The sequence below is a fragment of the Pleurodeles waltl genome, chromosome 2_1, assembly GCF_031143425.1.
Source record: "Pleurodeles waltl isolate 20211129_DDA chromosome 2_1, aPleWal1.hap1.20221129, whole genome shotgun sequence".
Classification (NCBI taxonomy): Eukaryota; Metazoa; Chordata; class Amphibia; order Caudata; family Salamandridae; genus Pleurodeles; species Pleurodeles waltl.
The window spans coordinates 766060822-766205000 of record NC_090438.1 but is presented as its reverse complement, the minus strand read 5'-3'; positions in this window follow the sequence as shown (position 1 = coordinate 766205000).

The window sequence follows — 144179 nt, the reverse complement described above, 5'->3', positions numbered from 1 at the left end:
CAGTGAGACAACAGAATGGGAATCTTATTTCTACAAACGGGTGAAGGACACAAAGTATTTCATATATTGCGTGAATCGATAGGTCCTTATTGCTCTTTGCACAAAGGTTTGTACTTATAGCTATGTATTAATATTTTTATGGTGATGTGTATTATGTATTTTTTATTCTATTTACACTATTGACATCTTGCATATTTGTATCACATGGCTTTGGGCGAGCTTTGGATCTGAGTTTTACTAAGGTGCATCTGAATTTCATTGATTTTTTTCAAGCGTTTTTAAATTTTAGAATCTTTGTTAATATGCTTTTATGGTATTTTGCCGAAATAAAGCAGAATTGATTGATTGAGACGACTTTTATTTAACAATGGCAATCAAACAACAATTCTTCAGGACCCATAGCACGTGAAGTTCGAGCACCTTTAATAAATCCCTCAATCTCCTTTCAAGAGGGCAGACCAAATAACTCCAGATCCTCTGCTTTAGTCCTATAGAACAGGCTGATCACAATCACTTGAATTACTTTTGTTTGGTTTGGCTATTAAAGCCCAATATTTACGAGAATTATATGACACACCTGCTTCCCTAAGACTGATCCATTTCTTGTCTCCCCCCTTCCTATGTTCTACAGCCTTCAGTCTTGTTCTCTTCTGCTTACGGCGGCTAATCTCTCTCTGCCTAGAAGGCACAAAAGACTTAAATTGTTCCCTAAAAAGGCAATTTATTTCTTAATTTATCTTTTCCACAGTCCAGGTAACCTTAAAAACAAGGTTAGATCGATTAACACTTTCTTTACCCACAAGGTTCAGAAAACGGCCATCTGCTTCTCAAACCAGGAGATCGGATCGCGAAAAGACAGAGAAAACGGTTACATGCATGCAATTTCCAAATTCTGGTCCAAAAGTTTCATACTATCATGAGACCGAACGGTACACCTATTAGTTTTGTTATATTCAGCAGTGACTTTCGCTAAATTCATCAAGGGCTATGAAATTTAAATCAACAAACTCAGTAAGAATACCATGATCACTCAAATCAGTCTGCAGAATCTGCAGTTGAGTACAAGCATTGAAAATTTGATAGGACTCCCACATATAATTAATTAAGGACTGTCCTCGTGGACAATGAAAATATAAGAGGCAGGAGAATCCTCAGGATATCTGCTGTTCAAAAACACAAATTCACTTGATTCCATACTTTCTAAAAAACAAATACCCCTCCTATCCACTTCATTTGTTTCTGGTAAAATCACATCTGTAATACCCCCGGCCTCATCCATTTCACAACCGCTAAAAGACATACAAGCTCAATTATACACCATTGAATTAAAATCACCATCAATTATTATCAAGGGGCATTCCTCTACATCACTAATCTTACACACAAAGGAAAGCATGTAACTAAAGAATCCTTTGCCTTACCAGGGCAAATGTAAACGTATGCAAGCAAAAAAGATGACAGCCCACCGCACTCGGTAATCACTGATAGCTTTAAGCAGAGGCATAAGTTAGAGGGATGCACAAATACCTTTGGATTCCAATTAATATTATTTTGAAACAAAATTGCCCTTCCTTCACTGGCATGACCTTGAGCGGAGGGAATCACTCCACAAGAGTAAACAAAATAATTATCAACTGGAAAATCAGTACAAACCCAAGTTTCCTGAAAACATAAAATTAACGCCATTAGGTGCGCTACATAATTTAATTTTACATTAAGTTGACCTAAGCCAGCTATGTTCCAGGAAACTAATTTGCTCTGAGGGCTACTTCTGCAGCACTGGAAACTTTGGGTTGTTTCTAGCCCCATTCAATGTGTCAGCTTCCCAATTCCAAGTAGAAGACTCATCTTTTCTCCCAGGGGTCCAACCACTTGAAGTCTCCATTCCCCCAATGCTTATTACTCTCCTCCCCATATCTTTTCCTACAGAAATGGTTCTATCTTTCAGGTTAACAGATCCAATAGAACATGCATCCTGAGCATTCTGTTTCGGACTATCATATTTTAGCTCTTTACAGGGTTCTGCACAGAAAACATCAACTTTTGTCTTCCTAAAGTGATAAACATTCTCTAAACTCAGTGACATCATGATCATAGAGTAAAATGTTACCTGTGAACTCTGGAAAATAGCAGATGGATTATTGTGTACAGTGTCAATGTCTTTTCTTGGGATCAGTCTCAAAGCCTCAATTTCCCAAAACAAATGCAGAATGAATTGCCTGTTCAAAGGACCAAATTCTGCATCAAACAGAGTTACAAATTCAAATATATTTGAAATTGGACCATACCCTTTCTCGCCCTCCATGGATTTCCCAGCAATTATTTTGGGGCCAACAGAAAAATTCAATAGTGGGGGGAAAAAAGATTGTGCCTCACCTTTGAGAGGTCTAGGAGATATTAGATTGTCATGAATGGACGAAATCCCCAGAGGGCAAACCAGAGAGGACAGCACTAGACGCTGTCTTGCCTTTTGGGGACCTCTATATATTACTCTGGCCCTAGTCCTTCATCACCCCAACCACCCCACTCCCATGATTTTCCAGTGTCTTATTTGTAGCATCATTGATCTCAGCAGTGAACTCCTCCTTAATACAAGCAGACCCCAGTTCCTGACGGGGAATATTTAAGCCAAACCCATACGGACCATTTATAGATACAGGTGTGGGAGGTATTTCTAGCCCACAGGGCCCAGTGCACGAATTAAGGAGGGCATCATTCGACCTGATTCACTTTCCATGAGACTCCAAAGGTGCGGTCTCAACAATAATACTTGCAAACCTTAACTTTCTAGACTTATGTTTTGGAATGTGCCATTTCCTTTTAATTTTTCCCTTAGAAAGTTTTACTCTGGGTCCCGCAGGGCCAAATTAACAGAGACTGGGGGAGGGGCATTACCGGAGCGGAGTTGAACACCACCAGAGGAAGCTGCTTCTTTGGCAAAGATTGAGTAGACAGGTAAAGCTTTCCCCAACCGCTGATCAGTTCATTCTTCCTGATCACATCCCTGAAATATATATTCTATAAAATACACATTTTCCTCCTCAGATTTAATGCTTGTTTTTTTGTTAGCCACTTTTGGGGGAACTCTCCTGCCCCATAGGGCTTACCCACCTGCGTGTCAGTTTTTTGCAACCCCCTCTGACCACGCTATTGATTTGGGTAGCCTACAATTCTGCCTCTTTTACTTTTTGGCCTTGCATATGACCCCAGCCTGTGGCAGTAAGGTGTTGTACACCCAAAAGGATAGAGGACAGCACATCCAACACATGATCAGAGTTAGAAACCACACTTTCCAGCAAGGATAAAATAGACAACAGTACAGATGTCAGATGAAACCTTCCCCTCACCCTCCCCATCCTTATTAGGCTGCTGTGAAGTTTTTTGTGAGCCTTTTTTAAACACAATAGAATCACAATTTAATACATTCATAGTGTTCATATAGTTCAATGAATATGAAGAGCTCAGCATGACCAAGGAATGCCTGAGAGAGGGAGTGCTACAATATAATGCCAGCACGGATGGTTGGCTGGGTAAACACTGTGAGGCCTGATCCAACTTGTAACCTCCCCCAAAGTGGCAAATGCTTTCAGGCATACTCCCCGCTTCAGATTCTTATTGTTTATAGTGCCAACATCAGGCAAGGTATAGTCCTCAGACATGAAGGGGCCCTCACCATGTGCCTCAGTAGAATTCGCCCAGCCAGGTGAATTGAGTAAAGCTGGGTGGGTGCCTTGAACACACAGGCAGCCCAAAGGATCACCCTGGATCCCTCTTAACTCCTTAGCTGCTGGGCCTTTTTCCCCCCCAGTGCTGAGCCCTTTTTTGGCGATGTGGGGTAGTTCACGCTTAGACCCCCATAACGTTTTGTCCACATAAGCTATCCATGACAAATTTGCGTCCTTTTTTTCCAACATTGTAGGGATTGTAAAGGTACCCAGAGTTTGTGGGTTCCTCTGGAGGAGACCAAGAAATTAGCCAAAATACAGTTAAAATGTGTTCTTTTTGGGGAAAAATGGGGACAAAAAGTGCTGCAGAAGAAAGCATCTGTTGTTTTCCCTGCAAATGGCATCAACAAAGGTTTTGCAGTGCTAAAATCACCATCTTCCCAGCTTTCAGGAACAGGCAGACTTGAATCAGAAAACCAAATTAATTTTTCAACACAGTTTTGACATTTTACTGGGACATATCCCATTTTTACTATTTTTGTGCTTTCAGCCTCCTTGCAGTTAGTGACAGAAATGGGTGGGAAACCAATGGTGGATCTCAGACAGCTAAGCATTTCTGGAAAGTAGACAAAATTCTAAATTCAGCAAGGGGTCATTTGTGTAGATCCTTCAAGTTGTTTCTATAGAAAGTAACAGTTGAAATAAAAATATATTGAAATTGAGTTGAAAAAAACAGCCCTTTCTAACTATATTTTCTTACGTAACTTTTTCCAGCTATGATAGATTTTTTAAAGCAACATACCGTTATGTTTGCGGGACTCTCCTGGTTGCGGGATATATAGGTCTTGTAGGTTCATCAAGAACCCAAGCTACTCGGAGTCAATGAGCTGCACCTTGCAATGGGTTTTCATTGTATACAGGGTATACAGCAATTAATTTGGTAAAATATAAAGAGTGAAATAAAGGTATCAAGTAAACCTATGTATTTCCAAAATGGGCACAAGATAAGGAGTTTAGAAACAGTAGTTATTTGCACATCTCTGAATTCGGGGGTCCCTATATCAGCATGTGAATTACAGGGCATTTCTCAAAATGAATTCTTTCTCACACACTGTCTTATATTTGGAAGGCAAACATTTAGAGAAATACAATTGGCAATAACACTTGTTCTTCTATTCTGTGTTCCCTCTAGTCTCTTGATAAAAATGGTACCTCACTTGTGTGGGTAGGCCAAGTGCCCGCGACAGGAAACCAAAACGCAAGGTGGATACATCACATTTTTCCATTGAAAACATTATTTTTTTGCAAAGTGCTTAGCTGTGGATTTTGGGCTGTAGCTCAGCCGGCACCTAGGGACCACCTACCAAACAGATACATTTATGGAAAATAGAACCCTAGAGGAATCCAGGATGGCATGACTTGTGGGGTTCTCACTGGGTTCTGTCACCCACAATCCTTTGCAAAGCTCAAAATTGGGCTAAAAAACACTCTTTCCGTACATTTTGGTGTTACAAAGTTCTGGAATCTGAGGGGAGCCACAAACTTCCTTCCACCCAGCATTACCCCCAAATCTCCTGATACAAATGGTACCTCACTTCTGTGGGTAGGCCTAGTGCCCGTGACAGGAATGGATCACATAACTGTCATTGTTAGTCCTTACAGGAGGGCAACTGTTGACCCTGGGGTGATCCATTCCAGACGCAGGCACTAGGCACAGGCGTTTAAGTGGGGTAATGTTTTTATCAAGACAGGTGGGAAAGCACTGGGTGGTAGGAATTTTGTGGATCCCAGCACATTCCTGTAGTTTGTGTGACAGAAACGCAGGAAAAAATAGATTTTTTATTCAACATTTCACTTTTTGCAGGGTATTCTGGGTAAGAAAACTTAAGGCAATCCACACAAGCCACAACTCTGTGGACTCCGTTGGGTGTCTAGTTTCCATAAATGTCTGGGTTTGGTATGTTTCCCTATATGGCAGCCGAGCCCAGGACCAAAAACTCAGGTGCCGGTCTTACAAAACCAGGTTGTTTTGTGATAGATAATTTTGATGTCTCCACAATACGATTTGGGCAGTGGAATTTGTGGCTGAACTAAACTGGAGAGCTCCCAAGAGAGCACTCTGTCTGTTCTTGCAGCCACATGCACCTGCTTTCTGTGTTGGGCTAACCTGCTATTGTCCCGCTGCATAGACTGTGCTTGCAAAGGGACAGCATGTTCTGTCCTCATCACCTCCCTCAGAATCACTGGAAGAAGAGTTGTCGAATGGGACTCCTCCAACTGAAAAATTTCTTCCAGAATCTGCTCCATTGTCCTATCCCTAAGATGCTGTCTCAGCATCTGCTGTCTCAGTCATCTGATCCTACGTCAAAGCTGTCCTCCATAACCCGAGTTAGGGCTTGAACAGCAGTCACCCAATGAGATGCCATCGATGCTACTGGCTAAACTGTCCCTCTAAAACACTAGCCTACATAGACAGTCACAAAATTGCTCATGGATGTGTGTGTGATGTGTGCAACAGTAAAGGTCAGTCACCTTACCTTCGCTTCTTCCCTCAATCAGCAGATTGTCTGAAGACACTGAAAGAAAACAAAAAGCACACTATTACTTCACCTTGCCACATACCCATCTTCAGTCTTCAGCACCTGTGGCACCCAGTCCAACAATCATTTCTGGTGCTCCCACTCCCATGACCTCCTTTTCAGATTCCCTCACTACCACCCAGCAAAAGTGCCCTTCATCTCCCTATAGCCCCCCTTGCACATACATTTCATTTGTATTATAGCACAGGTAATGGCTGGATTTACTATTCCACTCATCTATTCACATAAAATACAGATTTGATCTTTGCAGCAGACATATAAACATTCTGCGCTACTTTATGGCATCAACACTGCCACTAGACAAAAGTCCGCTTGACTTTTTTATTGCTGTCTAAAAGCTATGGTTGGAACGTGTCGGTTTGAGTATGTACATTATGTGCATTGCTTTAAAGACGTGCGCTGCGAGACAACTGGTGGCAAATATATATATATATATATAGAGTGTCTCTCTCTCCTTTATATATGTGTGAGTGGTTTCCAGGGGACAATCGCAGCCCCAGGGAAACCAAACACCAAACATGCATTGAAAAAAGTGATCTCGATATAAATATATATATATATATATATGCAAAACACTAAGGAGAACTCTGGGAAGTTCCCAATTTTAGGTGGAGAGCAGCTCTAGTAAGGAGCACCCTGCAACACCAGCGACACTCTAGATTTACTCACCTCAAATGCCTGCTTATCTAGCATAGTTTTTAAGCATAGAATCAGCACAGTGCTATCCACGCCGAGCTTGTGTCTGGACAAAGCTAAACCCCTCTGAAGAGCTCTAATGAGAGCGAAACATGTGTAAGGGATTGCTTTACTCATTCCAGGTTGGCTTGGACAGTATTTGACCAGTCCAAAGCTGTAATACTGTGCATGGAGTGGTAAATGGCTTTTGTCATTTTACAGCTCGGCGAGGATGACATTGTGCCAATCCTATGCTTAAAGATTTTGCTGTACAAATGGCAGAAGACTTTGTCACTATCTAGCTCGGCGTGGATAGCACTGTGCTGATCCTATGCTTAAAAACCTTGCTATATATCCCCTATAGTCTCTTTCTTTCTCTCTGCATATATATATATATATATATATATATAAATATATATATATATATATATATATATATATATATATATATATATATATACATATATATATATATATTTATATATATATATATATTTTTTTATAGCTCTGTGGATTCCCTGGGGGGGTGATCGTAGCCCCCAGGGAAACCTTGCTTCTAATAAAAAACATATTGCCCCCACAGGGGGTCAGCCATGGTTAGAGACAACCCCCTGTCTGTTTAATTTTTAATAGAAAGCTTGTGATGGAAGGATAAGGCTTCAGATACGACAGTTGGGAGTTCTTGCAACAAATAGTTTTTAAAATCTCAATAGATTATTAGATTAATTGAAATCACCAATTAAACACCCAGATCAAAGTTTCCTCAATGTCATTTTTAGCTCAGGCGCAAGAAAAGAACAGCCAGACAGCCATTACCACAATCACCTCTACATCCCCTGGGACTTCTTGCCACTTTGCCTCAGTGGTTCAAAAAAACTCCTTTAGCAGCTTTACCTCCTTTGGCAACTTCGGTTTAGATACTGGAGACCAAGGCGTCACACCAGGGAGGTGGGGTGAGGTGGAGGCGAGGGCAGGGCCCAAATGTAGGTTTAAGAAACACAGGACTAACCACCACAATGACCGTGACATTTTAAAAATCATAATATGCCTGTTGATCGCTCATCTCTGGATCTCTCAGCAACTAAACTTCTTGAAGCTTTATCTAAATTACCCAAAGATAAAACACCCAGCCCAGACAGGTTTCTATGGAAATTATTTGTAAATTCTCTAAATTTTCCATCTTTCATTCCCTAACTGCTCTTACTTTAAAAAAAATTCTCTCTATCAGAAAAGCACAAGGATCCTTTCTGGCTATGTTCTGTTTGATTCGAATAAAAGATAAGGATTTAACACTATGCGAGAGCTATAGACCAATCTTGCTAATCAATACAGATTGCAAGATTTCCACAAAGTTTTTAGCCCTGAGTATTATTAGTATTGTCCCAGAAGTTATTGACATTGAAGTAATTGGATTTTGTCAAAGGATGACATATTACTGATAATTCTATAACCTTTCTAAATATTATACAATTAGCCTCTAATTGCTTCTCCCCATTCACAGTCATCACCCTAGAAAGCGGAGAAAGTATTTGACAGAGTGAATTGGGAGTTTATGTTATTGAGCTCAGAAATTACATGCTTTTGTGCCTACTATTTCAAAATATATATATGCCTTCTCTATTCATTTCCCACTACTTACATTTTTCTCAGTGGCCAACAATCTTCTTTCTTTTGTTTAAATAGAGGCGCTATACAAAGATGGCCCCTCTCCCCTCTTATAATTCATCCTTTTTTCTTGAACCATTTTGGAAAAAGATACGCTGGTCTAGCAACTTCTGATGCTTTAAATATAAAGAGCCTTATTATGAGTTCCGCGGACGGGATGACCCATCAGCCAAACTTCAGACGGGGCGGTTGCCGCCGAACAGGCTGACTCTTCACTAGGCCCATTCCGACTTTCCTGCTGGGCTGACGGGCAGAAGCCAAGGTTTTCGCCCGTCAGCCCAGTAATGGAGCCGGCGACATTGCTGCCACCCTCAGGGTGCACTAGCACCCTCACAATGGTCACTGTCTGCACAGCAGTGAGCTTTGCAAGAGTGCTGGGCAGGGGCACTCCTTCACTGCCCATGCCAGGCCCCTTGCACCTGTTCTCTGCAAACCTTTTCATGGTTGTGAAACTGCCATGAAAAGGCTGGCAGAGAACCAGGTCGTAATCAGCAGGGCAGCACTGATTCCGACCTCTGCCACAATCAGCCCCTCGAGATCGAAGATCCCCGTGGAGACAGCAGTAGGTTGGCGGGGCTGCCCACCAACCTCGTAATGTGGCAGTCAGACCGCTGCCACCACGGCGGCCCAACAGCCACCGCAAGTGTGACTGAGACATTGTCATCAAATTTACAACTTATGCTGATGATGTCATTCTTTTTGTTTCAGATCCCATTAAAACTATTCCAGATTTTTTCCCTTTGCTGAAAACCCTTTAGTTGATATCAGATAACAAATTGAAAATTCATAATTCGTAGCTATTCCCATTTAGCACATACTGTATTAAAGAAATGTGTAAAGGTTCATGTTTTCCTTGGTGTACTACCTCTATCATCATTAGATAATCTTCTTTATTACAGGACACTATACAGGTCAATGTGCCAAAAGATAGGCAAACAATACTCAAACTCTCCGAGCAATGGTTGCCACTATTTTTGTTCTGGTTGTGGCAATTACTTACCATTAAGATGATGATATTGTCTAATATAAACTGCTACCTATGCATGCTACCAGTGAAGTGCCCTCAATCTTTTTTGACTTTTTAAACTGATCAATGAGGACATTTTTATGGAAAAACAAGAAAGCATATATTTCCTTAATTAAACTTCGACAACCCAAAGCACTTGAAGGGGTGAATTTCTCCAAATTTAAGAAAATATCACTCTGCTTATACCCTTAAACAGATGTGGACCTCTCTAGTGAGAATCTTGATTTCATCTCCACTCTCTGACAAGGACTGGAATGTTCCAGTTACAACCCATTTCCCTTTCATCCCTTAGTTCATATTTCACAGCCACCCACATCTTTTTCCTCAGCTCTCATTACCTTCTCCATCTCTTTAGTAAAACACATTGTTACACATTCACACTCTGACAAAGAGTTGTGCTGTTGTCCCCCTTTAGTACAACAAACATATTAAAATAAATAACAGAGTTGTATTCTGGAGGATTTTGGACCTGAAGGGTACTGTTACAATGAATCACATTTTCTCAAACTTCTGTCTTCCTCCTTTCTCCACACTTCACACTAAATAACGACTATACACTTCCTCACTTCTTAATTATAATCGGCTTAGGACCTCCTTCTCGCAATCACCTACTCACTTCTACCAGACAATAGTTCTCCTATCTTCAACTTCGCAATTCCCTATAAGGCCTTCTTCATCCATAAAAATATTGACAAAAATATTGACAATCACTTTAGGAATTCTTCAAATAGGTCAAAAACAATTTTTGAAGTCCAATGGGAAGCTGATCTCTAACAATCCGTTCCTGCAGTCATGGCTCAAACTTTGGTCTAAAATACACAGTACCTTTCATTCTGCCAACACCACACAGATGTTTTTTTTTTTTTATAACAAGTTATACCTTACCCAGACACCCTTATATAAGTACAAACTATCTATGGACACTAAGGGGGTAATTCCGACTTCAGCGGTCTTTTGCTTAGACCGCCGAAGTAGTGACCGCCAGTGCTGGTGCTTGGGTGGCATGCCGGGTCAGAGATGCTCATTACCGGCTCGGAGGGTCCAACCGCCCTGGCGGTAGGAACGGGGAAATGGCTCGTTATATGGCAGTCAAAAGACGGCCGCCGGCGTGGCAGTTCAGTTACGCCATAGTCTCTTTGATTTTCCGATTTCAAGATGGTAGAATACTACTTAATAGGGCTTATTTTCTCTTCATGTCTCAAAGTGAACCATGAGTAAGAAGAACAGAGGGAGTTGACCGCTTCCTAGAGCACAACATATCTGACTTTACCTCTGTGTACCTGAGCTAAGCTATGCAGAACTTCACAATTTGACCCTTTGGCACAAACATGCTCAGAAGTAGAAGAAAGGCGACATATAAGTACCACACCAGAACATTATTTAAATAAGTAAATCAATTGTCATTCATCAAGTTAAAGATAATGATTTTCATACCCACTCAGAGCAGTACAACCAATAATAAGACCACATGGTGATCGTGGATGCTCTGAATGTTGGAACCCTGATTTACTTGTATGACGGAACAGATACGATCAAAGACATGTTTCAATTAACTTTGGGTACTCAGAAATGATGTGCTTCACTATACCACATCTCTTTTTGTTGGTACCAGTTCAATGTCTCCTTTAAAACAGATTCCTGCTGAGTTTGAGCAACATCCACTTGCCTTTATGCAACAGGGATAAATGACTGGCTAATTAGATACATGCAACATTTCATTATTTATTTGTTTGATTATAATTATTCTGACAAAAATGCCATTTATTAAAACTGAACACAGTACACAGTATAAAATGCTGTTCTAGTAGGTAAGAAAAACCAGAACATTTACTTGGGCTGCAGCACTTTACACATAATTATGAATTTACAGCATTAGCCACATAATCTACCACTTGCTTCATAGTTCACACACTTTGACAAAAAAAGACATGTCTAGCTCAAATGCTGCTGTATCACTTAGTCTTCTGATCCCTCTTAGCAAAAACGATGGATTTAGGCCCAGATCACTGTACTGGGGGTGAATGTTTGACAATGTTCAGCACTCCGTCCATCACTTGTTGTTTTTGCTTTGTCGCCCTAAGTGGGAAGGGTATGCCCAGACGTGGGTCCCGTGCTTCCCATGCCACTGGATTCAAGCTAGCCTGGCTGATGAGGGGTGAAACCCCGAAACCGGTCCCAGGATGCTTGTTTCCAGTCCAGCGAAGACCTGGCCTAGCAGTTCGGGCTGGACTGTTCCCATGGGGAACAGGGTCAAGACTGATTTGCATATGGCTGGGTCCAAACTGGAATGGCATGGGCAGCAAAAAAACGATGGATTTAGGCCCAGATCACTGTACTGGGGGTGAATGTTTGACAATGTTTAGCATTCCGTCCATCACTTGTTGTTTTTGCTTTGTCGCCCTAAGTGGGAAGGGTATGCCCAGACGTGGGTCCCGTGCTTCCCATGCCACTGGATTCAAGCTAGCCTGGCTGATAAGGGGTGAAACCCCGAAACCGGTCCCAGGATGCTTGTTTCCAGTCCAGCGAAGACCTGGCCTAGCAGTTCGGGCTGGACTGTTCCCATGGAGAACAGGGTCAAGACTGATTTGCATATGGCTGGGTCCAAACTGGAATGGCATGGGCAGCAAAAAAACGATGGATTTAGGCCTAGATCACTGTACTGGGGGTGAATGTTTGACAATGTTCAGCATTCCGTCCATCACTTGTTGTTTTTGCTTTGTCGCCCTAAGTGGGAAGGGTATGCCCAGACGTGGGTCCCGTGCTTTCCATGCCACTGGATTCAAGCTAGCCTGGCTGATGAGGGGTGAAACCCCGAAACCGGTCCCAGGATGCTTGTTTCCAGTCCAGCGAAGACCTGGCCTAGCAGTTCGGGCTGGACTGTTCCTATGGGGAACAGGGTCAAGACTGATTTGCATATGGCTGGGTCCAAACTGGAATGGCATTGGCAGCAAAAAAACGATGGATTTAGGCCCAGATCACTGTACTGGGGGTGAATGTTTGACAATGTTCAGCATTCCGTCCATCACTTGTTGTTTTTGCTTTGTCGCCCTAAGTGGGAAGGGTATGCCCAGACGTGGGACCCGTGCTTCCCATGACACTGGATTCAAGCTAGCCTGGCTGATGAGGGGTGAAACCCCGAAACCGGTCCCAGGATGCTTGTTTCCAGTCCAGCGAAGACCTGGCCTAGCAGTTCGGGCTGGACTGTTCCCATGGGGAACAGGGTCAAGACTGATTTGCATATGGCTGGGTCCAAACTGGAATGGCATGGGCAGCAAAAAAACGATGGATTTAGGCCCAGATCACTGTACTGGGGGTGAATGTTTGACAATGTTTAGCATTCCGTCCATCACTTGTTGTTTTTGCTTTGTCGCCCTAAGTGGGAAGGGTATGCCCAGACGTGGGTCCCGTGCTTCCCATGCCACTGGATTCAAGCTAGCCTGGCTGATAAGGGGTGAAACCCCGAAACCGGTCCCAGGATGCTTGTTTCCAGTCCAGCGAAGACCTGGCCTAGCAGTTCGGGCTGGACTGTTCCCATGGGGAACAGGGTTAAGACTGATTTGCATATGGCTGGGTCCAAACTGGAATGGCATAGGCAGCAAAAAAACGATGGATTTAGGCCCACATCACTGTACTGGGGGTGAATGTTTGACAATGTTCAGCATTCCGTCCATCACTTGTTGTTTTTGCTTTGTCACCCTAAGTGGGAAGGGTATGCCCAGACGTTGGTCCCGTGCTTCCCATGCCACTGGATTCAAGCTAGCCTGGCTGATGAGGGGTGAAACCCCGAAACCGGTCCCAGGATGCTTGTTTCCAGTCCAGCGAAGACCTGGCCTAGCAGTTCGGGCTGGACTGTTCCCATGGGGAACAGGGTCAAGACTGATTTGCATATGGCTGGGTCCAAACTGGAATGGCATGGGCAGCAAAAAAATGATGGATTTAGGCCCAGATCACTGTACTGGGGGTGAATGTTTGACAATGTTCAGCATTCCGTCCATCACTTGTTGTTTTTGCTTTGTCGCCCTAAGTGGGAAGGGTATGCCCAGACGTGGGTCCCGTGCTTCCCATGCCACTGGATTCAAGCTAGCCTGGCTGATGAGGGGTGAAACCCCGAAACCGGTCCCAGGATGCTTGTTTCCAGTCCAGCGAAGACCTGGCCTAGCAGTTCGGGCTGGACTGTTCCCATGGGGAACAGGGTCAAGACTGATTTGCATATGGCTGGGTCCAAACTGGAATGGCACGGGCAGCAAAAAAACGATGGATTTATGCCCAGATCATTGTACTGGGGGTGAATGTTTGACAATGTTCAGCATTCCGTCCATCACTTGTTGTTTTTGCTCCCTCTTAATTCCAGTGGCAATGCCCAGGCATTGTTTAATACAATGGAGCTCCAACAACCAATACCCGAGCTAACACAAACTAGAATAGCAATGATAGGCTAACAACATTAGGATTCACATCGGGATGGATCCAAGAAATCACAACACTGTCAGAGACTGCTTTTCCATGTACATGAATGGAACCCCCCAAAAATGGCTCTACCTCAGTGTAAAGAAATAGACACCATGAGGCAGCATCTGCTAACACCTTCGTATTGGTCTCTCTGTTTTATGCTGCTCCTATTCCCAAAAGCAAGCTTTACAAAACTTGGTGTACATTCAACATTAACTTCCCCTACATTTTGTAACAAATAAAATGTATTCTCATCCCTAGGCATCTGAGACATTGTACATCTTCGACAGGCACGTCTTAATAATCAGTATCTTAATTGCAATGGCCATTTATCGAACAGACCATGACAACAGCAATTATGTAGGCCTTCACATGCAATTAAATGCAATTTGTAAAGAGTACAAAATGCTGCCACAAATTTGTCCTGAGAAACACTGAGCATATCTCACCTGCACAGATGTCAAGGCAAAAAGAGGGTGAGTTCAACTGTGCACGTATTAATGCAACTCAGTAGCATCTTATTCCGTTCACATTGTGGATGTAACAGACCCCTCTGGCAAAATTTGTGCCTTTTCCCTAGAGCAAGCTTCCTGATGTTTCTACTCTGTTTTTGTCCCTCATGAAAAATATTTCTATGTTAAATATTAATGTAAATTAATTTTATATATTTATTAAAACGTAGAACAAAAAAAAAAATACTCCAACACTAATAACATAATTTTGAATTAAATCTTTAATTTATTTGAATATATTAAATGAAACAAAAATATTTTATGAAGGTTACATTTAAATATAAATTCCCACCCAAAGAAAAATCTGCCAATGAGCTCTGGGAATGGGATCAGCCTCAGTCTTGATGAATGAACTGAGGCCCCTGTAGTCTATGTAGAATCCGAGTTCTGGGGTGGTGCCAGAGGGGCAGACTTTGGTATCAAAACTATTGAGCTGGACTTGTCAGTACAGGAGGACTCATTCACCACCAGCTTCAGCATTTTAGAAACCCCATCTTTGATATTGGCCCTCACCTAATCAGACAGCCTGAAAATGTTGTTTTTGACAGGCATTCTGTCCCTTATATCAATATCATGGATACCCTAGTTGGTGAGCCCAAGTTAAGGAAGGAAAGAGAGAAGAATTGACCTAGTAAGTGGAGACAGTTTCTCTGCTGCTCTGCTCTCATTGAAAAGGAGATAACAACTCCTCCAGTATGTGCAAGAGTAAGGAAATTGTTGGACTTTGGAGTGTTAAAATTCACTATTGCCACTCCAGTCTGTGCAAGAGTAGTGAAAACATTGGACTTCAGAAGGGTTACATTTACTATTCCGACTGCATTGTAAGCAACAGCAGGGAAAGTACTTCATTTCAACACATTACATATTTGAATACCCCTATTAATTTAGAAAAAAATAAACTCTTAATATACAAACTAGTAATTAGCACTAAATATATATACATATATATATTTTTATTAAAAAAAACAATTTAACAATTTGCATAAGTATTAATCAATTCAATAATTATCAACTAAAATTTTTATTTAATTATTACTTAACTACCTCTCCCTAGTACGCTACAAACCTAGCAGCCCACACTCTGAATACAACTAAAATAAATAGGTATAGCACAATTTACATAATTCATAATAAATTAAATAATTAACAATTAATTGTTAATTAATTACCCACCCTATACCACATTGGGCTTTCTACAAAGTTAATAATCAATTCGATAATTAATTAACATTTAATCATTAATTGTTAAATAATTATTTAAAAATTAACTCCAAACCCTATACCCTTACAAACCTAGCAACCCACACCTAAAACGTAACTAAAATATATAACAATTAGACAATGTACATATTAAATAATTAAAAAGTGTAATTCTAAATTAATAAATAATTGTTAATTAACTATTACGTAATTAACTTCTCACTCTACACCCTCACAAACCTAGCATCCCACACCTAATATATAACTAAAATCAATCAGTGTTACATAATTTACATTAACAGCAATCACATGATTTATTAAAAATCATTAATTAATAATTAATTATTAATTAACTTCATACCGTATTCCCTACAAACCCAACAACCTGCTACAATACTATAAATTACCATTACCAATTAAACAAAAAATTCAAAATCGCCTAAAATTACAAACTATGGCGGTCATTTTGAACCTGCCGGTAATGACCGCACTGCCGGTGGTGGCGGTAACTACCACCAGCAGGCCGGTGGTGCAGACCGCCCAATAATGATACATAGGAGAAACAGTCAACAGCCCATCCACCCACTGCCATCTTGGAAGCACCGCCGACGACGGCAGAGGCCACCTCCAGGCCGGCGGAAGGGCCCAACCTGACCAGCATATTATGAACACCACACGCCATCAGCTCCAGGGCAGGAACCACCGCCACTCAAAGCCTGGCGGAAACGACCCATATGAAAGGGAAACACTCACCGGAGGCCCACAGAACACGCCGACCCCGACATGGAGCCAGAGTTAGAAATAATGACAGCCATATTCCTCCAGGACCGTGACTGCCGCCGAAGATGACGACAGTAAGTCCCCCAGCCTAGCACACAAGGGAGGAAAGGGCACAATTACATAACGCCCCCCGCACACATTGCAACGCACACCCAACCCCTCATACCACCCCAAGCCATACACATGCTAACAAAATGTACTTACCAGACACAGGCCAACAGTTACCTGCACCAATGCACACACCTATGCACACCACACCACCACAGTGAAACGCTGCACAACGGCTCTATTTAGCACCAACACGTCTGCTGGGCAGCAAATTTTAATTAAAAAAAAAATATTTACAAAAGGCCAGTGCCAAGTATAAAAGTCCTGGTAGGGCAAAGATAGCCCACACTTGACACTCACGATGTAAAGGAACACTCCACTGAGAAGGGGCATCGATGGGGCAGCCAGGCTCCCCCTGGTTCAAGGGCAGGGGGTGGCGGGGCGGGGACTCAGGTTTGGAAGGGGGAGTCTTGGGGGTAGGTTCTGGAGATGGAGAGGGTTTGGGCTTGCCCTTGGGAGGAGGAGGAGTAGGCCTGAGCCAAGGGGTGGCAGAGGGACCAGGGACAACAGAAGCCTTCTTCTTCTATGGGGAAGGGGCATGGGAATGGGTAGGGCGGACTGCAGAGGACTTGGATGAGGAAGAAGTAGGTTTCAGGAGGCCAAGGGAACGTTTAGAGACAAGATGGGGTGAGCCAGTGGGTTCGAACAGGTCAACATGGGTGAGGGAAAGCTTACGATGTGCAGCTGGAGGGGTTTTAGGTGACAGGTTTGGGAGTGGAGGATGAGGGAGTGGAGGTATGAGGTGTAGGTCTGCTGTGCTTGGATGTAGGTGCCTGTACAGTTTGCCCATGTTTGGTGGATGTGGGTGGAGTGGATCTCTGGGAGTGTTTCTGTGTCCTGGGAGGAGGGGGGATGGACACAGTGGGGGAGGGGGATGTTGCTGTTTCTGCCTTTGAATGTTGGGTGTGTACCTGCATGTGGTGGGACGTGTGGTGCTTGTGTTTGTCTGCATGCTTCTTGGGTGTTGATTTGGGTGCATGGCTGTTTCGATGTGCGCTTGGGATGGGAGGAGGGAGTGGCGTACTGGAAGGGGTAGAGGTTGAGGGAGGGGGGACGGAAAGGCCAGGGACACTGGCTGCTGTCAAAGAGGAGGCCAGAGCCTGAAAAGATCTCTGGAGGCCAGACATGGCACTTGAATGCCTTCCTGGAACGCATTGAATTGCTGCATCTGGGATGCCAGCACCTAACTACACTCAGCATAGTAGCATCACATTAGTGTAGGTACTCACCCCTTTGTTGCTGCTGTGCTGCCTTCAAGCTCACATCAGGATAGGCCACCGCCAGTATGCGGGCCTTTAGGGGGGTCAGGGTCCAACGGGCACTTCTCCCTTGTTGGGAGGCCGTTCCCAGCTGGGCCTCTCTGGTCTTTCTGGCCCAGCGCCGCAGGTCCTCCCACTGCTTCCTGCAGTGGGTGCTCTGCCGGTTGTAGACCCCCAGGGTGCGCACTTCCTTGGCGAGGGCTTGCCACATTCGTTTCTTCTGCTGCGCGCTGACCTGCATGGGACACACATAGTAAAGAAACAGACGTCAGTGTGGGTGCCCCATACACAAACGCCATGCCAGTTATACCTCACATAGCCCATGGAGAAACACTTATTGACAATAGCTAAGACGACAACTGCCAGACACATCACGGGTAACCATCCACACAGCCACCAACAATGCATACAGGCATCCGCCACATTCATACACATTCAAGGAGGACTAATGGCAGCTTACCTGAGCCTCTGGTCACCCATACAGCTTCGCATACAGGGGTAAGACCCCGTCCACCAGCTTCTCAAACTCCTCCGCTGTGAAGGCAGGGGCCTGTTCTCCTGTAACACATGCCTTTACTAGGCTCAGAGTCTGAACACAGCAGCTCACACAGTGGAGTTCCGTTCCTCTTGAGGTGTAGGAGTCAAGTGGCAAGGGCATGGCAAAATGGCGGTATTTATTCGGCGGTGTGCACCATCACCACCGGCAGTGATCGTGATTGGCTCTGCTTCCCCATAGATGCCAATGCTATCCAATGAAGAGGTGCACAGAGGTGAACACCCCCTACCGCCATGACGACTAACGCCAGCAGAATGTAGTCACTTCCTAAACTACACTACCTGTAGGGCAGGGGGAAGACATTTTGCATAAACCACTGCTTCATAGTCTATCTGGGTTCCTAATCCATGGCTCCATTCCCTCTACTCTTCGTCGAGTAATGGTATGATGAGTGATCCTCCTCATTGAATCATAGTGGGAAGAGTGCCTACACTGTGATTCAGTGCAGAATACACACCACACCAGGAAATACCCAGACAGGATTACCATGTTCTCTGCGTCTGTGTGAGTGGCAATAGTGTTGCATGTGCAAGTTGTATTGTGGAATATTGTGACTGAAGTGCATGTGGCAAATCAATGTGTCTCTCCTCCCCCCCTAGATACAGATCCATGTGGCGAGGGAGGGCACCATCTGTTTACAGACCTCTGGTTGACCTGGCCACCATGGAGGAACATCACATCATCATCACTTACAGCCTGAATTGTGCCACTATCCTGAAACTCTGTGCACAAACGGAGCCTGTGCTGATACCAGCTAACAGGAATCCCCACGCCATCCCTACAACTGTGCAGGTACTATCTGTTCTACACTTTCTGGCCACAGGCTCATTCCAAGTGACAGTGGGCATGGCAGCCGGTGTATCTCAGGCAATGTTCAGTCACATCCTGTCAACATTTCTGGATTCCTTGGTGCAACATCTGCAGAGTTATGTGCAATTTCCCCAAAGGGCTGATCTCACCTCCATCAAATCTGGATTTTTAGCTTTTACAAATATTCCCCATGTGATAGGTACCATTGATGGTACCCACATAGCCCTCATACCCCCCAAGAGTAAATGAACAGGTGTTCAGAAATTAAAAACGCTCACTCTATTAATGTCCAATTGGTGTGTACCGCTGATCAGTCCATTACTCATGTCAATGCAAGGTTCCCAGGATCAGTCCATGACTCCTTTCTCCTTAAAAACAGCAGTGTGCCACCCATGATGAAACAACTACAGGGGGAAGGAGCTTGGCTCATAGGTGAGTGTGTATGACACTGGATCAGTTCCATAGCTGACAGGCATGTTGTATGCAAGTAGATTTTGTGTGTTTCAACCCTCTTTCATCCACTTTTGCAGGGGATTCTGGCTACCCAAACATGCAATGGCTCCTGACACCTGTGAGGAATCCCAAGACAGATACAGAAATCCATTATAATAAGGCACATAGTCACACTAGGAGGGTTATTGAGGGAACCACAGGACTCCTTAAGTCAAGATTCCACTATCTTCATCTCTGGATGGTCCCTGTGCTATGTCCCTGACAAGGTGTGTCAGATAGTGGTGGCCTGTTGCATGCTGCACAACTTGGCTCTGAGCAAAGCTATTCCACTACTGGATGAGGTGGATGCTGTGCAACCACCCCTGCCACCTCAGAGGATGGATAAGAGTGATGGGGAAGAGAAGGGGGAAGACATCAACTCCAGGACCCAGCTAATCCGGCTATACTTCCAGCGACTCTCAGGTAGTGTTCTATGTTACCAATGGGTTTACTGCATTGTTTCAGGGTGACTTATGTGCAAAGTGCTGTGGTGTCCCTTACCAGTGATGTGTAGACTTCATGTGTGAAGTAGAAGATGTGTGTTACAGCAGTGGAATATACAGTGCAACACACTTGGAACACTGCGGTCTCTTAGACCCCCTCCTGCAATAAAACAGCATTATGATGTAAACTGCCCACTATATTCACATTTGCATTTGTTTCCACATATAAATGAAGGACCGATATTTTGAGTGCACAGGTGTTTTTTTATTGAAACAAAACACATCCATGACTTATGGGACAGTGTAAGGGAGTGGGGCACATGATGTACAAAATACTCAAGTACATTTCCACAGCTGTTGGTTGCACAGGGGAATAGTCCTTGGGGCCATTATAAGATGGTGAAACAGCAGTGGCATGTCGACAAGGTAGCTCAGTGGCACACAAAGTAGACAGTTCAGGGCACAGTCACTTCCTGGCAGTGGGCTTGGTCTTGGCTGGTGTTTCACAGGGATGTCTGGGTCTAAGGGCACATTTGCGAAGGGGAAGCTGGGCTGCAGTGGAAGGGGTGCTGGTGTCCTGTGAGTCCTCTGGCAGTGCCACCAGTCGACTAGCAGCTGCTGATGTGGATTGCAGGGCATTGTCCTGGCTAGTGTAAGGGGCCTGCTGGTGGGTGGAGGACTCAGGCTGGTTGTTTTACTGGCACTGCAGCACCCCTGCAATTGTGGCCATGGTAGCACTGAGGTGTTTCCATTGCTCCATGGCCTCGTGATGGTGTGCTACTTGCAGCCTCTGATTCTCCTCCAGCGTGGCCAGGATCTGGGCCATCCTGTCCTGGGAATGGTGGTATGCTCCCAGGACCTCAGCAATGGCCTCCTGGGCAGCAGCATTCCTCCTTGGCCCACCCCCCTGACCCACTGCTCCCGTCCCACTGGCCCTGGCCCCTTGTACCTGTATCCCCTGCACAGGTCTGACAGTCCCATTTGCACCAGGCCCATCATTATCCTGCCTGGTGGTGAGTGGTCACACTAGGAAGGTTATTGAGGGAACCACAGGACTCCTTAAGTCAAGATTCCACTATCTTCATCTCTGGATGGTCCCTGTGCTATGTCCCTGACAAGGTGTGTCAGATAGTGGTGGCCTGTTGCATGCTGCACAACTTGGCTCTGAGCAAAGCTATTCCACTACTGGATGAGGTGGATGCTGTGCAACCACCCCTGCCACCTCAGAGGATGGATAAGAGTGATGGGGAAGAGAAGGGGGAAGACATCAACTCCAGGACCCAGCTAATCCGGCTATACTTCCAGCGACTCTCAGGTAGTGTTCTATGTTACCAATGGGTTTACTGCATTGTTTCAGGGTGACTTATGTGCAAAGTGCTGTGGTGTCCCTTACCAGTGATGTGTAGACTTCATGTGTGAAGAAGAAGATGTGTGTTACAGCAGTGGAATATACAGTGCGACACACTTGGAACACTGCGGTCTCTTAGACCCCCTCCTGCAATAAAACAGCATTATGATGTAAACTGCCCACTATATTCACATTTGCATTTGTTTCCACATATAAATGAAGGACCGATATTTTGAGTGCACAGGTGTTTTTTTATTGAAACAAAACACATCCATGACTTATGGGACAGTGTAAGGGAGTGGGGCACATGATGTACAAAATACTCAAGTACATTTCCACAGCTGTTGGTTGCACAGGGGAATAGTCCTTGGGGCCATTATAAGATGGTGAAACAGCAGTGGCATGTCGACAAGGTAGCTCAGTGGCACACAAAGTAGACAGTTCAGGGCACAGTCACTTCCTGGCAGTGGGCTTGGTCTTGGCTGGTGTTTCACAGGGATGTCTGGGTCTAAGGGCACATTTGCGAAGGGGAAGCTGGGCTGCAGTGGAAGGGGTGCTGGTGTCCTGTGAGTCCTCTGGCAGTGCCACCAGTCGACTAGCAGCTGCTGATGTGGATTGCAGGGCATTGTCCTGGCTAGTGTAAGGGGCCTGCTGGTGGGTGGAGGACTCAGGCTGGTTGTTTTACTGGCACTGCAGCACCCCTGCAATTGTGGCCATGGTAGCACTGAGGTGTTTCCATTGCTCCATGGCCTCGTGATGGTGTGCTACTTGCAGCCTCTGATTCTCCTCCAGCGTGGCCAGGATCTGGGCCATCCTGTCCTGGGAATGGTGGTATGCTCCCAGGACCTCAGCAATGGCCTCCTGGGCAGCAGCATTCCTCCTTGGCCCACCCCCCTGACCCACTGCTCCCGTCCCACTGGCCCTGGCCCCTTGTACCTGTATCCCCTGCACAGGTCTGACAGTCCCATTTGCACCAGGCCCATCATTATCCTGCCTGGTGGTGAGTGGAGACTCTGTTCTCTGGGCAGCTAGTCCGTGGCCTGGAGACACTGGTGTGGGGGTGTTGGGCCAGACCTGATGGTTGTGGCTGAGTGGTACGGGTGTCAGTGGTGTCCTGTGTGGGGCTACTGGGGGGTGAGTGTCCAGGGCTGCGGGATGAACCAGGGTTATCCTCTGTGTCCAGACATCCCTCTCCTGAGTGGGGCCTTCATCGTCAGGTGGAGTACTGGCACTCCTTGATGTCTTGACGTGTCCTGCACTTTCATGTCTCTTGCAGCTCTGCTTAGGAGTTATTGGTGGTTCCATTCCCATGTGGTGGCATGCAGGGTCCCTTGGTGTTCTTTTGGATGCATTTGGTGAGGGGGAGTGGTGCATTCTGGGTGTTGTGGTGCTCCTGCCATTTCATGCATGGGTTGGTGACTGTGCACAGGGGGCAGGATACTGGTTTGTATGGGGGGTGGTGGGCATGCAGGGGACATGGGTAGGTGTGTGTGTGGGTGTTGTGGGCTCGGTAGAGGACTGGGGCATGGTGGTAGTGAGAGGGATGGGGTGATACATGCATTGCAGGTGTTGTTGACATAACTGAGTCCATTCCTCCAGGGAGTCCAGTGAGGCCCTCTGGGTGCAGGATGGCCATGACCCTCTCCTCCCAGTCGGTGTGTTCGGGGGAAAGAGGTGGGGCACCACCGCCAGTCTTCTGTACGGCAATGTTGTGTTGTGATGCCATGGAACGCACCTTCCCCCGCAGGTCGTTCCATCTCATTCTGATGTCATCCCTTGTGCGTGGATGGATTCCTACTGCGTTGACCTTGTTGACTATCCTCTGCCATAGCTCCATCTTCTTGACAATGGGTGTCTGCTGCACCTGTGCCCCAAATAGCCGCAGCTCGGCCCTGAGTATTTTGTCCACTACGGTCCTCAGCTCCCTGTCGATGAAGCAGGGGTGCTTAGGGGGTGCTATGGTGCGTGTTGTGGGTGGTGTGTTGTGTGTGTGACTTTTGCGGTGGTTGTTTGTATGTGTGTTGTGGTTTTCTGTGGTGCTGTTGGCATTGCAAAGGATTGTGGGTTGTGTGTGAGTGTGTTTTATAGTGGTGAGGATGTCTGTATGCTGTGTGGTTTTCAAAATTTCCAATGTGAGCTTCTGTTGTTGGTGGTTCCCATTTCTGAGCGTGGCAGTCATTACCACCAATGGCCGTTCAACATCCACTGTCTGTTGCGCTGATTTGTGCATCATTATTTGGTTGGCGGAGGATTTGTAGGGATGGTGGTGGCAGGGTGCTGTGTCCTGCCTTTCCACCGTCGTTGGCCCTGAGAGTGGAAGTTGTAAATTTTTGCAGCAACTGTGTTTTTGCCATCATTATTCGGCAGTGTGCAGTCCACCACCACTGGCGATCTTTTGTTTGCCGTCAGCATGGCGGTCGGCAGTGATTACCACTAGATTCATAATGAGGGCCTATATTTAAAGAAATTAATAACATTTATGCAAATAATAGTAATATAAAATCAATAAATGAACTAAAACACTTTCAAATAATTAAAAAACAATATTTGTACAACAGTAATACTGAAAGAAATATTTAAAAAAAATTTTTAAACAATATTGCTTACCTGAAAAAACGATCTTTTTGTATCATGATATTTTATTTTCGATATTTCTGTCTTCCAATATTTATAACTCAAGATTTTATCAAACCCCCTGTAGGTTGTTTGCTGGGGAATGACCTAAAGCACACTATCTAGAAAGAAGTTGAGCTGAGGTCCCGTCTGTAAATGTTGGGATTGCCTAAGTCAGGTGAGTCTGAAGGACCTGAAGCCTGAAACCTTAGCGTGGGTGTCTGTCAGGAAGAAGTGGGACAGTGGGCATAGGACATCCTCCCTGGAATTCCCCACTGTTCGGGGAGGTTGAAACTGAAGGTGGGGGAATTCCCCATTGCTTCTCTGCAGACTTGCTTGCGCTAACTGGATGTCAAGCTGCAGGAGAAACACCCCTGGCAGAGTTCAGCAAGGTGCAGAAGGAGTGTCCTGCTCTTGAGGGCCTATGGCGGCAGGCTGAGGCCTAGGCCAATGGGACACATCTGGTGATCATCACATTCTTTGGGAGAATGGTCTGCTGTATAATAAGCCTGAGGTCCCCGAGCCTGAGTCAACCAGAGTTTTGGTGGTCCCCCATTGCTAAAGGGTCCTCCTACTGGAGTTCACTCTTGTCATCCCCCAGGCAGAACATCTGGAACAGGCCAAAACCTTCAACTGCCTGGTCACCCACTTTTATTGACCCCAGAGGAGGACTAAATCAGAGGTGTTCTGTAGATCCTGTGTTATGTCTCAGGCCAGTGGTCAGTCTGATTTAAAGTGTAAGGCAGTACCGTACTTTTAAAGGGTAAGTGCTGATATGATTAGGCTTCTGGATTCCAGGACAGCATTAGGCAACAGGTTCATTCTGGTCTTGGTGGACCATACTGCAAGGTTCCTTCGAGGGCATACTCCTAGGGGCAGTGACTGTGCCTTTGGTAGCCAGGGCACTAAAGGGGTTCTTTACCCAATTGGGTGTCCCCAAAGAGGTTGTGTCAGACAGAGGTACTAACTTCGTAACTGCCTACATTAAAGCCACGTAGGATGAGTGTGGGATAACCTACAAGTTCTCCACACCATACCACCTCCAAACAGATGGCATTTTGAGAGTTCAACAAGACCCTGAAAGGAATGATTACAGGCCTGTCAGAGACCAGAATACATAAGTGGGGAAGTCCTTTTACCATCCTGCTATTTGACTATAGGAAGCTGCCACTGAAGGGAGGGGGTTTCAGCCCTTTGACTTTTAACTTATTCTGCTCCATGTGAGAGGACCTCTCAGTATTGCCAAGGAGGAGTTGGAGTAAGCTCACAGGAAACCCCCCACCAGACATAGGGTCTCATTACGAGTTTGGCAGTCTTTTGGGAAGACTACTGCAGTGGCGGGTGGCTTGTTGGTGGTAATCCGACCGCTGTATTAAGAGTCACACTGTGAAGACTTCCAAAATTCAGCCTAAAATCCGAATCCGCCAGAACACTGGAGGGCAGGAAAGAGGCGGTCCAACACTAGCACCACCAGCTCGACAAAAATCAACCCATCAGATCACAAGCGGAAAACCATTGGCGGTACAAACTGTCGCGGTAAGAACTCACATCAGTCAGAACACCACATCATATTGGATAATTTGAATACCCCTGCATCGAACAGCCAGTGTAATGGTCATCAGACAGAGGCTCCCTCAGCAGGAAACACATGAAAACAGAAATGTCAGGACAGATGTCAGATAGGTTGAAATCCAGGGCAACACAATACTATAGTCAGTATTTCAATCTGCAAATAGAGCATGACAGAGAGTACCATCAGGATGGAAGGCATTTTGGCATACAATGCACATATGCACGTAATAGAAGTCATGCCCATGGTAAACTACCTACAGAGCAGGGGCACCCAGATTGGACCTATATATCACCAGGTACAGGCTCTTCACATATCCATACCCTAGGTACATGACCACATATCCCATGGAACACACAAAGAACATCACTGAGGAACCCAGTACTTTAACCATACACTAACATAGGCTCCATACCTGTAGGATTGTCACTCACCTTTGTGAGTATACAGTTACCTGCACCTTGGACAGCAACACCAGAATACAAACACAGTTAGGTCCCATGGTCATCACAAAGTACCCCACCCATTGCGAAGCCAGAGGCCATGATCCAATTATCACACATGGGCCACAAACTTCAACTGACACGTAATACACCATTTCACATCCCCCAACCCCACTGGTAATAGGCAAGGACTAAGCAGTCACAATCCCACTTGTACTAACAAGGTACCACTGTAACAATATTCATTTTATCAGCTATCAGTCAGGTATACCTCTCATGTCTGTCAGCAATTACCATTGGCTACTGACAATGAATACCTCAAGCCTAGGCTGCAGAGCCAAACACAAAATAGCAATCTCAGTGAGTGGAAGTTAAAGAGGATAGGAGAATGCAAGACACATACCTCAATACTGAGTAGCCAATTACAGAAGTGTATGTTAGGATCAGATGTAACAATACATGATATAGCAGACCATATTCTACAGTACACTTTACAATCTATCAGTCTGCATCCACAACGCACACCTAGGCATTGGAGCTCATGACACCCCCACTGATGATTCAATTCAAGTCAGGAGGTTTAATGGCAGCCATCTACTTCAAGTTGTGTACATTCAACACATCAAAAGGTCCACTTCACATACCTGTATGTCAGTGGAAGTACTGATTGATGAGATCTGCCCTAGAGTCACATGCTCCCCTCTGGCTCTTCATCACTTGCCATATCACCATTTCTAGCCACAGGTCTAGCTACCTCCCCCACATCTGCTATCAATGGTATCTGATGTCTCAGGGCTAGATTGTGGAGCATGCAGCAGGCAGCGATTGTTTGGCATACGTTTGAGGCAAGTAAAGGAGGGCTCCTTCAGATCGGTCCAGGCACCTGAATCTTGCCTTCAGGAGCCCAAATGTTCACTCGATTACATGCCTTGTCCTCCTGTGGGCCTCATTGTAACCGAGTTCCCCTGGCCTGGCTGGGTACCTCACTGGTGTTAACAGCCAAGGACGGTTTGGATAGCCTGAGTCACCTGTGAACACAATGATAGAACAACTCATAAAAAGGTCCGGCAACTGGCTATATTGTGACCACAGGTGACATACCATACAAGCACACACTACAATGCAAACTTACCAAGCAGCCAGGCCCTCTCTGTTTGTAGTTGTGCCATCAGGTGTGTGACACTGCTGTTCCACATGATGTAGGAATCATGCGAAGATCCTAGAAACTTGGCTGTGACTTGTGAGATATACTGGTCTGCCGGACACAGCACCTGTATGTAGATTGAGTGGTAGTACTTCTTGTTCCTATACACCTGTTCATTGGCACCTGGAGGGACCAGGGGTACATGGGTGCCATCAATGGCTCATACCACATGAGGAACGTGGCCAATCTCATAAAAGTCTGCCTTCACATAGGCCAAATCCACTTGTTGGGGAAACCTGATGTAGCTGTCCAGGTGTTTCAACAATGCACACAGTACATCCTTCAACACCAGAATGAACATGGGCTGAGACATCCCTGCTGCGACAGTATTCTGAAAGGACCCTGTGGCCAGGAAGTATAGCACTGACAAGACTTGAATGATGGGAGGTATGCCATAGGGGTTGCGAATGGCAGGCATCAGATCTGGCTCCACCTGAGTACAAAGATCCATGATGGTATAACGATTCAGAAGATATGTCTGGATGACATGCCTTTCCTCCATGGTTTCCAGGTCTGATAGTGAATGGTACACTGGTGGTTGTCTCACTCTCCTCATGGCAGCATAACTATGTTGGGAGAAGGGAATATACTATGCGTTATGCAGTATGCACACATCATTAAGACATTGTATATTACCTGACACCTAACATCTGTAGAGGATGTGTAGCACTTATGACACATACAGTACAGCCCATAGATATGCACCTAATTCACCTTCATTGCTGCACATTGGATAACATGTAAATGGGATTGTACATATTAAACTAATGCTAGTGTACATGTGTGTAAGACTTCGCTGTCCTGCACTAATCCCACATATGTTTCAGATTCTACCAATATCTACTTGTGGCCTATGTACCTCAGAGTAGCTTTACATAGATCTTACCGAAAAAAACTCCCTCAACATGTCATTTTGTTAAATTTGGCAGAATATGTTGCACACCCATGACGGCACCACAAACAGATACACAGCATTTTGGGGGAGTAAGTGATTGACGCAGATAAGTAAGCACATCCATTGAAGACATGTGCCGAAAATGGCAGGCACCTGACCTACTGTATTGGACAGTTGGAAGTAACCTAAGTCCGCCGGCAGAAGTCGTTATGGCGGTAGGCGCTCGCAACCGCCGTGCAACTTGCCATTGGTTAACATTTCTGCCTTTGGCGGACATGGGCCAATGGCCATGACTGCCGGCAGTGACGGTCCTGTACGTGGCAGCCATGACCATCATTTTCTGCAGTATTGCTCACTTGACTCCTGACACTGTTGCCAGCAAGACTTCCATGACGTGAGCTGCTGTGTACTGCCTCTGGCAGCCATCATGCCACGTCCTGAAGGTGATAGGGCTCCTGCCTTCAACCTGAAGAAGAGCTTGAGAGGCAAGAGGAGGAGCTCCTACCCCTTTAAGTTCAGCTTTAGGGGGCATCAGAGGAGCTGGGGAATTTAGTGCCCCAGCCATGTGTGATAGGTGTTGTGTGTGACGTTGCATTGGGCATGTAAACTTGTGAGGGTGTACTGACCACTCCTTTTGTTATGATGCATGCATGTACATGACTTTTCCCTTTGTCTGTGTCATCCATGCAGGTCAACGCATGAAGAAGGGAATTTGGCGTGCCATCACCAAGCAAGTGTAGGCCCTGAGGGTCCACAGCCAACGGAGCACCCATTGTAGAAAGAGGTGGGAGGACCTGAGATGCTGGGCCCAGAAGACTGCTGAGGCCCAGCTGGGGATGTCCTCCCAACAAGGGAGGGATGCCCATCGGACATTGACCCCCCTAATGGTCCACATTTTGGCTGTGGCATACCCTGAGGTAGATGGGCATTTGAGGGCAGCACAGCAGCCACAAGGGGGTAAGTACTGACTTATCCTCTGGTAGTATGGTGTTTGCTGTCACACTTTAGCAGCTGTGATAATTTTGTAGGTGTTACATGTATGTAGACTAGTGGGAATACATAGTATTCACATTGCATGACTAAGAGATGGAGATCTGGCATTAGGGTTGACCATGTTTACATTTAGATCACCTGTGTCAAAGTATATCTATGACTGCATGTGGATTGCCACATGTGTGACTCCACCCAGCCATATATATGTATGTAAGCTGCTGTATCTTCCTACCCATCAGGTATTTCCAGGTCCATACATCTGAATATGTGAATATGTAGCTCTAAGGTGTCAGACCCCTCCAATTTGTGTAGATTACCTATATTTGCTACTGAGTGACTGACATATTTGGTACAGAGCCTAGTTACCTTTTTTCCTGGTAAAGGTATTAACTCCATGTGAGACTGGCATTTCAATCAGTCAACAGATATGGCCAGTATAGGACTGTACACATGGGTTTGTGGAGGAGTCCCCGTTGTCCCTTCATATTCATACAATGGGGTATGTGAAGTTTGTAACGGAAGGACATTCAACTGTCGCTGTCTGTTTATATTTGGCCTTACCATGCATTTCCATGCCATTGGACTGTAGGCGAATCATTATTACCCCAATGCCCTTGCTTTAGAGGAGGTGAGTGGTTAGGCTGTCCTTCCCTCTGACAATGTGCAATGTCCATGCTATAAGTGCCAATGGCCTACCAATACTAGTGCAACGTATGGTATTAGCAGCATATATTATGTCACAAGGGTTACTTGGGGGCAGATGTTTTTGAGTGGGACAATCATTGCTATCTAGCAGATGTGGACAGGTTGAACAAGAAATGGTTTTGGGTCACTCCTTACATCGAGATGTTATGGTTTGGCTGAACTACTTTAGGTCATACAGGTGTTGCTGTTGTGGGATATGTTGTAAGTGCAATGGCAGTCATGTAGGACCATATTTACATCATGTGTACATGTCTTTTCAGCGGGATATGTGTGTTGTCTGGACTTAAGCAGAGGTAATCACATGTTAAGAATGGTGTGAGTGATGTTGGTTTACTCATGTTGTCATATCATTGAACTGTAAGTGCATGTCAGGTGGAATGTTAAGTACCCTATTATGATTTAGCTGGCTGGCGTTTGTTTTTTTGTTCTTACACTGCTCTCTGTGATTGTCAGTGGATGTCTCATGTGTGTTATGTAGGCCACTGCAGCGGTACATGCATGTAAGATGCCATGTGGTGTATCCGTGTATAGTGACTGCAGATTTTCTTATGGGATTTCATACATATAGGGGGTCATTACAACATTGGCGTTAAATGCCTCTTACCGCCATGCAGAAGACCGCCAACACACCACCGCTGCTGCGGAATTCCGCCACAGCTATTACGACCCGCAGCCCGGAATCCGCCAAAATCCAGACACCCACACAAGTCCGCCACACCAAAGGTCAGTGATAAACTGGCGATAACTAAACCTCCACCGTCACGCAAACAGGAATATGCCCACACTATCACGACCCACGAATCCACGCGGCGGTCTTTCAGCCATGGTATTTCATTGGCGGTACACACCACCGCGCTCAAAATACACACACATTTACAAAACACTACCACATTGGACAATTCGAAATACACACACCTGATACACATACACACACCACTCCCACACATCCAATACAATATAAAACACACACCCACATCACCCACAAACCCTTACGACTACAATTGCGACTAAAGGCCAGAGAGAGACACCACCATCTACAAACTAGCATCCACAGGCACTCAACACCATCACTCACACAACATCCACGCACAAAACACCACACACACCTAAACATCACCCCTCACATCACAACACACACCACCCCACACATCAACCACACCACCCCATGGCACCGCAAAGACACCCCAGGTTTTCTGAGGAGGAGCTCAGGGTCATGGTGGAGGAAATCATCCGGGTAGAGCCACAGCTATTCGGATCACAGGTGCAGCACACCACCATAGCTAGGCAGATGGAGCTATGGCGCAGAATCGTGGACAGGGTCAACGCAGTGGGACAGCACCCAAGAACACGGGATGACATCAGGAAGAGGTGGAATGACCTACGGGAGAATGTACGTTCCGTGGTCTCAAGACACCAGATTGCAGTTCAGAGGACTGGCGGCAGACCCCCACCTCCTCCCCCAGAACTAACAACATATGAGGAGCAGGTCTTGGCTATACTGCATCCTGAGGGCCTCGCAGGAGTAGTTGGAGGAATGGACTCTGGTAAGGCAAATCTTTAAATACTTCATCCCCCACCCTACCTGCACGCTATCACATACCCCCACCCTCGCCCTCACCCCCATCACTCCAACTCCTCACACATGTCCCACTATCACAAACCACACATCCCAACACCAAGTCCTGCATGCAACAACAAAGCATGGACACCCATCACCAATGCATGGCCACTGCAAATACCCACACACACCCCTAAACATTTAGCACACAAGGTCCTACTCAAGAATGCAAGCACTGGGATACAGGGTCACCCACCCACTGCACACCATGGCACACACAGATGCAATAATCATGCCTTTGCACCCCTGCAGGACCCCTACCCAACGTCACCGGACAGGAGGTTCCAGACATGTCCACTCCACCCACAGAAGAGGTCCACAGTGATGACAGCAGCTCTGTCCAACTGGATCTAGAAGACCAGCCCGGCCCACCTGGGACCTCGGGACGGTCGGTTCCACTCACACTGGCACAAGCCACAACAGAGCCTCCCCCCTCTGGAAACACGAGCACAGCACCCACCCAGCGGCCCATACCTCTGTCCCCAGGACACGTCAAGCAGCAGTGTGTCCACCACTACAGGGAACCCAGGCTAACCCACCACCCCAACAACACCAGGGACCTGGGGGCAGTGGGCACACGGTTCAGGGGACAGAGGCACAGGAACACAGGGGAACTGGGAGGGCTGCTATGCGACAGGGGGAGGACAGGCCCAGGGAACCCACTCTCCACGAGGCCCTCCCAAACATCATGGGAGCCTACCACCATTCCCAGGAGACGATGGCAGCAGTACTGGTCAAGTTTCAGGAGACCCAGCGGCTGCAGGAGGAACAGTATTTGGGGTTCAGGGAGGAACTCAAATCCATCAATACCACCCTGGGCACCATTGTAGGCGAAGGTCCTCTCTATAACCCTCCTAGTTCGCCCATGGGCTTCATTGTAGCTTTCCTCTGCCCTTGTCCTGGGATTCCTCACTGAGGTCATGTGGTAGGCCAGGTTAAAGGACAACACAAAGCCCTGTAGTAAAGTAGGTATGTGATTTATTGAAGAATTTAGTGATGTATCAACAGGTTTTTTCTCTGTGTTTTTGTCGTGTTCTCAGATGGCTTTGGACTCGTTTCCCCGGACCTTTACTTCTCCTTTGGTCTTTTCTTCTCTTTTAGGGCTCCCAGGAAGCACATGCGGGTAGAAGAAGAAGAAAAATATTGGTAAGTGGTTGTATTCTCTAACTGTCTTTTCTCCTTTTCTATCTCTTCTTTCCTTTCCGCCTCTGTCTTTCACTCTTCTTACTTTCTTTCTTTCTTTCTTTCTTCCTCTTGTCTCTTTCTTTTCTAGGAGTCTGTATCCCTGTTCTTCTGGTATTTTTGTTTCCTGGTTATCTTTCTCTTCCTGAAAGTAGTTTTTCCTTTTTCCTTACTGTCTTTCTCTCTTCCAGGCTTTCCTGTCACTTATAGTACCTTTCTCTGTCTTTTACTGAGCTTTATGTGGTTTAAGGTTGTGGCCCTTCCTTCCGGTGCTGTCACTACATTGCAACTAAGTTCCTTGGTGGGTATATGACGATATGCATTCATTTACTATTGTGGTGCTCTAAAAGTGTCCCGTTCCCTTTTAGTTTTGTTCCCACCACCCACTCCCCCTTGTTTACTATTACCGCTCCTCCTGTCCTCCCGTCCCCTGATTATTCCTATTGCGGTGTGGATACGCACCTGCGTATGCCACGCTTCTCCAGAAGAGTGGCGGAGTTCTTTGTTTTGCCTCCCGGGGCCACTGCGGTGTTTAGACCTCCGTCTGCTGCCTCTTCCTCTTCGTCTCCCCTGCTGGGGAGAAACCGATCTCCAATTCCATCGCTCTCCTCCTCGCCACTCTCCTCCTCGCCGCTCTCCTTCTCGCCGCACTCCTCCTCGCCGCTTTTCTCCTCACCGCTCTCCTTCCCGCCGCACTCCTCCTCGCCGCTCTTCACCACAGCGTTCTCAGACGCCGGCCTTTTCTCCCCTCCTTCTTCCGGGTTTCCGATTAGCAAACCTGACGTCATGGCCGATGAGCACCTCTCATTGGTTCCTGCCCCAGGTTGTTCCCGAGCACCTCGGGCAGCGTCAGCACCAGTTGTTTTTGTGCACGGGCTGGTTGGAGACCAGCCCGTCACAGGTTTGTATCCATGACAGGTTGGGGTAAACAGAGTCACCTGCAAATGTCAAGGGAAATCTGTTAGACACACACTAACTCTTAGGGATATACCCAGACACCTAGTCACACTGTATAGGGTCCATGTCCTCACCTAATAGCCACACACGGTGCCTCTGGAATTGCCCCATCACATAAGGGATGCTGCTATTCCTCAGAATGTAAGCATCATACACTGAGCCAGGAAACTTGACATTCACATGGGAGATGTACTGGTCGGCCAAACACACCATCTGCACATTCATTGAATGGTAACTCTTCCGGTTTCTGTACACCTGTTCACTCCTACAGGGGGACCAAGGCCACATGTGTCCCATCAATGGCACCAATGATGTTGGGGATATGTCCCTGGGCATAGAAGTCACCTTTCACTGTAGGCAAATCCTCCACCTGAGGGAAAACGATGTAGCTGCGCATGTGTTTCAGCTGGGCAGACAACACTCTGGACAACACGTTGGAGAACATAGGCTGGGACATCCCTGATGCTGTGGCCACTGTTGTTTGAAAAGACCCACTTGCCAGGAAATGGAGTACTGACAGGACCTGCACTAGGGGGGGTATCCCTGTGGGATGGCGGATAGCTGACATCACGTATGGCTCCAACTGGGCACAAAGTTCCTGGATTGTGGCACGGTCCAGTCTGTAGGTGACAATTACATGTCGCTCTTCCATTGTCGACAGGTCCACCAGCAGTCTGTACACCGCAGGATGCCGCCATCTCCTCACCTGCCCCAGCTGACGAGCTCTATGGAGGAGAATAGCGAGCAGAGAATCAGCCAACACTGAGGTGCGAAAACACAACTTTAATCCACAAATTTTGAAATCCGCTATGTGCCTGTCTTAGTGTGTATGCAAGGCCTAGATATGTGTGACGCATTTAAAATCAATGCCATTTGACCCCCTCAAATGGCGGCTGCCTGACCTGTAATGTGGGGCAAGGGGATATGAGGTAACTGCGCTGGTGTTGTACACCGTCGCGGTGGGCGGTCAAAGACCACGGCGCAATCCTGCATTGGTTAACATTGGACCCTATGGGTCCCAGGAGCCAATGACGATGTATGCCAGCGGTGACGGTACGCACCGCCGCGGACGTGACCGCCATTTTCTGTCTGTTCACTCACTTGATACCTGATCTTCGACAGGAGAGGACCTACACTGCAAGTGCTGCTGTGACCTCAGTCTGGAAGAGACAATGGCTCATGTGTCTAGAGAAAGGGCCCCTGCCTTCAGCACGGAGGAGTTGGAGAAACTAGTGGATGGGGTCCTACCCCAGTACACGCTACTCTATGGTCCTCCAGACAAACAGGTAAGTACACTGTGAGCCTGCTGTATGGGCAATGCCTGTGTGGAGTGGTGTGGAGGGAAGATGGGAGAGAAATAAGGCGTGCATGAAACGACGGTGAGTGGATGTGCGTCATGGCAAGGGTAGGGATGCGGGCCAATGACTGTGACGGTGGGACGGTTATATCTTCTCCTTTTCCCCTGTACTATTTCTGTAGGTCAGCGCCCACTAGAAGAAGGATATTTGGCATGCCATCGCCAAGGAAGTCCGGACCCTGGGGGTACCCCACAGACGGAGCACCCACTGCCGGAAAAGATGGGAGGACATTCGCCGCTGAAGCAAGAAGACGGCGGAGGGTCAGCTGGGGATGGCCTCCCAACGTGGGAGGGGTGCCCGTCGCACCATGACCCCCCTGATGTTCCAGATCCTGGCGGTGGCGTATCCGGAGTTGGATGGGCGCTTGAGGGCATCACAGCAGCCACAAGGGGGTGAGTACACTCTCTTTCAGCTGATTCAGCGCGTATTGGAGGTGTCTGGGTGGGGGTCTGTGGGTTCCACTAGACCAGGGCATGTTTAGTAGGCAAGGTCCCTTCGTAAGGCAGGCCATGTGGCACCCCCCCACCTGTGTTCAAAGGCAACTACACCTAGTCAGGCTCCTGTGACTTCCATGTGTGCAGCAATCGGGCATAGGCCTTGTAACCCATGTCCCTGTGATTAATTAGGGTACTCAAAGTGCATGGCGTAGTGCAGGGGGCTTATGTGTCTGTAGTGTCCGCCTACGGTAGAGGTATTGCATGCACTGAACATGTCTTTCCTCTGTCTTCCCCCCCTTTTTGTGGTCTCCCACTTCTTGTGTGCATTAGCATCATCAGGCAGAGGAGCTGTGCCACCGGAGCAGGAGGGAGCTGCATCCCACATGGCCCTGGAGGGCGACACAATGGAGTCTGAAGCTACCAGTGGGACAGAGGGCGAGGGGAGCTCCATGGCGGGGGGGAAGCTGAAAACAGCGACACGGACTCCTCCTCTGATGAGAGCTCCCTTGCGGTGGTGGGCCCCTCTGTGCCCCTGCATCTACAGGTACAGCCGCCACCCTCCCTACCAGCACTGCCCTCCCAACAGCCCCTCAGCATGTGCCCCGTGGCCGCTCACCCAGGAGGGTGGGCATCTCCTTCGCCCCAGGCACCTCAGCCCCTGCCCCTGTCAGCCCTGCTGCCCTCAGTGAGGAGGCCATTGACCTCCTCAGATCCCTCACTGTTGGGCAGTCTACCATTTTGAATGCCATCCAGGGTGTAGAGAGGCAGTTGCAACAGACCAATGTATACCTGGAGGGCATTCATTCTGGTCAGGTAGCCCAACAGTGAGCTTTTCAGACTCTGGCCTCAGCAGTGATGGCAGCCATTGTCCCTGTGTCCAGCCTCCCCCTCCAACTTCCTCCACCCAGCCCCAATCCCCTATAACTCAGCCTATCCCAAGCACACCATCAGACCAGCATGCACACACCTCAACACACAAGGGAAGCTCTGGCAAACATAAGCACCACACATCCCACAGGCACTCACACAAGCATCATACCCATGCACACATACCAACATCCACTGCCTCTACTGTGTCCCCCTCCTCCTCGTCTTCCTCCTCCCTCCCTGTTTCATCTCCACTCACACCTGCATGCACTACATCTTGAGCCACTACGTCCATCACCAGCACACCCATCACCACACCCCGCTCAAGTGCACTCACCACCCCCACGACCATTCACACATCCCCTGTGTCCTCGCCCAGTGTGTCTGTGAGCCCACCTCCCAAACTACACAAACGCAGGCACACACCCCCCAACAGCCATCCACCTCACGACAGCCTCCAGCCCATGCACCTTCACCCAAAGTCAGCAAACGTACACCTCCTACAACCACTACCTCTTCCTCCACTCCCAAACCCCATCCATCTACCCGTCCCAGTGTGTCCAAAAAACTTTTCTTGTCCAACCTTGACCTCTTCCCCTCACCTCCCCCACCCCTTCAGTCCCCTAGGGCCCACCTTTCCAGGTCCCAACCCAGTACCTCAGCCACCACATCACCGGGAACAGTGGTGCCAGCAGTAACCGGCTTCTGAAGTGCGCCAAGCAGCAGGGCAGCCAGTGTGCCAAGGAGCCAGACTAGGGACAGTCCCCCACCTCAGAAGCATAAAAAGTTGGCCACTGCCCAGCGGGAGAAAGGCAACACATCTGGCACCAAAGGCTCTCCCAGGAGTACAGTTGGGAGTGGGAAGACAGCTGCACCACCATCCAAGGTGGGGAAGGGGCACAGAAAGAAAGGTAAGTAGCCGCAAACCTGCACGGCGGACAAGACCGCCACCAGCACAGCTGCCAAGGACCCCGGCCACCAGAACCGCTGCCAAGGACACCGCCGCCACCAGCACCACTGCCAGGGACACCCCCGCCACCAGCACTGCTGCCAAGGAAACCGCCACCACCAGCAGCGCTTCACAGGACACCGCCGCCACCAGCACAGCTGCCAAGGACACCGTCGCCACCAGCACCGCTTCACAGGACACTGCCGCCACAAGCACCGCTTCACCGGACACCGCCGCCACCAGCACTGCTGCCAAGGATACCACCGCCACCAGCACCACTTCACAGGACACCGCCGCCACCAGCACCGCAGGCCAATGAGCGCAGAAAGCTCTGACGCTACTGAGTCCGCCACAAGCAGGTTGTAGCACTCTGGGCACAAAGCCCCCTCCAGAACCAGTGGAGAAAGACATCCACTACCTCTGTCCTTGGCAGGATGAAGCACTCTGAGCCCAAAGCCCCCTCCAGAACCAGTGGAGTATCACATCCGCTACCTCTGTCCTTGGCAGGATGAAGCACTCTGGGCACAAAGCCCCCTCCAGAACCAGTGGAGAAAGACATCTGCTACCTCTGTCCTTGGCAGGATGAAGCACTCTGGGCACAAAGCCCCCTCCAGAACCAGTGGAGTACCACATCCACTACCTCTGTCCTTGGCAGGATGAAGCACTCTGGGTACAAAGCCCCCTCTAGAACCAGTGGAGAAAGACATCCACTACCTCAGTCCTTGGCAGGATGAAGCACTCTGGGCACAAAGCCCCCTCCAGAACCAGTGGAGAAAGACATCCACTACCTCTGTCCTTGGCAGGATGAAGCACTCTGGGCACAAAGCCCCCTCCAGAACCAGTGGAGACTGTTATCCACTTGAGAGACTGTGGCTTTGCACTCCCCAGGATAAAGCAGTGGGCAACCCACCCACTGGAGAGACTTGTAAGACTGTGGCTTTGCACTTCCCAGGATACAGCAGTGGACAACGCACCCACTGAAAAGACTTGTGAGACTGTGGCTTTGCACTCCCCAGGATAAAGCAGTGGGCAACCCACCCACTGGAGAGACTTGAGAGACTGTGGCTTTGCACTCCCCAGGATAAAGCAGTGGGCAACCCACCCACTGGAAAGACTTGTGAGACTGTGGCTTTGCAATCCCCAGAATAAAGCAGTGGGCAACCCACCCACTGAAAAGACTTGTGAGACTGTGGCTTTGCACTCCCCAGGATAAAGCAGTGGGCAACCCACCCACTGAAAAGACTTGTGAGACTGTGGCTTTGCACTCCCCAGGATACAGTAGTTAGCATGGAGCCCCCTCGTGGATCTGGCATTGCCCCCCTTCCCTTCCCCCTGAGGTGCCTGTTGTATTTCTATCTGATGCCCCTGCAGTGTTCTCTCCGTTTTGACCGGGTATTGAGTGTGGGCCTCGCCCATGCCTTTTGGGCCCAGTGGTCCACGGACTTTAATGGTGCAATACCTGGACTTGTATTCTTGGTGTATATATTTGTTTGTAGTGTATATATATGTTTGAGTACTGGATTTTAATAGATTACAAACGTTCAAATCATTTCCTTTCTTCTTTGCATTCTTCCAGGGGGGGTGGGGGGGTGACTGTAATGTATCAATATGTATTAGTGTGTGTGTTGTAGTGGGTGAGGGTGGGGGTGTGGGTGGGGGTGTTGCGTGCGTGTGTCACTCTTTTTTCCCTTCCCCCTCCCCTGTGTCGTTGGTGCAGTACTCAGTGTGGTCGTCGCCGCCGGCGTTCGTGCTCCTGGTAGAGGAGCAGCAAGACAAAGGCAGGGAGAATCTGGAGTTCCGGTTCCATGGCATCCTAGTTCCTCGTGGGGTGTGTAGAGGTGAGCGTTTTCCTTTCCAATTCCTGTTTCCGCCTTGTTTTTGTTCGAGGTGAATACACCCCGGAAAAGGTGGCAGATTGGCCTGTTGTAATACTGTGGGTGGTACATTGTCTTCCGCCTGTCTGTTGGCGGTGACCGCTGCGGTGTTTGTTTGTACCGCCGTGGCGGTCAGAGTGTTAAAGTGGCTGTCTATGTTGGCGGTTTCCGCCACGGTCGTGATTCCATTTTTTTTACCAGATCAATATCAAGTGGTCATGTATACTGATGGTTCTGCGCAACCAGCGGTGGGAACTAAACAACAGTATTCTGCTGCATGTGTGGTGGTGAGCGGCTATATGGAGGGGGAGAAGTTCTGCCCCCAACATACTTATACACAGACCTTGGGAGATTGTACGGCACAGTTGGCTGAGCTGAAAGCTCTGTTATTAGCATTGGAACATGCGGATCTGGCACAGTTTACGCTGCTTGTTTGTGATTCCTATTACTGTGTTCAGTCTTTCAATGAATATTTGCATTACTGGAGGTTGAATGGGTTCAGAGATTCCAAGGGAAACACCATCAAACACAGGTTGCTTTGGGGGAAGGTTGCAGATCTGAAGGAAACGCTTCCTAAAGTCCATGTTGTGCATACATTTGGACACCAGCGCGTTTGGATACACGTTGCTGGAAATACTTTGGCTGATGAAGCTGCGAAATCGGCAGTGACAGTTGCCACTGTAGCCGCAGTAACTCATTCGAGTTCCAAACCAGACACAGAGATTTTGGCTGCCATACAGGCTACGGCTGATGGCACGCCATATCCTAAAGGATTCCCTTCTAAATATCATTACTCCATGGGTGGTATGCTGAACGCTGAAGTTAAAATCCCAGGCGTTGGTGTACGCAACATGCCCAATAAAATTGTGTGACCTCAATTGATTACTTTAGCTCATGAGGGGGCGGCATCTGCACATGCTGGCGTGGCAGCCACGATTTCACTCTTACAGGCCCGTTATTGGTGGCCTGGTCTCTATAAAGAGACGAAGCAGTATGTCCTTTGTTGTGACATCTGTCAACAAATTAAAGTTTCCACGGCTAGACGCCCGCAGCAGACGCCCCTTCTAATATCGAATAAACCATTACAGTGTGTGTACTTGGATCATTGTGGTCCGCTGACACCAGATAGTGCATACAAATATATATTGGTAGCTGTAGATTCGTGCTCCAGATTTGTGTGGGTCTGGCCACAGCGCTCGGCTGACGCTCGAACTGTTATTTAAGATTTGCGCATCTTTGTCGATATATATGCAGTTGCGGCTTTCCATTCGGACCAGGGCCCTGCTTTTGCCTCTAAGGCATTCAGGGACGCCATGGCTTCATTGGAGGTCCAGCTCCAGTTCTCGTCTCCATTTCATCCCGAGGGAAATTCTGACGTGGATCGTTTAAATCGCGATTTAAAGCAATCCTTAACGGCCAGAGTTATAGGTGCGGGTCGTAGCTGGCTAGCCCACCTGTATGGAGTACAGAGAACACTGAATAACTTGCCTAGAAGGTCCCTGGGGGGTCGTACTTCATATGAGTGCCTGTTTGGAACATGAATGTATGTTCCTGATCTAGATGGTCCTGGTGTGGAGGCGGCAGATACGCCCTTTGACATAAATGATCGTGTCACTGTTTTGCAGGATTTACAACAATTCTGTGAAGATAACTCTTCTGCCAGTGCTGCCTCCACAGGAATTAAGGATGAGCCAGTAACGTCTACTGGTTGGATTCCCAGAGTTGGGGATCTTGTGTGTGAAAAGGTCGCTGTGAAAAAATAATTTGGCCCTTCATATCGATCACCAGTCCCTGTACTGGGGATACACGGCACAAGAACTGTGATTTTACCGCCGTTGCAAGGGCCCAAAGAAAATCGCTTTGTATCAATCGACAATGTCAAGTTACAACATGTGGCCGATTCTGCACAGCAGACCAAGAGGAACGCCCAGTAGTTCCCGAATCCCTCTCACTACTGGGGAAGATGTTCCGCTGCAGGTAATTTGCACCGACACTGTTTCATCTCCGAGCTTGGGGAAGATGATCTTGCGATTGTTCCACTAACGGCGAATAATTTGGAATCTTTTGATCAAGTTGCTGTGACTACTGATGTTGCTGAAGGTGTTGTCTCCAGCGTACCACGGTGTGAGCCACACTCTGCACCTTTGTTTACGGTGGCACCTTTTGAGAGAACTGCCTCCGGCTGCTTTAATAACAATGATGATACCGTGTCGGACTCTTCATCCTCTTCGACACCAGCCCAGGGTCCACGTAAGCTGATGTGTTGGCTCAAGCATAAATATTTTGTTTTTCCTTGGAACTATCTTTGGCTTTTCATGACTGTGATGGCTTTTTTCCTATGGCTGGGGTTTGCTGTCACCTTTTTTCTGGTGATACATGGTAATTTTCTTCCTGAGCGATCTGAGATTGAGCAGGTGGAGAAGGTGTTGAAACCGCGTTTTTCATCACATATGGTTCGAAGAGACTTATCCTTTGTGAACATTTCTGCTGTACCTATTCCGGATGGAATTGTGTGGGATAGAGTAATGTTTGATATATATGGTCCCACTGAAATAATACAAATGCTGTATGTTCTCAAATTATCAATGAATGATATTGTTATACCAGGCATTGTATCTGATGATTGGGATGTGAAGACAGTAGATTCTATGTTGACAGAATCGCAGTATTATACTGTCTATGAAAATCAAGATGCTTACCAGTTTAGAGATAATTATGGTGACATGTTTTGTTACAATTATTATGGACACCATTTTATTCATAAAGCCAGTAGCCCTAAAACAATATTTGAGTATATGCAATGGGAACATTGACCGATTCCTCCACAGGGGAGTTCTAAAACTTATTCTGACAAATTTGCATATTTTTCTGGGCATCATCAACAAAATGCTAAGTCATGTTATTTTAGAGTTACTCTGCATGTTAATAAGCAGATGTTGTTGACTGATACTAAATTACTGTATTCAAATTTGTTTATATCCAAGCTATCGGTTGAGGGGTATGAATATTGGTCAAAAACTATTGATTTGAAAAGTGTTTGGGGAACAAAAAATTGGCAAATGCGGGGTAGGGACACATTGTTTAGGGCATGTATTATTCCTGTCCAGATGATTTTTTTAAATGACACTGTACAACAGACTAGCTGTTGAGGCTTAGCAACGATTAGGGAGTTAAATATGCCTGGCATACCTGTCCCCTTCCAAATTAAAAGATTGGCAACATTATATAAATGCCACGTTTAGTGAGCTTACAGACTGGGTCCAGAATGGTACGCTTAACACTTCATTGACACGTCCAGGCGGGTGGTTATTGTGGCCCATAGACACTAATGGGTGTCATCAACGTTTTGTCACCTCTTCGGGAGGTTTCCGGACGAGTAGGGCCGACCCTCGCTACATATCACCAGAGCATGCTGATATCATTACTACATATAGGGGGTCATTACAACCCTGGCGGACGGTGTTAAAGCTGCGTAAATACCGCAAACAGGCCGGCGGACAAAAAAAGGGAAATATGACCCTGGCAGTAACCGCCAACAAAGACAGCCACTTTAACACACCGCCCGCCACGGCGGTACAGACAAGCAGCGCGACGGTTACCACCAACAGACAGGTCGGAGACAATGTACCGCACACACAATTACAACCCACCAATCCGGCACCTTTTCCGGGGCGGATTCACCGTGGATAAAAACACGGCGGAAACAGCTTGTGCTATGGGAAAACGCTCACCTGAACACATCCCACGAGGAAGGAGAACACCATGAGCCCAACTTACAAATCCTACCTGCCCTTGTCTTTCTGCTCCTCCACGACCAACAGCTACGTAGGCGCCGAAGACACCGGTGAGTACTGCACCTAGGACACGGGGAGGGAGGAGGCAAAAGTTAGGGGGACACCCAAAAAACACCCCCCCCACCCTCGCATATTACAACATACACACCAATGCAGTCACAAAAATCACAGTAACAACCCACAATCCCCCCGGAAGAATGAAAACACAAAGCGAATTTCGGGCAAACATTGTAATGTGGCAATATACATGTCATACAAAAATATACAGATATATATATCTCAAAATCACTCTTATTTACACATACAATCCAAGAAGTAGTGCAGATATGTACACAACAATGTCCATGCACCAACAGTCCAAAAATGCATGGGCGAAGCCCACAAACTATACCTGACCAAAATCGGAGAGAACACTGCTGGGGCATCAGATAGAAATACTACAGGCACCTCAGGGGGAACGGAAGGGGGGGCACCTCAGCCACATGAATGCGAAGCCAGATCCACAACGGGGCTCATGCCCATTGATGTATCCTGGGGAGTGCAAATCCACAGTCTCTCAAGTCTCTACAGTGGGTGGGTTGCCCACTGTGCCTTCCTGGGGAGTGCAAAGCCACAGTCTCTCAAGTCTCTACAGTGGGTGGCTTGCCCACTGTGCCATCCTGGGGAGTGCAAAGCCACAGTCTCTCAAGTCTCTACAGTGGGTGGCTTGCCCACTGTGCCATCCTGGGGAGTGCAAAGCCACAGTCTCTCAAGTAGATGCAGTTCTCTACTGGTACTGGGTGGGACTGGTGCCCAGACTGGATGAGTCTCCCCGTGAAAGTTCATGTCCTGTCACTGTCCCTGCTGCACATGGTAGAAGGATGCCTGATGTGGCGGCCTCTTCATTCCTTCACGGTGCATGCCCTGTTCAGCGGTGCTTTGCCATGGCAGTCTTTGCCCTGTTCAGCGGTGCTTTGACATGGCGGTTCTGGACTGTTCAGCGGTGCTTTGCCATGGCGGTCTTGGCCCTCTTCAGCGGTGCTTTGCCATGGCGGTCTTTGCCCTGTTCAGTGGTGCTTTGCCATGGCGGTTCAGGACTGTTCAGCGGTGCTTTCACATGGCGGTTCTGGACTGTTCAGCGGTGCTTTGCCATGGCGGTCTTTGCCCTGTTCAGCGGTGCTTTGCCATGGCGGTCTTTGCCCTGTTCAGCGGTGCTTTGACATGGCGGTTCTGGACTGTTCAGCGGTGCTTTGCCATGGCGGTCTTTGCCCTGTTCAGCGGTGCTTTGCCATGTCGGTCTTTGCCCTGTTCAGCGGTGCTTTGCCATGGCGGTCTTTGCCCTGTTCAGCGGTGCTTTGACATGGCGGTTCTGGACTGTTCAGCGGTGCTTTGCCATGGCGGTCTTTGCCCTGTTCAGCGGTGCTTTGCCATGTCGGTCTTTGCCCTGTTCAGCGGTGCTTTGCCATGGCGGTTCAGGACTGTTCAGCGGTGCTTTCACATGGCGGTTCTGGACTGTTCAGCTGTGCTTTGCCATGGCGGTCTTTGCCCTGTTCAGCGGTGCTTTGCCATGGCGGTCTTTGCCCTGTTCAGCGGTGCTTTGACATGGCGGTTCTGGACTGTTCAGCAGTGCTTTGCCATGGCGGTCTTTGCCCTGTTCAGCGGTGCTTTGCCATGGCGGTCTTTGCCCTGTTCAGCGGTGCTTTGACATGGCGGTTCTGGACTGTTCAGCAGTGCTTTGACATGGCGGTTCTGATACGGACATTGGTGTGTGGCATGATATTCTCTACAATGGGCATTGGTGGGTGGCATGACGTTCCATCATTGCCCAGCAGGGTTGTGGCATCCAGGCCCCTCCTGGGCTGTGACTCCGGCAGTGGTCTCCTGACCAGTAACAATACTTGGGCCCTCATGGGCTGTGACTCCGGCGGTGGTCTCCTGACCACTGACGATACTTGGGCCCTCCTGGGCTGTGACTCCGGCGGTGGTCTCCTGACCACTGACGATACTTGGGCCCTCCTGGGCTGTGACTCCGGCGGTGGTTTCTGGACCAGTGACGATACTTGGGCCCTCCTGGGCTGTGACTCCGGCGGTGGTTTCTGGACCAGTGACGATACTTGGGCCCTCCTGGGCTGTGACTCTGGCGGTGGCAGTGGTCTCTGGACCAGTGACGATGGTGCTGGCGGTTGTGTCTGGACCGCCGGAAATGATGGCACACTTCTCCGCCGTGACACTCACAACTGGCTGGGCAGACTTCCTCTGGACCTTCCCCACTTTTGTTGGAGTTACAGCTGACTCACCAATCCCCTTCGAACCCATGTCCCTTGTGGTCCCACCAGGAGTCTTAACACGGTCCCGTCGGCCACTCTCCAATTTTAGAGCCTTTACAGGGGGTGGGCTGCCAGTGCCTTGGCTCTGGGTCCTACTGCCTGCCCTGCTGGCCAGTGCACTCCACAAACCTTGAACACGCACCACTGGTATTGGAGGCTTTTTGGCTGAGGCGCTACGACGGGACTGATGAATTGGAGGGAGGGGTGGGGGCAAAAAGGTCAATTTGACATAGGGATAGTTTCTGACGGACACTGGGATGGGTAGCTGGAGGGGGTCTGGGAGTGGAGGAAGAGGAGGTGGTTGTAGGAGGTGTCACTTTAGGTGTTTTGGGTGCAGGTGCAGGTACTGGAGGCTGTCGTGAGGTGGATGGATGTTGGGTGAGTGATTGCCAGCGTTTGTGTACTTTGGGAGGGGGCGTCACAGACACACTGGGAGAGGACACAGGGGATGTGTAAATGGCAGTGGAGGTGGTGAGTGCAGGTGAGCGGCTTGTGGTGCTGGGTGTCCTAGTGCCTGTAGATGTGGTGCATGCAGGTGTGTGTGTAGACGAGACTGGGAGGGAGGAGGGAGAAGAGGAGGAGGGGGACACAGTGTAGACAGTGGATGTTGCTGTGTCTGTATGTAGGTGAGGCTTGCGTGAGTGCCTGTGGTGTGTGTGGTGCCTATGTTTGCTTGAGCTACTTGTGTGTGTTGACTTGTATGCATGCTGGTCTGTAGGTGTGCTTGGGGTGGGCTGGGGTACAGGGGATTGGGTCTGGGTGGAGGAAGTTGGAGGGGGGAGGCTGGACACAGGGACAATGGCTGCCATCAGTGCTGAGGCCAGAGATTGCAGGGTTCGCTGAAGGACAGCCTGACCAGAATGAATGCCCTCCAGGAATGCATTACCATGTTGCAACTCTCATTCTACACCCTGGATGGCATTCACAATGGTAGACTGCCCAACAGTGAGTGACCTGAGGAGGTCAATGGCCTCCTCACTGAGGGCAGCTGGGGTGACTGGGGCAGGGCCTGAGGTGCCTGGGGCGAAGGTGATGCCCACCCTCCTGGGTGAGCGGGCACGGGGCGAACGCTGAGGGGCTGCTGGGAGGGCGGTGCTGGTAGGGGAGGTGGCGGCTGTACCTGTAGAAGTGGGGCGCACAGATGGTGCCGCCACCACAGGGGAGCTCCCATCGGCGGACGAGTCCGTGTCGCTGGTTGGTGATCTGGTGGCCGACTTGAAGCTCCCCTCGCCCTCCGTTCCACTGGTGCATTCAGAGTCTGTGGTGTGGCCCTCCATGGCCATGTGGGATGCAGCTCCCTCGTGCTGCGGTGCCACTGTACCTCCGCCTGATGATGCTGATGTACAAGAGGACAGGTATAGCAGGAAAAGGGGGGGAGACAGAAGAAAGAGAGTTTTAGTGCATGGCATTCCGCTACCGTTGGCGGACAAGACAGACGCAGCAGCCCCCTGCATAACGCCATGCTCCTGCCCTCTGCACATGCAATTTCTGGGATATGGCCTACATGGCAATGGTGGACATCTGCGCACATGGATGCCACAGGGGCAACTATACCTCAACTTGGCACTCTGCTGAGGTGGGGTTGAGTGCCACATGGCCTACATTACGGAGGGGCCTTGCCTACCGAATTCACCCTGGCCTAGGGACACCCACAGCCCACCTCCCCCACCCAGACACCTCCACTGCACGCAAAGTCCGCAGAATGAGGTTGTACTCACCCCCTTGTGTCTGCTGTGATGTCCTCAAGCGCCCATCCAACTCCGGGTAGGCCACCGCCAGGATCCGGAACATCAGGGGGGTCATGGTGCGACGGGCACCCCTCCCACGTTGGAAGGCCTTCCCCAGCTGAGCCTCCGCCGTCTTCTTGCTGCAGCGGCGAATGTCCTCCTATCTCTTCCGGCAGTGGGAGCCCCGTCTCTGGTGGGCCCCCAGGGTCTGGACCTCCTTGGCGATGGCACGCCAAATGTCCCTCTTCTGGTTGGCGCTGACCTACATGACATGCACAAGGGAAGAGGAACAGTCATTACCAACTGCACCGTCAATGAGTGGCCCCCTCCCTACTCTGGCCATGTGGCCCATTCATTCACATGCATTAATGTTCTATGTACTCTGCCCCCTTCCCTCTTCCACTCAGGCCTAGCCCATACAACGTGCTCCCTGTGTACTAACCTGTTGGTCTGGAGGACCGTAGAGTAGCGTGTACTGGGGGAGGACCCCATCCACAAGTTTCTCCAACTCCTGTGCAGTGAAGGCAGGGGCCCTTTCCCCAGACGCAGCAGCCATCGTCGCTTCCAGACCGAGGTCACAGCAGCACTAGCAGTGTAGGTCCTCTCCTGTCGAAGGTCAGGTATCTAGTGATTGAAGAGATAGAAAATGGAGGTGACGTCCGTGGCGGTGACGTCCGCGGCGGTGCGCATCATCACCGCCGGCGCACCTGTTCATTGGCTCCTGGGACCCATAGGGTCCAATGTTAACCAATGCAGCATTGCGCCACGGTCTACGACCGCCTACCGCGACGGTGTGCAACGCCAGCGCAGTTACCCCACAATCCCATTGTCCCAGTTTAGAGGTCAGGCAGCCGCCATTTCAGGGGCCCACATGGCTTCATTTACTACTGCATCACACATAGCTAGGCCTACACTCAACACACATACAGGAAGGGTTTTGTGTCTGGTGTAGTCTTGTGTGTAACTGTGGGTACATACCTGGAGGAATAGTGACTGGTTCTTCGCTGTTGTCCTTCGTAGGCACCGTCAGCTGGGACATATGAGAAGATGGCGGAATCCTCCGGTGTACCGACCGCTGGTGGACCTGTTGACAATGGAAGAAAGACATGTCATCCTCACCTACAGGTTTGACCGTGCCACTATCCAGGAACTATGTACCCAGTTGGAGCCAGACCTGATGTCACCGATCCGCCATCCAACTGGAATCCCCCCTGACGTGCAGGTGCTGTCAGTGCTCCATTTCCTTGCAAGTGGGTTATTTCAGACAACAGTGGCCATGGCATCAGGGATGTCCCAGCCTATGTTTTCCAATGTCTTGTCCAGAGTGTTGTCTGCCCTGCTGAAACACGTAGGGAGATACATCATATTCCCTCAGGTGGAGGAGTTACCTACAGTGAAAGGTGACTTCTATGCCCTTGGACATATCCCCAACATCATAGGTGCCATTGATGGGACCCATGTAGCTCTGGTCCCCCCCGCAGGAGTGAACAGGTGTACAGGAACAGGAAGAGTTATCATTCCATGAATGTCCAGATGGTCTGTTTGGCAGACCAGTACATCTTGCAGGTAAATGCTATGTTCCCTGGCTCTGTGCATGACGCCTACATCCTGCGGAATAGCAGCATCCCTGATATGATGGGTCAACTCCAGAGGCACCGTGTATGGCTATTGGGGGACTCTGGTTACCCCAACCTTTCCTGGCTATTGACCCCAGTGAGGAATCCCAGGACCAGGGCAGAGGAACGGTACAATGATGCCCATGGGCGGACTAGGAGGGTTATCGAACGCACCTTCGGCCTCCTTAAGGCCAGGTTCAGGTGCCTCCATATGACAGGTGGATCCCTATTCTACTCACTGAAGAAGGTGTGCGACATCATCGTCGCCAGCTCCATGCTCCATAATTTGGCATTGCGACGCCAGGTGCCTTTTCTGCAGGAGGATGATCCAGATGACGGTGTTGTAGCAGCTGAGGAGCCTGTGGAGCCTGTGGACAGTGATGAGGATGAAGCTGAGGAAGAAGAAAACGACAACAGGGAGTCAGTCATACAGCAATATTTCCAGTGAGACACAGGTGAGAACATTTTCTGGTTTGACATTACATTAACTTTCACACGTCTACCTCTATCCTGTAACTACATTTCACTCACTATTTGTTAATTGAGTTGTACCCTTCCATTTCAGTTTCACAAGTGTGGTAACCTAAGTGTCAACTGCTTGCATCCTTCAAGGGCTTGTGATGTGTGACATAGGTATGTTAGCCTTACAATGGGTAACCCATTATGACACTGTGATTGATAATACAAAGTACCAAATCATAGACTGACTCCAGATTTTTTGGTGTTTCAAGGGTGTTTATTTAAGTGCTCATAAAATGTTGGGGGGTTGTAAAATGGTGATGGGTGCTGGTGGAGGAATGTCCATGGCAGAGTCCAGTCTATTAGTCTCACAGGTGCACTGGCCATCTGGGCTTTGGAAGTGGAGCTGGGGCAGTTCGAATATGGACTGGGTAACAAAGTTGGACAGTGGGGGGACAATCAGGGTGGTCTTATTTCCTGGTGGGGGTCTTGCCATCTTGTTCTGTCCTGTTTCTGAATCTCAGGGACTGCTTGTGTGGTGGTTGTCCGTCTGCAGGGGGTGGGGTGCTGGTGTGGTGGTCCTGTAGTGGTGCCTCTTGTCCACTAGCGCCGGCGGAGGTGGTGGGCAGTTCATCGTCCTGGCTAGTGTCAGGGGCCCCTTGGAGTGCCACGGTGTCCCTCAAGGTAATTTGAATGTCCGTCAGCACCCCTACGATGGTGCCCAGGGCGGAGCTGATGGTCCTGAGCTCCTCCCTGATCCCAAATAGTGCTCCTCCTGCAGACGCAGGGTCTCCTGCAACTTGTCCAGGACCGTCGCCATCGTCTCCTGGGAGTGGTGGTAGGCTCCCATGATGGAGGGGAAGGCCTCGTGGAGAGTTGGTTCCCTTGGCCTGTCCTCCCTCTGTCGCACAGCAGCCCTCCCAGTTCCCCGGGGTTCCTGTGCCTCCGTCCCCTGGACCATGTGCCCACTACCACTGCCCCCAGGTCCCTGTTGTTGTTGGGGTGGTGGGTTAGCCTGGGTGCCCTGTAGTGGTGGACACACCGCTGATAGACCTGTCCTGGGTAGGGAGGTTTGGGCCCGCAGGGTGGGTGCTGTGCTGGTATTACCAGAGGGTGGAAGCTCGGTGTTGGGCTGTGGCTGGGCAAGGGGAACCGACTGTCCTGAGGCCCACGATGGTCCGGGCTGGTTATCAAGATCCAGTGGGGCAGAGCTGCTGTTGTCACCGTGTGCCTCTTCTGGGGGTGAAGTGGTGTTGTCTGGACCCTCTGGTGTGGTGACAGACCTTCGGGTTCCTGCAGGGGTATAAGTACATGATTTTTGCATGGTACATGATTTTTGCATGTGTGTGTGTCATGGTGTGCAATGGGTGGGTGTGCGTGTACCCCAGTGCAAGCATTCCTGTGTGGGGGCTTGTGTGATGATGGTTGGGGGGGTGTTCTGGGTATGTGCAGTGAGCATGCTTTAGTGAGGGGTGACCATGCTTAGTTGTGTCATGCAGGGCTTGGTGTTGGGATGGGTGGTTTGTGTTATGGGTAGATTAGTGAGGATTTGGGGTGATAGGGGAGGGTGTGAGGGTGGGGGTGTGTGATAGTATGCAGGTAGGGTGGGAGATGTGATAGTTAAGATTTGACTTACCAGTGTCCCATCCTCCACCGACTCCTCCGAGGCCCTCAGGATGCAAGATGGTCAAGACTTGCTCCTCCCATGTTGTTAGTTGTGCGGGAGGATGTGGGGGTCCGCCGCCAGTCCGCTGCACCGCGATGTTGTGCCTGGAGACCGTGGAACGCACCTTCCCCCGTAGGTCGTGCCACCTCTTCCTGATGTCCTCCCTATTTCTTGGGTGCTGTCCCACGGCGTCGACCCTGTCCACTATTCTGTGCCATAACTCCATCTTCCTGGCTATTGATGTGTGCTGTACCTGTGAGCCAAATAGCTGTGGCTCTACCCGGACAATTTCCTCCACCATGACCCTGAGCTCCTCCTCGGAGAAGCGGGGGTGTCTTTGGCGTGACATGGGGTGGTGTGTGTGAGTGTGGGATGGTGTATGTGGTGATGAGTGTGGTGAGTGTAGTGGTATGTGGTGTTTTGTGCGTGGATGTTGTGTGGGTGATGGTGTTGTGTGCCTCTGTGTGATGGGGTTGTCAATAGCTGTGCTCTCTCTCTCGCCTTCTCTCAGAATTTCTGGTTGTAGGGGTTTGTGGGTGATGTGGGTGTGTGTTTTATATTGTGTTGGGTGTGTGGGAGTGGTGTGTGTCTGTGTATCAGGTGTGTGTATTTGTAATTGTCCAATGTGGCGGTGTTTTGGAGCTGTGTGTGAATTTTGAGCGCAGCGGTGTGTACCGCCAATGGAATACCGCGGTTGAATGACCGCCGCGTGGATTCGTGGGTCGTAATAGCATGGCCGTGTTTCTGTTGGCGTGGAGGATTTGTTTCCGCATGTTTATCGCTGACCTTTGGTGTGGCGGTGTTGTGTGGGTGTCTGAATTTCGGCGGATTCCGTGATGTGTGTCATAATTGCTGTGGCGGTCTACCGCGGCCACGGAGGTGTATTGGCGGTCTTCTGCACGGCGGTAAGCGCCTTATACCGCCAATGTTGTAATGACCCCCATAGTGTGGGGAAACTTTGTCAACAATGGTTAAAGTCATCCACGCTAGATGCAGTTAAGACACATCTCACTTTACTGTCTAATTATACTGACTTGCAAGATTTTTTGTCAGGCCCAAGAGTGCCCCGGAAGAAACGTTTTTTGTATGAAGTGTACAATGAGATATGGAAACTCTCACAGCAGGAAGCAGCGGCCCGGTTGAGGCAGATAGATCAGGAAAATTTGAAACAAGCATTGTCTGTTGTGGATAATGGGATGCATGCCCTGTTCAGCAGTGCTTTGCCATGGCCGTCTTTGCCCTGTTCAGCGGTGCTTTGACATGGCGGTTCTGGACTGTTCAGCAGTGCTTTGCCATGGCGGTCTTTGCCCCTTTCAGCGGTGCTTTGCCATGGTGGTCTTTGCCCTGTTCAGCGGTGCTTTGCCATGGCGGTTCAGGACTGTTCAGCGGTGCTTTCACATGGCGGTTCTGGACTGTTCAGCGGTGCTTTGCCATGGCGGTCTTTGCCCTGTTCAGCGGTGCTTTGCCATGGCGGTCTTTGCCCTGTTCAGCGGTGCTTTGACATGGCGGTTCTGGACTGTTCAGCGGTGCTTTGCCATGGCTGTCTTTGCCCTGTTCAGCGATGCTTTGCCATGGCGGTCTTTGCCCTGTTCAGCGATGCTTTGCCATGGCGGTTCAGGACTGTTCAGCGGTGCTTTCACATGGCGGTTCTGGACTGTTCAGCTGTGCTTTGCCATGGCGGTCTTTGCCCTGTTCAGCGGTGCTTTGCCATGGCGGTCTTTGCCCTGTTCAGCGGTGCTTTGACATGGCGGTTCTGGACTGTTCAGCAGTGCTTTGCCATGGCGGTCTTTGCCCTGTTCAGCGGTGCTTTGCCATGGCGGTCTTTGCCCTGTTCAGCGGTGCTTTGACATGGCAGTTCTGGACTGTTCAGCAGTGCTTTGACATGGCGGTTCTGATACGGACATTGGTGTGTGGCATGACGTTCTCTACAATGGGCATTGGTGGGTGGCATGACGTTCCATCATTGCCAAGCAGGGCTGTGGCATCCGGGCCCCTCCTGGGCTGTGACTCCGGCAGTGGTCTCCTGACCAGTAACAATACTTGGGCCCTCATGGGCTGTGACTCCGGCGGTGGTCTCCTGACCACTGACGATACTTGGGCCCTCCTGGGCTGTGACTCCGGCGGTGGTCTCCTGACCACTGACGATATTTGGGCCCTCCTGGGCTGTAACTCCGGCGGTGGTTTCTGGACCAGTGACGATACTTGGGCCCTCCTGGGCTGTGACTCCAGCGGTGGTTTCTGGACCAGTGACGATACTTGGGCCCTCCTGGGCTGTGACTCCGGCGGTGGTGGTGGTCTCTGGACCAGTGACGACGGTGCTGGCGGTTGTGTCTGGACCGCCGGAAATGATGGCGCACTTCTCCGTCGTGACACTCACAACTGGCTGGGCAGACTTCCTCTGGACCTTCCCCACCTTTGTTGGAATTACAGCTGACTCACCAATCCCCTTCGAACCCATGTCCCTTGTTGTCCCACCAGGAGTCTTAACACGGTCCCGTCGGCCACTCTCCAATTTTAGAGCCTTTACAGGGGGTGGGCTGCCAGTGCCTTGGCTCTGGGTCCTACTGCCTGCCCTGCTGGACAGTGCACTCCACAAACCTTGAACACGCACCACTGGTATTGGAGGCTTTTTGGCTGAGGCGCTACGATGGGACTGATGAATTGGAGGGAGGGGTGGGGGCAAAAATGTCAATTTGACATAGGGATAGTTTCTGACGGACACTGGGATGGGTAGCTGGAGGGGGTCTGGGAGTGGAGGAAGAGGAGGTGGTTGTAGGAGGTGTCACTTTAGGTGTTTTGGGTGCAGGTACTGGAGGCTGTCGTGAGGTGGATGGATATTGGGTGAGTGATTGCCAGCGTTTGTGTACTTTGGGAGGGGGCGTCACAGACACACTGGGAGAGGACACAGGGGATGTGTAAATGGCAGTGGAGGTGGTGAGTGCAGGTGAGCGGCTTGTGGTGCTGGGTGTCCTAGTGCAAGTCCTAGTGCCTGTAGATGTGGTGCATGCAGGTGTGTGTGTAGACAAGACTGGGAGGGAGGAGGGAGAAGTGGAGGAGGGGGACACAGTGTAGACAGTGGATGTTGCTGTGTCTGTATGTGGGTGAGGCTTGCGTGAGTGCCTGTGGTGTGTGTGGTGCCTATGTTTGCTTGAGCTACTTATGTGTGTTGACTTGTGTGCATGCTGGTCTGTAGGTGTGCTTGGGGTGGGCTGGGGTACAGGGGTTTGGGTCTGGGTGGAGGAAGTTGGAGGGGGGAGGCTGGACACAGGGACAATGGCTGCCATCAGTGCTGAGGCCAGAGATTGCAGGGTTCGCTGAAGGACAGCCTGACCAGAATGAATGCCCTCCAGGAATGCATTACCATGTTGCAACTCTCATTCTACACCCTGGATGGCATTCACAATGGTAGACTGCCCAACAGTGAGTGACCTGAGGAGGTCAATGGCCTCCTCACTGAGGGCAGCTGGGGTGACTGGGGCAGGGCCTGAGGTGCCTGGGGCGAAGGTGATGCCCATCCTCCTGGGTGAGCGGGCACGGGGCGAACGCTGAGGGGCTGCTGGGAGGGCGGTGCTGGTAGGGGAGGTGGCGGCTGTACCTGTAGAAGTGGGGCGCACAGATGGTGCCGCCACCACAGGGGAGCTCCCATCGGTGGACGAGTCCATGTCGCTGGTTGGTGATCTGGTGGCCGACGTGAAGCTCCCCTCGCCCTCCGTTCCACTGGTGCATTCAGAGTCTGTGGTGTGGCCCTCCATGACCATGTGAGATGCAGCTCCCTCGTGCTCCGGTGCCACTGTACCTCCGCCTGATGATGCTGATGTACAAGAGGACAGGTATAGCAGGAAAAGGGGGGGAGACAGAAGAAAGAGAGTTTTAGTGCATGGCATTCCGCTACCGTTGGCGGACAAGACAGACGCAGCAGCCCCCTGCATAACGCCATGCTCCTGCCCTCTGCACATGCAATTTCTGGGATATGGCCTACATGGCAATGGTGGACATATGCGCACATGGATGCCACAGGGGCAACTATACCTCAACTTGGCACTCTGCTGAGGTTGGGTTGAGTGCCACATGGCCTACATTACGGAGGGGCCTTGCCTACCGAATTCGCCCTGGCCTAGGGACACCCACAGCCCACCTCCCCCACCCAGACACCTCCACTGCACGCAAAGTCCGCAGAAGAGGTTGTACTCACCCCCTTGTGTCTGCTGTGATGTCCTCAAGCGCCCATCCAACTCCGGGTAGGCCACCGCCAGGATCTGGAACATCAGGGGGGTCATGGTGCGACTAGCACCCCTCCCACGTTGGAAGGCCTTCCCCAGCTGAGCCTCCGCCGTCTTCTTGCTGCAGCGGCGAATGTCCTCCTATCTCTTCCGGCAGTGGGTGCCCAGTCTCTGGTGGGCCCCCAGGGTCCGGACCTCCTTGGCGATGGCACGCCAAATGTCCCTCTTCTGGTGGGCACTGACCTACATGACATGCACAAGGGAAGAGGAACAGTCATTACCAACTGCACCGTCAATGTGAGTGGCCCCCTCCCTACTCTGGCCATGTGGCCCATTCATTCACATGCATTAATGTTCTATGTACTCTGCCCCCTTCCCTCTTCCACTCAGGCCTAGCCCATACAATGTGCTCCCTGTGTACTAACCTGTTGGTCTGGAGGACCGTAGAGTAGCGTGTACTGGGGGAGGACCCCATCCACAAGTTTCTCCAACTCCTGTGCAGTGAAGGCAGGGGCCCTTTCCCCAGACGCAGCAGCCATCGTCGCTTCCAGACCGAGGTCACAGCAGCACTAGCAGTGTAGGTCCTCTCCTGTCGAAGGTCAGGTATCTAGTGATTGAAGAGATAGAAAATGGCGGTGACGTCCGTGGCGGTGACGTCTGCGGCGGTGCGCATCATCACCGCCGGCGCACCTGTTCATTGGCTCCTGGGACCCATAGGGTCCAATGTTAACCAATGCAGCATTGCGCCGCGGTCTACGACCGCCTACCGCGACGGTGTGCAACGCCAGCGCAGTTACCCCACAATCCCATTGTCCCAGTTTAGAGGTCAGGCAGGCGCCATTTCAGGGGCCCACATGGCTTCATTTACTACTGCATCACACATAGCTAGGCCTACACTCAACACACATACAGGAAGGGTTTTGTGTCTGGTGTAGTCTTGTGTGTAACTGTGGGTACATACCTGGAGGAATAGTGACTGGTTCTTCGCTGTTGTCCTTCGTAGGCACGTCAGCTGGGACATATGAGAAGATGGCGAAATCCTCCGGTGTACCGACCGCTGGTGGACCTGTTGACAATAGAAGAAAGACATGTCATCCTCACCTACAGGTTTGACCGTGCCACTATCCAGGAACTATGTACCCAGTTGGAGCCAGACCTGATGTCACCGATCCGCCATCCAACTGGAATCCCCCCTGACGTGCAGGTGCTGTCAGTGCTCCATTTCCTTGCAAGTGGGTTATTTCAGACAACAGTGGCCATGGCATCAGGGATGTCCCAGCCTATGTTTTCCAACGTCTTGGCCAGAGTGTTGTCTGCCCTGCTGAAACACGTAAGGAGATACATCATATTCCCTCAGGTGGAGGATTTACCTACAGTGAAAGGTGACTTCTATGCCCTTGGACATATCCCCAACGTCATAGGTGCCATTGATGGGACCCATGTAGCTCTGGTCCCCCCCGCAGGAGTGAACAGGTGTACAGGAGCAGGAAGAGTTATCATTCCATGAATGTCCAGATGGTCTGTTTGGCAGACCAGTACATCTCGCAGGTAAATGCTATGTTCCCTGGCTCTGTGCATGACGCCTACAACCTGCGGAATAGCAGCATCCCTGATATGATGGGTCAACTCCAGAGGCACCGTGTATGGCTATTGGGGGACTCTGGTTACCCCAGCCTTTCCTGGCTATTGACCCCAGTGAGGAATCCCAGGGCAGAGGAACGGTACAATGATGCCCATGGGCGGACTAGGAGGGTTATCGAACGCACCTTCGGCCTCCTTAAGGCCAGGTTCAGGTGCCTCCATATGACAGGTGGGTCCCTATTCTACTCACCGAAGAAGGTGTGCGACATCATCGTCGCCAGCTCCATGCTCCATAATTTGGCATTGCGACGCCAGGTGCCTTTTCTGCAGGAGGATGATCCAGATGACGGTGTTGTAGCAGCTGAGGAGCCTGTGGAGCCTGTGGGCAGTGATGAGGATGAAGCTGAGGAAGAAGAAAACGACAACAGGGAGTCAGTCATACAGCAATATTTCCAGTGACACACAGGTGAGAACATTTTCTGGTTTGACATTACATTAACTTTCACACGTCTACCTCTATCCTGTACCTACATTTCACTCACTATTTGTTAATTGAGTTGTACCCTTCCATTTCAGTTTCACAAGTGTGGTAACCTACGTGTCACTGCTTGCATCCTTCAAGGGCTTGTGATGTGTGACATAGGTATGTTAGCCTTACAATGGGTAACCCATTATGACACTGTGATTGATAATACAAAGTACCAAATCATAGACTGACTCCAGATTTTTTGGTGTTTCAAGGGTGTTTATTTAAGTGCTCATAAAATGTTGGGGGGTTGTAAAATGGTGATGGGTGATGGTGGAGGAATGTCCATGGCAGAGTCCAGTCTATTAGTCTCACAGGTGCACTGGCCATCTGGGCTTTGGAAGTGGAGCTGGGGCAGTTCGAATATGGACAGGGTAACAAAGTTGGACAGTGGGGGGACAATCAGGGTGGTCTTATTTCCTGGTGGGGGTCTTGCCATCTTGCTCTGTCCTGTTCCTGGATCTCAGGGACTGCTTGTGTGGTGGTTGTCCATCTGCAGGGGGTGGGGTGCTGATGTGGTGGTCCTGTAGTGGTGCCTCTTGTCCACTAGCGCCGGCGGAGGTGGTGGGCAGTTCATCGTCCTGGCTAGTGTCAGGGGCCCCTTGGAGTGCCACGGTGTCCCTCAAGGTCTTTTGAATGTCCGTCAGCACCCCTATGATGGTGCCCAGGGCGGAGCCGATGGTCCTGAGCTCCTCCCTGATCCCAAATACTGCTCCTCCTGCAGACGCAGGGTCTCCTGCAACTTGTTCAGGACCGTCGCCATCGTCTCCCGGGAGTGGTGGTAGGCTCCCATGATGGAGGGGAGGGCCTCGTGGAGAGTTGGTTCCCTTGGCCTGTCCTCCCTCTGTCGCACAGCAGCCCTCCCAGTTCCCCGGTGTTCCTGTGCCTCCGTCCCCTGGACCATGTGCCCACTACCACTGCCCCCAGGTCCCTGTTGTTGTTGGGGTGGTGGGTTAGCCTGGGTGTCCTGTAGTGGTGGACACACCGCTGATAGACCTGTCCTGGGTAGGGAGGTTTGGGCCCGCAGGGTGGATGCTGTACTGGTATTACCAGAGGGTGGAAGCTCGGTGTTGGGCTGTGGCTGGGCAAGGGGAACCAACTGTCCTGAGGCCCACAATGGTCCGGGCTGGTTATCAAGATCCAGTGGGGCAGAGCTGCTGTTGTCACTGTGTGCCTCTTCTGGGGGTGAAGTGGTGTTGTCTGGACCCTCTGGTGTGGTGACAGACCTTCGGGTTCCTGCAGGGGTATAAGTACATGATTTTTGCATGTGTGTGTGTCATGGTGTGCAATGGGTGGGTGTGCGTGTACCCCAGTGCAAGCATTCCTGTGCGGGGGCTTGTGTGATGATGGTTGGGGGGGTGTTCTGGGTATGTGCAGTGAGCATGCTTTAGTGAGGGGTGACCATGCTTAGTTGTGTCATGCAGGGCTTGGTGTTGGGATGGGTGGTTTGTGTTATGGGTAGATTAGTGAGGATTTGGGGTGATAGGGGAGGGTGTGAGGGTGGGGGGGTGTGATAGCATGCAGGTAGGGTGGGGGATGTGATAGTTAAGATTTGACTTACCAGTGTCCCATCCTCCACCGACTCCTCCGAGGCCCTCAGGATGCAAGATGGTCAAGACTTGCTCCTCCCATGTTGTTAGTTGTGGGGGAGGATGTGGGGGTCCGCCTCCAGTCCGCTGCACCGCGATGTTGTGCCTGGAGACCGTGGAACGCACCTTCCCCCCACCTCTTCCTGATGTCCTCCCTATTTCTTGGGTGCTGTCCTACGGCGTCGACCCTGTCCACTATTCTGTGCCATAACTCCATCTTCCTGCTATTGATGTGTGCTGTGCATGTGAGCCAAATAGCTGTGGCTCTACCCGGACAATTTCCTCCACCATGACCCTGAGCTCCTCCTCGGAGAAGCGGGGGTGTCTTTGGCGTGACATGGGGTGGTGTGTGTGAGTGTGGGGTGGTGTATGTGGTGATGAGTGTGGTGAGTGTAGTGGTATGTGGTGTTTTGTGCGTGGATGTTGTGTGGGTGATGGTGTTGTGTGCCTCTGTATGATGGGGTTGTCAATAGCTGTGCTCTTTCTCTCGCCTTCTCTCAGAATTTCTGGTTGTAGGGGTTTGTGGGTGATGTGGGTGTGTGTTTTATATTGTGTTGGGTGTGTGGGAGTGGTGTGTGTATGTGTATCAGGTGTGTGTATTTGTAATTGTCCAATGTGGCGGTGTTTTGGAGCTGTGTGTGTATTTTGAGTGCAGCGGTGTGTACCGCCAATGGAATACCGCGGTTGAATGACCGCCGCGTGGATTCGTGGGTCGTAATAGCATGGGCGTTTTTTCTGTTGGCGTGGAGGTGGAGGATTTGTTTCCGCATGTTTATCGCTGACCTTTGGTGTGGCGGTGTTGTGTGGGTGTCTGAATTTCGGCGGATTCCGTGATGTGTGTCATAATTGCTGTGGCGGTCTACCGCGGCCACGGCGGTGTATTTGCGGTCTTCTGCACGGCGGTAAGCGCCTTATACCGCCAATGTTGTAATGACCCCCATAGTGTGGGGAAACTTTGTCAACAATGGTTAAAGTCATCCACGCTAGATGCAGTTAAGACACATCTCACTTTACTGTCTAATTATACTGACTTGCAAGATTTTTTGTCAGGCCCAAGAGTGCCCCGGAAGAAACGTTTTTTGTATGAAGTGTACAATGAGATATGGAAACTCTCACAGCAGGAAGCAGCGGCCCGGTTGAGGCAGATAGATCAGGAAAAATTGAAACAAGCATTGTCTGTTGTGGATAATGGGATGCATACCCTGTCCGACCGTGTATATACGATTGACAATATTGTTTCCTCTGCTATAGACATTATTAGATCGGATATGTCTTCTTTATATCATGGGCAGAGTCAAACGCAGTCCATTATGCAGTTGGGTTGGACTCTACAGACGTTGAAGGCGGGTCGCGTCTCGTGGCAGCACATCAGAGCCAGGGAGATATTTTTTTCCTTTAATTTGACACGTCAGCAGCAGCTGATGGCTAAAAAGGAGGCGACATATGTTATGTTGAATATTGAGAAATTGGAAAAGTTGCCTGTTACTGTGGCTGAGATTCCGTCGGCTGAATGGTTAATACACGGGGTTATAAATTTGCCAATTTCTACTCTGCAATTCACTTCCTATTTGAAGCATATTCCGGTGGGCAGATATGAGCAATTGGGAGACAGTTACATACATGAGGTGTGGGAGCTTCCCTTTTTATATAGATGTCTTAATGGTATGAGGGAGGTTTTTCTTAGCTTTAGCGAATGTGAAACTTCTGTCAGCCATTCGATGGTTTGTAAGCAGCTGTCCTTGCATGGGGCGTGTAATGCCTCGGTTGCGAATTTAGTTTGCTATCTAAAGGGAGTTCCAGTCCCAGTGATTAAAAACACATTCCAGGTGCTTTCAAACGTCAGCTACATCCTTCTTAACAGTGAAGCCTGTTGTGGCATGCGTGCCGGAATAGTTTACGTGGTCGTTGTCACCAAGGCCGTTACGTGCAGCGAAAATGTGTTGTTTCCCCCCACTCAATTTAGGGCCTCTCATTGCTACTTCCAAGGTGAATTTCGACAAGTTGAGTCGACTAAAGGCTCTATTGTTTCAAAAGCATGTGGCCCTTAAATCTGCACGCGAGACCTACGCACTTCAGGTGGCGAGGTCATCGGCAGAAATACAGTCCCTTTTAAATACTAACTTTCCGAGCCACATTGGTGAACTCGTGGGACGTATATTTAAAGGGTCCAGCACTGCTGGAATTTCAAATTTTTTCAAAGTCGTTGGTGTTGGGTTTGCTCATGCCTTCTCTTCCATATTCGGTTTGATACCTTCGGCTATACATTCTATTTTCGGAAGCATCTTTGGGGGATTTCCGATCACTTTGGCTTTATTGGCTGGTGTTTTGCTGTTGCTGTTGTTCTTCTGCAATGGCTGTCCCGCCGCGCCAAGATCCAATATGGGCGCTCCCGTCAGCGCAGCTGTGTCGTGAGCGCATGATGCAGCATTTTGGAGTAACACTCCTGGGACATTTGGAGTGTGACTGGTCTCTGTCATTCCGACCAGTTTTGGATTGTGTGCAACCCATGTTTCGGTGCCTCTGGTGCTCGTTTGAACATGCGATGGCTCTCTGTCTCTCACTGCGGCGCCCCCCAGTGGTTGATGCTAATCTGTTGATGTTCCCGATTAGGGCTCATTCCCAGACATGTGCACTGCGGTTGCGTTTGCTTCGTGAGGCAGTTTACGAGATTCCCTTCCTGGAGGAAGATGGTATTGTCTCGTTCATAGGCCCTACACGGAATACTTTAACACCGACCGCCAGGGTTGTAATGACCACCATAGTGACATGGCTGTTCTGCAGACATGGATTCTAAATATCAGATGGCACCTGCATGGGATTGCTACATGTTGTGCCTTCAACAGAGATTGTATCCATTATGGCATATATGTACAGAGGGTTCATCTAGGCATGTGACTGGAATGGCAGGTGCTGTGTCGTCTGTGAATAGAGTTGTCTTTACTTGCAGGGGACATAACTTATGGATATGGACTGGTCAGGTGTCGAATCGGAACATGCATGATATGGTGTGATCAGTCAACTGCTTTTCCTAAAGGTGATAGGAGGTGATATGATCAGGATTAGGATGTAATTTCAGCTTTAGCCACAGCATGATGAGCATGCTGACATAGCTTTACAGGTGATTTGATGGAATGCTCAAGTTGCGCTACCTTACATGGATTATGATGTTGCTGAGAAAGATGAAATAAAGGGGTGGATAGAAGTAACATGTTGTGACATGATGTAGGATATGTAGATTTCTATATGGGATGGCCTGCTACAGTTGTGCATGTTGTAATGTGTGTATGTGAAGAATGTGATGACCCTCTCTCTCTCTATCTCTCTATCTCTCCCTCCCTCTCTCTTTATTTGTGTACATCAGCATCAGCAGACGAAGGAGATGGGGCACAGACGAGTGGGGATGCTGCTGGCAGACGAAGTAGATGGGGCACAGACGAGTGGGGATGCTGCTGGCCACTGGACCCGGAGTGCTGATACCACTGACAGCAAGGGACCCAGTGGCCCAGAAGGTGAGGAGAGTGCCACAGGGGAGACTGGATCATCATCATCATCATCCTTGGAATCCTCCTCCAGTGGGCACTCCTTGGATGTGACAGATCCATCTGAGACCACACCATCACCATCTTTGTCCGCGACCCCCATTACTACCACTGCCCTCCCTGTAGCACCCCACCCAGTTGTCCGTGCATGCTCACCCAGGGGGGTGGGCGTCTGCTTCACTGCAGGCACCTCTGCCCCTGCCTCCATCAGCCCTGCTGTCCTAAGTGAGGAGGATATTGACCTTCTAAGGTTAATCTCTTTGGGTCAGTTGGCCATCGTGAATGCCATCAAGAGAATAGCAACTCAAGTCCAGCAGAGTAATGTGTTCCTGGTGGGCATTCATGGTGCACTGGCTGGCATACAGTGATCCTTTCAGGCTCTGACCTCCACACTGTCGGCAGCCAGTCACCCTTTGTCTTCCGTCCCCCCCCACCTTCCTTTGCCAAATCACGAACTCCTCTTCCCCGCCCCAACCAAAGTACACAAACAGACAAGCATGCATCCACCTCAACATTCAAGGGTACCGCAAGCACCACACAAGCACCACAAGACCCACCACCTGCATACACACAAACAACGCCCACCTGCAGATACACCAACAGTCACTACCTGCACTGACTTCCCCACCACCCCCAACATCACAGACACAACACCGGACACACCTGCAGACACCACATCAACATTCACCGATCCAGCCACAACTCCTATCTTACCCACAGTCAGCACAATATAAGACCCTCCACCCCAGCACCACATCCGCAGACCCCACAACCACAGACACGCCTACATGCAGCACATCCACCATGCTGCAGTCACAACCCCAACAGAATGTCACCCATCCACCATTGCATCTCCCAGCACCTCCACCCCCCTCAGCCCAAGACACATAAATACCCACACTCACCCACCCAACAGACAACCAGCACCCACAAGCATACCTTGCACACACATGCACCCAAGACATCCACCAAAACACCTCTTACAACCACTCCCTCTCCCTCCACTCCCAAACTCTTTTGCCATGACCGTCCCCGTGTGTCAAAGAAGGCTTTCCTCTCAGAGTTTTCCCTTTTCCCTACTCCTCTCCCACCCGGTGATACCCCAAAATACTCTGTGTCCCTCCCCAAGTCAAGCCCTTTCACCTCCCTGCTCCCTGCCCCCCTGCAAGTACCCATGCCTCTGTCCCATCAAGAAGCCGACCCCTCGCAAGAGTTCCCAGCCCTCCCCTAAGCCTCTACCTAAGCCCCCCTCCCAAACCCAAAGATCCCCCTCCCAAACTTAAACCCAGACCCCCTCCTCCAGCCCCCCGTAATCTCAGAGGTGCCTGCCTACACCCTTGATGCCCCTACCTGTGGAGGTTACATGGCAGTCAGGAGTCAAGTTGGGGCACTTGGAAGTGCCATATGTGCATGTTGCACATATGTGTTTGGACTGCCCTATGTCCTTAATCTTTGTACGTATTTAACATGATATATTTATTTATTTATTCACATATATTTTGGTTCGAAGGTTACATCTTTGTCCTGCCTTTCTTTTCTTAGGTCTGTTTTGGTTTTGGCTGCTTTTGTTTGTGTGTGAGTAAGTTTTGTGTGTGTGTGGTGGTTGTGCTAACAGTTGTGTCTGGGCAGCATGTGTGGGTGTGTGCATTGCATTTGTCCCTCAGTGATGAGTGTGTATTATGTGATGGGCATGTATAAGTTGAGGACATGTATTTGTGTTGGTATTGTGTTTTGCGATTGTGTTGACATGTTATTTGCAGTGAAGTGTGACTTTGTGTGGTTGTACTCTGTGCGTGAGTGTGTGTGGTAATTTGTATGTCAGATCCGTTGTAATGTGTGTTTGTGGGATATGACGTATGCGTCATTGTTTGGATGCATGATTGTGTGTGTTCATTCTCTGGTATAGTAACGTTGTCATGTATGTATGATTTGTCAGGTGGAGGTGTGTATTGTGGATGCTTAACAGTGCTTTTGAGGTGTTGCGGCTTTGGTATAGTTGTGTCATTTGGTGGTGTTGTGTGTTGTTGTGTGTGACTGTGCCAGTGCTGTTTATCTGGGAGTCAGTGTGTGTTTTTGGCGTGTGTGTGTGTGATGGCCGTAGTGTGTGTACTATATATGTGCATGTGTTTCTGTGAGTGTGCATATCCGTATGTTACATGTGTGTGTCACCTTCGCCACCCATTCCAGAAGTGTGTGATGTGTGTGCATAGGGACATTGGCATTTTGCAAAAGTGACAGGTAAATATGTGTACTCATAATTGCTGTCATTGTCATTGGTCCCGAAGTCATTGGGTGAGCAGGAGCAGCGGGAAGGCGTGTAGGTCAGGTGTCATGGCGGCTCCAAATAAGTGTGTGTTTCTGACGGTGAGTGTCTCTTTTTATAGAGTTGGTTTCCTGCCAGGGTTTCCATGGTAGTGCGACCATGGCGGAAACCTTGGTGGTGTGCAGCCTCGGAATCTGTCTGGCGGGAACATGGTCTCCGCCTGCCTGCAGGTGGCTAGCATCATCCGTGGCGGCCTGACCGCACTGACGATGGATTGGCTGTATTCTGTTGGTAATACTGCCATGGTCATAACTTGGTGCTCTTCTCCACCAGCCTGTTGGTGGAACAAACGCCACCACTAACATGGCGGTCATGAGACCACCAAACTCATAATGACCCCCATAGTGAGCTATAGATGAAAAGCTGTATGAAAGAAGACACTGAAAATGTTGAGGCCAGTCCGGAAATAATAAAGCAATGTTATGATTAAATGCCAGTCTGGTAGAATGCCAAGTTGGCCCAAAAATGTGGGTCATAGAGCCTGTGGAACCTTAATCCTTATAGGATTGAGAGAGCGTATCTTATATAATCTATATTAACATGAAATGTTTATGAATTAATGTGTGATAATGCCGCATAGAAACTGTAATAGTAAATTTTGCTTAAACGTGCACTTGAAATGTGACCACGGGGAGTGGCCACCAATGTATACGTAGACTAATAATGATGAGTAAAATGTTTATAAAATGTTATATTGAATAAGTTCTATACTAATTATTAATCATTGTGTTATTGAATTTGTGCTGAAATCCTTGTAGGCCTTAAGTTAGCATGAGCCGAAGCTTAGCTGCTTGGCTCTCATATTAAATGTATTTTCCCTATCTTGCAGTGTGCTGACTCGCAAAAGGACATGACCCCTTGTTTTCTTCAAACTAGAAGCTGAATGTAACCATAGTAGATCCGTTCTCACGAATTCTTCAGTGCTTGTAGAGTGATATTAGACAAAATGCAACAGTGTAGATTAATGTAATGTACAAGGTCATTCAAACCGGTGAAGACAATGGAGCTACTGACCAAAAGATGTGCAAAGAATTACAGAAAGATGAAATCATACCGGACGTGCTACCTTTGAAGACATCGAACATAAGAACCAATAAGAAGCTTGTAAAATAATATGAGGTGAAAGATTAATGACATAATTTGTTCTTTCATTGGATAAAGATAGTGGGGTATAACCAACGACCAATGACATTTTAGGGAAATGTACAATGAAAAAGGGATAAAAACCTATGACACGGGGAGCCATTTAGGTGGGTTAGGGAATGCTATTGATTTTATCCAGAAACTTTGTCACTCTGTTTGGTGACTTATTAGTTTGTTTAAAACCATCCTTAGATTTGCCCATTTTACACTTTACCTCCTTATGAGGGAAGTGCCCATTTTGCCCCGGAGCTGAGTTCTGACTGATGGTGATTTGACTGATGTCCTGAAGACGAAGACTGAGCCTGAGTGCTGACCTAAACCTTGGAGGGTAACTATGACAATCCAATTGTGCTTTGTCTGTTTGCTTTTCCTTTCTAGGTACCAACTGCTTACTTTTGACAGAAATCATAGCTAGATGTTTTCCAAATTGGTGTTCTAAATTGTTTTGCATGAAGCCCAACATGCTAATGCTAATCAGTGGTTACGACAGGTGTTCACTAAACTGACGCAAATAGACAAACAACCGAATCTATGCTTGTTGAACTGACGCGTTATTGACACTCTGCTAAATTGATCTACGTTTACGCTGTGTTATGTTCTGATGTTTGTGATTCTCACCTTAATGAAATCTTATCAAAGTTGCCATATCGTGACTATGCTATTATGTTTCTTGGTTTTGAGATTAACACATCTGCCTTTAGAATTGTAAACAATAGGGAATAAAACTCATACAAATTCTACTAAACTGGTGTGGTTATTCATGACTGCAAGGTCATGGTAGTGTTTTGAATTGATTAATGACTTTGACTAAAGTGAAATGTATTGTTGTGATAAATATTGATGACATTATTGATGTATTGATTAGCTAACTCGTCCTACGGTATCTCTCAAATGGGTCAAAAGATTCATTGGCCTGAAAACGAGTCCTGATGTGTAATAAATTATCATAAAGGGACGCGTTAGCAGTTCTGGTAGCAGAGCGGCGGTTTTGGCCCTTTGGGGCCCTAGGACGGAGAATTATTGTTTAAATAGTTTTTCTGAGATAATGAAAATTGGAGGTCTGATGTGTTTCTAAATTCACCAGGACTTGCTTGGGATCTCAGAGCCTGCCTAAGTGAGTTGGGGATGTTCTCAGTATTTTAGCATGTGTGCAGGCATGCAGATACAGTTGCAACCTCCACAGCAGATACAAGGAATCTATCCAGACATCCCAGTACTAGAGACTACTACAAATCTGATAGTGCCACCAGACCCGATATATACAAAATCGAGGTTAGTACAGCTTGAGCAAACTCCACAATTGCTGCCCCTGCCGCAGCAAAAGCTGATACCAGGATATAATCCAGCAGCAGGACCTCCATTAGTACCTGCCCGGCTTCAGGGAACCAAACTTTGGGAGTTGCTGCTCCACGGGGTTTGGGACCAGGTCAGACACCAGCTGCCATATCATTGCCAATTACTGTTGGTCCGCCTGTGTCATTGTATGCGCAAGGTAAGCCTGGCATGTGTGATCAGGGAGTAATGACCCAAGATGCAATAAGAGGAGGGTCCATAGGAACTCCCCAGTTAATGGCCCGAGAGAACAAGCAGTTGAAAAACCAAGATCTTTGCTAGACCTTAGCCCGGTTGAACCCCCTTTGGAGGCAATGAGACAGGCAGGGCTAGGTATGCCAACCCCGCAGTCAATAAGTACAAATGCTTCACATTCACCAATGATGCATGCAGGGAATATTTCACTGCAAGGTTTTACAGTGCAACAAGTGAATGAGTGGTTAGAAAAAACTTACGCTCCAAAAGCCGCAGCAACTGTAGAGAAGTTGGAAAGGTCTGAGAAAGATGAATACCTGAACTTTGTGAGACTGGGAGTGGAGGTTGCTGAATTAGAGGAGGGAACAATGGGGGTGAACAGATTAGAGTCATATACAGAAGCAGAACTGAGATACCTGTGCCCTAAAATCACTAAAGAAGTAGGTAAGGTACACCAGAGGCTGGCAAACCTGGCAGACAAGTGCCATATCGATATTGAGAATACCAAACATTTGAAAAGAAGCTACAGATTAGACTTTGACTCAAAGGACTTCGAGCACATGAGGTCTGTCGGAATGAAAGCGCATCTAAAGGAAATATTGCAAAGCGCTCAGATTTGGGGAGCCTTAGAAAAATGGAAAGGCAGATGGGCAAAGAAAAGAGATAAAAAGAAAAACGATAGTCGGGGATCAAGTCAAGCTAAAGCTTCACCAGATACAGGATCGGGTAAAGATGCTACCAATGAGAGAAACAGCTGGTGGGGTTTTAGTCCATGTACCGTGGTCCAGGGGAGACATTCTATCTTTCACAAATGATTATCCCAGGTTGAGGGAGAAGTGGTATCAGCAAACCGATAGGTTTGTGAAGCTTGCGAAGTGTCTCTGGAAAGACTTAAATACTTTGTTTGAGATCATTGTTCCACCCGATTTATGGCTTGAGTGCAAGAGAGGTGTGGACTGGCCGACACAGGAACCGGCAAGGGATAAGGCGACCGGAGCACCCTCTGAGGAGGTGATGATATACTGTCATAAAGTGATTGAGTTTTTGAAGCAGAAAGTGTCGCCGAAAGGGACAGATTGGCAGAAAATAGACCGGACCTCGCAGAAGGTTAAAGAATCGATCCATGCTTACTATGAGAGGTTGTTGAAAGCGTTCAAACATTACAGTGGTACTGAAACTATTGGGCTGAAAGACATGAACCATCTCGTATTTAGATTTGTTGAAGGGCTGAGACCAGAGGTTAGCCAGATGATTAAGAATCATTTGATCTGTTAGCAAGCGAAGCCGATTGATGAGGTGCTGCAGTATGCGAAATACTGTAGTGACGAGATTGAGCTGAAGCAGAGAAAGTTGAAGGAGAAAGTGCTGGTGATGCAGATAAGGGCGGCGCAGGCAGGTATGCAAGGGAATGGAATCCAGCAGATGGTACAGCAACAACCGCAAGGGAATGGTGTGTTTCAGATGCAACCGAGAGGCCGAGGTCGAGGTTTTGTGAATCGCGGTCCGGACCTGAATACTGTGGTGGTTCAAAATGACGTACAAGGGATGAAAAAGATGTCACCATGTCACGCGTGTGGGGCGTGGGGCACTGGAAGCGGGAATGCCCAAATGTGGTGCATGATGGTGTCGTTCAACAAAGCACTGATGTCGGTACATTTCAAAACATGAGAGGTCCAAAATCAAGAGGTCAGAATCAGAACTTCCAGAATAACATGGTTCAGATGCAGGGGCTACAGCCCGTGCAGCAAATGCAAATGCCGCATGTTCAACCAGCACAAATGCAGCAGGTACAACAGCAGGTTCCCATGGTACCTAGACAGCAAATGCAATTACCATTAGCTCCAATGGGACAGCAACAGGTAATGCTTCCTCAGCAGGTCACAGGTCAAGTAGTGAGCCAAAATAATACGGTGCAGCAATTCCCATTACGTGGTGAAGATGGAGTGAATGATGAATGGTCGGATGATAGTTCAGACAGTGAAGAGTGCAGGCTTGCAGCATCCCTAGAAGTAGACCAGAGGGGACCCTATGGAGACGGAAAGGTGATGGGTCACAAGGTTTCATTTTTGGTTGACACCAGAGCTACACGCTCTACAGTCAGAAGCGCAGAGGTGCCAAAATTGCCACTTTCAGGGCGTACCATAAGAGTGGTAGGAGTAGCAAACCAGTACTTGACAAACCCGATTACGGATCCGGTGCAAGTTGAGATTGGAAACTTCCAGGGACTGCATAAGTTTGTAGTCTGTGATTCAAGTCCCGTATCCCTATTGGGAAGACACTTATTGTGTAAGACAAAATGTTCAATTACACGTTCCAATGATGGAATAGAGGTGCAAACAAACATTGATGATGAAGGGGATGACGGTCAGTTTTCTGAACTAGAGACTGAAACCGCAAACGAGGATTACCCTCTGATAACCTTATTCCTGATGCTTACAGTGACTGACTTACCAGCGGAGTAACAGGGAGCAGGGACAGAGAAAGTGTGGGATTCATATAGTTGTGTTAAATATCTTTTTTAAATAATTTAATATGCTAGCTATATTAAGGTATTAGTATTACAATAATAATTATGTACTGTGTAGTTTGTAATTTTTCAGGTGTAATTTAACATTGTTTGCATTTAATTAATCATTTTCAATTAGCAGCAGGTTGTTGGCTTTGAAAGGGTTTACGATGGGAACATATTTAAAATTTTAAAAAATATATTTCTCTTCATTTTTTTTGTTAATTAAATGATTGATTGATGCTTATGTAGTTTTTTAATTATTTAATTTAATTATTTTAATATAGTACAACACTTTGATAGAACATTTCATAGCAAGGGGTTCTGAAAGAGGTGTTGAGCAGCCCATGTAATTCACCAATAATGGGTCTGAAAAAGCCTTGTGGGAAGGTTCGAATTGTGCAGGACTTGAGGAAAATAAACGAGATTGTGGTAAAATGTTGCCCTATAGTGCCGAACCCAGCAGTGATTATGGTCCAGGTTCTGTGTGATGCAGAATGGTTCACCGTGGTAGACTTGTCACAAGCTTTCTTTTCGGTGCCTCTTCATGAGGACAGCCAGTTTTTATTCAGTTTCAAATTCCTGGAGAAGGTGTACAGTTGGTGCAGAATTCCTCAAGGGTTTTCTGAGTCACCGTCCATCTTCAATCATATATTGAAGAAGGATTTGGAGTCACTGGAACAGCCTTTCAGTTCGACTTGCTGATTGTGTCAAGGAAAAAAGATGACTGCAGGTATGACACAATTGCCTTACTGAATCATTTGGGAAAAAACTGACATAAGATGTCCCCAAAGAAGTTGCAGTACTGTCAAAAAGAGGTGAAGTACTTAGGACACTTGATTGAGAGAGGGTCCAGGAGAATATCGAAGGAATGGGTGACAGCTATTTTGCAAATGAACCCCCCGACAACAAAGAGAGATGTCAGGATGTTCTTGGGAATGGTGGGTTACTGTCGCCAGTGGATACCCAACTTCTCAATTATCTCAAAACCATTGATAAATCTAACAGGCAAGGAAACCAAGGATGAACCGTATACCATAACTCTGTCCAAGGAAGAGCTTGAGTCATTCATGGAATTTAGAGAGTGTATGTGCAGGGCACCAGCTTTAGGTATGCCTGATTATACGAAGCCTTTTCTACTGTTTTGTCATGAACGTGATGCTTGTTCTTTGTCTGTCTTAACACAGGTCCATGGAGGTGCAAACCGCCCTGTGGCGTATTTTTCAGCTACCTTGGACCCCGTCGCAGCAGCCTTACCGGGTTGTTTGCGCCCAGTTGCAGCAGTTGGTCAAAGCCTCACGCAGTGTGAAGGCATAGTGATGGGACATCCCTTAATAGTAATGGTTCCACATTCAGTTGAAATCCTGTTGACTCGAACTAAAACTCAGCACATGACAAATGCCCGACTTACCCGATATGAGACAATTATTTTGGGGTCATCAAACGTCTCCTTGAAGTGGTGTACTGTATTGAACCCGGCAACTCTACTTCCTGTTGAAAGTACTGAGATTAATAATGAGGAGGAGGTGGAACATGATTGTCTTGAGGTAACAGAACTATGTACCAAGCCCAAACCTGACATACAAGATATGCAGTTAAGAGAAAATGACTGCATTATGTTTGTTGATGGATCCTGTTTGAGAGACTCAGTTGGAATGCTAAGAGCTGGTTATGCTGTATGTACAATAGCTGGTATCATTGAAGCTTCCTGACTCGAGAGAGTGTATTCCGCACAAGTGGCAGAATTAATTGCCCTTACTAAGGCATGCCATGCAGCTGAAACTCTGAAAGTCACTATCTACACTGACAGCAGATATGGATTCGGCATTGTACATGATTTTGGCCAATTGTGGTCACAGAGAGGTTTCATGACCTCTTCTGGTTCACCAGTGAAAAATGGCGAACACATTAAGGACTTGTTACATGCGATCCAGTTACCTCTTGAAATTTCCGTGGTGAAATGCAGTGCTCATGTTGAATCACAAGACTTTGGGCCTGATTACAACTTTGGAGGAGGTGTTAATCCGTCCCAAAAGTGATGGTAAAGTGACGGATATACCACCAGCCGTGTTACGAGTTCCATAGGATATAATGGACTCGTAATACGGCTGGTGGTATATCCGTCACTTTACCGTCACTTTTGGGACGGATTAACACCTCCTCCAAAGTTGTAATCAGGCCCTTTGTGTCAATGGGAAATGGCTATGCAGATCAAGTTGCAAGGTTTTGCGCTTTGAACTGTATATCGTTCAAAGACCAGTGGGAATTATTACCGTAAAATGAAAATGAAACATGCTCGAACTTTGCATTGAGGGTGGTTGATACACTAGATGAGCTAAAATCACTGCAGGGTCGTGCAAGCAGAGAGGAGAAACGCTCCTGGCAGAGAATGCAATGTGTACAGAAAGCTGACGACTTATGGGTCTCAGAGGAGGGGAAACTGGTTTTGCCAAAAAGTATTTTGTCACAATTTGCAAGGCTTTATCATGGACAGGCACATCTTGGGAGAGATGCAATGATCAGGTCATTCAAGATTGAGTGGTTTAACCCGAAATTCAGAAAAGCCACAGAGGTTACCTGTCACAGGTGCATCACCTGTCACCAGATGAATGCCGGAAAAGGGACTGTGGTAACTTTGAGCCACATAGGGAGAGCTGGTGGTCCATTTAGCAAGATGCAAATGGATTTCATTGAGATGCCTGTTTGTGGAGGATTGAGGTACGTGTTGGTGATTGTGTGTGTTTTCAGCCATTGGATTGAAGCTTACCCCACACATAGAAATGATAGTCTCACAGTTGCAAAGCTGTTGCTTTGAGAACTAATACCCAGGTTTGGTTTTCCAGTCTCTTTAGACTCAGATAGGGGCAGCCATTTCGACAATGAGGTAATTAAGCTCTTGTGTGCTGCATTGGACATTGAACAAAAGCTGCACTGTAGTTACTGCCCTGAAGCACCAGGACTAGTAGAACAGATGAATGGTACCTTGAAGTCGAGAATGGCAAAAATGTGCGCAGCCACCAATATGAAATGGCCAGATGCATTGCCTTTAGTGCTGACGTCAATGAGAAACACACCTGATAAGAAGACAGGACTATCACCCCATGAGATTGTCATGGGCAGAGCTATGAGTCTGCCCGCAGTACCCGCAAATGCTCTTGTGAATATCACGGATGATATGGTGTTGGACCACTGCAAAGGTTTGGCTGATGTGGTTCGCTCTTTTTCCCACCAGGTGGAAGCCAACACATTGCCACCGATCAGTGATCCAGGTCACACCCTGCAAACCAGTGACTGGGTGTTTGTCAAGAAGCACATGAGAAAGTCGTGTTTGGAGCCGCGCTGGAAGGGACCATATCAAATAATACTGACAACAACCACTGCTGTGAAATGTGCAGGCATTCCAAACTGGATACATGCCAGTCACACAAAGAAGGTAACATGTCCGACTGATGAGGAACTTGAAGTTTCCAACTCAGCAACTACAGAGAAGGAAGTTCCAGGGCCAGAGAACGGCCAAGGGGGAACTGAGACTGTAGGAGAGCCCACTGAGGACGGCTCAGTCCCTCAAACAGTAAATGAGCTCGAGAGAGGAGACAGTGAGCCTATCTCAGTAGAGGCAGCAGGAGAACTAAATCAAGGACAGGTTCTCCCAGAAGTAGACGGATACGGGTTAGAGCTCGAACCTGTAACAGACCCAGAAGAAGAAGAAGGGGAAATAGTAGAGAGAGGACAAAGCACACCGGTATCCCCTGAGCCAGTTGCAGGTCCGTCAAGAGAAAACACCATAGCACAAGAGGAGGGTGCTATTCAGCGTCCTGAAAAGACAGGCAGGAAGAAGACGCATAAAGGTGATAACTGGCCAGAGAAGCAGGCTGCAAAAGAAAAGGTCGTGCCAGGTGAAACAATAGCATAAAAAATTGATACATCCCGAGTAGAGGATTTAAATGAAGGAGAATTGCAAAGTGAACGCAGGTTGAAAAGAAAAAGAACCACAAATAGAAGGTACGCAGGTCCTGAATGGGCATATGCAACGACATCTGAATGGCAACAAGAATTCTTAGCGTTCTGTTTTGATCGAGAAGTACCAGGCCAATACTACGGTACCTGAAATCAATCAGAGAAAGAGACTGTGTTAAAAACTAAAATTGAAATTGAAAGCTGAAAAACTGAGAAAGAGACTTATAAATTACCGCATGTGACACTGATAACCTGAATTGACTTTGAAACCCGATTATGACAAGCTGATAACCTGATTGGCAAAAGGGTCCTGGAGTGAGTGAAACGCTGTAAATACACGCAGAGAGAAAGAGAGACTCTACATCAAGAAGAAAAAAAAAAAGAGCTTTTATATTGTCCTCAAGTTGATTGTTTTCTTTGAGTTATTTTGCTATCTGATTCTTTACAGACCATGGCTCATAATAGAGGTAGTAACAAAAAGGGTAAAGTGTGTGGTTGGTTAAGCCTTATATTAGGCATTGTGTGTGCAATAATAATTGTAGGTGTGATTGTGGGAATGCCGTGGTTGGAAAAGAAAGTGACTAACAATGCTTCAAAACCTAGGACTACTACACTAACACAGTGGGAAAGGTTTGAGCAAGATACAAAACACTTGCATGAGGGAACTAACTCAAAAGGGGAACTCTCCACTAACGTCTTCTATCGCTTGCTGAATGTTGAGACAATGGATGCGAAAAACTGTTATGTGTGTACAAAGATTCCGTCATCCATACAAGAAGGGGTCACTTATCATAGTCTCCCACTAACCTGCGGGATAAGTTGTAGTTTGCTACCAACAAGATTCTATCATCAAGAGCATGTGCAATATTTCTATTCAAATTTGGATGTGGTGTTTTCTTTTGTGCCAGTGATTGAGTTTCTGAACAAATTAGCTAAGGAGCATAGTATAAAGATAGTTAGAGGTTCCTTTGAACCGACACTTACATTTGGGACAGCTTATTCACACTGCAACAATCTGACTTGCTTATTAACACCTGTAGAGAAAAGTTTCTTAGATCACACTGATGATAGACGCAAAGCATTAAAAGAAAGATTAGAAAAGGGCTAGAGAAACGCATATATGCAAATGATTATGCTTACACTGCAATAAAGACGCAAGGCAAATTAGCTATAGATGCATTATATGTAGGAAGGCTTTGTATATATAGGCCAAAATCTGAAAATGACACTTTATTTGTGGGAACGAGTGAATGCAGGCATGTGTTTTTGTTTCAGAGTAAATGGACATTCATGTTAAATGGACAGGATCCAGCGATCCCTGGGATCTATTATATTTGCGGATTATATGCTTATTACCGTCTCCCTTAGGGATGGTATGGGACATGTTATTTGGGAATAGTTTTCCTAAAGATTTACCAGATTGATGACTTAAAGCAAATACCTAAAACGTCTGAATTACAACATGCTAGACAAAAACGAGAGACAGCGGCTGCTGTAGTTGGTGGCATATTTGGAGCCATAATTCCTTCAGTAGGGGTTATTCTAAACTCCATAAAGATTCGAAAGTTGTCTACTATTGTGGATAACATGCTGACAAACTTTACAGGGGGTATACTCCTGATGGATACTGAACTTGCTGCGGAAAGAGCTATGACTCTTCAAAATCGGCTTGCTTTAGACATTCTTTTAGCAAAGAGCGGCAGAGTCTGCAAGATGCTCAATGAGCGTCATTGTTGCTCGTATATATATCAGATAATAGTAAAACGATTAGAGGTATGCTTACTAACCTAACTAGAGATAGTGCAGATTTGAAGGATTTGAAGGAACCTGGAGTGTGGGAGAAAGTGGGAAAAGGAATTGCCAGAGTAGGGAGCTGGTTTAGCAACATTTGGAATGGGGTTCTTGCAAAAATACTAGGGGGTTTATTAATTGTTCTGGCGTGTTTATTAGGTTTATGGGGAGCATGCAAAATTAATGACAAAATTAGAAGAACTTGGACAAAGAGAAATAAGAAGAATGAGCAAAGTGAAAGGGAGAAAATGTTTAATGAAATTTATGAAAGTTCACACAAAGGACAGGATGTTGAAATGTGCATTATGCGCAAGGTGAAAAATTAAAATGAAAGGTCGAAAAGGGAAAGGTTTGTGTGATGACGAACGTCATCAGAGGAGGGACTGACAGAGCGTAGCTTTTATAATCTATATTAACATGAAATGTTGTTATAGAAACTGGAATAGTAAATTTTACTTAAACGTGCACTTGAAATGTGACCACGGGGTGTGGCCATCAATGTATATGTAGACTAATAATGATGACTAAAATGTTTATAAAATGTTATATTGAATAAGTTCTGTACTAATTATTAATCATTGTGTTATTGAATTTGTGCTGAAATCCTTGTAGGCCTTAAGTTAGCATGAGCCGAAGCTTAGCCGGTTGGCTCTCATATTAAATGTATTTTTCCTATCTTGCAGTGTGCTGACTCGGAAAAGGACATGATCCCTTGTTTTCTTCAAACTAGAAGCTGAATGTAACCATAGTAGATCCGTTCTCACGAATTCTTCATTGCTTGTAGAGTGATATTAGACAAAATGCAACAGTGTAGATTAATGTAATGTACAAGGTCATTCAAACCGGTGAAGACAATGGAGCTACTGACCAAAAGATTTGCAAAGAATTACAGAAAGATGGAATCATACCGGACGTGCTACCTTTCAGACATCAAACATAAGAACCAATAAGAAGCTTGTAAAATAATATGGGGTGAAAGATTAATGACATAATTTGTTTTTCCATTGGATAAAGATACTGGGGTATAACCAACGACCAATGACATTTTAGGGGAACGTACAACGAAAAAGGGATAAAAACCTATGACACGGGGAGTCATTTAGGTGGGTTAGGGAATGCTATTGATTTTATCCAGAAACTTTGTCACTCTGTTTGGTGACTTATTGGTTTGTTTAAAACCATCCTCGTCCATAGATTTGCCCATTTTACACTTTACCTCCTTTTGAGGGAAGTGCCAATTTTGCCCCGCAGCTAAGTTCTGACTGATGGCGATTTGACTGATGCCCTGAAGACGAAGGCTGAGCCTGAGTGCTGACCTAAACCTTGGAGGGTAACTATGACAATACAATTTTGATTTGTCTGTTTGCTTTTCCTTTCTAGGTACCAACTGCTTACTTTTGACAGAAACCATAGCTAGATGTTTTCCCAATTGGTGTTCTAAATTGTTTTGCATGAAGACCAACATGCTAATGCTAATCAGTGGTTAGGACAGGTGTTCACTAAACTGACGCAAATACACAAACGACCGAATCTATGCTTGTTGAACTGACGCGTTATTGACACTCTGCTAAATTGATCTATGTTTACGCCGTGATATGTTCTGATGTTTGTGATTCTCGCCTTAATGAAATCTTATCAAAGTTGCCATATCGTGACTATGCTATTATGTTTCTTGGTTTTGAGATTAACACATCTGCCTTTAGAATTGTAAACAATAGGGAATAAAACTCATAAAAATTCTACTAAACTGGTGTGGTTATTCATGACTGCAAGGTCATGGTAGTGTTTTGAATTGATTAATGACTTTGACTAAAGTGAAATGTATTGTTGTGATAAATATTGATGACATTATTGACGTATTGATTGACATATTGATTAGCTATCTCGTCCTACGGTGTCTCTCAACTGGGTCAAAAGATTCATTGGCCTGAAAACGAGTCCTGATGTGTAATAAATTATCATAAAGGGACGCGTTAGCAGGATCGATGGACCCTATGAGATCAAACAGAATATGAGTGAGATCATCTACCAGGTGAACCTCCAAACTCCCAGGAAACGCTTTTGGGTACCACAGGTGATTCGCCCCAAGCGACACTTTGAGGGTCTGAATTGACAATGCTCATGGTGATGGTGGTGAGGAGAGAAAGAACCTCTCCCAGACCTACTGTCTTCTAATGAGCAGGATAGGACAGGATAGGATGTTGGAGGAGGCTTGTTTCCAGACCAGGGAGGACCTGGCCTGGCAGTTCAGGATGGACTGTTCCAATGGGGAGCAGGGTCAAGATTGATTTGCATATGGCTTGATCCAAACTCGGGTAGAATGGTGAGAAAAAAACAATGGATTTAACCAAGATCTGTGACTGAAGGTGAATGGTTGAAAAGTTTCAGCACTACGTCCATCATCCTTTTGTGTTATTAATAAATTTAACCCATCCAACACTCCAACACTGTTGCTCTGGCTAATGTAGAAATAGTAAATCTAACCCCTCCAAAGCCCTACATTTTCCCTACTGTTGGAATAGAAAAAGTAAATGTAACTCTTAAGATGTCTAAGACTTTCACTACTTGTGAGAGTAGAAATAGTTAATCTAACCTCTTCGAAGTCCAACACTTTGCCTACTGTTGTGCTGTTTGAAGCAGGAACAGTAAAGTTAACCCCTCTGAAGTACCACACTTTCCCTACTGTTGCATAAACTACAATAGGAATAGTATATCTAGTGTTCCTAAACTCCAATACTATTCCTGATATTAATTACATATATGGTTTTTAGTATGTGTTTATTTTTAAATGTTTTAAGTTGTATATATAAGTTTTAATTTATATAATATTTCTGTTTGTTTTTTTACCTTTTTTATGTATTCTTTACTTATAATTTGATTAATATTTTTAATTGAATTGCTAATATTTTTAAAGTTTTAAATAAATATATCTACACTAGTTATGTTTGTATACATATATATATATATATATATAACTATGCACATATATATATATATATATATGTATATATCGGGACATTTATATGTGTGTAGATAGATAGATAGATAGATAGATAGATAGATAGATAGATAGATAGATAGATAGATAGATATGCTGTAATCAGGTGGTATTGTCAGTAATGTTTAGTCCATCTGGATGCAATGATTTTAAATGGTATGATTACAGCATATCGCAAGAGATCTGAGGACTGCATTGGTTCCACATACCAAATGGAGGCTTCAATCATGATGCTTTTTGAAAATCTAGCAGTGTCAACTGTGTGGCTACTGAGCAAACAAACTGGTACTACCTGAGGAAGGCAGAAGCCAAAATGTTGTAGTGGAAAAATATTTTTAATATTTATCTGTGTGTGTGTGCATGTGCGTGTGCGTTGGGGTGTATGTGTGTGTGTGTGTGTATGTGTGTGTGTGTATACATATCTATATCTATATGTATATATACACATACATGTATATGTGTCTGTCCATATATATGTATATTTAATATATATTTATATATAGCCACATTCACATGTATGTGTGTGTTTATATAAGTATACAGTTATATATATATAGTACTAAGTATTAGCAGAATACTTGTAATTTACGTTATACAATATTATTTACTAAAATCTTTATGATTTATTACTTTAAACAATATATTTATAAAAATGCTATTTTTGGGCCATATTAGTGTTAAACAATATTTTTCCTAATATTTTTGTATAGACCATTGTAAGTATAGGGACACAATATTTGTGTCAAACCATATTGTTCACCTCAATATTGTGTCAGTGATACATCTACATTCCTGGCTAGACTCACAGATACTCTCAGAGAACAAGATACCACAGGGTATTGCTTATCTGGTTGCTGGCTGTTACAGCCTGGTGGACTACATGAGGAATAACTTGCTCTGGGGACACCGGATGACACATAGCATTAGTCATGCTGGCTCCTGTGTCTCTCAGAGCCTCCACCTTCTGTCCATCGATAGGAGTCACTGCCAGTACTTCTTAGTGTTATCAGGCTTGTGAGTTTTAAGCACCATCTCTCTGCCCCCCAGAGACAATAGGGGTACCCTGTGCACGACTCACCAAGCTAACTGGGGCAAGCTCTTCCCCCAGCAATACACTAGCAATAACTGGGGCTTACCAACCAGTGGGTGGCTGCTTCTTCCTAGGACATCTCATTTATTTTGCCCCTACTGGTAACAGTCATAGAACCAGGGCTGGTACGACCTAATGGGGTTCTTCTATTAAACCCTCCACCCCTTGTGGTAAGAAGGAGACTTAGGCGGTCATTCTGACCGCGGCGGTCGGCGGTCGCCGCCCGCCAAGCGGTTCCCGCCGAAAGACCGCTCCGCGGTCAAAAGACCGCGGCGGCCATTCCGGCTTTCCCGCTGGGCCGGCGGGCGACCGCCAGAAGACTGCCGGCCGGCCCAGCAGGAAAGCCCCTTCAACAATGAAGCCGGCTCAGAATGGAGCCGGCGGAGTTGAAGGGGTGCGACGGGTGCAGTGGCACCCGTCGCGATTTTCAGTGTCTGCAAAGCAGACACTGAAAATCTTTATGGGGCCCTGTTAGGGGGGCCCTGCACTGCCCATGCCAGTGGCATGGGCAGTGCAGGGGCCCCCAGGGGCCCCACGACACCCGTTCCCGCCATCCTGTTCCTGGCGGTAATTACCGCCAGGAACAGGATTGCGGGAAGGGGGTCGGAATCCCCATGGCGGCGCTGCAAGCAGCGCCGCCATGGCGGATTCCCTGGGCCAGTGGGAAACCGGCGGGAAACCGGCGGGAAACCGGCGGGAAACCGGCGGGAAACCGCCGGCTCCCCTTTTCTGACCGCGGCTTTACCGCCGCGGTCAGAATCGCCCAGGAAGCACCGCCAGCCTGTTGGCGGTGCTTCCGCTGCCCTCCGCCCTGGCGGTCATGGACCGCCAGGGTCGGAATGACCCCCTTAGACTCCATACCCTGAAAACTCTTTAAAGGCCTTTAGAGAACTTTTGGTATTCACAGTGGGACACAACCTACATTTCATGTGGTCTCCCAGGCAAGTGGTCCTCCAGGTGCATTCCTAGACATTCTGGTAATGATCCAGAGGTTAGCCTCTTTCCCAAACTCTGTTGGTTCAGTTATCTTGGAACTAATTAGATACTGGTGCAACTCTACAAATCAATTACTCAAAATGTTCTCTTTCATTGTTAGAATCATAAAGTCCATAATAGTCATAAAATGTTGATGCCTTTCACATTACCATCCAGTTCCCTAGTTGATGAGTCCACAAAATCAACTCATGACTGGTGTGAATGCTTCTGGCTATCCCTGAGCATCTTATGATATATCTCAGGGGTTAGACCAAACATTGTGACAAGGGCTTCCTTGATGGGGGCATATCTCATGTATTCAACTGCCTCTAGGATGAACAGGGTATCCCTTTCAGCAATTGCCACATGCTCCCACTGATTAGCCTCCCAGTCATCCTCTGTTACTCTATGCATATGCAGGGCCACCACACATGCCTCAAACCACTTATCTAAGTCATCCCCCAACACATAACTAGGAACCAGGACTTTGGGGATGTGGACTCTTTTAGCTCTCTTAGCTCGTAGGTACTTCACTGTCACTGCTACCATCATCACTGGACTCAGAGATCTTCTTTGCTTTCAGTTCCAGTTCTTTGTGGCCCATCTCATGGGCCAGTAGGGCCTTCTTCCCCTCCTAAGCCAAGATTAATTTTTTCTCCTCTGCTGCCTTCTTTTCCTCAAAGGTTAGGTTAGCCAGCATCAACCTTAGTTTCCTCTCAGCGTACCTTTCCTTCAACTCTGAGTCACGCTACAAGAACACACACTGCTCTTTTTTCTGGACAAGGCCAGTGACTTGGATCCCAAGGGCCCTCCTCCTGCATTGGCGCTGGATTCACTTCAAGGTCATGTCTCTAATCCTCCTCCTCTATTTCTTCCTCATCTCCTGCCCTATTATCCTTGTGCTCCTTTCTGCTGGGCTGCAGCAAGTGGATGTCTTCCCCCCTCATGCTCTGAGGGCTCTCTGGTACTCCATCCTCTTGGGCCCCTTTGCCAGCAACAGTCCCCTCTCCTTACACAGCTTCCTCGGGTCTGCCATGCTGAGGCTCTTAATGCTGTACAGATCCATTTCGATCCTTTCAAAAATTACAGGTGCATAAGAGGAAGGAAAGAAAATGGAGAAATAATGGAGAAATGGCCAATTAAAATTCAAAAGTCAATAAAAAGAAATTAAAGTTATTTTTTTTGTTAGATTACAAAAGGGATTTTTGATTTTAATATAAATCTATTAATGGTCCTTCAAAAACACAAACCTAGTATTAGTTGAGATGGTTAAGTACCCACCTTAAGTAATAACCACAAACCTTGACACAGTCAACCACTAAAGTCTCTTAATTAACCTGAGCACATCCCCTCGTAGCTCTGACAGAGAGCAGAGAGGCTTAACTTAGAGGCAATGTGTAATGTATGTATGCAGTATGAAAACAGTAATAAACTCAAGAAAAGACTAGAACACATGAAAAATCCCAAACCAATTTAGAAAAATCAACAATAAATAAAATGGCACTAAATGAACAAAAAATCAACATGGGAAACCAGAGATATGAATTTAAAAAAAATAAAGATATCAAAATGGTGCCAAAAAGCATTATGCACCATCTGTGGTCATCTGGTTACTCTTGACCAGTACCTAGACACAAACGAAGGCCAACTATGATGGAGTATGGGTCTGATACAAAAACCAGGTACTACCAGGTCAGAAGTTTTACCTTTGAACTTTGGCCCTGATTTATACTTTTTTTTGCAACTGTATTTTGTAAATTTATGCAGCTTTTGTGTCAAAAAATGACACAAATACGGCACGAAAAAAGCATAAAACAGGGGCTTAGTCTCTGAAATGAAAGTCAACAAATCCTCAGTGGAGCAAAGAATTAGGCTGTGGCCAAAGAGTGTGCCACCTCGTTGAATAGCCACTGGACGGGGTCTTGGTGAAGCTGTTGTCTTTTGGTGGGAAAGCTGTGAGCAAGAAAAAATGTGAATTTCATGTCCAGAGAAAGCCCCTCATCTGCAGGTGCTTTTGGCACCTTTGTCCATTAAAGATTTCTTCCTTAAGGCTGAGACACTTTTTGGAACTCAGATTCTTCCAACCGGTGCAAGGCTACATGCTGTGGCCAAAGAGGGCTCCATAATGTCAAATATCTTCCATACAAGATCCAACTGAATCAGGTGTGCTGCTGTGGAAAAGCTCAGAGTAGGAGCAACTTGAATCTTTGGGGCAGCTGCAACACACTTTCATCAGAGTGGTTTGGCAGATTGGCCCCAGTTTGCACGAGGTCTTCAGAGTCAAAACTTTCCTAAGTCCCAGGTTTCAGAAAACATTAGGAGTACCACTTGACATTAGGCAAGAGAACATGACCTTTGAACAGCACTGGAGGGGAGTTAAGACTCACTTCAGCAGATGCCAGCAGCAGGGCCCAGGGCAAGTCCAGGTGTGACTGGCAAGCTGGGCAGGTGCAGAAAAGGCATTAGTCTACAGTGCCTCTGTAACTTGAACAAGAGGTCTGCCATATGGCCTTTGGAATCCAGGTCTTCATCCTGGTTACAAAAGAGAGAGCAGGTACAATTACATAGGCTGTTCTCAGGTCTCAGACTGCAGGTCCAGTCCTCTTCTCTTCTTCCACAAGTCCAGAAAGTGTTCTGACGAGGGTACTGTAGTTGTCACTTTTATGCCTGCCACCAGCCTGTGGGGGTGAGGGTAACTCCGGGCCCGCCCCTAACCAATAGGGTAAAAGTTCCCAGGCAACAGTGCCCACTTTTGCAGTACATCATATTTGCCTTACCTTCTGGCTTACTTTCTTACTTTTGTACTAAAGTGCACCAATCTGCCTAAATCCAAGATACTGAAACTCTTGTGCAGAGCCTGTGTGTCTACCCCAGAGGTGTGGCCTGTGAAAAAGGCAACCCCTCCCCTGGGTGTCTGGGCTAACAAAGAAGAACCCTGCTCAGGTGTCAGTTAATCTTTGCCTATGGCAGAGTAGGCCTCTTTAAAGTTAATCAAGTTCATGGGCACAGACCGCATGGTCATCTTAACAGAGGACCAGAACACCTCCCCACACTCAAGGCCTTTGTCTCTGCCCTGGGAGCAAGTTCACATCTCATCAAGGAAGCTAGTCAGCTGCCAGGTGGCTATTGACGTTTTTGCAAATGAGTTTCTAAAGGCTCTAGGCAGAAAAAAGATAACTTTCTAAAAGCACCTTTTTCAAAATATTTATTAAAAATCTGGCTTCACCAGTAAATTGGGCATGTAATAAATATTTTTTAATCCAATAATTAATTTTGTAGATGGATATAACATTATTAAATTGAATATTTTATCTCAATGCTTTCCTGTGGAACAGCCTTTTCTGATACAGGAAAATCGTCTGGGGGCCTTTCATGGTAAGGATATGTTTAACAATAAACCTTTGCATGTTCTACTTGTGAATATCATGAACCCTACCTTACGGGTAGTAAGGCCTACAGAGGGGTGACATTCATATTTTAAAGTATGATTTAAGCCTGTCAAAAGAGGTTATTTTGACAGGGCAAATTTGCAGTTTAAAACTACACAGCCAGGACTGCAGTCATGTTTCCACTGTCACTGTAGTGGTTGGCATAGTGTACAACATGTTTTCATCACTTTATTGCACATGGTGGACACCATTTTATTGTATCTGCTCAATTTAAACTGAATTATTTATTTTATTTGTTTATGCAGTTTTGTATGATTTTAAGTAATTATGAAATAAAGTCACTACCTACCAACCTACCAACCTTGTTCTATAACATGGCCAGGTGCACCCGGGAATTCATATTCCTCATTCCAATTAGCAACAGGCCTTCTAGCCCCTGTAGTAATCCTCCCTCTTAGACATATCCCTGCCTATGTGCCATCAGGCTGCAAAGGTTAACAGTTCTAGTCAATTATTTGTGGTTCAAGGCTTCACTTTTCTGTACCAGTCGACATCAGGCCTGCAGCACACATGACCTTTCAGATCTCTCAGATGATCCGGAGGACAAGCATGGCTGCATGCAGAATATCGTCTACAGAAATATATTCTGTCATAAATATTGCTTACAAAATGATTCCATTGAGGTGATATTTTTGTAAACGATATTTAGGACACTATAATTACGCCAGATGGAATTATGACAGTGATAGTATGGTTTCATAACTCACGAATGTAGGGCACCCAGGGTTTGGTGAGGTGGACTACATTATGGGAAGGACAAAAGCTTGCCTTTGGTAACTGATAAATGCAATCTGTGGTGCTCCTCTTCATCAACCTGGATGGGAGAATCTTACTCCAGAAAGTTCATGCAGACAAAACAACCTGCCACCCAAAAACCTACCCCAAAAAGTAATGTATACCCAACAGGTGCATGTTAGAGGTCTATGGGATTCCAATGGTGTGTTGTAAGGTACCCACACACCAAGATCCCTTGGCTGCAGTTTTGAACTTGTATTCACGGCTGATGTGACTGTGCCCATGGTCAAGAAGGGAACTCCATCAAAGTTACTTATGTTTCTATCATCCAGTAAATACTATGACAATGCTGTTGCAAGAATTGCAATTCATACTTTGAGAGGCTTCTCTCAAATAGTAATACACAGAGACTATCTGCACACACATCTGCAAATGAATGAAGAAGCCAGAACCTGTTTCAGAGGGGCTTCTGTGTCTCTCATATTCACATGTGTCACATCTACTCCTAAAGTCTTTTGGTGCAGATCCTAAATACTGACTCTAGAATATCAATGATGCTTAACATTCAGGTCAAAATATTGTGACTACATAGGTGGATTCATAAACCTGAGATAATTTCTCTGTGGTTTTGAACCCATTCTGTCAAAACAGATGCATTTCCCATCAGGAACAATGACAGAGGCTTCCTAAAGATCATTTCACTCACTAACGTTCCCCACAGATCATCAAAAGGTATCTTTACAAAGCTTGAAAGGGTTAGTAGAAAGTAAATTCCCAGGTATATCAGTGATGTTGAAACTTTTGGAATATTGGTGAGGATTGGTAAGCATTTAGGCTCACTGTAGAAGTAGAGGAGTTCTGTCTAGCTTCAGTTAATTGTAGAATCAAATATTGAGTTAGCATGTCAAGTGATTTCAAAAATCTATGTTATGTCACCTTCTGGGGCTTTAAGCATGAACAGAATGCTCTCCAAATATATGAACAGTTCACTATCTGTGAACCACTGCAGTTGGTCACTTTAAAGTCTAGTGCTGCAAGGCTCTCATCCACTGTTGAGCATTGCAATTTAGTTAGTGCTACCCTACACCTACTCAACCTGCATATAAGGTCAGTTAGCAAGGAATTCAGGTCCCAGAAAACCCACTGGGGGACAACAATGGGTAAAGTGGAAAAAAAATACAACAGTCTAGGGAGGGCCACCATCGTAGCCACTGCTAACCTACCAGTTGCATATAATAGAAATGTTTTCCAGAAGTATACATTGGTACGGAGAACTCTGATGGCTTTGGTAATATTGCCCTACAGTAGATTGAACGGATCATGGTAAATCAGGACCCCTAGGTATTCAGGCAGGACGCCCCCAGGTAAGGCCATGGAGATCCAGTGGGCAGGGTTTTTCCCTACATAACAGGTAGAGGTGAAATTTTTGCCAGTTAATACAGAGGCCTGATACCCTCCCAAATCACTCTAAGAGTGCTATTGCTTCTGGGTGGTCTCCGTTTCTATTATGCAAAATAAGCATGATATAAAGCGTCAGCTTCAAGGGCTATATGGTGTAATTTACCCTTAATTTTGAACCCCCAAAAGGAAGCATAAAGAGCTATGTGGTGTAATTTACCCTTAATTTCAAGCCCCCAAAAGGAAGAGCACAATCTGGCCCTTCTGGCAAACGGCTCAACACGGTGGCAAATAGCAACGGGGATATAGGGCAAACCTGACTGATGCCCCGTCCAACAACAGAAGAATCAGAGATGCATTTGTCAGGGCTGATCTGAGCAGTGGGTTCTGAATTTAACAGTTTGGTTCATTGCACAACCCCAGTATAATGATCAGTCTTAGTATCGTATGATATAAGAAGTCCCACTGAAGGCTATTGAAAGCTTTTTTGATGTCTACGGATATTACCACTGCCTTGTGCTTGTCAGGGACATCAGCCTCGATGACTGAGAGAAGTCTACAAATGTTAGTTGCTGTGCTGCATCTTGGGATAAATCATGCTTGCCCCGCATGTGTTAGTTGAGATGTAAGGTGAAGAAAGTGGCTGGCTAGAGTTCGGTTAGGAATTTTATGGGCAATGTTTAGCATGGATAATAGGCAGCATGCCTGGACGTCATGGGTGGGCGTCCCGGTTTCAACAAGGGAACTACCAGTGCTTCACTCATGGTGGCAGGGAGGTGTCCCAGGTCCCGGGCCATTTCATAGAGGGTTAGCAAACGTGGTGCCAATTAATCAGCATAGGCCACATAAAATTCCCAGGACTTTTCCACGTGCCATGGCTTTAATAGCCCCTCATATTTCCTGGATTGTGATGGCACCCCCCAAGCCCTCAGCTTCCTCTCAAGTAAGTGTCAGGAGGGCCGCTGTGTCCAAGTAGTCTCCTATCAATTGGGTAGGTTATACCAGTGAAGGAGCATATAGCACTATGCAGTGCCCGGAAAATCTGCACTTGATACTTTCTTGGGTATATAGGTGTTCCCTTTATTTCTGATTCTATGTCAAGAATCAGGGATGCCTAGACGCTGGTTTAGTCAACCACACCAGCAGTGTTCCTGTTTTGTGCTGTTCAGCATGGGCCTGTTCCATATAGGCAAAGTGGTCGAAACAACTGAATTTTTTCATGTGAACTGCCAGAAGTTCTTTTGCATCTAGAAGTTGGTTTTTTTAACTCACGATGCCCGGGCCGAGCGAGTTCCATTTCACATGGTGCCCTCTCTTGTGTTCCCACCTCTCTCACCAATGTACCCCACACTTCCACCACCCCAGCTATACAGTGTCCCCGAATGAAGGCTTTAAAAGCATTCCACTCGATGAGGGAAGAGGTAGCAGTGGCTACATTATCCACTAAGTAATTGCATGTTGCTTCTCTTATGATGTGTAAAAAACACTGGGTCTTCCAGAGCTTCTTCTCGTAAGTGCCACTTGGGCATACGTGGTCGCTCTCTGTGCCAACCCAAAGAGAGCAATACTGTGTTATGATTGGATATCATGCAACATAGATATTCAATATGCCAGGTGGTTCTATGAACCCACGGGGAGCACAAAAAAGTATTGGGGTGTACATGCAGGTCATGTACCCCGAGTAAAAGGAGTAATTTCAGAGCCCAGAGTGCAATCCTCTCCAAGAATCCAGCAACCACCAACCTTGCTGCCACAACTTGAATGCTTGTGCTAGTTGGTAAACCAGGGAATCCCTCAATGGTGGGTGAGATCTGTCAAGTATCAGGTCCACACTGAAGTTGTAGTCTTCCCACTTCAGCATATTGTGTGTCGCATACGGGGCCAAACCCCTGGATAGATCATCTAGCAGTCCCCCTTGGTCTGAGTTGGGGGCATAAACTCCTACCACAGTCAAGTTGCGACCCGCTAACCAGACCATTACCACCACGTATCTTCCATCAGCATCAACCACTTTGGAGGATAGTTGGAATGGCACCCCAGGACGTATCCAAATTAGGACCCCTCCAGCAAATGTCCAGTAGGATGCTGAGAACAACTGACCCCTCCATTTTCTACGCAGTGCCTCCCTCTCAGCACCAGTAAGGTGAGTCTCTTGTCGGGGAGCTATATGTACCTCCCATATTTTTAAGTATGTATGTATCTTATATCATTTGCCCATGTTATTTTGGCCCCTAACATTTAATCTAATACAGTTATTTGTTAGGGCGGGTGCCATGAGGAAATGGTGCAGTTACTCGGTAATCCATTAAGATAAATCCTTGAATTTCCAAGGTCTGCAGGAGACCAAAATCACAACAAAGTTTGGTTAGGCAGGTGGGCAGAGCCATGCCAACACAGGAATCCCAAAACATGTAAAACATAAACCCAACTCCCTAACCCCAGGATAGGAGGAGAACAACTCCTCATCCAAGCTTCAAAACACACATTCAACTTGCGTACAAGAATCCCTCACATGTGTGGATATAGGGGGGTGCACCAGCCATGTTCACATCACACCATGCAGGAAACAAACAGGGTAGATATGCCCAAAATCAACACAGCAAACAGATGGAGAGAATGCAGAAACTGTTTGCAGGTATTACACGTTAAACTCACTGCTTCCAGTCCCAGCAACCACCCAGAAATAATCAAATAATCTCATCTGAAGTGCCAGGTGTAATCAATGACTATGAGTCTCTGTAGCTGTTCTTGGAAATTGATGCATGGTCAGAGTCTGTGTCTCCAGGTTCATCCTACCCCAACAGGGACGGGGGGCCCAAACAAGTGTTGCTGGTGGCTGTGACCCCTTCCACCACTTTTCGTTGTTTGCGTAAAGCCTGGGAGTGGGATGGAACAGTTCTGATACTCTTCCTTTTCTTCTTCCAAGGTGGTCTACAGTATGCCTCCTGGCTTCCAGTTGGCAAGCCCTCCTTCCCACTTTAGGCAGGTGGTTGATCCAGTCCCAGAGCTGCTGATGAGAGGTGAAGAAGTTTATGTGATTCCCAAAGGATACTAGCAATCGTGCGGGAAACAGCATAGCATACGTTATACCCAACTCCCAAAGGTGTTGCTTGGTGTCCAGAAATGACATATTCTGCCTCTGAACCTCTCTGGTGAATTCTGGGAAAACCATTACATTTTGTTTTTCCACCAATATATTTCCTCTCTTTCTGGCCTGTCCCAGGGGATGGTTGTGATCCCTATAATGTAGTAATTTGGCTACTACAGGCCTGGGTGCCACCCCCAGCAGCGATGGAGGTGCAGGGACCCTATGAGCTTGCTCGAGTGCATAATATGGGGAGAGTCCTCTGGGACTACATTTTCCTGAAACCATTGCTCCAGGAAGTTAGCCATATTGCCTGATGCGCCTTCAATGTGTGTGGGCAGTCCAATAATGAAAATGTTATTCCTCGGGCCTTGCTTTCAGCAGGTTTCAAGTATTTTGACCCTGTCCTCAACTTGTGCCATCCATTCGCTCATTGACACCATTTCAGAAGCAGCCCCATCCAGCGTACGCTCAGTGGCCGTGACTCTTTTGACCAATTGACAGCAGTTATCCTGCAATAGTCCAATATCTACAGCTACTGTGTCTATTTTCAGTTCAAGTGCCTCTCTGGGAGCAGCTATGGTTTGCAGGATGGTACCTAGGGTGGCCCCCTGTTGGCCCTCAAACAGACGATCTGCTCTCGGAGCTGTGTCATCTACAGTAGCATCATGTATGTCCTGAGAGCAGACATGGCCCATGGTCCTCTTCTTTTTTGAGTATTTGCCCATTGTTAGTCACTTACCTAGCCTCAGGAGTGCTATAGTAGGAAATATCCAATGTGGGGCATATGGCTACAACGAAAGTGTCAGTAAGGAGTGGCGGCCCCCGGAATTGAGCAAGAGTCGCCAGGTAGCCTCCCCTGCGATGCTGCACCGATGTATTCAGTCAGCGCGTGGGAAGGGCGGTGGGTGCTGCCAGTCACCCCCTCAAGCACCAGGCCCAGCTGTCCCTCCCAGGCATAGTTGTTACTGTAGTGTCTAAAATCCCCCAAACAGGCTCACCAGAGGGAAGTTCTTATGCAGGGCCCCTAGGGATGTCAATCGGGAGGCCCAAGCACTACCGCACACAAGGTACCATATGATCTCACCTCCAGTTTGCTCCAACAGTCAGCGCCGGCATGCACCCCCGGTATTGCAGCACAGGTGTTTTTGTTTTGGCCTGCGCTATATCATCAGGGAAGGCTGCTTCTCTCATCACGCATAGTGATGTCGATGCATGGCAACAGGGGCCACCGTGCACCTCCAGCCCGGAAAAGGAGAAACAGTCTCAAGCACAAGGGGCCTCCAACCTCCAGTGAGCATAGACGGTGACACAGCTATGCATGTGCAACCACAGTCAGCCAGTCTGCTCAGTGGGGGCTACAAGCCCAGAAGTGCCACTAAAGATATACCACACAGGAGCAGGTAGTTATCAAAATCACATCGGAAGATTTCCACTCAGCCCATTGCCAGCCTCCGCTCAGACCCAGCCAGCTGTGATGAGCCCTCTGTTCACTCTGCTCTCTTGCTATTCTCTGATCGGGTCCCCGCTCCTTGCTACCACCCTCCAGGGTTCCCCATGGTCACATATGGGGCCACCAACACGAGCGGGCCCACAATATCACTGCTGCCACTCCACTTACACAGACAGTGGTGCAATCCCTTTCACGGCCCCCGTAGGCCGGATTTCGGCAGCTGCTGGGCAATCTCCACATGCATGGCTCTTTCAACAGCAGTGCCGCTCACCATCCTGGCCCTGAACACTCATGAGGCTCTAGGCGGCCAGCCCATTCTCCGTGCGATAGTCATCCTTAGCCAGCACACGCTCTCCCATATGTCCGGGCACCCACACAGCCCTACTGGACTATTCTTCGCTGTTATTTACAGAGCGTGCCGCAATCCTAGGTCACCTTCCCACTGCTCTGGTCATCCATCTGAGTAGTGTGATCTGCAGCCCCATAATAATGGCACTGCAGGGATAGATGAGAGGGCGATGGTTCAGACCCCTAGTATTCAGGGGTGAATTTGGGCGTTTTCATAGACAGATATCTTTATTTCTATACATATCATGGTAAGTACAAAATATTGAAAAAAAGGTTTCACACTAATATTATTAAAGACATACAAAAATATCACGTCTTAATATACATAATTTAAAGTACAAAATCTGATTTTAATATATACCATTAAAATAATATAAACAAATTTCACTTATATTTAATACTATATTAAAATATATACTTATATAAACACATACATTTATATATATGTGCGTACATTTATATGTACCTCAGAGGTCTTCAAACTGGGGGGCACCAAGCTAAGGCCAAAAGAAGCATTGTGCAGTTAACATGGCTTTGTGTTAAGCAGAAACAAAGGTATTACAATTTTTAAAAGGTAAAAGAACTTAACTGCAATGTTTAAATAAATCTAGGTATAATTAAACATTGCCAAATTAATAGAATAATTGTGAAGCATTTTGAGGGAGGGCTGATGATTATGTAATTTCTGCTGGGGGGGGTGCGGCATTAAAATGTTTGAAAACCACTGATGTACCTACATAAATAATTATAATAATGTAGCACAGTTAATAAATAAATATTTCACATGATTGCTTTTGTTTAATTCTTTAAATGTACTACTATAAAAAGCACGTTTATATATATATCTAAATATATATACATACATATGTGTGTATGTGTGTGTGTATATATGTATATATATATATATATATATTTATACATATATATAAATATATATATATATTTTTACATATATATATATATATATAGGGAAGTTATAGAGTTACCACAAGTAACTATAACTCGAGCCCTAAGGTAACTATGCTCCTGCCATGAACAGTTTTTTTGTCAAAACTTTTACTTCAAATATTACAGTTATATTATCAATGATGTTATCAAAGATGTCATGAGTGCCATAATTTGTGGGGTTATTAGCAGTGCAAGGTGAGGGCACGAGTTATAGTTACCTTAGGGCACGAGTTATAGTTACTTGAGGTAACTCTAACTGGTGCATTTCTATGGTATTGTACGTTTAAAATCTGAGCCTAACTATAACGTCCCTGTTACCTTTGTTTTTTTAAGTAAATTTCTATGTTTTTTCAATGCATAGTAATTTTCATTGCTATATGTTACTCCAACCACCACCATGCACGGCCTTCGGCTGTGCACGGCAGCAGTTGGCCACAGGGCCTGGCCTGCAGCCAGGCCCTGATGCCAACCTCATGTAAGCACCCAATCCTGCAACATGTACAGCCCAGCAGAGGATGCCCACAAGGCCTGTAGCCAGTCCGTGCGGCCAACACCCTAACCACCAAAACCTACTCTGCACACGTGCCATTGGCACAGCGCTGCAAGAGTGGGCCACAGCCTATCTCTCTGGGTGTGAGAATAGGTGTAAGAGGGAGTATCTGGGGATGAGAGTGGCTGTGAGAGTGTGGGCATCAATGTCTTAGTGGGTGTGTCAGTGTCTGTGGAGGTCTTGAGGGGCTGCATGAAGGTGTACATGGGTCTGTAAGTGGATGTGTGAGAGTCTGAGTGGGTCTGTGAGCGAGTGCGTGAGTGTCTGAGTTGGTCTGTGAGTGGGTGCTTGAGAGTCTGACTGGGGCTGTGAATGAGCGCATGTGGGTCGGAGTGGGTCTGTGAGTGGGTGCATTTGTATCTGAGTTGGTCTGTGATTGGGTGCGTAAGTGTCTGAGTGGGTGTGTGAGTGGGGGAAATTGTTTGAAAGAAAGATAGAGAGAGAGAAAGGGAGAGGGAGAGAAATAGCGAGTTTTTTTACTTTGATGTGTGATATAAATAGAATGAGATATTTCTGCACAATTTTTTTAAAAAGTATCGGTCATTTTTAAAAAGTAAAATAATTGGTACTATAAATAAAACAGGGAAGCAAGTACGGCTGGACTCAACCCCTGAATGCTCAATGTGAATGTCTGCGACCTTCACACTGAGCTATTGCTTTATTTTTATCTTTTCATTATTTTTTAGCCCGTTATGGGCTATCTGGGAGCACGAAGGAGCCCTCAAGGTCTCCCCCCCATTCCCTACATATTTATTAATTCATTTATTTTAATTATTTGTGAAAGTGTCCTTTACGGGCTGTCTGGCACCAGGGGTAAGCCTAAAGGCTTACCTAGTGGTGTCATTGCTTCATTTAACAGCACCTCCCTACTTGCTGAAGCATTTCATCTCTGTTCCCTGCATGTGTGCAGGAGACAGAGATGAAAGGTCCACTTTTGTCATTGTGAACCTGCTTTACAGATCCCACTGTCAAAAAGTGAAGTGTTTGCTGTGACTTGGCTGCAGCTTCAAAGCTGCAGCCAAGCCACAGCAAACAGCTATATCCCAGGGGTGGGCACCCCGGGACATAACAGGATTCCCACTAGGAGGTGGTGGTACCCAGGGCCATCAGTGGCTCCATGAGTGGAGCCATGTGGCCCCCTCTAATGTGCACATAGCCCCAGGGAGGTGGTGGTCTCTGAGGCTAATGGGGTCCAAAACTGACCCCCTATCATTATTTAGTATTTGCCTCGTGGGGTGGTCCCTGGGGCTGTGCTAAAGGCCATCGGGCCTCCTCCACATATGAAAAGCATTTTTGCCCCGGGGGTGGTGATCGACTGGGCGTGGGGGGGCCATGTGGCCCTCCCGCTCAAAATTCATTGTAGCACCAGGGAGGTGGTAGTCCCCTGGGCTGTGAGGGAGGCCATTGGTCCTCCCACACATAAGAAAAGCATTTTTGCCACAGGGGTAGTGTTCCCCGGGGCGCGGGACTGGTGCTTGTTTTTTTTTAAAAATGTATTTCGAATTCACAACATGATGTGACTTTGTGGTGAACATTTAAAACAAAAAATGCTTTTTAGCCCTGTGGGGGGGTCCCTTTGGAACCCCAGCACCAGAGCCAAGGGGTCAGGGTGTTTGCATTGTGGCCCCTTTTGTATGTTTTATTCTTTTTTTCCAAGGACTCGGCTGAAGCCAAGTACCAAGATGGCTGCCAACCCTTCAATGGCTTAGTTATTGAAGTGCTGTCAGCCAATCTGATCTCAGCACAAGATCGGGAGGGGCTGTGAATCCTTCGCGTCCCTAGATATACAGATTTGGAGGTTCTTTAATTTCATTAAAACTACTGAATAAATTGACACCAAAACAAGGAAAGGTCCCTTTCTGGACCAGGACCAATCTTTCTGCCAAATTTGGTGTAATTCCGTCCAGTGGTTTCAGCGCTATCATTGTTCAAAATCCCTATGGAAAAATGAATGCAGAAAATGTGTTTTGGGACCACCCTTGTTCTCAGCTCCCACTTGACAGATCACCCTGAAACTTTCCAGACAGCAGCTAAAGTGAGCGCTATATTTTCTTGTAAAATTTCCTGAAGATCATCAAATGGCACCAAAGTTATTAGCAAAACAAAAAATGTTCTTTCTATAGAAACTGGGTCCTAAACATAACTAAACTAGTACCTAACTATAACTAACTTGTGGTGACTGCCACGAGCTAATATATATATACACACATACACAGAACAGACTACTTCTGAGGAACTTCTGACCCGTAAAGGATGGAGCACTGGACTGGCGGATAACACTGGCAGTAAGCATGCTGCGAAAACAATACAAAGAAAGATGTTCACTCAGGACACTGAAACAAAGCAAACATTAGGAATTAATTGCTGAACAATTAAAATAAAAAACAACTCATTTACAAAACATATTGTAACATTTTAGAAACAAATAAAATATAAACAAATATATATAAAATCAAAATTACAAACAAATATGAATAATATACATATTTAAGAAATATTAGGAAAAATAGGAAATGTATTTAAGTCTGGGAATAATACATACACTATTCCTACTTCAGTGTACGCAACAGTACAGAAAGTGTATAACTTCAAAGGGGTTAATATTATTATTCTCACTCTAAACAGCGAAACAGTATGGAAAGCATTGGACTTCATAGGGGATACATTTACTAGTCCCAATCCAGTCTGTGCAACAGTAGGGTAAGTGTTAGACTTTAGAGGGGTAAAATTTACTAGTCCCACTCCAATCTGTACAATAGTAGGGAAAGCCTTAGACTTCAGAGGGGTTAAAATTACTATTCCCACTCCAGTCTAAGCAACAGTAGGGAACTCACTGAACTTCAGAGACGTAGGCTTCACTATTTCCATTCCAATCTAAGCAGCAGTAGGTAAGCTACTTCACTTCAAATGCGTTACATATTTGCATAACTGTAATAATTTAGAAAAAATATAAAACTCCCAAACTAAACATCTAAACATTATTACTTAACAGAAATATATATATATGTACATATATATATATATATAATTCACATAAACACTCGGACTGCAGGAACACCACACAGCGGTCCCGGGTGGGCTCCGAGAGGCCCTAATAAATCCTCCAACTCTCCTCCAAATAACAGGAGACCCAGGACACCTCCAAGGTGCAAGGTGCAAATCAATTTATTTCAGCACACAAATCCAACGCGTTTCGGCAGCAGCCTTACTCATGGATCCAGAGTTGGAGGATATATATACACACACATATATATATATATGCATACATATATATATATAAAGAAATATAACAATATGTAAATATATGTATTGAAAAAAACAATTAACCAACTTGCGAAACTCATAAACAATGCAATGTTTCAATTTAAAAATGTTTCTTTAATTATTACTCAATTGACTTGCCACTCTATAACCCATATCTAAAATAAATAAGTATAACAAAATTTACATAAATGATTAAAAAACAAATTAACAATTATTAATTAATTATTAATTATTAATACCTTAATTCACTTTCCACCCAATAACCGCACAAACCCAGCAGTCCACACCTAAAATATAACTAATATATATAATTATCACACAATTGGCAGAAGTATTGATCAACTAAATATTTAATTATGCCAAAATAATGATTATTTATTAAATTAAATATTACTCAATTAATGTCCCACCATGTACCCTCTCAAACCTACCACCTCCCAATTAAAATATAGCTAAAATAATTCAGTATTACGTAGTGTACATAATTATCACTCCAATAATTAATAATAAATTATTAATTTATTACTTAACTTCCCACCTTATACCACTACAAACCCAGAAACCGCACCTAACTTTTACCGGGAATAAATTATTATTACATAATTTTCATATTTAAAAATCAATTAAATAATAACAATAATAAATTAAAAATTACTTGTAATTATTACCTAATTAATTTCCCACCCTATACCCCTTCAAACATAGCAACCCACAACTAAAATATAATTGATTAAACCACATTACATAATATACATACTACGTATTGTACATATCACATATTATACTTAATTATTGTCAATCACATACTTAAAAGTATTGATTAATTAATAATTAATTATAGTTTAATTAACTTCCCATCCTATCCCCCTACAACACAGCAAAAACACTATACCCCCCACAAAACTAGCAACTCCCAACTAAAATATAGCTAAAATAATTCAGTATTACGTAGTGTACATAATTAATAATCACTCCAAAAATAAATAATACATTAATAATGTATTAATAATTAATAATTACTTAATTAACTTCCCACCTTATACCACTACAAACCTAGAAACCACACCTAACTTTTTACTGGAATTTATTATTATTACATAATTTACATATTTAAAAATCAATTAAATAATTGATAATACATTAAAAATTAATTATTCATTAATTATTACCTAATTAACTTCCCACCTTATACCCCTTCAAACATAGCAACCCACAACTAAAATATAATTGATTAAACCACGTTACATGATATGCATACTACGTACTATACATATTACATAATATACATAATAATGGTCAATCACATACTGAAAAAGTATTGATTAATTCATAATTAATTATAATTTAATTAACTTCCCATCCTAACACCCTACAAACCTAGCAACAACACTATAAGTTACTAGTAACAATTCTAAGGGTCTCATTATGAGTTTGGCGGTCAGACCGCGACCGCCAGACCACCATGTTGTAGGTCCCAAAAAAGACCGCCATGTGGTTTCAAAAAGACCACCATGTTACCTGTCTTTCAGCCTGTCCTATTACGAGTTATACAGGCAGGACCACCGATTACCAACTAAAAAAGGCAGACTGCCAGCGGAGCAGAGGTCTGGAAATAGGCGGTCAGAACTCCGGTGATGTATAAACCACGACCAACCATTGACCTTATTACAAGCACACAGTCTCCATGCCCAACCCCCATGGCAGTCAGCCAATGGTGGTCCAAACAACAACGGTCCGCGGTCAACAAAGTCATACACAACAACACATTGGATGAATTTGAAAACAACACAGCTGGCACACGTTGCCACAATGGACACACCTGCAAAGGACACTATAAAACACACCCCTTCACAGACCACAATACCTTGCATTTCCACTCATAACCAAAGAACCACAGCCAGAACATATTGATTATTGCACTGATTAGGTACCCCTTGTTTCAACACCCTATTGAACACCCTGCATACACTTTGTCCATTCACACCCTATTGCACTTCCCCTGTTAAGTAAGTCACTGTCACCCTTTTTTGTGTTCAACCATGTCGCATTCCAAAAATCCCAGTTTTTCTGAGGATGAGATAGGAGTCATGATGAATGAAATCATGAGAATTGAGCCACAGTTGCTTCGAACACAAGTCCAGCATAGTCCTTTCAGCTGGAAAATGTAAATGTGGGACAGAATTCTTGAAAGAGTGAATGCTGTAGACACCACCCTGCCCATAAGGGAGGACATTAGGAAGAGGTGGAAGGACCTCAGAGGCAAGGTCCGTTCCCGGGTCTCCAGGCACTGGCTGCAGGCTAAGAAGACTGGTGGTGGCCCTCCCAGTGCCCCATTAAATCTCTTTCCTAAGGAAGAGAAGGTCTTTTCCAACCTGCATCCTGAGGACTTGACAGGATACCTGGGGGAGTGGAGCCTGGTAAGTCACAACACTAAAAATGTCATCACAATGTTATGTCATGCATGCCCATAGCTCACCTTTTGTCACTTTTACTCTCACTGTACTCACCAGCCCAGTGTCCACTTGTCCAAAGACCTCTATCGGGCAACTCACAATTGAAGTGTACTCACTTGGGGAGTTGAAAGAGACTGACATCATCCAGCCCCCAGCAGGCACTGTTCTACAACTCCTAACACCAGACTAGTGGTCACTTGTTCACATACCTCTGTTTAGCAAATCACAAATTAACTTCACTCACCTGGGAGGATACCATTTAGTCAAGTGTGGGACGTAGAGAGAGTAACCTGACTGCAACTTCCAGAAGGCACTATTCCTGTAACTACCAACACTATCACAGTGGTCACATGCTACAATACATCTGTTAGTTAACTCTCAATTGAAGTGTACTCACCTGGAGGGAGAACCTTGGTCAAGTGAGTGTAGTAGAGAAAGAGAGACATGACTGCAACTCACAGGAGGCACTGTTTCAGCAGCTCCATACACCAGAACCGTGTTAACTTGCCCGAAGACCTCTGTCTGGCAACTCACAATTTAAGTTTACCTAGCTGGAAGGATGCCATTTGTCAAATGTGGGAATTAGAGGGAGTGACATGACTACAAAGGCCAGGAAGGCTCTGTGTCTGTAAACCCAACCATTATCCCAGTGTACTCTTTTCCAAATACCATTGTTTGGTAACTCTCAATTGAAGTGGACTCACCTGGGAGATAACATTTGTATTGTGTGTGTAGTACAGGGAGTTATATGACTGCAACTCCCAGCAGCGCTTGTTTCTATAACTCCAAACAACAGCACAGTGTTGACTTGCCCAAATACACCTGTTTGTAATAGCCTCCAATGCTTTTCACTCACCTGGGAGTATACCATTTGTCAAGTTGGGAACAAGAAGGAGTGCCATGACTGCAACTCCCAGCAGGCCCTTTATCTGTGACTCCAAACACCAGCCAAGTGCACTCTTGTTCAAGGACCCCTGTGTTTTAAATCTCAATTGAAGTGTACTCACCTGGGAGGATACCATTTGTTTAGTGTGGGTAGTACCGGGAGTTACATGACTGCAACTACCAGGAGGCTCTGTTACTGTCTCTCCAATGACCAGTCCAGTGTCCTTTCCTCTAAAGACTCCTGTTTGGTAACTCAAACATGAAGTGTACTCACCTGGGGGGTATCATATTTGTATAGTGTGTGTAGTGCAGGGACTGACCTGACTCCAATTCCCAGCAGGAACTGTTTCTGTAACTCCAAACAGCAGCACAGTGGTCACTTCCCCATATACCCCTGTTTGTCAACTCACAAATAAAGTATCTTCACCTGGGGGAGAATATTCGTATAGTGTGTGTGTAGTAGAGAGAGTGACCTGACTGCAACTCACAGGAGGCACTGTTTCAGCAACTCCAAATACTAGAACAGTGTCTACTTGTCTATAGACCTCTGTTTGGCAACTCACAATTTAAGTTTACTCAGCTGGGTGGATACCATTTGTCAAATGTGGAAAGTAGAGGAAGTGACATGACTATTAAGTCCAGGAAGGCATTGTATCTGTAAAACCAGCCACCAGTCCAGTGTTCTCTTGCCAAATACAATTTGTTGGTAACTTTCAATTGAAGTGTACTCACCTGGGAGGACAACATTTGATTAGAGTGTGAAGTACAGGGAGTTACATGTATATGTGCACAGTTTCAAAAGCCCAATACAGAATTTCAGGCCACCAAAATGGTGGAGGCCTGATCTACTCCACTGGACATTAGGAATTGCCCGCAACTACCGGTGGACGTGATCATGGCAAAAAGCAGTTGCAACCTTGGCTGGCATAGCCATAGGCTAATGTTCTTGCCAGTGGTCATCACAGGCCAATGGCTGTGTCCACCGGCGGTGATGACCGTGTACGTAGGGGATGTGACCATAACATACTGCAGACTCACTCACTTGACTCCTGACACTGCTACCAGCAATACCTCCACTACCTGAGCTGCTGTGTGCTGCCTCTGGGAGTAATCATGCCATGTCTAGCAGGTGATAGGTACTCTGCCTTCACACCAGAGGAGCTGGAGAGGCTGGTGACTGAGGTCCTACCCCTGCATGAACAGTTCTAGGGCTCACCAGAAGAGCAGGTAAGTACCTCATGTACACAATTGTCTCTGTACTTCACCATCCTTTACCTCTTCACAGGCTAGAATGTGCCCGTGTGTGCCAGTTAGACTTCTTGAGTGCCTGTAGTTGCAGTTTGTGTGGCATCAATGGGATGGACAGTGTACAGGTATTGGTGGTCAGTGCCATATATTAAGTTCAGTCATAATGTGTTGGGTGAGCTTTTTGGGGTCCTAGATCATCCTTGTGTTAGATGCACATAACTAGGTAAGGAGACTTTGCTGCCATCCACTGCCATCTATTTCCTCATGATTGTTGTAAATGTCAGACAACATGTATATGCATGACAACATGAGCTGTGTATTCATGTTGTATGAGTCATTTGAGAGTCATGTGAGCAATGTGTATAGTGCCACAGATCTTTCAAATCACATTTGGCCGTGCTAAACTGTTGTGTGAAAGGCATATCATGAGTCAACCTGCCCTTCAGATTGCCACTCACACCACATGCCAAATTGCTGTTGGCTACGTGATGCACTGTCATGCTTGAAAGTGATGGGAATGGAGTGTCATGTAGGCTCTGTCTGCTCAGCCTACAGACGCCAGGGCCTGTCAAATGTATTCCCAAGTATGGGATCTAGTCTATGCTATGGGAGAGTCACCGTGGCTATGTAACTTTGGCACTGTGTCTACTCCCTGTACCACAGCCAGCAGATCCTGTGATGTGGCCAATACAATGCTCTGGTGGCAAAACATGCCCTAATGCCTCATTTTGTTTGAAAAGATTAGAAATGGGTACAGAGGTAAATCATTAATCTAGTCCATAGTGTAGCATTTAGCTAGACTATGGCATTTAGCATCATTGCCAATGTGTGTCTTAGACTCATGACACGTCCCTTACTCCCACAGCTCTCTTGTCACCTTTACACAGGTCATATTTGTCCTGTACAGGCATATTGCATAACTGACAGTCCCACAGTGCAGCCAGTGTGTTGATTCCTAGGAGGCCATGATATGTGAATCATTAGCTTGGTCACATAACAGAAACTGTACAAGCATACCTGTTTGTTGGACGTCATCTCTGTAGGATAGACACATATGTCCAAAGGAGTGTTCTGTGGTATAGGTACATACCACAGACCCCAACCCCTGCAGTGGCATGAGTCTGCATTTGTTATTCCACATGTCCACAAATGGACAAAGAAGACTGTAGTATTCATAAAGGTATGATGACACTGCTTAGTAGAGAACCTTGAGATTAATAGAACAGAGTGATATCATCTTGGAATGTGAGGAAGGAGACAAAGCTGGCAGTTGGACGTGGTGTGGATGGGACCTCTACAACTGGAATAAAACTTCTCTTGGATCTCACTTCAGCATCCTGGTTTTACTTTGAGGAGGTACCTTCACTACACTGGCGACCAAGGATAGGATCTGTTTTTTTCTCAACCGAGTGTCATCATTTCATTGTGTTTTAATAAGGAACAGAGGTCTCAACACTAAGGATTGATGTGTCTAACGGAGATCAGGTGAGCGCTCCTTCCGTATTTTTGTTTTTGGGAGGCATTGGGCTCTCAGACCTTTAGCTACGTTTTGTGGCTTTGTGTGACTCCTGGTATTTTAATTTTTGTAAAAAAAAATTGGGGAATTGGAAACCCGAGCCGAGCGTGTCTCCATGGTAACGACTATCATCGCGGGCCAGCTGAACAGCGTCAGCTGAGCCACGCCTCATCTGCGCTGCATGCGTTTGGAGAACCCGAGCGCGTCTCCTGAGCCGTGTGTCCATGGTAATGGCTAGCGCAGGTAAATCACATCGGAGGCCAGCTGAACAGCTCGCTGTGTCAATTTCACCAGCTGAACAGTTTGCCGTGCCAATTTCATCGCATGTGTCTTTATTTGTTTAACAAAGTGTTAAGACACACGCGTGCAGCCTTTTTAGCCGCAGTTTGCATTTGAAGTGGAAAATATAAGGGAACGGAAAAGAAAAAACACAATACCTGCTGAAAATAAACATAACTTTACTTCTCTTTTCTCGTTATTGTGTTGAGCGCCACCCAGATATTTATTGGGTCTTTGACTGCACCAATTTCTTCCAAAGCTTGAAATCTTCATGCTCAGCTCTGTGCTAATAAAAGAAAGACATTGTGGACATGGAGAGAGGACTGATTAGTAGCGACCAGTCTATTTGAAAAAGGATGGCACTGGGGAAATAAACAACGGAGGAGGTTTTGGACTTACATTTATCTCAATTCTCTTGTCAACTAACTTTTGCTTGTGTTATTTTTGGAATTCGTTGACAATGCAAAATGTCACTGTGCCTTCTTTCTTTTTGGCAATGGCAGGAGAACCTCCTATTAAATGGCAGAAGTGGAAGAACGTTTTTGAAAGATACGCCAAGGTGTGTGGTGCATCCTTAAGTGTGAAAAGGAAAACTACCTTACCTTTACACTGTTTATGTTCAGAAGGACAGGAAGTGTTTGACAATCTTCCAGACATAGTTGATGAAAATTGGAACAAGTATGAGGCATGTATATAGAAACTAGACAGACATTACATTCCTAAAGTTAGTACCACACTTGAAAGATATCATTTTGGTAGGAGAAACCAGGAAGAAAGTGAAACGGTGGAGAGCTATGTTACAGAACTAAGGAAATTAGCTTCATCTTGTAAATTTGGTCCTTCGTTAGAGGAAAGGAACAGAGTTCAGTTTATGTTGGGTTGTAACATAGAAAAGGTTAGGGAGGAAATTTGGAAAAAGGATGATCCATCATTAGATGAGGTCCTAGTGATGGCAAAGAAAATTGAACACTCTCTCAAATGTGTCGAAACCATCAAGAAGGAGGAGAGCAAAAGTGACAGTGTGCAAGTGATCAAGGATAATACGGGACAAGAAAGTCCAGGAAGACAGAGTTGTAAAAAGGAAAAGAAAAGTACCTTCCAAAGGAAAGGATTTTGCTGTGGCAAGCAAGGTCACATGGCTAATGATGGGAGATGCCCAGCTATTTAATTGTCATGCAGCTTATGTAAAAAGAAAGGCCATTTTGCCAGTGTTTGCAGAACACAAAATGGGAAAAGTAGTGTCTATGAAGTTAAAAATGATTCAGACACCAAGGATGGGGATGATTTTGAATGTGGTCAAATTGTTCTTCAGGTTGGAGGGGAGAGAAGGAAAGGCCTTATCGATTAAGTTATGGTAGATGGTGCAGGAACTAAAGTTCTATTTGACTCTGGAGCAAAGATTACCATTGTATCGAAGGAATTTTACATGGGAAAACTCAAAGACAAAGTCAAATTGTTCAAACCGGATATCACGCCTTACGCCTACGGCGGAGAATCTATTAAGCTGCATGGGTACTTTTGGGGTTTGCTTGAATTTAAACTTAAATATACTAATGCAAGGATTTACGTGTCTAGGAAGGTTGACAGTGTTCTGAGTTGGTTTCATCAGAAAGAATTGGATGTGATACTTGATCCAAATATTGACCCTCCTGTAAAGACAAGGGATCAAGTAGTTGTGAATTCCCTTGTGGAACAAGATGCGACTATTGAACAAGAAGCTACGAACAATGATGATTTTGTTGGGAAACTATAATTGAAAGCTCCCATGGTCTTCCAAGATAAATTGGGGTGTCTTCGACACTATATACATAATATTCGTGTAAAGGAGGGAGCAAAGCCTGTATACAGCAAAGTTCGTGGTGTACCCATAGCACTTCGTGGAGAAATGAAGTTAGAATTGAAGAAACTTCAGAAGGAAGGGATTATTGAGGAAGTCGAAGGAACCGAATGGTTGGCACCAGTTTTTGCAGCCAGAAAAGCAAATGGGAGTCTACGTTTATGTGTGGATTTAAGATTTAAGAGAACTAAACAAAAATGTAATTGTAGATAGATATCCTCTACCAAATATTTTGGATATGTTGATGTTGCTTCAAGGAACAACAGTGTTTTCCACTATAGATCTTACGCCAGCATATCATCAAATAAGACAGACTGAGGAATCCAAAGATCTTACTGCGTTCGTCACCCCTTTTGGGACATTTAGGTACACCAGGTTGCCATTTGGGTTGATATCTGCAGCCTCAGTGTTTCAGAGGACATTGGAAAAGGTTTTGAATGGTCTTGAAGGTGTAAGGATATACCAAGATGATGTTTTGGTATTTAGGAAAAACAATCTTGAGCATGAGGAAAGAGTACTGAGAGTGTTGGAGAGACTTGGAGAGTATGGGCTAACTATTAAAATGGAGAAGTGTAAGTTTCAAAGGGACTCCATAGAGTATTTAGGACATACGATCACTGGAGAGGGCATTTCCCCAAAGAGGGACCTAGTAGATACTATTAAAAGATTACAGTCGCCATCCAATAAAGAAAAACTGATGAGATTCATTGGAATGGCTGAGTATTATGGGAAATTTGTGAAGGGTTTTGCAGAAATATGTGTGAATATGAGGAGGTTATTACGGAAGGGCATAGAGTTTGTGTGGAATGAGGAGTGTAAGAAAGAATTTGAAGAAATAAAGGAGAAGTTAGTTAAAGCTCCCAAATTGAAGAATTTTAACCCTAATCTTTCATCAGTTTTAATTACAGATGCCAGTGCAAAGGGTCTAGGAGCTGTATTGCAACAAGGTGACCATAATTCTGAGCAAGTTGTTTTGTTTTTGTCGCGAGTCCGGAAAGATGCTGAGTTGAGCTACTCGGTTATTGAGAGAGAAGCTCTTGCGGTACATTGTGCTGTGAAGAAGCTTAGAATTTGTTGTGGGTGAGCAAATTTGAAGTAAGGACGACCATAAGCCACTTTGTGAGATTTATAAAAGGAAAGGTGTAGATGCAATATCAAGTTGGCTCACAAAATGGGAGGTATCGCTACAAGATTTTGATTTTGAAGTCAAGTACATTCCTGGAGCACAAAACAGGGTGGCTGACACCTTGTCAAGGTTGGTACAGTTAGGAGTAGAAAATCAGGTGGGAGAAGGAAGTGATATAGAACAGGATGGAAAGTTGGTGTGTGAAATTGAAGGAAACGGTTTTGATGACAGTGTTGTGACAGAGGGAAGATGGCGAAGAGAATGTGAGTTTGATGGCATGATGGTTGAGGTACTATCCCTAATAAAGAGAGGTTGGAAAAGTAGGAATGAAGGGAGTTTGGAAACCCAAAAGTTCTGGCGTGTGAGAGGGTCATGAAGGGATGTCTAAGACCAAAGGAAGATTGCGTTTGACTTACTAGTGGCCAGGTATGGACTGTCAGGTAGAAAGGGCGGTAAGGGAGTGTATGCAATGGGTGATGAATGTGAAAACTGTTAAACTCAGGGTTCAACCTATGGAGATTAGAGATCGTCCCACACAGCCTTGGGAGGAAGGTGCCGTCGACATTCTGGGGCCTGTCCGTGGAGAGGATTGTGATGTATATCTCCTAATACTGGTTGATGTTTTTTCGAGGTGGCAGAAGATCAAGTTTACTAGAAGAATTGAGACAAACCATTTAACTGGTTTTCTGAAAGAAGTTTTTGGGAGAGAGGGTATTCCCAAGATTATCCTCACAGACAATGGGGTACAATTGGTTTCTAGAGAAATGGAACAATTTTTTGCAGACTGTTCCATACGACACAAGAAATGTGCGCTTTACCATCCTGAAAGCAATGGTATGGTAGGGCGATTTAATAGGGTGCTAAAGGAAACTATAGCTTTGGCCAAGGATAATCGACTGAATTGGAAGAAAGAGGTGATCAAAAGGGTTGAGGCGTGTAGAGTCTCACCTCACTCTATTACTGGGAAAACGCCATTTGAATTGCTTAGAGCCAGACACCCTAACACATTTGTGGCGCCTAGTTGGGTGAATGATATGGAACTGAGGACAGGTCTGTTAGTGTCAGACGATTGTTGGAGAAGGAGGGAACAAAAGAAAATAGAAGCCTGAAAGAGATATTTTGATTCAAGGAAGTCAGCACAAGAAACTAAGGTTGAGGTAGGAGATTGGGTACTCATTCGTAAGCCTGTGAACAAAGGGAGAGGCATAGATAAGTCACAACCTGTAAGGGTGGTGAAACTGTTCAACAATGCAGTAAGGATGGAAGATTCTAAGATGTGGAATCTCAATTGGGTGGTGGTACTCAAATGTAAGATGTTTGGGAGGAAACTTAATGATGGAAGGGTTAATTCTGATTCATCAACAAGTTAAGTAGCACATATGTAGTATGTAGCATTCTTGTGTTTAATAATATATACTTTTTTTGTGTTATTTTTTTGTTTTATTTTCTTTACTTGCATGTGTTTATTGGTTGTTGTTTTGTTAATAGGTAGGTGTGTATTATTCATAAAGGTATGATAACACTGCTTAGTAGAGAACCTTGAGATAAATAGAACATCCATCTTGGAATGTGAGGAAGGAGACAAAGCTGGCAGTTGGACGTGGTGTGGATGGGACCTCTACAACTGGATAAAACTTCTCTTGGATCTCACTTCAGCATCCTGGTTTTACTTTGGAAAGGTACCTTTACTACAAAGACACATTCAGTACCCACAATGGCAGACCCTTGATTGTTACTCATGTGTAATGTTGAAGTTTGTACTCTGGCAGTTGTCTGTAGGGACTGCATGCAGTGAGTCATTCTCACAAAGTGAATGTGTTGATCCATTCATGCCTAAGGAGTTTACCCTTCAGAAGCCACATAGTTGTGTAGTGTTTCATTGTGGTTCACATCACAGAACAGTTTGAAGAGCATGGACTACCTGATATCAGCAAGCTTGCTTAGTCAATGTAGGCCATGAGCAGGGTAATGGATTAGTCTGCAGATACAAATACATGTTGGGAGTCAAGTCCCGGTACTTATTGGCTTATGTGTTTCAAACTTGGGGAGTATTAACAAATAGAAAAGTCCTAGCTTGGTGTTACTGACATGTGTGACTCAACCATTTGTAATAAAACTTGTGATTGTAATCTCTTGATTTGTCTTTTGCATCCATGCGTGTCAATGCCTATCATAAAAAGGAACTATGGAGAGCCATCGTGAAGAAGGTGCAGACCCTGGGGATCCACAGCCGGCAGAGTGCCCACTTTCAGAAGATGTGGGAAGATCTGAGATGCGGGGCCCGTAACATCACAGAGGTTCAGCTGGGGATGTCTTTTCAACGTGGGCGGGGTGCCTGTCGGTCCATGACAACCCAATGGCTGGCTTTCTGGTGGTGGCTACCCAGACCTTGATGGGTGTTTGAGGACAGCACAGCACCCACAAGGGGGTGAGTACAGGGCATATTACTGCCTGTCACATTGCCAAGTAAATGTGTTAGGTTCTGATAGCTCCCCCTGTCGATTAGGGATGAGCCATGTGTAACACAGTAGATGGGTGTGTTTGTAGACATGTCATTTGTTGTATACTGATGTGCTTTGCCTATTGGCCCAGGGACCTAGGACACAACTGTGTACTATCCACAAAAAACTTGCTCTCCACGGACAACATATGGCTATGTACAGTGATCAATCAAGTACTGTTTTCTTTTGTGCTTTTGTAGTGGGTGTACATTCTTTGCAACAGACCACTACTCCTCAGTGTTACAGGCCAAAGGTAAGCAAGTGATGGATCACTGTCCTCAGCCATCTATCTGGTTAAATTAGTATTTTGGCATCTGCCACCCAGAAGCCAGTTGTCTTCAGCGTATGATGGGTGCTGGTGCCTCACGACAGTCTGTAATGTGAAGATGGACATCATACATGTGACACAGCATACATTGTTTTTTGGGTGGAGCTACAGATTAGTACTTTCCCTTGGTAAGTGGGGAATGTCCATTCACATGATTTATGTGCCATCTCTGTTGCCAACATTCCTTGTGCCTACATGTCAGCATGTGTTCCTTTCTCTTTAGCAAAACCTTTGTAAGCTGCTGTTTCATGCATGGTCTACCTATGTTGATAGGATGATGTCTGTATTCCCTCATATACATGTGCATGTCAAACTGTGTGTGGAATAAGACATTTACAACGGGGGTACATTTGTTGTTGTGCCACATACAGGACTGTATTACCATTGTTTATTGGCAGACACATACCCTCATTCGTCATAGCATGTCATTTGGCAAGCACAACTGCATTAGCAATAAGGGACATGATAGGCCTAGAGTTGTTAGCCACAATGTGAATCTCTATGCTATTGATGTAGACTCGTGTAGCAAAATGCTCAGCACATGTGAAATTGGTAAGGTTTGTAACCTGACTGTTAGCATGTATCAATGAGTGACTTGCAGGTATGTTGAAATCACATGTGTTTGGGTGCAAGCATTCATCCACAAACATCTGGGTTTGCAGGACCATAATGGAGAGAATGATGTAGTTTCTAATTGGGCAATATGTTGAGTGCCTTCAACAAGTACTTGCAAATCTCTGGGCCTCCCCAGCATCCAAGGGATTAACAGCGTCTACTGATGCATTTCATTGTAAGGGGTGCCACACATTAGAGGTGATTTCCCTGGGGCTTGCTGATTTATTGTGTTGTGGAGGTTAGAGACATCTCTCCCTGACATATTGCACATGATGTCTACAGTGTTCATTTCCATCCCAAATGTGTGACCTATCTTAGCAACATTAGTACTTCCTACATGACTCAGTTAAGGCATATATCACTTGATGAAGTGTGCGTTGAGGAACTTCTTCTAGTGTGACATGAGTATTTCCATGTCACCTTCTCCAGGCTACTGTACTTTTGTCAGCATCATGGCAGAATTTTGGACCATAATTTCCTATTGTTGGGTCATTATGTATGTGACAAATAGATGTGTGCATGACCTTGTGTGGGACCTGTTGGCATTGGCATACTGTTATATGACAACAGGTAACTGAGGTATGCTCCATGGGGCAATGCATTGAGGTTGATGAAGGCTCCTACTAGTTGTTTTTTTTAAAGATATATTTATTAATATTTCCACTCTAAAAACACCAATACAAATATAATACTGATACTGTAAAGCATCAGTCAGCTCCACCTAACAGCAGAGCAATCCTGGATTTCCACAGACTTCCCACCTGAATAACCATACATATTTGGCCGGAAGATCTAGAAAGGAATTGGGCTTTAAATATTCATATACAGCAGTAGACATAAATATCTAACTAAAAATCAACAAACTATTAACTCGATGGTGACTAACAGGGGCAACTGTCCGCTTTATGAGGAGAGAGGTCCAAGTGCCAGGGGTATGTGCACCCATATTAAGCGCCCAATTTTTGATACTAGTCAGCGCGGGGGTCGCCCACACCAAAGAGGCGGTGACGGTAGGATATCATCCCATTGTACCTAGCGCAGGATCTGTTGTGTGTGGACATCATCCGTCCCCTACACGATAGTGGTTGCTGTACGTATGTCACCACCATCAGCACTGGGGCCAGTAATCAATATAACTTTCTCCGTGGTGGTACCACCATGTCCCACTTGTGCTCCCCATCACCCGAGGGGAGCCTAATGGGGTTCCTGTTCCCCATCGCGCTGTTGCCATTTTTCCAGAATCTCCTCCCATTTGGAGGCGATGGGTAGCTGACGTATCCCCCTCGATTCTTCATGCCATAGAACCAGTAGTTCGGCCCTGGCCCACCGTGAGACATCACGTCTCCAGTTCTCAACAGAGGGACATTCAGGCGATCTCCAACCCAATGCAATTCGTCTCCTGTAAAGTACTAATGCCAACTCTAAGAACCGAGTAGTCACCGTTCTAAGAGTTACCCCCGGGTGGAGGCCTAGTAAGCACACCGCCGGGGTATGGGCTAGATCAACTCCCAACGCCACCTCTAGGTCCCTCAATACTCCCATCCAGGACCTCTGTATTCCCGGACAGAGCCACAACATATGGTCCAGATCAGCATCCAATGTCATACATCTGGGGCATGATCTTGCCTCACCCCCATAGATGATATTTAACCTGTGAGGTGTAAGGTACGTCCTGTGTAAATAATTATATTGTATGTAGCGCAAGCGTGTATTCCGTGACACTGCCTTCGGGTGTGTTAGCGCTCTCCTCCACTCCGCCTCTGTGAGGTCAACCTCCAATGTTTTTTCCCAGCGTTCCCGTAACTGTTGTAGTTGGGTTAATATGCAGTCCAGCTGGGCCTTATATATCTTTGTGACCAAATGATTGTCGTCGCCCAACGTTAAGAGAAGGTGCAAGAGCTTGTGTGTGTCGGGTTCAGCATTAATCGTGCCCCAGTGTACCTTAATGCGGTGGGATAAATGTTGGTAGGCCAGAAACTGCCCAAACGGTACCCCATCTTGCTCGGCCATCTCAGCAAACGACCTCAGTACTCCAACACAGAAGAAATCACCTACGGTCTCAATCCCTGCTCTCGCCCAAGTACCCAGACCACAGCTTAGTCGAGATCCCCTGGGAGGAAATTGCACCAGCATCGATAGGGGTAGAGTCGGTTAGTAAGCCATTCCCACCCCCACTCGGCGGGAGCAGCGCATCCAGCAATCCAACGCAACTTTCAGTAGGATACTGTCCTCCCTGCTTGCCCCCACGCAGGCCGTCATACGTGCTAAAACCCAAACTCTATCTTTCACACCGCTGATAGTGTACCTATCCTAATGGCCGTCCCCTGCAAGCCATCGGGCGACCCATTGCAGCTGACAAGATATGTAATAGAGTTCAAAATCCGGAACACCGAGGCCCCCCATAAGTGCCGGCCTACAAAAGTCTCCTACTAGTTCAATGGTTATTGTGATTGCACAACTTCAGCCATGCAATTGTAGTTGTCTGAGATCCTGATTTTCCTGTGGGCAACTGTTTATAGTTCAGATGGCATCCATGCATATGGTATGGCACATGTATGAGCCATTTAGGTGGAGTTTGTTGCTGGGGTCAACTTGTCATTATGGTAATGTTTGCTGATCAGAACTGTTGTTCAAGTGTTAATGGACATGTGATGACCCTAATTTCTCTTGGTATTTGCAGCACCAGCCCAGGGAAGTGAAGGAGATAGGACACAGCCCAGTGAGGATGCATCTGGCCACGGGACCTTTGGGTCAATACACCACTGACACAGAGGGACCCTGTGGCCTACAGTGTGAAGGGAGTGCCATGGGGAGGCCAGAACAACTTCATCTTCATCATCGGATATTTCCTCCAGTGGATACTACCTAGTGGTGGCGGACCCATCAGGGCATACTCCTGTAGCATCTTGGTCTGCATTTGTTACCACCCTCCCTGTTTCTCTCCACACAGCTGGTGGTGCCCATTCACCCAAGTGGGTGAGTGTCTCCTTTGACACAGGCATGTCCACCCCAGCCAATGTTACCACTGCTGCCGTCAGTGAGGAGGCTGTTGACTCCCTGAGGAGTATCTCTGTGGGTTAGACAGGGATTGGCAACCCAACTGCAGCAGACCAATGCATTACTACACGGCATTCATGGTGCAATGCCTACACTACAGAGATCTTTTCAGGCTCTGGTCTCCACACTGATGGCAGGCAGTCACCCCCATCTTCTGTTCCCCCTCCACCTCCCTCTTCCCAATCCAAATCCCCTGCTCCCCTACCTACCCCAAGGACACAGAGTAACATGCATGCACCCACCTCAACACACAAGAGCAGCACACATAGACACAACCACCATAAAACACACTGGCATGCATGCAAACAATAGACCCCCATGCACACATCAGTCACTACTTCCCCAGACACCCTCACCACTCCTACCATGACACACACGACATCAAGCATACCCACAGGCACCACCACAATAGTCAGTGACACACCTACTACACCCAGCATACCCACAGACACCACCGCAACAGACATACAGACATACACCACATCCATCATACCTCCAGACACACACACATCCACCACTCCCACATCACCCAGCACCTCCACTTCTCAGCCCCTAAGACACGCAAACACCCATACTCACCCGAGCAACAGACACCACCCAAACACAAGCATACCTCACACACCCAAGATATTCAAATTGTGACAACAGACAACCGCTCCCTCACCCTCCAAATGCCCACACCCTTCTGCTAACTGTCCCTGTGTTCCTAAGAAAGTTGTTTTGTTTGACCTTGCCCTTTCTCCTGATCCTTCCACCCTGTCCCAAACCCAAGAGGTCCCAACCCATCCATTCCACCACCAAGTCCTCCCCTTGTCACACCTGCCCCCTGCAAGCATCCATACCCCAAACCCCGAGAAGAATCTCACCCCCTAAGATGTAGTCCACCCTTTCCAAACCCAAGCCGACCCATCCCAAATCCAACTCCCCCTAAAGATGATCCCAGAGGTGTCTACCTGTCCACTTGATGCCCCTTCCTGAGGAGGTTCTCTGGCAGTTAGGAGTCGGGTGACAGCACAGTGATGTGTCTGTACATTACAAAATGGACTGACCAATGGCCTTGGATTTTTGAAGTTTGGATATTAATGAACCAAAACAGTTGTTCTGTTGGGCACACATTTGTTTTGCAATCGCTTTCCTACCTTTATGTTGTTTCTGAGTAACTTGTGTTGTCTGCCTATAGTTGTGTGTGTTTCAGCCTTGTGGGCAGTGCTGGGGTCCCCCAAGACAAAGGTATTTGTTGACTGTATGTATATGTGGGTGTTAATGCAAAGGTGGTGTCATAGCATTTTGTAGTGTTTGGTATGGTAAGTACTTCATCTTCTGCTGTCCAATGTGAGCATGTATGGTATTAGGCTTGTCCTCCTGATACGGATTATGGATTCATCTAATGAGTGGCAGCTTTAGTTTTGTTTGCGCAGACATGGAGTGTTTTCAATTGTGCTACCTTTGTTTGCATTTGACTGTACATGTGTCCATTTGGCTGTGTGTACCTTGCAGCTACTTCATGTAGATGTATGTCCCATGTAGTTGGAGTTGTATGTGCTTTGTTGACTTGTACTTCCACATTGTGCAGATAGGCATGCCATTTGCGGCTAGTATTGTTTGTCCCTGTGATACATGTAGGACCAGTTCCTGTGCAAATGTTATTTAAAGGGCATTGGCAAAGTGATATATGTCCCAGTGTAGCCTCCATCCCTGAGTGCTTCAGATGCATCCATCCCTATTGTGCAGGTATTGTTTGCATAGTCATCTTTGTATAGTTGTCTGTCTGTCTGTTGTGCATCCCTTTGTCCTTCCATGGTGTTGCAAGGTGGGTGATGTGTGTGTCCATTGCAGGGCTGTTTAATGGTAGTGGTGTTTGTGTTCCATGCCACATACATAAATATGTGTGTTGAATGTGACAACAGTCCATGGCATGTGTGCAATGTGAGTTGTATTTGTAGATGTGATGTTGCAGTGTTGTTGGTGTTTTGTGAGACAATGTTATGTACAGTTCACTGTCCCTGTGACTGAGATAAGTAGGTGTGTTTTTGTATGTAGTGTTGCAGTGCAGTGTGAGTGACCTGCCTGAAGGGTGTGTATTGTGACTGTGAATGCGTCCTTATTTGTGCCTGATTCCGACCTGGGACACAATGACAATGGTACTTGATACCCATAGCTTGACCCCGATGTGATGTGGCCGATGGCACAATGATTTCTTGTTGAGTGTAATGGCACAGGTAGGTATGTGTACTTGCAGTCAGTTGCATGCACAGCTCCATGGATTTTGAGCACCTACGATGATCTGCAGCAGCGGCAGGTCGTGTGTGATAGGCTCCAAGGCAGCACCGGACATGTGAGGCTTTCTGCAGGTGAGTGTCTCCCTTTATAGTCTCTGTTTCCGCCTCCTGAGACGCAGTGGCGTGTGCTCCATAGGCCCACATGACTCGTAATACAGCGGTCCTACAGCACTGCAGTGGCAGTCCACAGACTGCCAAACTCGCAATGAGGCCTGTAGGAAAGTCCTCCTTTTTGCCCTGGTCACCCCCACACTTTTTGGACAGGTACTGGTGGTTACTGACTCTTGCCTGTGCCCTGGGTACTGCTTACCAGTCCCAGGGCCAGTGCTCTGTGTAAAGTGGATATGCAAATTAGGCTAATTATAATTGGCTAAGTTAACCTATCTATAAGTCCCTAGTATATGGTAGGGCATGTAGGTTTAAGGACCACAGCATAGGTAGTGCACCCATAGGTGCACTGCTGAGGTGCCAAGTGTCATTTTAAAGGCAGGCCTGCCTTGCTGGCTGCTTTTAAATTAAAGTTATATGCAAATTCGACTTTGGAATTAAAAGTAGTTCCAAAGTCTTAAACTACCTTATTTTTACATATAAGTCACCTCTAAGGTGTGCTCTATGTGCCCCTAGGGCTGGGTGCCATGTAACTATAAGCAGGGACCTTATAAAAATAGTTTAATAAGTCCTGGTGAGGTAAAAACAGACACATTTTTTTCCCCTCATTGTAGTGAATGGCCTCCATAGGCTAGAATGGGGAGACTTTATTCTAATTTTAAAAATCCCCTTAAGTAATGGATACCAAGAGTTTGGTATCAAATTAATTGCTATAATAAATCCCACAACTTCCAGTTGTTTGATTTAATATAACTTGTTCAGGTAAAGAGTATTAAACTTTACCTGAAAAGTTGCCAATTTTAGCCCTGCATTATTTTTGCTGCTGTGCTCTGATTGGCCAGCCTCTGGCTGCCTTGATGAGGTGTGAAGTGGCCTGGCTTCACACAAAGAGATGTGCCTGTGGGAGGGAATTTCCCCTCAGCAGATGGTGAGGCAGGAAGGGGGAGGGCTGCCAAACTGGTCTTCAAAGGCAGAGAAGGACATTTAGAGAAACCCAGCAACACCCCCACATTCTGCAACCCCAGACAACTAGGTGCCCCCTTGACTAGGTTAGGAGAGGGCAGGAGAGGGGTGTGTTTATGATTTGTAGCCACACCAGTGGGTGGGCACAGCCAGATGTAACCGCCAAAAATCAGATTCAGCCATGATGGATTTTTGAAGAATGTTGACTCCTGGGATTGATTTTTGACACACTTCCCCGGAAGAGGGCCATCACAGGGGGAAGGACCCCGCACCTGATTGGAGAAACAGGCCCCCCCTGTTTTTCACCCAGGAGCAAGGATAAAACTGTCAGACCTGCACCCACACCTCAGATCCCCATCAGATTCCAACAAGGATGAACCAAAGGAGAAGAAGGACTGCCCTGCTGGACCCCTGGCCTGCACCTGGAACCTGCACTCAAAAGGACTGCACCAGCTGCACACTTTGGCTTCACCACAAGAAGGACTTTGCCTGGCTTCAACTGGTTCAAGGAGCGACTTCCTGTTTGCTACAGGTGAAAAATTGCTAACCAGAGTCCCCTGCACCAACTCCTGAAGAAATCAACCAGCTGACCAGTGCCCAGTGGCCAAAAAGGAGTTTGTGCCAGGTGCATTCTGGGAATTGTAGTCCACACCCCCAAGGATCATCTCAGAACTTCTGGACCGTTGGGGTGAGCTGTGGACCCCAAAAGAACCTTAAAAGAACATCTGGGAGAAGCCCCAGAAGTTTGGAGACGTTTGGAGAACTTTTGAAAAAAGCTCCATAGAGGGACCGACCCGCCGCGGCAACTCTAGCCGGCTTCCCTCAACCGCCACCCGGCCTGATTTGCTGGTTCATCCCGGTGAAGAAAATCTCCAAAAAAGAGACTAAGTACGAAGGTAAAAAGTTGACCAGGATCTACCAGCCAACGTATCCGAGGAGGGCTTCAAGGACGTCGGATCAAGATCCAGGTTTACCCTGGTCGAAGGATTTTCACCTCGAAAAAACGACTAAGTCCGAAGGTAAAAATCTCCACCGAGGATTCCCGCGACGCGTATCCGGATAAGGGTTCCAGGAGGTCGGATTGGACTGGCAGGTTTGTCCCCGTGAAGAAAATCTTCAGAAAAGAGACTAAGGGCCTCATTACAACATTGGCGAGCAGCAAGCGCCGCCCGCCAAGTTGTAACCGTCGGGCGGCCGCCAATGCAGCCACACTCCCACGGTGCCCATTTTGACATCCCCGCTGGGCTGGCCGGCGGAAACCGAGTTTCCGCCCGCCAGCCCAGCGGGGATGTGGGCCGCAACATGGGAGCCGGCTCCAAATGGAGCCGGCGGTGTTGCGGACATGCGACGGGTGCAGTTGCACCCGTTGCGCTTTTCACTGTCTGCAAAGCAGACAGTGAAAAGCAGAATGGGGCCATCAGGGGGCCCCTGCACTGCCCATGCCAGCAGCATGGGCAATGCAGGGGCCCCGCGACTCCCCGTACCACCATCCTGGCTGGCGGTCGGGGACTCGTAATACCCTGGGCAGCTCTTCCCTGGCGGATTACTACCGCCGGGGCCATTGTGGCGGAAAACCGCCGGCCCCGGCGGTGCGACCACAGTGCTTCCGCCGCAGTCGTAATCCCACAGGAAGCACCGCCAGCCTGTTGGCGGTGGTTCCGTCATTTTAGCCCTGGTCAAAATGATCCCCAAAGTCTGAAGGTAAACTTTTGACCGAGGCCTCCCGCGAGCTGTAGCCGAGCAGGGCTCCATCACGGTTGTCCTTAAACTTTGACTTTGCCCCGGTCGAGGTGCAACCAGATGACCTGATTGGCGCTTTTTGTTTCTAGGCGCTGAAAAAACAATAATTTTTAAAAAATTCATATCTCCGGTTCCCCTTATCCGATTTTATTCGTTTTTGTGTCATTTCAAAGATAAAAATATAATTTTTTAACTGTTTCCTGTGTTTTATATAATTACTGTTTTGTGATATTTGAAGCTTTACACCCTGTCTCCTAAGTTAAGCCTTGTCGCTCGTTGCCAAGCTACCAAGGGTTGAGCTGGGTTTAATTTACCGAGACCTAACTGGACCTAAGTGGAGGTTAGTGGCCTAGTGCTAAGTGTAGGTACCTACCTGCCCTTATAAATAACCCATTTTCCAACAATCCAAATCTCTGTTAAACTTCAACCTTTCATTAAATATAATTGTGTCCTGGCAGTATAGTGCAGAAATCATATCAGTACTAGTCTTAGAGGTATTCTTGGTTCTGACAGGTTATCAGCACCCTGTGAGGTCCTCAATATTAGTCTGCAGAATTGTTGAGAGTAAATGCATCATGATTGCTCTCTGGACTATTAGGTACAAGAATATCATGGCACACTAATATCATGGACAAAATACTGAGAGACCAAATTACAAAAAGTAAGTGCACTTAGGGAAGTACAGATTTACTTCTCTTAACTCCACATTTATGTACCTTGAAACAATACTTATCTCTAAGGTACATAGATGTGGAGTTAGGTAAAGAAAATCTATGCATCTTTACCTTTCGATTATAATTTAATATGACGTCAACAACCTGTTGCTCTTCAGCGTGAGGGAGGTCCCGCAGATCACTGGGTTGGACACTATACTGTTGACTCTGGAGCCGGGCTCTGACCTCAGGTCTTTATAGAAAGGGATACAGACCACACTGCCTGCCTGTTACAGTAGGGATAGCATCACCATGAGATCCAACATAAGCATCACCCTACACCACCACACCATGCACTTCACATCCCCCTGCACGGAAGGGGTAATCCCACAGTGACTGTTACTGGGGAATGCACAAGCCCCAGTGGTTGTGAAATTGCCTACACCATCACACCCATCCCCGGGCACAGCTATGTTGGATATAAGAAAGCTGGGATGTCACACTGTTGATAACTAATGTTCTGTCTCACATGATCTGTTACTGTGCCACCTGCAAAGATATGTTTTTGCTTTTGTTGTCCTTTTTCTGCTGTTGCATTTACTATGTAAGGCCTTCAATAAAGAGCAATTACAAAAAACTTAGCTGTTGATATTTTGTTCCTCAATATTCTGTCTATAATATCAATGTTCCACAATGTTCTGTATGCGATATTCAGGATCCAAACCATGCATCATAAGCTCCATCAAATTACAGCACACCAGACCCTTTGTCATTCTATAAATGTATGAATTATTGCAATGACCTGTCATTTCATAGTCATTTATGGTGTTGGAGAGTTGCTCTATTCATCTCTTGAGCATTAGGGTGGTCATCCCCATTTGCTCTATTCATCTCTTGAGCAGTAGGGTGGTCATCCCCATTTACATGTCAGTCACCTTCCACTGAGAAATGTCAATCATATTCCTTATTGAATCACCAATTAATCACCCACATAGTTGACTTCATACCTTGAACGCCTGACTTGATCAGGAAAATGTCTGCTACCATTTTCTGCATTACATTGAACATCACTCAAAGGGAGGCAAGCTAAATCTGGCAGTTCTATACAATAAACAAAGACCCTATTCTAGCTAACAAGTACTCCTCTGTAATGCACCTGCTGTGGAGAGAAAACATGAAACTTGCAACGCATTTATTAAAGAAATAATTTGAGTGATTGCGGCGTAAGCCCAAGTCATTTCAACTGCAAGAGAAAAAGATGGCAGCCAACAAGATACATTTAGCATGAGTAAATACATAAGTTATGATTGGCTCTACATGTGGCTCTCACGACCTATAAATGCAGCCACCTACTATCATTGGGTTAAAAAGGTGCATTCAAATGTATATGGTTATTGCACAAGAGGTATTATTAACATGTAAATGTACCTTCCATATTGTTTTGTCCATGTGTCAGACCCTTTGCAAAGGTTAACTGGCCACCTTGTAGACACTGTTTGTTGTCTTCAGATATCAAAAAGGTACTGAAGAGGTGAAATGTTTCTCAGTTAGAACTGCTATGGCCAATTGTTGGCTTGGGGTAGGTATTTGTCTGCTGTGTACTTTGCATTTCCTTGCCACATATTTAGTCAACCATGCTGCATAATCTAGTCCTTCATTGCTGCACAATTCTAGTGAGCCTAATAATAGCATAACAGAGTATATGGTTTAGCTTATGACTGCTTGGAATATCATGTTATTGACTTACATGTTATGGAATTTCCTGAAATATGAATTTCATTGACAGCATTGCTTGATATATGATAACACTTCTCTGTGCTGGAGCATTTTCATACCTAGCAGGAATCAATGCCCTTTGTGGCTGATGGATCTTTAGACCCAGTTCAGATTGTGGTAGAACCACTAACACATTTTCAATACAAATCCAATTAATCACACACCATGTCCAATGTGGCCATGGGTGAAAACTCCAGTCAGGAACAGAGTTTAAGAATTTATTACAAACTCAAGCTCAAAGTCGTGTAGGAAATTTGCAAAAACAAAGTTTATAAAGATACAGTATCACCAAAGGTTGCCCAAAGCGACAAAATAAATCCAAGCAGACTAACATTAACAAAACTATGCATTCAACAAGAAGAATGCCTATCATCAACAAAAATATCTGAGATACAGAAATCAAATATTGCTCAAGATTAGCAACCATCAGTCAATTCAATTTAGCAGAGTCATCATTTAGCTGAGTACGGGGAAAACCCTACAGTTAGCCAAATCAGGGAAAGAAGTGTGGGGCAGAACACATGTGGGCAAAAGACAAAAAGTACAAAAAGGGCAAAAAAAATTTGAAAAAAAATAATCTTGGACTGTAAGCTACCAGCTGAGGTGGACAAAAGATAGATAAAAAGTGAAAGTGTCCGCATGTCAGAAGCTCAGTGGAGAGTCTTCTTTAGGGAGGTAAAATAATATTTCTAAGGCTCAGTTGGGCATCTCAAAGGGGCAGAGCAAAAGAGGAAGATACCTCTTCTAGGGGCACAGCTTCAAGGATTCTTCATCAACAGGGGTTCTAGAATTCTGGAGATCTGACCAAATTACAACTGGTCATCAGTATAATAAAGTCCACACAGCATTCTAAGTTCTACATTTTACGTTTAAGGGGCATCATCAAATAGAAATCGATCACACAACTTCAAACTGCAACATCCATATATCTTCCCAGGTCTGTCATGGGAACATCTTCCATCCATGTAGCCCACACACCATTAAAACATTTGTACAATTTGTTAGTCCATGGCTCGGAATATTCCAAACTCAAGGACACTGTTACACTTTCACTTTACAAATCTGAAAGAAAGCTCACATTAAAGAACAAATCAGCATTTTCTCCACAGTCACGGAATACAGCTTAGCAGGCTTCACTTAGGCTAACGCAAATAAATTACAGCAATACATTCAATTAATATGGTTCAATGAATGCAACTTATGAATTCAACATTTTAAAACTTTATTTATTGATTTTCTTCATACCATACAATTACATATCCATGTCCTCTCAATCCGAAGTAGAATCTGCAATGTTGTAATCTAAGTTGTGAATACACAATAATAGAAATGAAAGCAAATGCAACATTGAGAATTCCAGCATAAAGCAAGGAAGCTAATGCACAATATCATATATGTAGGCCACTGAGAACATTACAGATCAGGTGAAACAAGATGCTAATCTGTATCTTGAATATTAATTCTGTCAATATTTTTATATAAGCGTTTGAGTTTTATTTGCAATATACGGTATTCCCAGTTGCTTCTGCCCCTCCCCCTTTTTAGCTATCTGCTTTATTATATAATTCCAGGTTGTTTTTACTAGTAGGGAGACTTGACATTTTGGGTCGATCCCACATGATTAGAACACAAAATATGATTGGTGTAATTGGGAGTGATCTGGGCTCTGGTTGAAGGTGTGAATGTACCTGTTAGTGAAGAGAGAACGCAGCTGAGTACTCTTCTGGCTGGACATATGCGGTCTAGTGTTTTAGACCTAGCAATATGTCATTTTCGGCCACACTAGCGTGGAGTTCATAGACATTGCCGTTTTCCCCATTAAGGGAAACCCAGGGAGACCCGACTAAAGGAGATTGTATCACGACTCCAACGCGATTCTACATGATTCAAGCAGTGAGTACATTATACAAAGGAAGGGTTGCACAGTATGGCACCCATCGTAACTAGTCGGGAGATTGAGGGCTTTATTAATAATTGTTTGTTGTTATTGAAAAGGAACTCATGTGCTAGTGAGATATTATGCAGAGTGGATCTACCCTATCAGTAACCATATCTTACAGAATGGTATGTTACATGTGTGTTTTTTTTAAGTGGAGCTTTATTTTTTCTCACAAATCCCACTATTTGTTCACTGGATACAGGTTTAGAAAGGGGAATAATTACATTTCTTTTTTCACGAAGGGCACAATGGACTGGGCAACGTATAAAATAAAACATAAGAACACAATAATGTTAAAATATATGGCATGTGTAGGTGTTTGGTTCATGTATGAAAATAAGGGATAAATTAATCACCTGGCTAGCTTGGACTCTTGACACAAGAGTATGTATATAATGGATATTATTTTAACAGTAAGATTTACTTGGTTAGACCCGTTTTTGTGATGGGACTTTTTTTTTTAGGTGAAGAAATACATGCTTCTTATGCGTCCGGCCAGAAGTAAAGAGGCCAAAACGCATCGACTATTTAATATCAGGAGTCCTTATTGATTACAGATTGACGTATGGTGGCGAAGCCCATCAATTTTTCTGACGCCGAACCTGACACTCTGACTCCTCAGGGAAGTTGTGGAAACAGAGCATACCCCTTTCGCTGAGTTACTCACGGATGCCAAGGCGAGACAAAATGTGAAATCGATTTTAAAACCATTTATTTAAGCAATCGTATTCCAGTATAAAAAGCATGAGCTGTGATAGTGAGGCAGGTGAAAAAAAGCAAGGTAGCCAACATCACAAGTAAAGTGAAGAGAATAAACAACCCCACCATGTTGTGTGGTTCTAGATGGTTCCTACCCTATGTCTACATTTGAGAGCATACTGGTTGTAACCCTCTGCCTGTCCCGTTATAAGGGACTAACTCCGGCGCCATACCTGAAGAGAATTGCAAGGGTCTGTCTGCCATGTAAATGGCAATCCTCTCAGGACATTAAGAAACCAGTACCAGCAAGTCTTTCTGGTGTGTAGTACACATCCCAGGATGATTATGACAAGAATGCCCTCTACCCTCCTTGGGCCTATGTGTAGTTTATATAATGACCCATACATCATGTGGACAACAGTTCTGATGTAACGCTGTGTCTCTGAGATAGAAGATGGCTTCTGGGCTGGCAACACGAGTTAGCATATCATGTATTGCATTTAACAGCCTTGGACAAGAAGTACAGATTTTACTTGGTATGATGGTTGATTAAATGTGCCAGATGAATCTTGCCTTTTTAAAATGAAGCAACTGATAAAATATGTAAAAGCCACAGCTAAAAGCAGTTCTGCTAAAACATAAATAAAAACGTGTATAAATGTCACAAGCCATGAAACTAAGCTAGACAGGGGTGCCCAACCCAGGTACTAGGAGGGTACTCAACACATATGGTTGGGAAGAGATGCAAAGTCTTGTGTCAAGGACGCATCGTGCAGCAGGGGTAATGCAAGGCCCAGGCTAGGAAATGTGTCATACAGCTGGGGCACAGGGAGATGCGAAGAGCGATACAATGTCCTTGAATGGGGATGCATCGCATTGCAGTGGTTTCAATGGGCTGCGTTGGGAGAGGCGATGTCCTTGTGTGGAGATGCTTTATGCAGAATGGTTCCAAAGGGCTGTATGGAGCGAGGTGAGGAGCTATGTGGAGATACATCCTTGCATGGAGATACGGATGGAGAGTGGGATGGTTCCAATAGGTTGCAGTGGTGATACAATCTTCTCCCATCAGAGAAGTCCATGCAGCAGAGTTGATGTATCAGTTCCGAGGGATATGCATCAAGCAGCAGAGGTGATGAGCCAGTTCTGGAGAATCCACAGATTGGCTGGCAGAGCACCTGTAAGACCAGGCCCACTCCTTCTCATCCAGGCAAGAGGGCAGCAGTCCTTATGGGTAGCAGTCCTCATAGCAGCAGTCCAGCAGAGTGGCAGTCCTAACAGCAGCACAGCAATCCTTCTTCCTAACAGAGTCCACAGGTCCAGAAATGTACTGAAGAGTTGGGGCCTGGGGTCTAATATTTATACCTGGTGGCTAGTTTGAAGATGGAAAAGCTTCTAGAGGTTTCCAGCCCCTAAGGTGTCAGACATCCCTTTCCTCCTTGTCCTGGCCCAAGCTTGGCAGAGTTCACAAACGATCAGTGTCAAACCCCTTTGGGAGAGTCCTCAGGCAATGCCTTTGTGATGTGCAAGTGTGGTAGGTGACAGCTCCTCCCCCTCATTAAACTCAGAGGGGCCCATTCTACCACACGTACTGTCCCTTGTCATGCTGGATGGGAGCAAAATACAAAGACCAACTGCCAACTACACCTAGTCGTGTGACCCATGATACAGGCAGCAGACACCAAATGGTTGGAACAGGAAAATAACAACTTTCTGAAAATGGCATTTTCAGAATTTGTGATTAAAAATCCAACTTCACCATTGAAGAGGGCGTTTAATTACAACTTTTTAGACACCAAACTTGACCTGTCTAACCGTTCCATTTGAAAAGGCAGGCCTTGCAGTAGTGAAACGAATGTAAAGGTTTTTCACTACTTGCCATGTAAAACTTAAAAGGTACAACCCAACTTTTTAAATAGGCTGGCCCTGTACTCCCGGCTGTGTATGGGCTAACCTAGGGGTGACTTATATGTATTAAAAAGTAAAGTTTGGGCCTGACAAAAAGATTATTTTGCCAGGTCGACATGGCAGTTGTAAAACTGCACACAAATGCTGCAATTGCAGGCCAGAGACATGATTAAAGGGCTACTTAAGTGGGTGGCACAATAAGTGCTGCAGGCCCAATTGTAGCATTTAATTTACAAGCCCTGAGTACATGTAGTACCACTTTACTAAGGACTTACATGTAAATTGAATATGCCAACTGGGTGTTAGCCGAATTTACCACGTTTAAAAGAGGGAGCACAAGACATTTAGCACTTGTTAGCAGGGTTAAAGTGCAGGGTCCTAAAAAGCCAACAAAAAAAGGTTCAGAAAACAGGAGTCTGTTGGAAAAGGCAGGTGTGGTAAAGTGGTAAAGGCATGCTTTATATCGGCTGGTGTGCTTCCTCTCAGTCTGAGTACATCCAACATGGGCCCACATGGTCTTAGGGGATACTTTTACTTACAGGGCATAACCATTACTTCTTTCCACATAAAAGTGATATCAACACTGGAAAAGGTGCAAGGATTTTCAGTCTTCCAGGCAAAATGGTACTTTGACTACTGTACCAATCCCATCTAAACTGGAAAAGGCCTTTTTTGAGGCATTTGCTTGCAGCAGTATCCCTCAGTCACTTGATACAAACTCTAAAATGGTGCCCTATGTACATGCATGCGCTTGATTATTGGGAAAATTTACTTTCTATTTTATTTATTGGTGATGGGTGATTGCTAATATACAATTGTGCGTCACTCACTCAATACAGTCCAAGACAAAGTCGATCCGGATCTTTTGAAATCACATATGTTTATCTCTATCATGCAATGATGCCAGTTCGTTTTTTTAACCTGAATGAGATATTAAACTTTCAATTATGTGGTGCCTCCACTTTGCTAGTGCAATAAGTAATGCACCTCTATGTAACTAGTATGTGTTCAGACTACAGGGGACGAGCAAGTACATCATGACCGAACACGTGAACCATAGTGCATTTCTCTTTCATCAATAAAGAATTGTCCACATCTTGTTTTGGGTGTAAAGCATTCTCATGTTTGTTAAACTGTTAGGCAACTGCAACGTAAATAGATTAGAAACTCTGCTTAACCTGATATATATGTGCTTCTTCCTTTTGTTTCCCCCACAGACACATTTTTATCTCTCCCTATGAAGGTTAACATTTCACTTTGAGACTAGGTACATATTGCATATGGAACACTTACTTTGAATATGTATTCCACAAACAAAAATAATTCTCAGAATTGATCTCGAACCATTTACAGGTGAAATAAATGATTTCATCTTACATAAACATCATACTCACTACTGCAGTGACTAAATTCTATGAATGTTAACAGTTTTCCATGCCATGTGCTCCCTGCATCTACATCACTTTTTTCATGAAACAGAGGGCAATCATCATCTTGTGTAACAATGTCATAAATATCCATACTTTTTAGCAATCCCACAGCCTATCATCTGAAGTTATCAGTCACACATGGTTTATACACCATTGCCACTTCTGTGGAATCATGGCGATTCACATGGGCACTGGTTGTATGGCAAAATAAGACTAACATATCAAAGGAGTTAGCGCATTTAGGTAAACATAGAACTGCTATACTTAACACCACATGTATGTGTCTTATAGATATATGTATATCATCATATATGTAGATGTTGGCTTATGTAAAGAACACACTACTTACCTACCTATACTTACCCTGTTGGTACTCAGGTGCTCAATATTTTGTGTACAATATTATTGTATGATGATATTTTAGAGATGATATTCTGGTGGAGTACACTGGGCACTACTTCCCTTGGGGTCCGATTCTCATCCAATTTTCATCACCACTAATTTTGTTGAAGGAGGTAAGCCAGCTCACTGAAACACATTTGTGGTATCAGAAGCCTGCTACTTTTTTCAGGATAAGATGAGAGAGGCCCCAGATAACCGTTAAAATATGAGTTAACCCAAGGGCTACCTGACGGAAGACTCAGTGCTAACTGTAACAAATTGCAGCATCTGACCCCCACTCATTTTCTTCTTTGCTCTTGACTCTATCTCTTCTCCCTCCAGTTATCACCTTTTGTGCAGTCTCTCCTTCAGTTTAGCATTAGCCCAGCAATCCGAAGATGACATCTCAGGTGCTTTAACTCCAGCTGGTATTGGAACATCATGCACTAGGACACACACACACGCCTGTGACAGAGATAAATAAACAGTACAAAACTAGTGGAAATGTACTCTCTAATTATTAAACAAACAAATGCTGTTATGAAACTGTCTATCCAAATAGCAAAAAAAAGTAATATGTGTAACCACATTACTGGGTCACACCTTTGACCTTCTGGACCTCAGCTGTTGCTTAGTTTGAAGGTACCGAGTCTAGACCTTTCTGTGTGTATGTAAGACTTTTGAACACAAGACAGTAGCATCTCTTCAGGCTTCTGCTCTTCAGTTCAAGAACAGCTGACCCCAGTACTTCACCCATGTTCCTGCAGCACTTCATCATGCTCTCCAGTGTTGAGGTGCAAGGAGTCCAAAGTACAGGTTGTAGCACCCGTTTCACAGTTACTTTTTTAGGTCCCTACTGGAAGATCAAGATCAAAGTAAGATTAGTTAGTGAGTCAGTTAATGATTCGGTTCATAGTTCATCAGTTTATGTCTAGCACTTTCACCCCAGAGGATTGTGTTTGGGATTTATGTGTCAACTGCACACTTTTACCTAGGTTTACGACATTACAAAGTTGGCCTTGAGGCACAGTATTCACAACTCATCTGTTTTGCTGCAGGTTGCCATTAGCCTAGGCACAATTCTGATTGTGCCAAGGTGAGATTCCAGCACTAACAAAGTTATAGGGTCCCACATTTCGCTAAAGAACTCCAACACTCAGTTTTTGTTCCACTTATTGTTGAAGTGGATAAAGGCAAAGAGAATTTCTGAATTTTCCACCATGAGCGTGCAGTAGTATTGGGGATTGTTTCTGTACAATGCTATTAATATTTCAGTAGTAGCTTTAACAGACCTGTGATAATCTTTCTTGCATTATGTGACTCGTATGCTTACTGAGCCACAGTGCTATATCTCACTGACAAGACTTAAGTAGATCAAAATCACTAAAGGGTTTGCTGTGTTCCCGTCTGCAGTGGATATGGTCTGGCCATTCGGTCTAGACTGATCCTTTTGGAGCAGGACCTTGGCTTATTTGCATATGAATGGGCTCTGCCTAGAGAGGTACAGTGGGTGAAAAATAATGGACTGGAAACCGACAAAGCAATTGGCTGAGTATAGATAAAGCACTCCATCCATTAAAAATATTGTTGTAGTGGATGCCCTAACTGTGAAGGGTATGTCCAGATATGGGCTAAGTGCTCACTGTGCCAAAGGACTGACACTATACCTCAGTGATATGACCTAAGAAGTTTGAAGTCTGGCCACAATTGATTGTGTTTCAGTCTGGAGGAGACATGGTCTGGCAGTTTGGGCTGGACTATTCCTATTGGAGCAGAACCAAGACTGATTTGCATATCATTGGTCTGTCTAGAGTGGCATTGTGGGCAAAAAACACGATGGACTGGGATAATGCCCAAGCAATTGCCAGTAGTTGAGATTTATTGAAGCTTTCCATACATCACTATGTTCTTGTAATATGTTCACTGCACAACTCAATATCTATCGACAACTAGTAATATATACTGTGCATTATAAGACAGCAGGACAAGCCGCTTTTCACGTTGCTAAACCAGATAGGAAACCCTACCATCACTTTTATGTTTGTATGTATGTATGTAGGCTGATTGTTAGAGAAGTAATGTTTGCTAGATAACCCAATCTTATGCCAAGAACATTAAATCCAGCATAATTAATGTGACCAACACAGCGGGTGTGGTCAAACAGCACAAGTAGAGTGTTCTCTCTTTGTTTCTTACCAATTTTCCTTTACCTTTGCTCCTGTGTGTCTCTCGCCCTGTGATGCTTTCTGGCAGTAGCTGCAAATAATTGACGGAGCGGTGAATCCACGTGGCTCCTCGAGCACTAACGATGGCACCATATACAATAATGTATGTCATCTCCTGAAACACCCCTGCTGAAACAATAATTCCTAGGGAATCACGTATGTCGTCCTCATAGATGCAGCATGTAGTCATTTGGTGCCACCACATGTTGGTGGGCTAAGGCTGCTTCTTTAGCTCATGTTAAATAACTGTTGTTCCTGGCCAATAGCAGGAGGTCCAGAGGTGGACAAAAACTCTTAGCTATAGAGAGAACCTGGAGTTCACATACATATATGTTCACTGATACAGACCTGAAAGAAAGAAAATTAGAAAACGTTAGAAGTTAAACACATTTAAAGAATGATTCAAAGCATGAGTATGCAAAAAGCTCTCCCTAAGCACTGATCTTTGTTTAGAAATAATGTTTAGTGAAGTCAAAATATTTGTTTCTGCCTAAAAACCTTAAGAGACCATGCTTGACCTATTTCAGGGGGATCAAGTTTCAGAGTTCAGTAGCCTACTTGGTAAACCTACATTTGTCTGAGTGTAGCGGTCAAACTATTCTTCACTGTCAGTACATTTTTTAGATGCTTTAAAGATCTTTGGACCGATGATAAGACTGTGGGTAAGTGTTCTTATTTTCCTGTGACTGTTAAGCAGGAATTTCCAAATTATATTATAGACTGTATATCTTAAGATCAATGCTTACTGTGGGTTAAGACTCAAAGTTGACTAACGATTTTGACAGGGAATAACCTTTTAAAAAATAACTGGCTACATGGTAGATAGATGTGGCACATATGTTTAGCATCAATTTGTATCAAATATTTTTTTTTACTAAAAAAGAGCACTCGTTAGCTGTAGAGATATTTCAAGGCACTGTCTTGCTTTTACAAACTTCCAACTGTTTGAGTCAAGGCAACATTTCACTTTTGATTTGATACAACCACAAAGCATGTGTTAGTTTCTTAAAGCCAACATGTTCCTGCTCTTAGGTTTCTGAGCTCAGTGCCCACACATCTGCCATCTGTGACTCAGCTAAGTACTGAAACGTACTAACTGAAGCCAACGCTCTCTATCAAAAGCCTAGCTGTGAATTATATGGCATAACAGTGCTCTTAAGATTCCTGAGTATATATGCCAGGATTATCTGTTATATGCAACTGAGTTCAAGGCCTGTACTTGAGGTTCAAGAGCAGTCAAAAGTTGCCAAGTAAGCAGTTCTTCACTTTTGAAAAAGTACTTGCTTTCATATTAGCATACAATAATACATACAAATTAGGATAGCTAATGAAAACCAGAACTGTCTAGGACCTTCCTAGTCCTAGAGCTCATTTCAAACAGCAATATGGCTCACAACTTTAAAGCATTTTAGTTACAGTTAACATTAGAAACTATGCTCATGTAATTCTATAAGGGCTGTTTGAGAAGTTCCTATATATCTTGGTGATGCAGCAAAAGACACAAATAACAATATTTTACAACATTTCAAACCTGAAATACAGTAGCAGTTCCAGAGGTACAATTCAATGGCTAAGGTAGCAGTATTTAGGATTCAGTTAAAGTGACTTGGTTTCAACTAGTTTTCACGAGAAACTGGTATTCAATTTTTTTATTTCAATAGAGGAGCTATGGGATGTCACCTGAATTCTCTAGAGTCGGTGCACACACACCATCCAAAGAATGAACAGCTCCTTCCAAACGTAGCAGAAGAAACAATGTAATTTGTGTGGTTCTCAGTGAAGACATTTAAGGTGGTCAATGCTCAGTCTCCCGTGGCAGGTGCTGGGGCACAGTAGACTGAAGTCCAAAAGTCAGGTAGGCAGTGGATTACTAGTCAATGATTGCAGCTGATCAGGGTTTCAGTCTAACCAAAATGATCCTTTTTAGTGACAGTAAGTTTAGTGGACTCTATCTCACAAACCACCAGTCGAAATCACTCAGTCCACCTCCTCTAGCTACCCCAGTGAATTTCCAGACCGGGGTGGTAAAGATGACAAAACCTCAAGACTTTGTGGGTAATGATAAGGAAATATGGATGCTCTTCATAGGACAGTGAGGGTCAGGGCTGAAGCACGCACATCCTTGGAAGCACTAGACAGATGCTCTAGAACACATTATAATACAGATAAGGAGCTTAAGTTAAAATATTTGTATACTTTCTGTTCAGTGCATTTTTATGTGCAGCAACAGCTTTGGCAATGTTTGTTAAATGATAGGTTGTACACAGAAATGCTTCAAGACCATCAGTACAGTAAGATGTGACATTTACTAAGAAACACTCACTGATAGGAGGGATAAGACTGATAGAGTCAGAAAGTACAGAAAATATTAAATATAAGGTTCACCGTGAGAGTTCAGACAGAAGTGTTTGGCTGGCCATTGCCTAAGCATAAACCATTGGTAGGCATACAGTAGTGATGAGCAAAGGGTAAAGCAGAAAGGGGATGGGTAATAAATACACTAGCCTTAGTAACATCTGTGAAGGTTTGACTCCATTTTTATGCAGAATATCCTGATTCAACAGACCCCAAACTGTTGCACCACATAATATGATTGAGAACTTGCCTAGCGTAAGAAAACGCATCCTTTTGTAGTCGACCCCTCTTCACTTTCTGCTTGGTTTTGTTGGTCTTAGGACTTGGTGTACTATTACAATGATAATCGGTGTCGCAGTACATGTGTGGTCCTCTCTAAACTTGCACTTTTTTATTAGTTACACCCAATTGGATTATTTAACTATCCAGTAAGGCCATGGGAAGTTGGCATAGGAAATCCACCACAAGCGTGGAAGCTAAGTGTCGTATATGTTGTGCTGTGTGTATTTACACCACCTACATTTATGACTAAATTGTACGGCTCCAGAGGAAAGAACATAATTGTGTTCTCACCTTGCTGCCCTTTTTTTAAAACCACTGCAGTGAAGAACATCATGGAAAAGTGCTGTGCCATGCAAAAAGAAAGGTTTTTATATGTTTGTTTTTCCCTCTGTGTGCCTTGTAATCCCACATGGATGGGTCTTTACACATACAAATGGAGCATACTGAATATTAAGCAAAAATGTGTCCCAGCAGTGTGTAACTACAAAAACCACTTTTTTCCCTTTTTAGGCAAATCTACATTTTCCATTAACAGGACAGACTGTGAATTGATAACTAAGCCCAAGAAAAAGGTACAGCAATAATCAAAGTTGTTTTTTACTTGTTAGTAATATTCGAATTGAATGGTGAATATAGATGTAGTTGAAAATTACCTTTTAAAAACTATACTATGTGCTGGCCAAGAGCAAAGTGGATTACAATCAGTTTGTTTGACAGCCTGACTTCAGAGACTAAGATATGCATTTCAGAACAGGTAATACTGATTGACAATGGAACAGCCTGTGGGCGCAGATAGTCAGATGTGGTATCAACAGTGACCATTTGGTAGGAATTAGTCATCTAGCAGGGGGGGCAAGAACAGATGGCAACACAAAGAAATGCCTCAACTGCTCTTCCAGTAAAGTATAGATCCCAAACATGGGTTCCAGGAGATGAATCCTCTCACTTCAAAAGCCAACCCAGACATTCTGTCTATGATCCCTGAAAAAGGAAAAACTCATTTACCACATGGGAGGTTGGCTCAATTACATTTTCAATAACACCAATCTCTTGCAGTGCTGAAAAGGCAAGTGTCCTTTTGAATAAGGGACCTTGGGTAGCTTTGCAGTAACTGTAGAAAGAAGGTGCTGCAAAAAAAGGTTAGTTTTCCATGGGAGAGTTGCCAGGATTTTGTGTAGGGAATTCTACAATCACTGGCTAGCGCACAGAATAAGAAAGGCACCTCACCACCCCTACCTCTTCATAACATTCATGGAAGAACATCTGAAAAAAGAAGATTCTGCCTGTCTGCTGGAGAAAGAAGTCAGAAGAACTCATGGCTCCTACTGGTACCCAGCGACTTGAACTGTTCTCGAAGGTGCAAGTGGTTGGCCTCCTGTTGTCATTAAAGGGCCATGCCACAAAAGGCAGAATGCCTCAATGCTCCAAAGAAGTTTCAACTCACCCCTTAGTACTGGAGCCTGAGAGATTCCCGACTAGACAGAGATTTGGTGCTTAGACTTCTGCCCTGATGACCTAAAAGATGTGGGGAAAACTAGAAGTGACTTTCCAGCATCAAGGAACTGTTGGGACTTAGGGCCAGATGTAGCAAAACCAGGTTTTGCGACTTGGAAATTGCGACTCGGATCGATTCGCAATTTACGAGTCGCAAAACCATATGCAGAATGGTGTCTCAGACACCTTCTGCGAGTCGCTATGGGGTCGCAAAGACCCACCTCATTAATATTAATGAGGTGGGTCGCATTTTGCGACCCCACAGCGAGTCCCTGCCCTCACAGGGATAGTGGCCTGCTGAAGTCAGCAGACCTCCATGTCTGTGACTGCTTTTTAAATAAAGCATTTATTTTTATTTATTTTGCAGCCCGTTTTCCTTAACCCCTTCTGTGCCTTGGACTAGGTGATCTCGTCCAAGGCTACAGTTCCCGTGTGCCTTGGATGAGGTCACCTCGTCCAAGGCACACGGGAGCTTGGGGGAGCGCTAGCGCGCCCCCCCTGTGCACCCCCCTTCCCCCCAAGGCAGGGATGGAAGGGGAAGACCTTCCCCTTCCCCCCCCCCCAGCCCCCCTGTGACGTTGTCACAGGGGCCTCCCCCATCGCGCTGGAAGCTCTGCTTCCAGCGCGATTGAAAGAGAAATGCAAAGCATTTCTCTTTCAATCACGTGGGGGAGGCCCGGAGGGGCTTCAAAGGGAAGGAAATGTATTTCCTTCCCTTTGAAGTCTCTCCCAGGGTTTCGAAAGCCGGATTGCTTGCAATCCGGCTTTTGAAACCCCACTAGACACCAGGGATTTTTTTTTTTTTATCAGAAATTGACATAAGGGAGCGACCCCTAGGGCAAGGGTCGCTCCCAGGGGGGGCATTGTTCGGGAAGGCCTTTTCTGCCCCCAGGGGGGGCAGAAACCTCTTGGCACCAGGGATCATTTTTTTTTTTTTTTTTTTATGTTTTATTATTTTTTTTTAGGTTGGGAGCGACCCCTTTCGCAAGGGTCGCTCCCCTAGGGGGAAAATTATATTTAGGCCATTTCTGCCCCCCTTGGGGGTAGATTGGCCTATTTTGATGAGGCCAATCTGCCCCCAAGGGGGGCAGAAACCACTAGACACCAGGGAGTTTTTTCTTTGCATGAATTTCACGCAAGGGGAGCGACCCCTTAGGCAAGGGTCGCTCCCTGGGGGGGGAGAATTATTTTAGGCCATTTCTGCCCCCCCTGGGGGCAGAAACCTCTAGGCGGCAGGGCAATTTTTTTTGTGCTTTTTTTTTTGGTTTGTTTGTTTTTTTAGAGGTTGGGAGCGACCCATTAGGCAAGGGTCGCTCCCCTGGGGGGCAAATTGTATTTAGACCATTTCTGCCCCCCTTGGGGGCAGATTGGCCGATTTTAGGTCAATCTGCCCCCAAGGGGGCAGAAACCACTAGGCACCGGGGATTTGTTTTTTGGCGCCAATGTCACGCAGGGGGAGCGACCCCGTAGGCAAGGGTCGCTCCGGGGGGTGTGGGGGTTGGGGGGGCAAATTTATTTTAGCCCATTTCTGCCCCCCCGGGGGCAGATTGGCCTATTATTAGGCTGATCTGCCCCCGGGGGGGCAGAAACCTCTAGGCGCCAGGGCAATTTTTTTTGTGTGTCTTTTTTTTGGTTTGTTTGTTTTTTTAGAGGTGGGGAGCGACCCATTAGGCAAGGGTCGCTCCCCTGGGGGGCAAATTGTATTTAGACCATTTCTGCCCCCCTTGGGGACAGATTGGCCGATTTTAGGTCAATCTTCCCCCAAGGGGGCAGAAACAACTAGGCACCGGGGATTTGTTTTTTGGCGCCAATGTCACGCAGGGGGAGCGACCCCATAGGCAAGGGTCGCTCCCTGGGGGGAGGTGGGGGGTTGGGGGGGGCAAATTTATTTTAGGCCATTTCTGCTCCCCCCGGGGGCAGATCGGCCTATTATTAGGCGGATCTGCCCCTGGGGGGGCAGAAACCTCTAGGCGCCAGGGCACATATTTTTTTTTTGTGTTTTTTTTTTTTGTTTGTTTGTTTTTTTAGAGATGGGGAGCGACCCATCAGGCAAGGGTCGCTGCCCTGTGGGGCAAATTGTATTTAGACCATTTCTGCCCCCCTTGGGGGCAGATTGGCCGATTTTAGGTCAATCTGCCCCCAAGGGGGCAGAAACCACTAGGCACCGGGGATTTGTTTTTTGGTGCCAATGTCACGCATGGGGAGCGACCCCGTAGGCAAGGGTCGCTCCCGGGGGGGGGGGCTTTGGGGGGGCAAATTTATTTTAGGCCATTTCTGCCTCCCGGGGGCAGAAACCTCTAAACGCCAGGGCACATTTTTTTTTTGTTTGTTTGTTTTATTAGAGATGGGGAGCGACCCATCAGGCAAGGGTCGCTGCCCTGGGGGGCAAATTGTATTAAGACCATTTCTGCCCCAAGGGGCAGATTGGCCGATTTTAGGTCAATCTGCTCCCAAGGAGGCAGAAACCACTAGGCACCGGGGATTTGTTTTTTGGCGGCAATGTCACGCAGGGGGAGCGACCCCGTAGGCAGGGGTCGCTCCGGGGGGGGGTGAGGGCTGGGGGGGCAAATTTATTTTAGGCCATTTCTGCCCCCCCAAGGGGGCAGAAACCTCTAGGTGCCAGGGCAATTTTTTTTTGTGTGTTTTTTTTTTGGTTTGTTTGTTTTTTTAGAGATGGGGAGCGACCCATCAGGCAAGGGTCGCTGCCCTGGGGGCAAATTGTATTTTAGGACATTTCTGCCCCCGGGGGGGCGAAACCTCTAGACGCCAGGGCAAATTTTTTTTTGTGTTTTTTTTTGGTTTGTTTGTTTTTTTAGAGATGGGGAGCGACCCATCAGGCAAGGGCCGATTTTAGGTCAATCTGCCCCCAAGGGGGCAGAAACCACTAGGCACCGGGGATTTGTTTTTTGGCGCCAATGTCACACAGGGGGAGCAACCCCGTAGGCAAGGGTCGCTCCCGGGGGGGGGTCAAATTTATTTTAGGGCATTTCTGCACCCCCCTGGGGCCGGCTGAGCTAGAGGCCAAAATCCACAGGTAGGCACTTTGCAAAAAACACCTCTGTTTTCTGTGAAAAAATATGTTGTGTCCACGTTGTGTTTTGGGCCATTTCCTTTCGTGGGCGCTAGGCCTACCCACAGAAGTGAGGTACCATTTTTATCGAGAGACTTAGGGGAACGCTGGGTGGAACGAAATTTGTGGCTCCTCTCAGATTCCAGAACTTTCTGTCACAAAATGTGAGGAAAATGTGTTTTTTTAGCCAAATTTTGAGGTTTGCAAAGGATTCTGGGTAACAAAACCTGGTCGGAGCCCCACAAGTCACCCCATCTTGGATTCCCCTGGGTTTCTAATTTTCAAAAATGCACTGGTTTGTTAGGTTTCCCCAGGTGGAAGGAAATTTGTGCCTCCTCTCAGATTCCAGAACTTTCTGCCACAGAAATGTGAGGAACATGTGTTTTTTTAGCCAAATTTTGAGGTTTGCAAAGGATTCTGGGTAACAGAACCTGGTCAGAGCCCCACAAGTCACCCCATCTTGGATTCCCCTAGGTCTCTAGTTTTCAGAAATGCACAGGTTTGGTAGGTTTCCCTAGGTGCCGGCTGAGCTAGAGGCCAAAATCTACAGGTAGGCACTTTGCAAAAAACACCTCTGTTTTCTTTCAAAAAATTGGATGTGTCCACGTTGCGCTTTGGTGCGTTTCCTGTCGCAGGCGCTAAACCTACCCACACAAGTGAGGTATCATTTTTATCGGGAGACTTGGGGGAACGCTGGGTGGAAGGAAATTTGTGGCTCCTCTCAGATTCCAGAACATTCTGCCACAGAAATGTGAGGAACATGTGTTTTTTTAGCCAACTTTTGAGGTTTGCAAAGGATTCTGGGTAACAGAACCTGGTCAGAGCCCCACAAGTCACCCCATCTTGGATTCCCCTAGGTCTCTAGTTTTCAGAAATGCACAGGTTTGGTAGGTTTCCCTAGGTGCCGACTGAGCTAGAGGCCAAAATCTACAGGTAGGCACTTTGCAAAAAACACCTCTGTTTTCTTTCAAAAAATTGGATGTGTCCACGTTGCGCTTTGGGGCGTTTCCTGTCGCGGGCGCTAGGCCTAGCCACACAAGTGAGGTATCATTTTTATCGGGAGACTTGGGGGAACGCTGGGTGGAAGGAAATTTGTGGCTCCTCTCAGATTCCAGAACTTTCTGCCACAGAAATGTGAGGAACATGTGTTTTTTTAGCCAAATTTTGAGGTTTGCAAAGGATTCTGGGTAACAGAACCTGGTCAGAGCCCCACAAGTCACCCCATCTTGGATTCCCCTAGGTCTCTCGTTTTCAAAAATGCACAGGTTTGGTAGGTTTCCCTAGGTGCCGGCTGAGCTAGAGGCCAAAATCTACAGGTAGGCACTTTGCAAAAAACACCTCTGTTTTCTTTAAAAAAATTGGATGTGTCCACGTTGCGCTTTGGGGCGTTTCCTGTCGCAGGCGCTAAGCCTACCCACACAAGTGAGGTATAATTTTTATCGGGAGACTTGGGGGAACGCTGGGTGGAAGGAAATTTGTGGCTCCTCTCAGATTCCAGAACTTTCTGTCACAGAAATGTGAGGAACATGTGTTTTTTTAGCCAACTTTTGAGGTTTGCAAAGGATTCTGGGTAACAGAACCTGGTCAGAGCCCCGCAAGTCACCCCATCTTGGATTCCCCTAGGTCTCTAGTTTTCACAAATGCACAGGTTTGGTAGGTTTCCCTAGGTGCCGGCTGAGCTAGAGGCCAAAATCTACAGGTAGGCACTTTGCAAAAAACAGCTCTGTTTTCTGTCAAAAAATGGGATGTGTACACATTGTGCTTTGGGGCATTTCCTGTTGCGGGCGCTAGGCGTACCCACACAAGTGAGGTATCATTTTTATCGGGAGACTTTGGGGAACGCTGGGTGAAAGAAAATTTGTGCCTCCTCTCAGATTCCAGAACTTTCTGCCACAGAAATGTGAGGAACATGTGTTTTTTTAGCCACATTTTGAGGTTTGCATAGGATTCTGGGTAACAGAACCTGGTCAGAGCCCCACAAGTCACCCCATCTTGGATTCCCCTAGGTCTCTATTTTTCAGAAATGCACAGGTTTGGTAGGTTTCCCTAGGTGCCGGCTGAGCTAGAGGCCAAAATCTACAGGTAGGCACTTTGCAAAAAACAGCTCTGTTTTCTGTCAAAAAATGGGATGTGTCCACGTTGCGCTTTGGGGCGTTTCCTGTCGCGGGCGCTAGGCCTACCCACACAAGTGAGGTATCATTTTTATCGGGAGACTTGGGGGAACGCTGGGTGGAAGGAAATTTGTGGCTCTTCTCAGATTCCAGAACTTTCTGCCACAGAAATGTGAGGAACATGTGTTTTTTTAGCCAAATTTTGAGGTTTGCAATGGATTCTGGGTAACAGAACCTGGTCAGAGCCCCACAAGTCACCCCATCTTGGATTCCCCTAGGTCTCTAGTTTTCATAAATGCACAGGTTTGGTAGGTTTCCCCAGGTGCCGGCTGAGCTAGAGGCCAAAATCTACAGGTAGGCACATTGCAAAAAACACCTCTGTTTTCTTTCAAAAAATTGGATGTGTCCACGTTGCGCTTTGGGGCGTTTCCTGTCGCGGGCGCTAGGCCTAGCCACACAAGTGAGGTATCATTTTTATCGGGAGACTTGGGGGAACGCTGGGTGGAAGGAAATTTGTGGCTCCTCTCAGATTCCAGAACTTTCTGCCACAGAAATGTGAGGAACATGTGTTTTTTTAGCCAAATTTTGAGGTTTGCAAAGGATTCTGGGTAACAGAACCTGGTCAGAGCCCCACAAGTCACCCCATCTTGGATTCCCCTAGGTCTCTCGTTTTCAAAAATGCACAGGTTTGGTAGGTTTCCCTAGGTGCCGGCTGAGCTAGAGGCCAAAATCTACAGGTAGGCACTTTGCAAAAAACACCTCTGTTTTCTTTCAAAAAATTGGATGTGTCCACGTTGCGCTTTGGGGCGTTTCCTGTCGCAGGCGCTAAGCCTACCCACACAAGTGAGGTATAATTTTTATCGGGAGACTTGGGGGAACGCTGGGTGGAAGGAAATTTGTGGCTCCTCTCAGATTCCAGAACTTTCTGTCACAGAAATGTGAGGAACATGTGTTTTTTTAGCCAACTTTTGAGGTTTGCAAAGGATTCTGGGTAACAGAACCTGGTCAGAGCCCCGCAAGTCACCCCATCTTGGATTCCCCTAGGTCTCTAGTTTTCACAAATGCACAGGTTTGGTAGGTTTCCCTAGGTGCCGGCTGAGCTAGAGGCCAAAATCTACAGGTAGGCACTTTGCAAAAAACAGCTCTGTTTTCTGTCAAAAAATGGGATGTGTACACATTGTGCTTTGGGGCATTTCCTGTTGCGGGCGCTAGGCGTACCCACACAAGTGAGGTATCATTTTTATCGGGAGACTTTGGGGAACGCTGGGTGAAAGAAAATTTGTGCCTCCTCTCAGATTCCAGAACTTTCTGCCACAGAAATGTGAGGAACATGTGTTTTTTTAGCCACATTTTGAGGTTTGCATAGGATTCTGGGTAACAGAACCTGGTCAGAGCCCCACAAGTCACCCCATCTTGGATTCCCCTAGGTCTCTATTTTTCAGAAATGCACAGGTTTGGTAGGTTTCCCTAGGTGCCGGCTGAGCTAGAGGCCAAAATCTACAGGTAGGCACTTTGCAAAAAACAGCTCTGTTTTCTGTCAAAAAATGGGATGTGTCCACGTTGCGCTTTGTGGCGTTTCCTGTCGCGGGCGCTAGGCCTACCCACACAAGTGAGGTATCATTTTTATTGGGAGACTTGGGGGAACGCTGGGTGGAAGGAAATTTGTGGCTCTTCTCAGATTCCAGAACTTTCTGCCACAGAAATGTGAGGAACATGTGTTTTTTTAGCCAAATTTTGAGGTTTGCAATGGATTCTGGGTAACAGAACCTGGTCAGAGCCCCACAAGTCACCCCATCTTGGATTCCCCTAGGTCTCTAGTTTTCATAAATGCACAGGTTTGGTAGGTTTCCCCAGGTGCCGGCTGAGCTAGAGGCCAAAATCTACAGGTAGGCACATTGCAAAAAACACCTCTGTTTTCTTTCAAAAAATTGGATGTGTCCACGTTGCGCTTTGGGGCGTTTCCTGTCGCGGGCGCTAGGCCTATCCACACAAGTGAGGTATCATTTTTATCGGGAGACTTGGGGGAACGCTGGGTGGAAGGAAATTTGTGGCTCCTCTCAGATTCCAGGACTTTCTGCCACAGAAATGTGAGGAACATGTGTTTTTTTAGCCAAATTTTGAGGTTTGCAAAGGATTCTGGGTAACAGAACCTGGTCAGAGCCCCACAAGTCACCCCATCTTGGATTCCCCTAGGTCTCTCGTTTTCAAAAATGCACAGGTTTGGTAGGTTTCCCTAGGTGCCGGCTGAGCTAGAGGCCAAAATCTACAGGTAGGCACTTTGCAAAAAACACCTCTGTTTTCTTTCAAAAAATTGGATGTGTCCACGTTGCGCTTTGGGGCGTTTCCTGTCGCGGGCGCTAGGCCTACCCACACAAGTGAGGTATCATTTTTATTGGGAGACTTGGGGGAACGCTGGGTGGAAGGAAATTTGTGGCTCCTCTCAGATTCCAGAACTTTCTGCCACAGAAATGTGAGGAACATGTGTTTTTTTAGCCAACTTTTGAGGCTTGCAAAGGATTCTGGGTAACAGAACCTGGTCAGAGCCCCACAAGTCACCCCATCTTGGATTCCCCTAGGTCTCTAGTTTTCCAAAATCCCCAGGTTTGGTAGGTTTCCCTAGGTGCCGGCTGAGCTAGAGGCCAAAATCTACAGGTAGGCACTTTGCAAAAAATACCTCTGTTTTATTTAAAAAAATTGGATGTGTCCACGTTGCGCTTTGGGGCGTTTCCTGTCGTGGGCGCTAGGCCTACCCACACAAGTGAGGTATCATTTTTATCGGGAGACTTGGGGGAACGCTGGGTGGAAGGAAATTTGTGGCTCCTCTCAGATTCCAGAACTTTCTGCCACAGAAATGTGAGGAACATGTGTTTTTTTGTAGCCAAATTTTGAGGTTTGCAAAGGATTCTGGGTAACAGAACCTGGTCAGAGCCCCAGAAGTCACCCCATCTTGGATTCCCCTAGGTCTCTAGTTTTCACAAATGCACAGGTTTGGTAGGTTTCCCTAGGTGCCGGCTGAGCTAGAGGCCAAAATCTACAGGTAGGCACTTTGCAAAAAACACCTCTGTTTTCTTTAAAAAAATTGGATGTGTCCACGTTGCGCTTTGGGGCGTTTCCTGTCGCGGGCGCTAGGGCTACCCACACAAGTGAGGTAACATTTTTATCGGGAGACTTGGGGGTACTTAGATTAGCAAAACAAGTGTTATTGCCCCTTGTCTTTCTCTACATTTTTTCCTTCCAAATATAGGAGAGTATGTAAAAAAGACATTTATTTGAGAAATGCCCTGTAATTCACATGCTAGTATGGTCACCCCGGAATTCAGAGATGTGCAAATAACCACTGCTCCTCAACACCTTATCTTGTGCCCTTTTTGGAAATACAAAGGTTTTCTTGATAGCTATTTTTTACTCTTTATATTTCAGCAAATGAATTGCTGTATACCCGGTATAGAATGAAAACGCACTGCAGGGTGCAGATCATTTATTGGCCTGGGTACCTAGGGTTCTTGATGAACCTACAAGCCCTATATATCCCCGCAACCAGAGGAGTCCAGCAGACGTAACGGTATATTGCTTTCGATAATCTGACATTGCAGGAAAAAGTTACTGAGTAAAACGTAGAGAAAAATTGATGTTTTTTTCACCTCAATTTCAATATTTTTCTTTTTCAGTTGTTATTTTCTGTAGGAAACCCTTGTAGGATCTACACAAATGACCCCTTGCTGAATTCAGAATTTTGTCTACTTTTCAGAAATGTTGCGGTTTCTGGGAAGCATTGGTTTCATGCCCATTTCTGTCACTGACTGGAAGGAGGCTGAAAGCACAAAAAATTGCAAAAATGGGGTATGTCCCAGTAAAATGCCAAAATTGTGTTGAAAAATTGGGTTTTCTGATTCAAGTCTGTCTGTTCCTGAAAGCTGGGAAGCTGATGAGTTTAGCACCGCAAACCCCTTGTTGATGCCATTTTCAGGGGAAAAACCACAAGCCTTCTTCTGCAGCCACTTTTTCCCATTTTTTTAAAAAAAACTAAATTTTCACTGTATTTTGGCTAATTTCTTGGCCTCCTTCAGGGGAACCCACAAAGTCTGGGTACCTCTAGAATCCCTAGGATGTTGGAAAAAAGGACGCAAATTTGGCTTGGTTAGCTTATGTGGACAAAAAGTTATGAGGGCCTAAGCGCGAACTGCCCCAAATAGGCAAAAAAAGGCCTGGCACGGGAGGGGGAAAAGGCCTAGCAGCGAAGGGGTTAAAGGAAAACGAGTTGCAAAATAAAAAAAAATAACGAAACCATTTGGTTTCAGTTTTTCAGAGTAGGCAGTGGTCCATTGGACCTCTGCCTGCTCTGAAAAACCCTTTTTGGCAACATTCACAAAGGGGAAGGAGTCCCATGGGGACCCCTTCCCTTTTGCGAATGGGTTACCACCAGTGTGACACTGGTGGTAACTGCGAATTGCTTTGCGACCGCATTCGCGGTCACAAAGCAATTTAGCATAGCGATGCGAGTCGTAAATAGGAAGTGAACACCCCTTCCTATTTGCGAGACGCATTCACTATTTGCGAGTCGGTAATCGACTAGCAAATTGTGAATGAGCATCGCGTTAGGCTGTTTGCATGGCGCAAACTGCGATTTTCGCAGTTTGCACCATGCAAACGGCTTCCTACATCTGGCCCTTAATTATTTTTTAACATCCGAGAACCAGGACAAAGGTGCTAAGGTTGCTTGTGCAGCCTCTGTGGGCAAGACTTCCAGATCTACCCCACTTAACTTATTTCCCAACAAGGAATCAGGCTTCATGTGGAATGTATCTGGTATTGATGGCTAAAGCATTCAGCCTTAGTAGACCGGAGGATTATGTGAACCAAACAGGTGACTAATTCAAAGGTTGGACTTAGAACTGAGATGAGGTGACAAAAACCTTCTTTGCCATGCTCAGAATGCTCTTTTCTCCTTCCCTCACCCATATTCCTTTCTTTCCAATCTCCTGCCACAACTAATGCTTTTATTATAGTCTCGGAGCACCATAATGTGCAAAAAAAACCAGTCAATATAATAGAGCATGACTTATGTAGATGAGTGCACGTCTGGTGGTGCCTGTTGGCCTGTCTACATGGGCACCTGTTTGTCCTCCTTATCTGTGTTCGTGGGTGGCTATAGGGCTGTTGGCATGTGTGTGCATGGATATCTGTTGGTATGGTGATGGGTGCCAACTTCTCTGGGCACTGAGACTCAAGCCCCCAAACTACTTCAGATGAAGCGTATCCAATCTTGGTTTCTGCTCAGAGACAGAGGTGGCAGTAGATGCTTACTTCTAGTTTTACTAATTACGACATGTCTGTTGCTCCTGCTACTGCTACATATTGAAACCAGAGGAGGGTTGGGAGTTGCAGGTGGTACCATAAGGCCTTTAGCAACACAAAGTGCTGAAACCTTTCAAACTCTCACCCCCAGTCACAGATCTCAGTTTAATTCACCATTCTTTTGCCCACCATGCAACAAAGTTTGGACCCTGCCATATGCAAATCAGTCTTGACCCTGTTCCCCATGGGAAAAGTTCAGCCCGAACTGCCAGGGCAGGGCCTCCGGACCAGAGAGAAGCATGCTGGGACCGATTTCAGGTTATCACCCTTCATCAGCCAGGCAAGCTTGAATCCAGTGGCACAGGGAGAACAGAACCCACGTCTGGGCATACCCTTCCCTCCTAGGGCAACTTTAGCAACATAAAAGGATGATGGACGGAGTGCTGAAACATTTGAAACACTTACCCCCGTTCACAGATCTGGGTTTAATCCACCATTCTTTTCCTCACCATGCCACCCCAGTTTGGACCCAGCCACATACAAATCAGTCTTGACCCTGTTTGCAATGGGAACAGTCCGACCTGCCAGGCCAGGTCCTCGCTGGACCAGAAACAAGCATCATGGGATCCGGGGGAAGGGTATGCCCAAACGCGGGTGCCTTTTGTTGTACCATAAGGTCTCTCATTGTGGTAGGCACTAAACAGTTTAGCGAGCCCCATTGTATTAAAGGAGTGTGAATGTTTGCCCATTAGCACTCGAATACTGAACTCTGCAAATTAAATGCAATCTTCTGCCCTTCAACACTTCATTAGTTAACCTTTGATTGCTGCCCAGAATTACAAACTGAAACATATTATTTTAACTTTGCAACTAGTTACCACAAGGCCACTTGTCTTATGTGACCCCCACCCTCTTTAGTCAGTTCTAGTGTTTGAGGCAGCACAATGCTGCATTCTGAGAGTTTTTTCAGCATTGCAAGCAGGGGCTAAAACGTCCAGTGTGCATAGTGTGGCTGGCAAAAAGGCAGATTGACTGAGAAACAACCACACAAAATAGGATCACTTATTTTAATTTTATTATGTGGCTTAGTCAACTTCCAATAACGTTACTGTATGAGCCTCATGTAAACCCAATATAAACCCTGTTCCATTTTATTGAAGTGCACTATTCCATTCACATCATGCATGAAAACAAACTTTGACAGTGCCATATGTTTTGAATTTTGAATATTGTATTGAGAAAATATTTTTAACACGCTTCGCTAGGAGGAACAAGAGGCAAAGCAGGGGCATTAGCACTCGTTTTTTAAACTCATAAATGAAGGGTTGGAAAAAATGGGCGTGTTTGTGAGAGTCTATAAAAGAGAGTGAGAGCAGGTGTGAGCGGGTGTGCAAGAGCTTGTGAGAGTATAACAGTGTTATTCTTGACAGTGTGTGACTATTTTTATAAATTTTATATTTATATAAATATGTACTGTGTTAAATATCTTTTAACATTGAGATTTATTTATATTTTTAGCTAATATTATATACGTTAATTTGTAAACAAGGTAATTTAACCCTATTTCTTAAGGAGTTTTATTTTAAGTCCTTACCTCCATTATTTTCTGTGGTAGGGTATTGCAATACAGCGATAGTCCAAGGGTAGTGTCGGACAAAATTGTAAGTTACTTCAAAAGTGTTTCTTACTACAAAAGTGAAGTTTGTGAATACTGAAAAGTAGTAAACTTACTCAAAAGTGTAAACATATTCAAAAGTGTGAGTTACCTTTGTGAACCAGGTCCAAAGCCTTCACCTATAATGTAAAACGGGA